Source organism: Pseudorasbora parva, chromosome 18, assembly GCF_024679245.1.
Source record: "Pseudorasbora parva isolate DD20220531a chromosome 18, ASM2467924v1, whole genome shotgun sequence".
Taxonomy (NCBI): domain Eukaryota; kingdom Metazoa; phylum Chordata; class Actinopteri; order Cypriniformes; family Gobionidae; genus Pseudorasbora; species Pseudorasbora parva.
In genome coordinates this window covers 40,552,680-40,696,858 of record NC_090189.1, presented here as the reverse complement: position 1 = coordinate 40,696,858, position 144,179 = coordinate 40,552,680, and the positions used below count along the sequence as shown (strand labels likewise).

Genomic DNA, 144,179 nt, shown 5'->3' with positions numbered 1-144,179 from the left:
ATGTCAAAAGCCGTCTTTTTCTCTGGTCCTCTCCCTGCGAAAAGGAGTGATGAAATAGTTAGCAGATTATCATCACTCAATGGCTGGTTGTCTAAGTGGTGTCTGCAAAATAACATAGGTTTCGTAGACAATTGGAAAAGTTTTTGGGGCAGACCTGACCTGTTGAAGATAGACGGCATTCATCCCTCCTGGGCTGGTGCTGCTCTTCTCTCTAGTAATTTGGCACATAGTCTTAGAGCTAAACCTTGACTCACTGGGGCCCAGGTCAGGAAGCAGACAAACTGGCTAAACCAACCGTCTGCTAGCTGTCTCACGTCACCAAAGTCAGCTAAATCCCAGCACATAGAGACTCTTTCACCTAGATATTATCATATAGAGACTGTGTCTGTTCCCCGAATTAGTAAATACAAAAAACCATCAAAACCATTCAACAGTAAAAATTTTATTGATGTCCAACAAATAAACAACAGATATAATACGGATGAATAATTGATAAAGCTCGGGTTGCTGAATATTCAATCCCTTTCGCCAAAAACGCTTGTTGTCAATGATATGATTATAGATCATAACTTAGATGTGCTGTGCTTGACAGAAACCTGGCTAAAACCTGACGATTACATTACTTTAAATGAGTGCACCCCCCGAGATTATTGTTACAAACATGAGCCACGTCTGAAAGGTAAAGGGGGAGGTGTTGCTATAATTTATAATAATATTTTCAGTATTACTCAGAAGTCTAGTTTCAAATATAATTCCTTTGAAGTTTTGGTGCTTTATGTAACGCTGTGTAGCGTAAATGATAAATCCCGTCTGACACTTGTGTTGGCTACTGTATACAGGCCACCAGGGCACAATACAGACTTTATCAAAGAATTTGCTGGTTTTGTATCGGAGTTAGTATTAGCTGTAGATAAAGTACTAATTGTTGGGGATTTTAATATCCACATAGACAATGAAAAAGACGCATTGGGATTGGCATTTAGAGACATTCTAAACTCTATTGGAGTTAGACAACATGTATCGGGACCCACTCATCGCCTTAATCATACTTTAGATCTAATAATTTTACATGGAATAAATGTTGATACTGTTAAAATTCTGCAGCAGAGCGATGACATCTCAGATCATTACCTAATATCATGTATACTTAATTTACCTAAGGCTGCAAAGCCATCCCCTCGCTTCAAATATGGCAGGACGATAACTGCTGCGACTAAAGATTGCTTTGTACATAATCTTCCTCATCAGTTCCATCTCCTCAGCATTACAGATAGCCAAGAGGAACTTGATGCTGCAACAGAAACTATTGACTCTCTCTTTACTAGCACTTTAGACATAGTTGCTCCCCGGCGCTTAAAGAAGATTAAAGCAAATAATCCAACGCCGTGGTACAACGAGCACACTCTGGCCCTTAAAACAGCAGCCAGAAAAATGGAGCGCAGCTGGAAAAAAACAAAACTGGAGGTTTTTCGCAATTTGTGGAAAGAGAGCATGATTGCATACAGAAAGGCCATAAAAACTGCTAGATCTGCTTATTTCTCAACTCTTTTAGAAGAAAACAAACACAACCTAAGTATGTATTCGATACAGTGGCTAAATTATCAAAAAATAAAGCTTCAGCTTCTGATATTTGTAAACAACACAGCAGTAATGACTTTATGAACTTCTTTACTAGTAAGATGGATAATATTAGGAATAAAATTATAACCATGCAGCCGTCTATTACAGTATCACTTCAGACAGAGCACTGTAGTGTCACTGAGGAAAAATTACACTCATTCACTACTATAGGAGGAGAAGAATTGGCTAAACTTGTTAAATCATCAAAATCATTAACATGTATGCTTGACCCTATACCGACTAGGCTATTAAAAGATATACTTCCAGAGGTCATAGATCCTCTGCTTAATATCATTAATTCATCTTTGACATTAGGATATGTACCGAAAACTTTTAAGTTGGCTATAATTAAACCACTTATTAAAAAAACGCAACTTGATCCTAAAGAATTAGTCAATTACAGGCCAATCTCGAATCTACCGTTTCTATCAAAAATACTAGAAAAGGCTGTGTCGTCACAATTATGTCACTATTTAGAAAGAAATGGTATATGTGAGGATTTCCAGTCAGGATTTAGACCGTATCATAGTTCTGAGACTGCTCTAATTAGAGTTACAAATGATTTACTCTTATCATCTGATCGTGGTTGATTCTCTCTATTAGTGTTACTCGATCTTAGCGCTGCATTTGATACTATCAATCACAATATTCTTCTGAATAGACTCGAAAATTATGTTGGCGTTAGTGGAACTGCTTTGGCATGGTTTAAATCGTACTTATCTGACCGTTATCAGTTTGTAGCAGTAAATGAAGAGATGTCACACCGATCACAAGTTCAGTATGGAGTACCGCAAGGCTCAGTGTTAGGACCGTTGCTTTTCACCCTGTAAATGCTACCACTGGGAGATATCATTAGGAAGCATGGCGTTAGTTTTCATTGTTATGCTGACGATACTCAGCTCTATATTTCCTCACGCCCTGACAAAACCTACCAATTCACAAGATTAACGGAATGCATAGCTGATATAAAAGATTGGATGAATAGCAATTTCCTGCAACTTAATTCAGATAAAACTGAATTTTTAATTATTGGACAGAAAAGCTCCACAAGTAGTAACCGAGAATACTGTCTAACTCTTGATGACTGCTCTGTCAAGCCCTCGTCGTCAGTGAGGAACCTGGGTGTGCTCTTTGATACCAATCTTTCATTTGAAAGCCACGTTTCTAGCATCTGTAAAACCGCATTCTATCATCTTAAAAATATATCTAAATTACGGCACATGCTTTCAATGCAAAATGCTGAACAGTTAGTACATGCGTTCATGAGCTCAAGGCTAGATTATTGTAATGCTCTACTGGGTGGCTGCCCTGCTCGCTTAATAAACAAACTCCAGCTGGTCCAAAACGCAGCAGCTCGAGTTCTTACCAGAACCAGGAAGTATGATCATATTAGTCCAGTTCTGTCAACATTGCACTGGCTCCCTATTAAACATTGCATACATTTTAAAATCTTGCTTATTACTTACAAATCTCTAAATAATTTAGCTCCCCGGTACTTAAGCGAGCTCTTAACACATTATACTCCATCACGTCTATTGCGGTCTCAAAACTCTGGCCAGTTGATCATACCTAGAATATCTAAATCAACTGCAGGCGGTCGATCATTTTCCTATTTAGCTCCTAAACTGTGGAATAGTCTTCCTAGCATTGTTCGAGAAGCAGACACACTCTGTCAGTTTAAATCTAGACTAAAAACACATCTCTTTACTATGGCATACACACAGAACATTTATAACTTTCATTATTCAATTCAATTGACTGATTGTTAGGCTGCATTATCTAGGTCAGCCGGAACCGGGAACACTTCCCATAACACCTGATGTACTCGTTACATCATAAAAAGAGTGGCATCTACGCTAATGTTGTCTCTCTGTTTATCCCGAGGTTTATCCCGGATCTGGGCCCTGTCCGGATCGGATGGTGGACCTGCCTGGACATGACCAGCTCATCCTGGAGTGTCTGCTGAGCCGTGTCAATTGGTGTCTCCTCTGAATTTGCCTCACTGGCACGACATGCTCAAAACCCGTCTTCGGCGCAATAATTCCGATCTTTCTTGTATTCATACTCTTGTGTAATCGACGCCCCATCCCATCATTTATTTCCAAATAAATCTGTCTCTTCCGTGATACCCTGAAATTTTGAATATTCCAATCTAATATGATTTCTGACCTGTAAGGTTGCCAGAATAATAATCTTACACGGTGTGTTAATAGGCCAGAGGAGAACTGGCACCCCGACTGAGTCTGGTTTCTCCCAAGGTTTATTTTTCTCCATCACGCCCCGATGGAGTTTTGGTTCCTTGCCACTGTCGCCTTTGGCTTGGCTTGCTCAGTTGGGGACACTAAAAATATGATTAAAGTTATTCAACTTATTACACAAATAAAATGTATGAATTAGGTCTTATTTAATTCTATAAACTTAAATACTGATCTGCCAACATTGTTGCTATATGATAAATTAAAATAAGCTGATAACATCACTGTTTTCTCCAGTACGACTGTACAGCCAAATCTAATTTTGTCGCAATATTATCCTGTTTGACACTGTGAAGCTGCTTTGACACAATCGTGATTGTAAAAGCGCTATATAAATAAAGTTGATTGATTGATTGATTGACATCAGACTTCTGCTTTTGTCATATGGTTCCCCTCTCCCCCTTTTTTAAAGAGGAATCTTTTATATATTTTATATTGATTGTGATAAACTGTTAAATAAAATAAATTGACTCAACTGCTGAGGTGATGTCATTTATATCTTTGTCATATAACCATTTTTATTTTACCATTGATTCAACATTTAATGCAGGCGCAAACATGATATTAAACTAACAGTTCATAATGTTGATTCAATGATATTACAATAGATTTTTTGTTGAAATATCAACATTGTTTCAACAGTAACTGAGGGTGCAAGAGTGATGTTGAAAAATATATTCTGTAATGTAGAATCAATGACATTATCGTTGATTTGAGGTTAAAATCCCAACATTGTTTCCACATTATCTGAGGGTGCAAGAGCGATGTTAAAAATATAACTTTGTAATGTTGAATCAATGCTATTATCGTTGATTTATGGTTGAAATCTCAACATTATTTAAATATTATTTAAGGGTGCAAAAGCGATGTTGAAAAAATATTACTTTGTAATGTTGAATCAATAGTATTACCATTGATTTGTGGTTAAAATATCAGTATTGTTTCAACATTAACCGCGGATGCAAGAGTGATGCTAAAGCAACATCACTTTGTAACGTTATTTTAATGTAATTAGCCTTGATGCATCAACACTAAACAGACATTGTTTCAATGGTTACATGCAATCTGGGTTCTATACCTCAGAGTTAGATTTTCTGCTGTAGCTACATGAGAGATAGCAACACACACTAGAAAACCTCCATGTGGGATCCTAAAGGAAGTCAGAGGAAATTGAATCTGTCATACGACTCATAGCTTATCTGTGATTTGTGGAATTGGTAGTGTTATAACTATACCCGGTCTCCCCTATCTCAGCTGCACTTGCAAAGTACTTTCAAGCACCATCAGCTGGCCGTTTCCAGAAGAGCACCATGCATTTTTTTAGCTGGCTAAAAATGCTTTGGTGGACACACAATAATTGAATATTTATTGCTAGGCATATGATAAATTTGCCTGAATGCAGATGAATGCAAAATACTGGAGCCAAACCTGAGAAGGAAGTCCAGAAGAGTCCACAGCGTTACTGGACACGTCTAGCCTAGAAATCTAGACGCACCCTAGCGGCAGCAAATCTAATTTGCCGCGAGTGTTGTCTAGCAACTCTCAATACCCTTCTGAGCTGTAAACGCCAAACTCTGGTCGGGCCAATCACATCGGTGGGCGGGGCTTAACATAATGACGGCCGAGTTGCGCTTGCGTGCTTCTAGTAAACTGTAACGGATTCACAGAGGCAGGATTCAATTGCAAGTAACTCAGTTTATTGACAGAATAGTGTCACAGAAGTCAAAACTCAGAACACTGAAGAAGTCCGGATAAGACGGAGCAGTGAGAGAGGCTCTGTTTGGCGACACGGGCAGGCTGTGAGCAGCTGTGACTCGGGAGGTCGGTACAGGTATTCCGGGAAGGGATCCAGCGTTTCACGGAAGGGGGAAACGACAACCAACACGGAGACACAAGGGGAAACATCCAACAACGCTCTGACAAAGACAAGACAGAAACAGAGAGACTAAATAGTGTGAAGGTGATGAGTTGCAGCTGGTGCAGGTGATCAGCCACAGGTGCGTGATGAGCCAATCCCAGGCTCCGCCCTCACCTACATTCAACACGCACCCAAGAGTGAGACAGGGAATCCATGAACCGTGACAGTACCCCTCCCCCTAGGAGCGTCCCCTGACGCTCCCAGCCGACCTTACCTGTTGATTGTAATCATCAATAAGGGAGTAATCCAGAATGTCCTTAGCAGGAACCCAACTTCTCTCCTCCGGACCGTAACCTTCCCAGTCCACCAAGTACTGGAAACCGCGTCCCCTCCGTCTAGAATCCAGAATGCGATTAACCGAATAAGTTGGTTCCCCATCTACGAGTCGCGGCGGTGGGGGAACCGGGACTGGCGGATTAAGGTGGGAGTGAAAAACAGGTTTGATTTTGGATACATGGAAGGCGGGATGAATCCTCCTGTACGCCGGAGGGAGTTTGAGGCGGACTGTCACCGGACTAATGATCTTGGTGACAGTGAACGGGCCGATAAATTTGGGAGCAAGTTTATTAGATACGGAGCGGAGAGGAATGTTCTTGGTAGAAAGCCACACTTTTTGACCGACGACGTAAACGGGAGGCTTAGACCGGTGGCGATCGGCTTTAGCCTTGGTGCGCGCTCCCACCTGGAGCAGAGTCTCACGGGCTCTGGTCCATGTGCGATGACACCTCTGGATAAAGGCGTGAACAGAGGGGACCGCGACCTCGGAATCCAGACTAGGAAAAATAGGTGGCTGGTAACCTACACTACACTCAAATGGCGAAAGGCCCGTAGATGACACTGGTAACGAGTTATGAGCGTACTCAACCATAGAGAGTTGCTGGCTCCAGGATGAAGGATTCTTGGATACCAAACATCGCAACACTCTTTCCAGATCCTGATTGGCTCTCTCGGTCTGACCGTTGCTTTGGGGGTGATAACCCGAAGACAGACTAACCGTGGCTCCTAGTAATTTACAAAACTCCTGCCAAAATTTGTACACAAATTGGGAACCTCTGTCAGAGACCACGTCCATCGGGAGGCCATGTAACCGAAAGACGTGGTCTACTACAGATACCGCTGTCTCCTTGGCTGAGGGTAATTTGGGCAAGGGAATGAAATGTGCTGCCTTCGAGAATCGGTCCACGACGGTCAAAACGACCGTCTTGCCCTGGGAGGGCGGGAGGGCGGTAACAAAATCTAGAGCGATGTGGGACCAGGGTCTCGAAGGAACAGACAACGGCTGAAGTAACCCATGGGGAGGTTGGTTAGATGTCTTACCAACCGCACAGACCGAGCAAGCCAAAACAAAACTGCGAATGTCGCGAGCCATAAGTGGCCACCAAAATCGTTGCTTTATTAAACTGCAAGTGCGGTTTACCCCTGGATGACAAGCAATGTTGGAGCAGTGACCCCATTTGAGGACCTCGGATCTTAACCCCTCCGGAACGAACAAACAACTCGGTGGGCCGCCGGGCGGGGGCGTTACCCCTTCTAAGGCCACTTTGACCTTCGATTCGATCTCCCATGTGAGTGTAGAGATAACTATCTTCTCTGGCAAAATACACTCGGGAGTAACCGGGCGTTCGGAAGCATCAAAAATACGAGATAAAGAGTCGGGTTTGATGTTTTTAGACCCGGGGCGGTACGAGAGAACAAAGTCAAAACGTCCGAAAAAAAGTGCCCACCGAGCCTGCCTGGAGTTGAGTCTTTTAGCAGATCTAATATATTCAAGGTTCTTATGATCCGTCCATACAATAAAAGGTACCCCCGACCCTTCAAGCCAATGACGCCACTCCTCCAACGCTAACTTGACGGCCAACAACTCTCTGTTACCAATGTCATAATTGCGTTCGGCAGGAGAAAGACGATGGGAGAAAAACGCGCACGGGTGCATCTTGTCATCTGAGGGAGAGCGCTGTGAAAGAACCGCTCCTACCCCCACCTCTGACGCGTCGACCTCTACCACGAACTGACGTGTGGAATCAGGGGCGACTAAGATGGGAGCCGAAACAAAGCGGCTTTTGAGTTTGGCGAATACAGCCTCGGCTGTATCGGACCACCTGAACGTCGTTCGGGGAGAGGTCAAGGCAGTCAGAGGTGCGGCTAGTTGGCTGAAATTGCGAATAAAACGCCGATAGAAATTGGCGAACCCCAGAAACCTCTGTAGGGCCTTACGGGAATCTGGACTTGGCCAATCCATCACAGCCTTAACCTTGTCGGGATCCATGCGCATTCCCTCCGATGACACGATGTACCCTAAAAAAGGAACAGACTGTGCATGAAAAGCGCATTTCTCCGCCTTGACAAAAAGCCCATTCTCTAGCAACCTCTGAAGCACTCGTCTGACGTGTCGAACATGTTCCTGGAGAGACGAAGAAAAAATCAAAATGTCATCCAGGTAGACATATATGAATTGGTCGACCATGTCTCTCAACACATCATTGACGAGTGCCTGGAAAACCGCTGGGGAGTTGGAAAGGCCGAAAGGCATGACCAAATATTCAAAATGCCCCCTGGGGGTGTTAAATGCGGTTTTCCATTCATCCCCCTCCCTGATGCGAACCAAATGATAAGCGTTACGTAAGTCCAACTTCGTGAAGACGGATGCTCCCTGTAACCTCTCGAAAGCTGAAGACATCAACGGCAAAGGATAGGTATTCTTTACCGTGATGTTATTCAGCCCTCGGTAATCAATGCAAGGTCGCAGAGAACCATCCTTCTTCCCCACGAAGAAGAACCCCGCCCCCGCTGGAGAAGAGGAAGGGCGGATGAATTTGGAGGCTAGAGAATCAGAAATATATTTCTCCATGGCCTCCCTCTCTGGAATAGAAAGAGAGTATAGTTTGCCCTTAGGCGGAGACTTACCTGGGAGTAAATCTATAGCACAGTCATAGGGACGATGCGGAGGAAGAGAAGCAGCTCGGGACTTACTGAACACTTCCTTCAGGTCGAGGTACTCCGGAGGCACGTTAGACAGATTCACCGTCTCACTCTGAAAAACAGAACGAGAAACAGACGAACAAGCAGACACCAAACAAGACTCATAACATTTATCACTCCACGCAGACACAGAGTTTTGTCCCCAGTCAACCCTTGGATTGTGTAACTCCAGCCAAGGGTGACCGAGGACAACGGGAGCCAAAGGGGAGTCCAGGATGAAAAATGAAATGCGTTCAGTGTGGTTGCCGGAAGTGATCAGTGTAAGTGGTTCAGTGGTGAATGAAATGTCAGGGAGAACTTGTCCGTTGAGTGCGTTGACAGAAATGGTGTTTTTGAGTGCAATGATGGGTATGTTGAGTTTATGAGCGAGGGCAGAGTCAATGAAGTTACCTTCCGCTCCCGAGTCGAGGAGGGCGAGGCTGGAATAATCCTGAGCTGCCCACAGCAATCTCACTGGGAGGAGAGTGGAGGATGAGGTCTTTTCCACGGAGATCCCGCCCGACAGTAGCCTTCCTCTTACCGCCGGGCGTGGTCTTTTACCGGGCAGGAGTCTAGCAGGTGTCCGTTCCCGCCGCAGTACAGGCAAAGACCACGGGATCTCCGTCTTGCCTTCTCCTCCCGGGAGAGCCGAGCTCGACCCACCTGCATGGGCTCCGGGTCGAAGGTGTAGCTGACCGCATCCGTAGCGCTGGCCTGAGGGCATTCGACACTCCCATGCTGAGGCTCCATCCTGGACCTCAGCCGACTCAGACGAGCGTCCACCCTCAACGCAAGGTCAATGAGACCGTCAATCTTCTCCGGATGGTCGATGGTGAATATCTCCTTCTGGATGCGGTCAGCCAGCCCATGCAGGAACATGTCCCACTGTGCCTCCTCGTTCCACTTGCACTCGGCGGCCAGGGTGCGGAACTCGATGGAATAGTCCGAGACCGAGCGGTTACCTTGACGGAGCTCTGCGAGTTGACGTGCCGCTTCTCTTCCGGTCACCGCTCGGTCAAACACCCTTCTCATCTCTGCCGCCAGCGTCTGGAACGAGAAGCAGCAAGGATGTTGATTCTCCCACACCGCCGTTCCCCAAAGTGCGGCTCGTCCGGAGAGCAGGGTGAGGATGAATGCCACCTTGGATCTTTCTGTGTTGAAAGTCTGCGGTTGAAGAGCGAAAAACAAGGAACACTTGGTAAGGAAGGCTCTGCAATAATTGCTCTCACCGGCATAACTCTCAGGGGTAGGCAGACGTGGTTCTGGTTGCCGCGATGTAGATGGTGTGTGGGGAATCGGCGGTGGGTCGGGCACAGTGGGACCGACGAGTTGTTGCATCTGTTGGGTCAGCTCGGCCACCCGTGCCACCAAGGTGTGTACTGCCTGTCCTGTGGCAGTTAAGTTCGCCTCCTGCTGGTCCAGTCTCTCGTTGCTGCTGGTCAGTAGGGCGTTGATACTTGCTGAATCCATGGTTGGTCAGAGCGTTCTGTAACGGATTCACAGAGGCAGGATTCAATTGCAAGTAACTCAGTTTATTGACAGAATAGTGTCACAGAAGTCAAAACTCAGAACACTGAAGAAGTCCGGATAAGACGGAGCAGTGAGAGAGGCTCTGTTTGGCGACACGGGCAGGCTGTGAGCAGCTGTGACTCGGGAGGTCGGTACAGGTATTCCGGGAAGGGATCCAGCGTTTCACGGAAGGGGGAAACGACAACCAACACGGAGACACAAGGGGAAACATCCAACAACGCTCTGACAAAGACAAGAGAGAAACAGAGAGACTAAATAGTGTGAAGGTGATGAGTTGCAGCTGGTGCAGGTGATCAGCCACAGGTGCGTGATGAGCCAATCCCAGGCTCCGCCCTCACCTACATTCAACACGCACCCAAGAGTGAGACAGGGAATCCATGAACCGTGACATAAACACCGGCACCGGCGGTCTTTTGAATCAGCTTTGACCGCGACTCTGGAAGACTTGGAGTTAAGCTTTTCTCTGAGAAAAGCCCAAAGAGCGGCACTGAACTCATTCTTAAAAACGGAAGATGTGTTCTGAGTTTAGCCGACCGGATACGGCGAATGTTTAATCTATCAGCTAGCTCTGCTTCACCTTCGTTGCTCTGGTTGGTTGTAGCGCTATCCTATCGCGTGCAGAGGGAGTTTGAAAGACAACCGTTTATCCGCCCCTCGGACTGAGCTGTCAATGGTGAGTTTCCAGACCAAACATCTTGATGTGGGTCTGGCTTGTCAGGCTAGGACACGTCATTAGTGTAGTTGTAACACATTATGCTAATAATGAATGAGCGCGCATGCACCCACTATTTACAAATGTTTCGGAATTCCAATATAGTTTTTAACTGATTTTCAAGTAAAGCAGTATTCCATGTTAAAATAGAGACAAGCGGCTTCATTCTAGCCTGACAAGCCATGAAGATGTTTGGTCTGGAAACTCCCCATTGACAGCTCAATCCGAGGGGCGGATAAACGGTTGTCTTTCAAACTCCCTCTGCACGCGATAGGATAGCGCTACAACCAACCAGAGCAACGAAGGTGAAGCAGAGCTTGTTGACTGATTAAACATTCACCGTATCCGGTCGGCTAAACTCTGAACACATCTTCCCTTTTTAAGAATGACTTCAGTGCCGCTCTTTGTTCTTTTCTCAGAAAAAAGCTTAACTCAAGTCTTCCAGAGTCGCGGTCAAAGCTGATTCAAAAGACCGCCGCCGTTCGCCAGTTTCTTTATTTTCAAGTAGCAAAACTGCCAGAACTCTGCCATCATTATGTTAAGCCCCGCCCACCGACTCTATATTCGATGACCAGAGTTTGGTTTTCACAGCTCAAAAGCAGGGCCGGCCCGTGGCATAGGCGGAATAGGCAAATGCTAGGGGCGCCACTCGTCCATAGGGGCGCCAAAAAGAGTGATTTTTACGGTTTTATTACTGCTGCTTTTTATTAATATTAATTTGAAATATTACCCAAATAAACCTTAAATGAATCCCCAGACTGTTCCTAGACCATCGCATCAATCTCCCCCTGCCCAGCGAGTGCTTTAGTGTGTCCGATATTGAACGCATGATCAGTTTAACGTTGGGAATTTGTTGTTGCGTCGCCCCTCCCGCATCTAATAGACAGGAATGTGCTTGTTCCTCGCGCCAGTGAAAGATGGAAAGTTGCCTAATTATTTATGACGGATGATGGCCAATGTGTCAAAAAGACCGAAGCCCTCTGATACAGGAATATAAAGGAATAAGGAGATAAAGACAGAGGTAAAGTGATGAAATAAATGAACAGTTTATCTAATTGCATTATCTAAATATGAATGTTTGCTAATTAATTCCAGTTATTTTTATCTTAAACTTTATGTAAGCAGCTGTTCTGGGTGATCAGAATATGTAAAAAAGTCATGTCAATTGTTTATAAACATATATATATATATATATATATATATATATATATATATATATATATATATATATATATATATATATATATATATATATATATATATATTTTAATAGCCTAATGTTTTTACTCAGTTGTGCAATTGTAAGGGGATATATGGCGTTTTTTAAATGTATTTTCTGAAATTAGTAATGATATTTATATACAGGTTTATATAAAATAGCTAAAAAAATCAAATAAAATGCACACTAAATATAAACATTTCTTAAAAAGTTTAATTCATGGTGAAAACATGAGCATGCATAGTTTAGTGGAGGATATATGTACACACATTTTTGTATATGTGTGTGTGTGTGTGTGTGTGTGTGTGTGTGTGTGTGTGTGTGTGTGTGTGTGTGTGTGTGTGTGTGTGTGTGTGTGTGTGTGTGTGTGTGTGTGTGTGTGTGTGTGTCCTTGTTTATATTACATTGTGGGGACCAAATGTCCCCATAAGGATAGTAATAGCTGATAGTAGTCACTTTTCAACCGGCTCACAGGTTTAGGGGCTGTGTGTGTGTGTGTGTGTGTGTGTGTGTGTGTGTGTGTGTGTGTGTGTGTGTGTGTGTGTGTGTGTGTGTGTGTGCGCATTACGCCTATGGAAAGTCCCCATAAAACATGGAAACACGACATGTGCGTGCGTGCGTGTGTGTGTGTGTGTGATGTGTAGGTTTAGGGGCAGTGTCTGTGTGTGTGTGTGTGTGATATGTAGGTTTAGGGGCCGTGTCTGTGTCTGTGTGTGTCTGTGATGGATAGGTTTAGGGGCAGTGTAGGGGGATGGAAAATACGGTTTGTACGGTATAAAAACCATTACGTCTATGGAGAGTCTCCACAAAGATAGTGAACCAGACGTGTGTGTGTGTTTGTTTTTGTTTTTTTAAATGATAAAAACACAACCAACATATAAAAACCTTGATACAAGGGGCACCAAGTAAAATCTTGCCTAGGGCAGCAAATTGGTCAGGGCCGGCCCTGCTCAAAAGTGTATTGAGAGTTACTCGCAGCAGATTAGATTTGCTGCCACTAGGGTCAGGGTGGGTCGAGATTTCGAGGCTAGTTTCATTCATGATTCTTTTGCCAATATTTGAGCTATTTTGGAATTTTAATATTTAATTTCGTGGTATACGAAGTGTTTATGAATCTACACTGAAAAAAAAATTATGTCTCCAATTGAAAATTTTCTAGTGACTGATCACATCTACATTTTTTAGTTGACCGAATTGAATCTCTGTAAATGTAATTGCATCCATTCGGAGAAATTCAATTAGGCTAACTGAAAAATGTATGAATAAGTCCCCTTGTCTCTATTTTAACATGAAATACTGCTTTAAGTGAAAAAGTAGCTAATAAAATATGTTTAAATATCGCATAGTATCGTAACATACCCTCACCATACTCTCAAAATTCTACATAATAATCAGAAAATATTACATATTCAATAGTTACATTTCAAGCTTTGATCACTTTTGACCATTTAGAAGCCAAGTGTGACCCCTAAACGAAGAGGACCAGTTAAAGGAACAGCGGTGACACCACCAGCACAGGGCAGAAAAAGGAAGCTATCAACAGCTGCAACCAGATTTCTGAGAATGACTGCAAAAGACCTGCAGCGAGATTTGGTGGCAGCAGGCACTGAGGTTTGAGCTTGCACAGTAAGGCGCATACTAAACACGTGCGGTTTCCATGCCAAAACTCCAGAAGGCAAGATGGATTCATTGAAGCATCAGGAAATCCTAGGAGAAAACGCCATGCTGACAGTGAGGAAGCTAAAGCTGGATCATCCAACGGGACAGTGATCCCTGTTGCAGCAGCCCTCACCCTCACCCTAAGGCTTGCAGGAGAACTCCTGGAGGATTCATCACAGTCACCTGACTCAAACCCCATAGAAAACCTCTGGTGGGATTTGAAGAAGGTGGCTGCAGCACACTAGACTGGTCTACATTTCATTTGCAGAGAGTCTGGCCACTCTCCATTGACGAGTGTTTACTTCCACTCTGTTGAACTATTGGATCTCCTCAGAGCTCACTGCTGTGATTGGCCGCTGTGAGACTTCAGTGTAAACGTCCACGGCTGTGATTGGCCGCTGTGAGAATTCAGTGTAAACGCCCACTGCTGTGATTGTCCGCTGTGAGACTTCAGTGTAAACGACCACTGCTGTGATTGGCCGCTGTGAGACTTCAGTGTAAACGACCACTGCTGTGATTGGCCGCTGTGAGACTTCAGTGTAAACGCCCACTGCTGTGATTGGCCGCTGTGAGACTTCAGTGTAAACGCCCACTGCTGTGATTGGCCACTGTGAGACTTCAGTGTAAATGTCCACGGCTGTGATTGGCCACTGTGAGACTTCAGTGTAAATGTCCACGGCTGTGATTGGCCGCTGTGAGACTTCAGTGTAAACGCCCACTGCTGTGATTGGCCACTGTGAGACTTCAGTGTAAATGCCCACTGCTGTGATTGGCCGCTGTGAGACTTCAGTGTAAACGCCCACGGCTGTGATTGGCCGCTGTGAGACTTCAGTGTAAACGCCCACTGCTGTGATTGGCCGCTGTGAGACTTCAGTGTAAACGCCCACTGCTGTGATTGGCCACTGTGAGACTTCAGTGTAAACGCCCACTGCTGTGATTGGCCGCTGTGAGACTTCAGTGTAAACGCCCACGGCTGTGATTGGCCGCTGTGAGACTTCAGTGTAAACGCCCACTGCTGTGATTGGCCGCTGTGAGACTTCAGTGTAAACGCCCACTGCTGTGATTGGCCGCTGTGAGACTTCAGTGTAAACGCCCACGGCTGTGATTGGCCGCTGTGAGACTTCAGTGTAAACGCCCACTGCTGTGATTGGCCGCTGTGAGACTTCAGTGTAAACGCCCACTGCTGTGATTGGCCGCTGTGAGACTTCAGTGTAAACGACCACTGCTGTGATTGGCCGCTGTGAGACTTCAGTGTAAACGACCACTGCTGTGATTGGCCGCTGTGAGACTTCAGTGTAAACGCTCACTGCTGTGATTGGCCGCTGTGAGACTTCAGTGTAAACGACCACTGCTGTGATTGGCCGCTGTGAGACTTCAGTGTAAACGACCACTGCTGTGATTGGCCGCTGTGAGACTTCAGTGTAAACGACCACGGCTGTGATTGGCCGCTGTGAGACTTCAGTGTAAACGCCCACGGCTGTGATTGTCCGCTGTGAGACTTCAGTGTAAACGCCCACTGCTGTGATTGGCCGCTGTGAGACTTCAGTGTAAACGCCCACGGCTGTGATTGGCTGCTGTGAGACTTCAGTGTAAACGCCCACGGCTGTGATTGGCCGCTGTGAGACTTCAGTGTAAACGTCCACGGCTGTGATTGGCCGCTGTGAGAATTCAGTGTAAACGCCCACTGCTGTGATTGTCCGCTGTGAGACTTCAGTGTAAACGACCACTGCTGTGATTGGCCGCTGTGAGACTTCAGTGTAAACGCCCACTGCTGTGATTGGCCGCTGTGAGACTTCAGTGTAAATGTCCACGGCTGTGATTGGCCGCTGTGAGACTTCAGTGTAAACGCCCACTGCTGTGATTGGCCACTGTGAGACTTCAGTGTAAATGCCCACTGCTGTGATTGGCCGCTGTGAGACTTCAGTGTAAACGCCCACGGCTGTGATTGGCCGCTGTGAGACTTCAGTGTAAACGCCCACTGCTGTGATTGGCCACTGTGAGACTTCAGTGTAAACGCCCACTGCTGTGATTGGCCGCTGTGAGACTTCAGTGTAAACGCCCACGGCTGTGATTGGCCGCTGTGAGACTTCAGTGTAAACGCCCACTGCTGTGATTGGCCGCTGTGAGACTTCAGTGTAAACGACCACTGCTGTGATTGGCCGCTGTGAGACTTCAGTGTAAACGCTCACTGCTGTGATTGGCCGCTGTGAGACTTCAGTGTAAACGACCACTGCTGTGATTGGCCGCTGTGAGACTTCAGTGTAAACGACCACTGCTGTGATTGGCCGCTGTGAGACTTCAGTGTAAACGACCACGGCTGTGATTGGCCGCTGTGAGACTTCAGTGTAAACGCCCACGGCTGTGATTGTCCGCTGTGAGACTTCAGTGTAAACGCCCACTGCTGTGATTGGCCGCTGTGAGACTTCAGTGTAAACGCCCACGGCTGTGATTGGCTGCTGTGAGACTTCAGTGTAAACGCCCACGGCTGTGATTGGCCGCTGTGAGACTTCAGTGTAAACGCCCACGGCTGTGATTGGCCGCTGTGAGACTTCAGTGTAAATGCCCACGGCTGTGATTGGCCGCTGTGAGACTTCAGTGTAAACGCCCACTGCTGTGATTGTCCGCTGTGAGACTTCAGTGTAAATGCCCACGGCTGTGATTGGCCGCTGTGAGACTTCAGTGTAAACGCCCACTGCTGTGATTGGCTGCTGTGAGACTTCAGTGTAAATGCCCACGGCTGTGATTGGCCGCTGTGAGACTTCAGTGTAAACGCCCACGGCTGTGATTGGCCGCTGTGAGACTTCAGTGTAAATGCCCACGGCTGTGATTGGCCGCTGTGAGACTTCAGTGTAAACGCCCACGGCTGTGATTGGCCGCTGTGAGACTTCAGTGTAAATGCCCACGGATGTGATTGGCCGCTGTGAGACTTCAGTGTAAACGCCCACTGCTGTGATTGGCCGCTGTGAGACTTCAGTGTAAATGCCCACGGCTGTGATTGGCCGCTGTGAGACTTCAGTGTAAACGCCCACTGCTGTGATTGGCTGCTGTGAGACTTCAGTGTAAATGCCCACGGCTGTGATTGGCCGCTGTGAGACTTCAGTGTAAACGCCCACGGCTGTGATTGGCCGCTGTGAGACTTCAGTGTAAATGCCCACGGCTGTGATTGGCCGCTGTGAGACTTCAGTGTAAACGCCCACGGCTGTGATTGGCCGCTGTGAGACTTCAGTGTAAATGCCCACGGATGTGATTGGCCGCTGTGAGACTTCAGTGTAAACGCCCACGGCTGTGATTGGCCGCTGTGAGACTTCAGTGTAAACGCCCACTGCTGTGATTGGCCGCTGTGAGACTTCAGTGTAAACGCCCACTGCTGTGATTGGCCGCTGTGAGACTTCAGTGTAAACGACCACAGCTGTGATTGGCCGCTGTGAGACTTCAGTGTAAACGCCCACGTCTGTGATTGTCCGCTGTGAGACTTCAGTGTAAATGACCACTGCTGTGATTGGCCGCTGTGAGACTTCAGTGTAAACGACCACTGCTGTGATTGGCCGCTGTGAGACTTCAGTGTAAACGACCACTGCTGTGATTGGCCGCTGTGAGACTTCAGTGTAAACGCCCACGGCTGTGATTGTCCGCTCTGAGACTTCAGTGTAAACGCCCACTGCTGTGATTGGCCGCTGTGAGACTTCAGTGTAAACGCCCACTGCTGTGATTGGCTGCTATGAGACTTCAGTGTAAACGCCCACTGCTGTGATTGGCCACTGTGAGACTTCAGTGTAAACGCCCACTGCTGTGATTGGCCGCTGTGAGACTTCAGTGTAAACGCCCACGGCTGTGATTGTCCGCTGTGAGACTTCAGTGTAAATGCCCACGGCTGTGATTGGCTGCTGTGAGACTTCAGTGTAAACGCCCACTGCTGTGATTGTCCGCTGTGATTGTCTGAGACTTCAGTGTAAACGCCCACTGCTGTGATTGGCCGCTGTGAGACTTCAGTGTAAACGACCACTGCTGTGATTGGCCGCTGTGAGACTTCAGTGTAAACGCCCACGGCTGTGATTGTCCGCTGTGAGACTTCAGTGTAAACGCCCACGGCTGTGATTGGCCGCTGTGAGACTTCAGTGTAAACGCCCACTGCTGTGATTGGCCGCTGTGAGACTTCAGTGTAAACGCCCACGGCTGTGATTGGCCGCTGTGAGACTTCAGTGTAAACGCCCACTGCTGTGATTGGCCGCTGTGAGGCTTCAGTGTAAACGCCCACGGCTGTGATTGGCCGCTGTGAGACTTCAGTGTAAACGCCCACTGCTGTGATTGGCCGCTGTGAGACTTCAGTGTAAACGCCCACTGCTGTGATTGGCCGCTGTGAGACTTCAGTGTAAACGCCCACGGCTGTGATTGGCCGCTGTGAGACTTCAGTGTAAACGCCCACTGCTGTGATTGGCCGCTGTGAGACTTCAGTGTAAACGCCCACTGCTGTGATTGGCCGCTGTGAGACTTCAGTGTAAACGACCACTGCTGTGATTGGCCGCTGTGAGACTTCAGTGTAAACGACCACTGCTGTGATTGGCCGCTGTGAGACTTCAGTGTAAACGCTCACTGCTGTGATTGGCCGCTGTGAGACTTCAGTGTAAACGACCACTGCTGTGATTGGCCGCTGTGAGACTTCAGTGTAAACGACCACTGCTGTGATTGGCCGCTGTGAGACTTCAGTGTAAACGACCACGGCTGTGATTGGCCGCTGTGAGACTTCAGTGTAAACGCCCACGGCTGTGATTGTCCGCTGTGAGACTTCAGTGTAAATGCCCACTGCTGTGATTGGCCGCTGTGAGACTTCAGTGTAAACGCCCACGGCTGTGATTGGCTGCTGTGAGACTTCAGTGTAAACGCCCACGGCTGTGATTGGCCGCTGTGAGACTTCAGTGTAAACGCCCACGGCTGTGATTGGCCGCTGTGAGACTTCAGTGTAAATGCCCACGGCTGTGATTGGCCGCTGTGAGACTTCAGTGTAAACGCCCACTGCTGTGATTGGCTGCTGTGAGACTTCAGTGTAAATGCCCACGGCTGTGATTGGCCGCTGTGAGACTTCAGTGTAAACGCCCACGGCTGTGATTGGCCGCTGTGAGACTTCAGTGTAAATGCCCACGGCTGTGATTGGCCGCTGTGAGACTTCAGTGTAAACGCCCACGGCTGTGATTGGCCGCTGTGAGACTTCAGTGTAAATGCCCACGGATGTGATTGGCCGCTGTGAGACTTCAGTGTAAACGCCCACTGCTGTGATTGGCCGCTGTGAGACTTCAGTGTAAATGCCCACGGCTGTGATTGGCCGCTGTGAGACTTCAGTGTAAACGCCCACTGCTGTGATTGGCTGCTGTGAGACTTCAGTGTAAATGCCCACGGCTGTGATTGGCCGCTGTGAGACTTCAGTGTAAACGCCCACGGCTGTGATTGGCCGCTGTGAGACTTCAGTGTAAATGCCCACGGCTGTGATTGGCCGCTGTGAGACTTCAGTGTAAACGCCCACGGCTGTGATTGGCCGCTGTGAGACTTCAGTGTAAATGCCCACGGATGTGATTGGCCGCTGTGAGACTTCAGGCCGGAACACACCAAGCCGACGGTCGGCCGTCGGGCAGTTTTTGTGCGTCGGCCAACTAAGTTTCCTCGGTGTGTTCCACACAGTTCCACGGCGTCGGCTGGCGTTGGTCCTCGTCGGCTGTTTTTCAGCCGATTCGACATGTTAAATCGGCGTCGCCGCATGTCGGTCAGTCGGGACAAATGATCGTTCTGATTTGCTGTTCAGCTAGCGAACCAGTGCACGAGAAAATAAAACGGAAGTGACGAAGCAAGTAAACGACAGAGTCAAGAGGGAACACAGAACGCCGGTCTCCTCCATAGACAGTAAAAGAAAGGTCTCGTCTCATTTGATTATATTCCTCATTCCGATACATGTTAACACATGTTAATATATATGGCTGTGTAGACCGAGGCAAGTGAAGACAAACTGATCAGCATGATCCAGCAAAGGCCAGCTTAGTATCACACTACGGGAAAATGTTAACGTTATGTCAACTGTGTGGCGAAAGCAGAACTGTGGCGTGAGATCGCAAATAAAGTTGTCATGTCAGGTAAGATTTCCTTTTTTGCAATAGTTTTTTCTTCTTCAGTAGTCCATATTAAAAAAAAACTGCATGTTAGATTGTTGTGTGCAACTTTCATCTTTGCACAGCAGTTAATTTCACATTCAAAACGCACTAAAGATATCAAAACACTTAATGCATGTCTTCATGTCCAAAAGCAATGATAAATCCACAGTTTAGCCCTCATATATTTCGGTTGTACTAACTGTGTGGAGAGTTTTGCAAAAGGGACCTTAATGTATTGAGAAATGTGTTCTAGCGACTGTAAAAAAAAATGCTGTCATCCAGAATACATCCAGTTAAAAGTAGAACAAAAATGAACATTACAATAGCCATGAAATTGACATAACTCAGCGTATTGTTTTTTTATTTATTTTTTTCCTCAGAGAAAGAGCTCAAGAAGCGGTGGGATTCATTGCGAACCCAGTACATGTGTTACAAGAAACATGGACCCTCAGGAAGTTCTGGAGCTCAGAAGACCCACCTGCAGTTTCTAGAACCTCACACAAAAAGGAAGGAGTGCACCTCAAATCTAACTATCAGGGTACACACACACACACATACACACACACACACACACACATATGTGTGTGTGTGTATAATTTATTTTATTTATTTTTTCTTTCCATTTGAACAAATGAACATTTTGCTTTTGGTAAAGTGGCCAATGAATGTTCAGATGGGTCTATTTACAAGTAATTCAACAAATCAACTTCCACAATGTGCATCTGAATAGATCCATTTAGCCAATTTGCAGGGTATTGTTTTAGCTATGCCCTGTTATTGTTATGGGTTATTGGTGAACAAGTGTAAGAATCTATTGTATCACATTGTTCACATTTTGATTGTGTCTTTAAGGAATCTTTGTCTGAAAGTGAATCCTGTTTACCCTCAGATGGTACCAACAGTGACACCTGGATTGGCACCCGTGAGGAGCTGAGCTACGGCCCAGTACACCCTTGGCTGAATCTACCTATATAGCTACTTTTATAGCTATTCTCTATATAGCTATTTGTGCCCATTGTACTGAACATTGAAAAATAAAAAACTTTGACTTTGGGTACTTGCATTCACAGTTCTTTATGTAAAAAGGATCACAAGACACAAGATGATGCAGAATTCTAACCCTTATTTTGCAATTTGACATCTAACTAGCAGGGTAAATAAACACAATAAACACATCTGTATTGATGTTTTAATTTAAGAATAAATAGATTTTCAATTAATAGAGACATATTTTCATAATGTGTTACTTCCACAATACAATGTTATCAAAGTGCAATATCTGTAAATTAATAGTTAGCATGGTTACTGTCAGTTAAGTTCAGTGTATGGTTTAGTGTTACATTATTTTCATTAACATTTCTGTGCCACTGGAGATTTCATTTCCAAACTGCTGTTGTGATGTGCAAGAAGCAGCATGATATCATTTTGAAGAAATGTCACCATAGGCATGTTTCCAATGAAAAAAATATATACAAATTCTGTCATAATTCATTGAACTAGCACCAAGCATTGTCACAAACATAATTTGCTGTAAATCAGAATGCGTCATACACATATATTTATTTTAACAATCCTTTGGGTAAGTGGCCATTGTTCAGATTTTGTCACATTAACTTCCACAATGCATCTGAATGAGCCAATTTGCAGGGTATTGTTTGAGCTATGCCCTGTTATTGTTATGGTTCATTGATAGGTGAACAAGTGTAATAATCTATGGTTTCACATTTTGACTTCGGGTATCCATGGTTTCACCCATTTAGTGAGCGTTCCTCGTATTTTTCGCGTCCGCTTCTACCTTTCCTCTTCCACAAGTAAAAGACCAAGGGCTGACAACGGCAATGCCATTTGCAACGTTCTGAAATGCACAAATCCGTCCGTCTGTGTGGGGAAACGAAAACGACAGCTGATATCTTTATAGCTCTTCCGGTTTCCGGCTTCGAATAACGAAAACAGACTACTGCCACCAGCTGGAACGGAAAGGTATTTCCTCTTACGCAGGCGCAGAACGGACGCGCTATTGGCCGTCGGATGTCGAGCGTCGGCTTTGTGTGTCAGGGCAACTTTGGATCGCTTTGGACCCAAGACGCTGCCGACGTGAGCCAACGTGAGCCGACTCAGCAGTTTGCTTTCGTCGCCACTAGTTGATCGGCGTCGGCTTGGTGTGTTCCTAGCTTTCAGTGTAAACGCCCACGGCTGTGATTGGCCGCTGTGAGACTTCAGTGTAAACGCCCACTGCTGTGATTGGCCGCTGTGAGACTTCAGTGTAAACGCCCACTGCTGTGATTGGCCGCTGTGAGACTTCAGTGTAAACGACCACAGCTGTGATTGGCCGCTGTGAGACTTCAGTGTAAACGCCCACGTCTGTGATTGTCCGCTGTGAGACTTCAGTGTAAATGACCACTGCTGTGATTGGCCGCTGTGAGACTTCAGTGTAAACGACCACTGCTGTGATTGGCCGCTGTGAGACTTCAGTGTAAACGACCACTGCTGTGATTGGCCGCTGTGAGACTTCAGTGTAAACGCCCACGGCTGTGATTGTCCGCTCTGAGACTTCAGTGTAAACGCCCACTGCTGTGATTGGCCGCTGTGAGACTTCAGTGTAAACGCCCACTGCTGTGATTGGCTGCTATGAGACTTCAGTGTAAACGCCCACTGCTGTGATTGGCCACTGTGAGACTTCAGTGTAAACGCCCACTGCTGTGATTGGCCGCTGTGAGACTTCAGTGTAAACGCCCACGGCTGTGATTGTCCGCTGTGAGACTTCAGTGTAAATGCCCACGGCTGTGATTGGCTGCTGTGAGACTTCAGTGTAAACGCCCACTGCTGTGATTGTCCGCTGTGATTGTCTGAGACTTCAGTGTAAACGCCCACTGCTGTGATTGGCCGCTGTGAGACTTCAGTGTAAACGACCACTGCTGTGATTGGCCGCTGTGAGACTTCAGTGTAAACGCCCACGGCTGTGATTGTCCGCTGTGAGACTTCAGTGTAAACGCCCACGGCTGTGATTGGCCGCTGTGAGACTTCAGTGTAAACGCCCACTGCTGTGATTGGCCGCTGTGAGACTTCAGTGTAAACGCCCACGGCTGTGATTGGCCGCTGTGAGACTTCAGTGTAAACGCCCACTGCTGTGATTGGCCGCTGTGAGACTTCAGTGTAAACGCCCACGGCTGTGATTGGCCGCTGTGAGACTTCAGTGTAAATGACCACTGCTGTGATTGTGAACTTTTAGCATCTTTTTACTATTGCAGCTCTATTGATTATAGGATTATACCGAGTTTGTGGCATGAAAGATTGCAGAGATGATCACTGTAGCCGATCACAGACATGTTGAGCTCATGAATGCGGTGATCTTGTGATTTTTTGAACGAACCCTTTCATTATTACATAGCAAACACAATGTAAATAAGAGATTTGTGGATTATTACGGGAGTTTGGGCGCGAGTCCAGAAATCAGTCACTGTTCAACTCACATTTTGATTGTCAGCTTTGAAACAGCTCTGAAACAGATCGCTGTCTATATATAATGTAATCACAGCTTAAATAAGAGAAACAATGTGAAGTTGAGCGTTTAGTCACTGGTTTGATTTACTGACACACAGACAAAGAACATCTGACTGTACATTAATCATATCAGAAATCACTGATCTCAGATCAGGCTTTAGAATGAACACGGTTTCTTACATGTTGTGGCATTACTGTCGAGTCCATATCCTAAAAGTGTTTGCAAAGCCTGCACCGAAATTGTGTCTGATTTCCCAAAGAATCCAGAGTGAAATGCAGCGAATACACATAAATAATTAATCAATCAAATAATCAATCCATCAACTTTATTTATACAGCGCTTTTACAATGACGATTGTTTCAAAGCAGCTTCAGTGTCAGACAGGATAATATTGCAACAAAATTAGATTCGGCTGTACAGTCGTTCTGGAGAAAACAGTGATGTTAGCAGCTTATTTTAATTTATCATAGAGCGACAATGTTCATGTTCTCATGCTCAACTGAAACTCACATTGTTGAGAATAAATAAACACATCCCTGGCATTATGATCGTTTGGAAGGTAATGTTATTTTTAGTCCATTTGTCTCTCCTTGTCATCTCACTAACACTCCAGTGGGCGGAGCCAAATTGTGATTGATGAAGTATATGTCGTTCCCTGGGCTTGGTTACAATAAAAGCTGTTTTTGGGACAGTTCTGAAACTTACAGGATATTCTTATAGTATGATGACCTCTTATATCTCAAAAGCTCAAGGAAAATTTCAGTTCATGACCCAAGTTTAAAGGGTTCTTTTGGGCGCTTCATATGACCCTTTTAAGTGTCCCCATCATGGGATTTATGGATTTAGTTTCAATTCGTTCATTTTGTTTACATTTTATTTTAATATATATATATATATATATATATATATATATATATATATATATATATATATATATATATATATATATATATATATATATATATATATATATATATATATTATTTTTTATTAATCAGCTTATAAACTTACTTTAAAGAAAAAAAATGAATAACATGTTTAATGTGAACGTGTTATACAATAATTTCAGGCATTTCTCCTCCTGCATTTGGAACCCCTGAAAGGTTCTACAGGTCCTTCTCAAAAAAATTAGCATATTGTGATAAAGTTCATTATTTTCCATAATGTAATGATAAAAATTAAACTTTCATATATTTAGATTCATTGCACACCAATTGAAATATTTCAGGTCTTTTATTGCTTGAATACTGATGATTTTGGCATCCAGCTCATGAAAACCCAAAATTCCTGTCTCAAAAAATTAGCATAAGAAATTTCTGAACGAATAGGCTGTTCCCAGAGTGCTGCATCAAGAGATACTGGGAACAGCCTATTCGTTCAGAAACTTATTTCTGTGTCTTCCCCTCTCGCTTGAGGGTGTCAATGATGGCCTTCTGGACAGCAGTCAGGTCGGCAGTCTTACCCATGATTGCGGGTTTGAGAAATGAACCAGGCTGGGAGTTTTTAAAAGCCTCAGGAATCTTTTGCAGGTGTTTAGAGTTCATTAGTTGATTCAGATGATTAGGTTAAGAGCTCGTTTAGAGAACCTTTTCATGATATGCTAATTTTTTGAGACAGGAATTTTGGGTTTTCATGAGCTGTGTGCCAAAATCATCAGTATTAAAACAATAAAAGACCTGAAATATTTCAGTTGATGTGCAATGAATTTAAAATATGTGAAAGTTAAATTTGTATCATTACATTATGGAAAATAATGAACTTTATCACAATATGCTAATCTTTTGAGAAGGACCTGTATATAGAACACTGCAAAAAATGCTTTTCTTACTTTTTTCTTTTTTCTAATTTTTGTCTTGTTTCTAGTCTAAACATCTAAAAATTCTTAAAACAAGAAGTATTTACTAGACAAGCAAAAGTAATTGTCTTGTTTTGGAAAAAAATACTTTAAGAGAGTTAAGAGAGTTAACTTTAAGAAATCTTTTAGAGAGTTTTTGCTTAAAATACGCAAAATAATCTGCCAGTGGGGTAAGCAAAATAATCGTAAAACAACATTATTTTACTCAACATTATTTTACCATTGGCAGATTTTTTTGCTCATGTTTAGCTTTATTTTTTCCCAAAACAAGACAATAATTTTTAATTGTCTAGTAATTGTTTCTTAATGTAAGAATTTTTTGATATTTAGACTAGAAACAAGACAAAAATAAAAGTAAGAAATGCATTTTTAAGTTCCAAAAGGGTTCTTTCTTGTCATTATAGAGCCTTATTTTTAGCATAAAAGGTTCTTTGGAGTATAAAAACCTAAAAAGGTTCTATAATGACAAGAAAGAACCCTTTTGGCACTTAAAAAGGCTTCTATAGAGAACCTTTTAGGGGTTCCAAATAGCGCCAATAGAACCTTTTTTTCTTTTTGCATAAAGAGTTCTTTAAAATTGAGCCAAGAACCCTTCAGTTCTATGGAGAATCCCTGAACCTTTTTTTCCAAGAGTGTTTTAGTTGAATTCATCTTTGGCTTCTGATGTTCTGTGGCATTGTTCTTCGTCATCCAGTTCTTCTTAAAAGTAACAACTGTGAGTGTGGCAGTTGGGAAAGCCTAAGCATACTTTGGGCTTTAGGGATCTTAGGGATCTAATTAATCTTCTTTTATATTTCTGTTATGTTGCAGTTTTGCAGGACTTTCCATTATGGGGAAGAGTAGAGCCTGTGGCTATGATGGGCTGAGAAACTTTGAGATTAATTATACCTCAAACATTAAAATGATATATACTGTCTGTTAACAGTGTACATGCACGTGAATAGAGATACGTCTCTTTGCTAGTTACATTAGCACATACAATTGTGTTCGTTTTTTGCCAATTTATAAGGGTTTACTGTCCGCTGAATGTATGCATTAGATACTGTGCACTTATGTGTCTCTGTCTCGTTGTGCTGTATAGCAGTAATGATTTGTTTTCTGTGCTAAAAACTGTGGGTAAAGAGTGTGAAATTGAGGGTGCAGTTTACACATATGAGAGCACAGATTACTAGACTGATGGTATTTCAATCACACTCTGATATTTCAGGATTAAACATATGGTTGGATTCCAGATGCTGCCACAACAGATGATGCATACATGTAATTACGTTACAAAATGGCGGTAACGCTTCATTTTAGGGTTCAATTCTCACTATTAACTGCATATTAGCATGCATATTACTAGGAGATTGGCTGTTTATTAGTACTTATAAAGCACATATTAATGCCTTTTTCTGCATGACCTTATTCTACATCCCTTAATCCGACCCAATACCTAAACTTATAAAACGCTACAAAAACTACCTTACTAACTATTAATAAGCAGCAAATTAGGAGTTTATAGAGGCAAAAGTCGTAGTTAATAGTGAATGTGTTCCCCATACTAAAGTGGTACCAAAATGGCTTTATAAAGGTAAAATGCCCATAGAAGGTGTAAATCATTCTGATTCAAAATATGAAGAATATCGAAAAATCAGCCATCCACGACACACGATACCAACACAATACAGGCACTCAGCAAAATATCGACTAATTCCCAGAAAATACCAGAAAATGATGATAATATCGCACACCCCTAATTGGGAACCAGCCTTAACCTAACCCTATGAGCCACTATTATCTCTTTAATATTTATATAGAGAAAATGACAGACATCATTAATTCTGCGTGCAGGGGAATTTCTACTAATGAGCAATAAGGCCATCCTAATAACATCTCAGCGAATTAGTTGGAAGATATGCTGCAATTGTTGCATTTGAAGCACAGGATTTCATCTGAATGCCAATGTAAAGAAGTGTACTGTATCGTTTCATCTGAGAGCATTTAAAATAGCTATTTTGGACATCTATTCATACAGTATACACAGCAGACTGCTGTGAAGTAACAGTGTGATGCACACTGAAGGTGTGTGGGTGTGTTTTACTGTCTGCATGGCTTCATGTGTGTGAGCATGTGAGGAGAGGAGGAGGAGGATGCGGCTGCCATGGTAACGAGGGCTGTGTATGGAGAAGAGCAGCCAGTCGCAGGCAGCCACAGAAAGATCTGTCATTTTTTTCCTCATTCCACTTCCACTTTTCCAATATAGAAAACGATCTCCAGAGCAGGCGTTTGATCGCGCTTCTGTTCCTCCTGGCTGACGACACTCTCATCAGACGCAGGAAACACACACACACACACTTCCAGGATGGCAACCATCACCTGCACGCGCTTTACAGAGGAATACCAGCTGTTTGAGGAACTGGGAAAGTAAGTTGGAATAGCTACATTTCTTTAAAACCAATGTGACATGTTTGAGCTGCACAACGCACAATCAAATGCAGTAATGTTTTTTACATATCAGCTAATGTTAAGAGTGTTAATTGCTAAACATCTCGTCCCTTAAAGAAATAGGACAACATATCTGAAAAATGTCCTCGATAGATTGTAAAAAAGACTGCAAATCCACTTCAAGTTTCATTAAAACCAGTTAACAGGCAGATCTCATGGGGACATATTGCTTTGAATGTGTAAGAGTATAATGAAATCAGTGCAGGATTGTACGGAAATGATCCACGGGTATGAACTTACTTGAGAAGGCACATAACGCAACTTACATTACATTACATAACAAGCATTGGCTGAAGCAGATCCACGGAGGAAATTAAAAGACTTAAAAGTTCAGATCTGATGAGCGATTTTAACCCTATGCATTAACACGCTGAAACATCCTTATGCTGCGGAAGAAGAACAATCCCCGTCTAGTGTTTGCGCTTCTTCAGAAATCTCTCATGCCAGTTAATTGAGTCAGAGCTTAATTAAGTTGCAGTCAGAAACCTAACTGGGTTTAGGAAAATTCAGTGACTGCTCGATGTAAAAGAAGAAACATAATTAACTGACTGCACACCACCCACAAACAACATTAAGATTAACATCATCTTTTAAGATGGCAGAAGAGAAATACCAATATATACTTGTGTGTGTGTGTGTGTGTGGCCACGTAAAACATGTTCCTGGGTCAACATATAGCCCTAACCCTAAAATCAGAGGGAAATGATGGTGACCATGATCAGGTTCCTGCACTATACAGCTCTGGAAAAAAATAAGAGACCACTTAATATAAATTTCTCAATGTTAAGTGGTCTCTTAAATTTTTTTCAGTGCTGTGTATGTATATTTTCTATACATTTTCTGTATATGTTAAGAAAATATTCTAGTGACTGATCACATCTAAATTTTGATTAGTTTCTTTTTTTTGGCTGAATTGAAATTCTGTGAATTGATGCAATTTAATTCACAGAAATTCAATTTGCCTAAATGTGATCATTAAATGTGATCGGTCACTAGAACATTTTCAACTGGAGACCTGATTTTTTTTTTTACAGTATATATATCTATACCAATCAGGCGTGACATTATGACAGGTGAAGTGAATAGCACTGATGATCTCTTCATCATGGCTCCTGTTAGTGGGTGGGATATATTAGGCAGCAAGTGAACATTTTGTCCTCAAAGTTGATGTGTTAGAAGCAGAAAAAATGGCAAGCGTAAGGATTTGAGCGAGTTTGACGAGGGCCAAATAGTGACGGCTAGACGACTGGGTCAGAGCATCTCCAAAACTGCAGCTCTTGTGGGCTGTTCCGGGTCTGCAGTGGTCAGTATCTATCAAAAGTGCTCCAAGAGGAACAGTGGAGAACCGGCCACAGGGTCATGGGCGGCCAAGGCTCAGTGATGCACGTGGGGAGCGAAGGCTGGCCCGTGTGGTCCGATCAAACAGACGAGCTACTGGAGCTCAAACTGCTCCAGAAGTTAATGCTGGTTCTGATAGAAAGCTGTCAGAATACACAGAGCAGCTCAGTTTGTGGCGTATGGGGCGGCATAGCCGCTGACCAGTCAGGGTGCCCATGCTGACTCCTGACCCCGCCGAAAGCACCAACAGCGGCACGTGAGCATCAGAACTGGACCACGGAGCAATGGAAGAAGGTGGCCTGGTCTGAGGAATCACGTTTTCTTTTACATCACGTGGATGGCCGGGTGTGTGTGTGTGTGTTTGTGTGGCTTACCTTGGGAACACATGGCCCCAGGATGCACTATGGGAAGAAGGCGAGCCGGCGGAGGCAGTGTGATGCTTTGGGCAATGTTCTGTCCTCCATCCATGTGGATGTTACTTTGAAACGCTCCACCTACCTAAGCATTGCTGAGACCATGTTCAGCCTATCATGGAAATTGTAACGGTCCGCAACGTACAAGAATGAAAGGATCTGCTGCTAACATATTGGTGGCAGATACCACAGCACACCTTCAGGGGTCTAGTGGAGTCCATATTAGGAAGGTGGTCATAATGTTATGCCCAATTGGTGTTTGCATACAGTATATATATATATATATATATATATATATATATATATATATATATATATATATATATATCCACTAGACTCCATATATATATATATGTATTAGGGGTGTAACGATACACAGAAGTCAAGGTTAGATATGAGTTCGGTAAATTTACATTTCCAAACCCCACCTCCCAAAAATGTATGGAAACTACTAATTAAGGCTACTAGAAAGCTACATTTACATTTACATTCATGCATTAAGCAGACTCTTTTATCCAAAGCGACTTACAACTGAGAAGGTGAGGAAGCGTTCTGTCATGAAGAGGTGAAGAAATGCAAAAAGTGCCCTAAATACAAAGATTTGGATATTACTCAGAGGAGCAAAAACTAGAATAGGGAGGGAAGGAGACAAATAGAGGAGGAAGAGATAGATTTTTCTTTAATGATAAGATTAAGTGCTCATGGAAGATCTTGCGTGTATCTGAATTCTTGGGGTGCGTCTCAATCAGTTCCCGTGCTCGTGAATCAGTATTTTGTGTTGACGGATTGGGGCACTGATAAGGACAGTAGAGGACGGCTCACTGCACTACAACATCCTCATCCTGATAACTTTCTGACATTACACACACTGCTATTTCAAGTACATTGGGATAAATACTTTGCTTGTTGCATGTATGTGCAACATTTCAGCCGGAAATAAATGATAAACGTTAGCTAGATTGCGTTCATTACCTGTCTAATGATGTATGTTTATACTGAAATATAATAAAATAATGCTTCTATTTTTAGAAGCATGTATTGTGTGTCGTTATCGGTGAGTTGGCTCACATGATTTAAGTTTTGCGCTTCACAACTTCCCTTAAGGGAACATAGTGAGCATCGATGCACCCTGGGTTTTGCGGTGCATTGTGGGACATTTTAGGGCGAACATTGGAAGCACTAGAAGGATTCTGCGACTGGGAAAGCCCTCAAAATGGCCGACTCCCTGATCAGTGCACTGACTACTGAACTAGGGCGCTGATTGAGACACACCTGTGCTGCGTCCCAATTCGCCTACTTATACTATGTCCTAAAAGTATATACTCTTTTTGATAAGAAAAAGTACATACTTTTGAGTGTGTAGTAGAAAAGTATGCAAGCTTTGGGACTACTTCGTCATCTTTAACGGACTCTGTCACTTAGTTACGTCCATCCCATCATCACCGTTTAACTGCCCTGTCAATCATCACAGTTAAAATCCTCCACATTCAGTTTAATCTCCTGCCGTATCGCGTTTGTAGTTCTAATCGAATCCTCGTCCAACTCGCAATGGGTTGTGGGTAATATCCGCCATTAGAGTGTGCGTCGATCCGCACTTCGAAGTCTGACTGGAAATAGTAAACCATCTGGGTATCTTTGGATTAATCTTTTCACCATACTACGATTTGGGACGTACTAATTATTTTTTGAATACTATTTAGTATGGATAGTTTGTGAATTGGGACGTAGGGCTGTAGTTTTGGGATTATGTATAGTTAGTTTCATCTTCTGCTCTTTTTCCTGTTGTGACGGTTAGCAAACAGTGTTACATTACTGCACGCGCCCCCTTATGGTTTGGAGTGTAGATCACCAGCTGATGTACTATTACACCCCTATTTGTATAATAATATATATATATATATATATATATATATATATATATATATATATATATATATATATATATATATATATATATATATATATATATATATATATATATATTATATATATATATATATATATATATAATATTATATATATATATATATATATATATATATATATATATATATATATGTATATATATATATATATATATATATATATGTATATATATGTATATATATATATATATATATATATATATATATATATATATATGTATATATATATGTATACTTGTTTTCCTGATACAATTTTTTTTTTTGCCAGATTATAATTCTACATAATTCTGTTCATAAAGGTTTGTGAGTGTGTAATAAAAATTACTATTACATTCTATAAAATTTAGATACTCATACATCAATGCATGTAGTGCCAGTAACAATGCTCTGAAATGTTGAGGCAGAAGTACAAAACATTTCTGCTTGCTTCCCTCTTTCCATCCACCCACTCTGTACTACAGCATTTTTTCCTGAGCGAGTGCACTGTATACTTGTTTTCTTGATTTGAGAGCATATAACACCTCTACAGAGATGGGTCTTCAACTCCATCTGGCCTTGTGCCCACTGCTCTACTCCCACATACACCCTCATACTGAACACACACACATCTTTTTCTGTGGGCAGTCGAAACCGCTTACATAATTGCATTTGTGGGTGGCAATTCAATTCAGACATTGAAATATTGCATAATTCAATATATTACTGCTTGCCTAGCAGGTAAACCTGCTTCTCTTTCTTGAAATGTATATTCACAGAGCCATTCTGCACTGAATGCTCATCATACAGACATTGCTTCCATGTTCTCTGATTTTTAGGGGAGCCTTTTCTGTGGTGCGGAGATGTGTGAAAGTTCTCTCAGGGCAAGAGTACGCCGCTAAGATCATCAACACAAAGAAGCTGTCTACTCGGGGTAGGTGCACAGATCAGTTCAAATGCATTAAAGGGTTAGTTCACCCAGAAATGAAATGTCTGTCATTAACTCCTCTCCCTAATGTCGCTCCACACCCGTAAGACCTCCGTTCATCTTCACACACAGTTTAAGATATTTTATATTTAGTCCGAGAGCGTATGCAAGTGTATGCACACTATACTGTCCATGTCCAGAAAGGGAATAAAAACATCATCACAGTAGTCCATATGAGACATCAGTGGGTTAATTAGAGTCTCTTGAAGCATCCAAAATACATTTGGGTCCAAAAATACAAAAAACTACGACTTTATTCAGCAATGTCTTTGTTTTCCATCCTCAAATAAAGATTTGAACGGTTATGAATCAGTGTATTCATTCATGATTCGGATCACGTGTCAAACTCCTGAAATCACGTGACGCTGGCGATCCGAATCATGAATAGACAGCCACTAAGAGATTTCTGTTTGATAAACTCATTCAATGGTGGATGAGCCAAATTGTGAATAGCTTTATAAATCAGACTTTTTTCCAGTCTAAAGATGATCTGTAGTGAATCTAAAGCCTCCGTTTACAAAACTGGTGACTTTTTTTTTTTTTTTTTTTTTTTGACTCTTTATGTTTTATCTGGAAGTGGAATAAATTAAAGGGAATAGTTCACCAAAAATGAAAATTATGTCATTATTAATTTGTTGTTCCAAACCTGTAAGACTTTCGTACATCTTCTGAACACATCTTTGGTATTTTTGATGAAATCTGAGAGATTTCTGTCCCTGCATTGACAGCTAAGCAAATAACACTTTGACACTTCAAAAAGTTCATAGAGATTGTAAAAATAATCCATATGAATTGAACGGTTCAGTCCAAATTTTCTGAAGAGACACAATCCCTTTATATGGTGAACAGATTGAATTTAGGCTTTCATTCACATATAAACATTCATCAACACACCAGATGTGGTAAACAGACGTTTGAGCTTCAGCGAGAACCAATGAGGTTCATTCTCGTGTTACGCAGCACGTTTGAGCTTCAGTGAGAACCAATGAGGTTCATTCTCGTGTTACGCAGCACGTTTGAGCTTCAGTGAGAACCAATGAGGTTCATTCTCGTGTTACGCAGCACGTTTGAGCTTCAGCGAGAACCAATGAGGTTCATTCTCGTGTTACGCAGCACGTTTGAGCTTCAGTGAGAACCAATGAGGTTCATTCTCGTGTTACGCAGCACGTTTGAGCTTCAGTGAGAACCAATGAGGTTCATTCTCGTGTTACGCAGCACGTTTGAGCTTCAGCGAGAACCAATGAGGTTCATTCTCGTGTTACGCAGCACGTTTGAGCTTCAGCGAGAACCAATGAGGTTCATTCTCGTGTTACGCAGCACGTTTGAGCTTCGGTGAGAACCAATGAGGTTCATTCTCGTGTTACGCAGCACGTTTGAGCTTCGGTGAGAACCAATGAGGTTCATTCTCGTGTTACGCAGCACGTTTGAGCTTCAGCGAGAACCAATGAGGTTCATTCTCGTGTTACGCAGCACGTTTGAGCTTCGGTGAGAACCAATGAGGTTCATTCTCGTGTTACGCAGCACGTTTGAGCTTCGGTGAGAACCAATGAGGTTCATTCTCGTGTTACGCAGCACGTTTGAGCTTCGGTGAGAACCAATGAGGTTCATTCTCGTGTTACGCAGCACGTTTGAGCTTCTCAAGAACCAATGAGGTTCATTCTCGTGTTACGCATCACGTTTGAGCTTCAGCGAGAACCAATGAGGTTTATTCTTGTGATACGCATCACGTTTGAGCTTCAGCGAGAACCAATGAGGTTCATTCTCGTGTTACGCAGCACGTTTGAGCTTCAGCGAGAACCAATGAGGTTCATTCTCGTGTTACGCAGCACGTTTGAGCTTCGGTGAGAACCAATGAGGTTCATTCTCGTGTTACGCAGCACGTTTGAGCTTCGGTGAGAACCAATGAGGTTCATTCTCGTGTTACGCAGCACGTTTGAGCTTCGGTGAGAACCAATGAGGTTCATTCTCGTGTTACGCAGCACGTTTGAGCTTCAGCGAGAACCAATGAGGTTCATTCTCGTGTTACGCAGCACGTTTGAGCTTCTCAAGAACCAATGAGGTTCATTCTCATGTTACGCATCACGTTTGAGCTTCAGCGAGAACCAATGAGGTTTATTCTTGTGTTACGCATCACGTTTGAGCTTCAGCGAGAACCAATGAGGTTCATTCTCGTGTTACGCATCACGTTTGAGCTTCAGCGAGAACCAATGAGGTTCATTCTCGTGTTACGCAGCACGTTTGAGCTTCAGCGAGAACCAATGAGGTTCATTCTCGTGTTACGCAGCACGTTTGAGCTTCAGCGAGAGCCAATGAGGTTCACTCTAGTGTTACGCAGCACGTTTGAGCTTCAGTGAGAACCAATGAGGTTCATTCTCGTGTTACGCAGCACGTTTGAGCTTCAGCGAGAACCAATGAGGTTCATTCTCGTGTTACGCAGCACGTTTGAGCTTCAGTGAGAACCAATGAGGTTCATTCTCGTGTTACGCAGCACGTTTGAGCTTCAGCGAGAACCAATGAGGTTCATTCTCGTGTTACGCATCACGTTTGAGCTTCAGCGAGAACCAATGAGGTTCATTCTTGTGTTACGCATCACGTTTGAGCTTCAGCGAGAACCAATGAGGTTCATTCTCGTGTTACGCATCACGTTTGAGCTTCAGCGAGAACCAATGAGGTTCATTCTCGTGTTACGCAGCACGTTTGAGCTTCAGTGAGAACCAATGAGGTTCATTCTCGTGTTACGCAGCACGTTTGAGCTTCAGTGAGAACCAATGAGGTTCATTCTCGTGTTACGCAGCACATTTGAGCTTCAGCGAGAACCAATGAGGTTCATTCTCATGTTACGCATCACGTTTGAGCTTCAGCGAGAACCAATGAGGTTTATTCTTGTGTTACGCAGCACGTTTGAGCTTCAGCGAGAGCCAATGAGGTTCATTCTCGTGTTACGCAGCACGTTTGAGCTTCAGCGAGAACCAATGAGGTTCATTCTGGTGTCACGCAGCACGTTTGAGCTTCAGCGAGAACCAATGAGGTTCATTCTCGTGTTACGCAGCACGTTTGAGCTTCAGCGAGAACCAATGAGGTTCATTCTCGTGTTACGCAGCACGTTTGAGCTTCAGTGAGAACCAATGAGGTTCATTCTCGTGTTACGCAGCACGTTTTGAGCTTCAGTGAGAACCAATGAGGTTCATTCTTGTGTTACGCATCACGTTTGAGCTTCGGTGAGAACCAATGAGGTTCATTCTCGTGTTACGCAGCACGTTTGAGCTTCAGTGAGAACCAATGAGGTTCATTCTCGTGTTACGCAGCACGTTTGAGCTTCAGTGAGAACCAATGAGGTTCATTCTCGTGTTACGCAGCACGTTTGAGCTTCAGTGAGAACCAATGAGGTTCATTCTCGTGTTACGCAGCACGTTTGAGCTTCAGCGAGAACCAATGAGGTTCATTCTCGTGTTACGCATCACGTTTGAGCTTCAGCGAGAACCAATGAGGTTCATTCTTGTGTTACGCATCACGTTTGAGCTTCAGCGAGAACCAATGAGGTTCATTCTCGTGTTACGCATCACGTTTGAGCTTCAGCGAGAACCAATGAGGTTCATTCTCGTGTTACGCAGCACGTTTGAGCTTCAGTGAGAACCAATGAGGTTCATTCTCGTGTTACGCAGCACGTTTGAGCTTCAGTGAGAACCAATGAGGTTCATTCTCGTGTTACGCAGCACATTTGAGCTTCAGCGAGAACCAATGAGGTTCATTCTCATGTTACGCATCACGTTTGAGCTTCAGCGAGAACCAATGAGGTTTATTCTTGTGTTACGCAGCACGTTTGAGCTTCAGCGAGAGCCAATGAGGTTCATTCTCGTGTTACGCAGCACGTTTGAGCTTCAGCGAGAACCAATGAGGTTCATTCTGGTGTCACGCAGCACGTTTGAGCTTCAGCGAGAACCAATGAGGTTCATTCTCGTGTTACGCAGCACGTTTGAGCTTCAGCGAGAACCAATGAGGTTCATTCTCGTGTTACGCAGCACGTTTGAGCTTCAGTGAGAACCAATGAGGTTCATTCTCGTGTTACGCAGCACGTTTGAGCTTCAGCGAGAACCAATGAGGTTCATTCTCGTGTTACGCAGCACGTTTGAGCTTCAGCGAGAACCAATGAGGTTCACTCTCGTGTTACGCAGCGCGTTTGAGCTTCAGCGAGCACCAATGAGGTTCACTCTCGTGTTACGCAGCACGTTTGAGCTTCAGCGAGAACCAATGAGGTTCATTCTCGTGTTACGCAGCACGTTTGAGCTTCAGCGAGAACCAATGAGTTTCATTCTGGTATTACGCAGCACGTTTGAGCTTCAGCGAGAACCAATGCGGTTCATTCTCGTGTTACGCAGCACGTTTGAGCTTCAGCGAGAACCAATGAGGTTCATTCTTGTGTCACGCATCATGTTTGAGCTTCAGCGAGAACCAATGAGGTTCATTCTCGTGTCACGCAGCACGTTTGAGCTTCAGCGAGAACCAATGAGGTTCATTCTCGTGTTACGCAGCACGTTTGAGCTTCAGCGAGAACCAATGAGGTTCATTCTGGTATTACGCAGCACGTTTGAGCTTCAGCGAGAACCAATGCGGTTCATTCTCGTGTTACGCAGCACGTTTGAGCTTCAGCGAGAACCAATGAGGTTCATTCTTGTGTCACGCAGCACGTTTGAGCTTCAGCGAGAACCAATGAGGTTCATTCTCGTGTTACGCAGCACGTTTGAGCTTCAGCAAGAACCAATGAGGTTCATTCTCGTGTTACGCAGCACGTTTGAGCTTCAGCGAGAACCAATGCGGTTCATTCTCGTGTTACGCAGCACGTTTGAGCTTCAGCGAGAACCAATGAGGTTCATTCTTGTGTCACGCAGCACGTTTGAGCTTCAGCGAGAACCAATGCGGTTCATTCTCGTGTTACGCAGCACGTTTGAGCTTCAGTGAGAACCAATGAGGTTCATTCTCGTGTTACGCAGCACGTTTGAGCTTCAGCGAGAACCAATGAGGTTCATTCTCGTGTTACGCAGCACGTTTGAGCTTCAGCGAGAACCAATGAGGTTCACTCTCGTGTTACGCAGCACGTTTGAGCTTCAGTGAGCACCAATGAGGTTCACTCTCGTGTTACGCAGCACGTTTGAGCTTCAGCGAGAACCAATGAGGTTCATTCTCGTGTTACGCAGCACGTTTGAGCTTCAGCGAGAACCAATGAGGTTCATTCTGGTATTACGCAGCACGTTTGAGCTTCAGCGAGAACCAATGCGGTTCATTCTCGTGTTACGCAGCACGTTTGAGCTTCAGCGAGAACCAATGAGGTTCATTCTCGTGTTACGCAGCACGTTTGAGCTTCAGCGAGAACCAATGCGGTTCATTCTCGTGTTACGCAGCACGTTTGAGCTTCAGCGAGAACCAATGCGGTTCATTCTCGTGTTACGCAGCACGTTTGAGCTTCAGCGAGAATCATGTAAAGCAATCGAGTCTCTTCAGAAAATTTTGACTAAACCACTCAATTCATATTGATTAGTTTTACAATCTCTTTATCAACTTTTTGAAGCGTCAAAATGGTAGTTGCGTTGCTGGTCAATGGAGGGACAGAACGCTCTCAGATTTTATCAAAGATCTTCATTTGTGTTACGAAGATTTAAAAGACCAAATGCCGGTTGCATAAACTGATAAGACTAGTCTTACAACCATATTTTGTTTCTTTAAGACAGTTACATAAAAAATGTAGATTGGTCTAATTTGATACAGAAAAGTATAATTGATTTTACCCCTAACCAACACTAACTGCTAGTTGGTCATACACGTTCTTAACATAATGGCTGCAAGTGGCCATAAAAAGGTCATACGACATCTTACCTTATAACAATTATTGACTTTCATTTTCATTTCTTGGCAGGGGTTTTCCAAAACAAGAAAACTGCATGTATTGAGTTTGTGACAAATAACTAAAAGTGCCTGTGAATGATGTATGAATGCTGTGAGGTCAAGTGCAAAGACAAACTCAGTATTAAACCTCAAACTGCTCAAATGTAGATATGGTGCCTTTATTAACATGTGACATGCTTACACAGAACTGTCAGGTACGAGCTCTGAACTTTTACATTTTCAGACAATTTAATGAAGGTGAATGATAAACAGATCTGTTCTTATCGAGGAAGAGAAATATGTTTTGCAGATGAACCGAAGGGTTTGTACACTGTAAAAACAATTCAGGTCTCCAATTGAAAATGGTCAAGTGACTGATCACATCTAAATTTTTCAGTTGGCCAAATTGAATTTCTGTGTATTAAATTGTCACTGAATTTCAATTCGGCCAACTGAAAATATTAGATTTGATCAGTCACTTGACAATTTTCAATTGGAGACATTTTTTTTACAGTGTATGAAAAAACCCCAGAGAACTACACGAGTATTATTGCACTAGGACTGCAGATTTTGGAGTAGGTACTATACTGTATAATCATTTGTCATTTTTAAAGAAATTTCCATACAAATGGTGATTGTTGTATGATTGTCATAGCTGAAAAAGAAAGGTTTTTTTTTTCCTGGAAGCTGATATTGTGAAAGCTGAAAGTCAAGTAGAGCAGTAGGAGGCAGTGATATACCCTGAAGGCAGCCGCACACCTCCTACACCATGTTGCCAAGCACACATCATATTATATGCTTCAAATATTAGCTACTGTACTTGCATTGTTGTTTTAATGGGGTTTTAAACAATGCAGTGTGCATGAGATCCATCGTTGCAGCTTCTCCATCAGTCTTAGACAGCAGCCAACCAATATTTTTTTAATATTATATATATATATATATATATATATATATATATATATATATATATATATATATATATATATATATATATATATATATGCTATTAGAAGATATATCTTATTCTATATTTTAGAGCTGTTTCTGAGCTTGCAAAAACAAAGTACATTTGGAGAGAAAATAATGTGAGCATTTCAAGAAACGAGAAAGATAAACCATTCTGTTTATTCTGCTTCAGTACATGGCAGTGGTACAAATACTGGCATCTTTGCACTTAAAAAACACACAATTTCATCCAGAATGAAAACATAATTTGGTGTGTGTGCGGCTGAGCAAAACAAAACGACCACAGAGAAATTTTAAAATGGCCTGGAAAATAACTTTCTTGTGGTGAGTTGAAAGTGCCTAAAGGATAAAATCATTATTTCAAGCGGTTTGAATAGAGAAAATGACTCATTCTCCTGGTTTGTGTTACTCTTTGTACCACAATGGGCTTGAACAAAAGTTAAAAAAATTAAAATAAAACAATAATTATCTGAGCAAGATTATAGCCAAGCGTGGACAATCTCAAGGCTACAATCTCCAGAGACCTTGATGTTCCTGTTTCCATGTGCTTAATGTCAGCAGGAAGACTCTGTAGTTGACCGCACTGGACCAGGCCACGAGAGAAAACTTGATGGAGGATTGCAGTGAAGAATCAGTGATGGAGAAAGCACTTTAGCCAGCTGCCACCAGATTCAAGCTCACCTTTAGACAGAAAATATGACAGATTTTTTTAGCATCAGCACACGCGTACCACACGTTATATGCTAAGGGAAACCCAGGAAAATCCCATTGCCTGACCTAAGAACACTCCAAAAAATACTTAGTAATTTTGTCTTATTTCTAGTCTAAATATCGAACAATTCTTAAATCAAGATGCATTTACTAGATAAGTAAAATGACATAAGATATTTTTTCTTGTTTTGTTGAAAATAATATCATAATGAAGTGAGTTGTTGCTTCAAACAAGCAAAATGATCTGCCAATGGGGTGAGAAAAATAATCTTGTTTCTGATTGAAATAAGATTATTTTTCTCAGCCCATTGGCAGATCATTTTGCTTGTTTTAAGCCAAAACTCTCTTCATCTTGATATTTTCCCCCAGAAAACAAGGTAAAACAAGCATCGCTCATCACTTCAAGTGGACGCGTGCATTTATTATTCTTAACTCTGACATGCTCATCTTCCAAAAATATTGCCAACGATCTATCAGGTAATAATGTCATGCACATAATGTCAGTGCAGCTGACTACGGCAGCTGGTTTAGTCCAAAAATGATCAATACTTTTGCAGTTGGTTCTGTTCGAGGTCGGATCACGCTCTCACCACAAACGAACCACTCCAGAGTTCGTTGAAAGCGTACAGAGATCATCTCTCCAAGGATATGAAGAGTGTAACCCTAACTCTTTAAGGAGCTGAAGAGTGTAACCCTAACTCTTCAAGGAGGTTAAGAGTGTAACCCTTACTCTTTAAGGAGGTGAAGAGTGTAACCCTAACTCTTCAAGGAGGTGAAGAGTGTAACCCTAACTCTTGAAAGGAGCTGAAGAGTGTAACCCTAACTCTTCAAGGAGGTGAAGAGTGTAACCCCAACTCTTCAAGGAGGCGAAGAGTGTAACCCTAACTCTTCAAGGAGGTGAAGAGTGTAACCCTAACTCTTCAAGGAGGTGAAGAGTGTAACCCTATCTCTTCAAGGAGGTGAAGAGTGTAACCCTACCTCTTCAAGGAGGTTAAGAGTGTAACCCTAAATCTTCAAGGAGGTGAAGAGTGTAACCCTAACTCTTTAAGGAGGTGAAGAGTGTAACCCTAACTCTTCAAGGAGGTGAAGAGTGTAACCCTAACTCTTCAAGGAGGTGAAGAGTATAACCTTAACTCCTTAAGGAGGTGAAGAGTGTAAACCCAATTCTTCAAGGAGGCGAAGAGTGTAACCCTAACTCTTCAAGAGGGCGAAGAGTGTAACCCTAACTCTTCAAGGAGGTTAAGAGTGTAACCCTAACTCTTCAAGGAGGTGAAGAGTATAACCCTAACTCTTCAAGGAGGTGAAGAGTGTAACCCTAACTCTTCAAGGAGGTTAAGAGTGTAACCCTAACTCTTCAAGGAGGTTAAGAGTGTAACCCTAACTCTTCAAGGAGGTGAAGAGTATAACCCTAACTCTTCAAGGAGGTGAAGAGTGTAACCCTAATTCTTCAAGGAGGTGAAGAGTATAACCCTAACTCTTCAAGGAGGTTAAGAGTGTAACCCTAACTCTTCAAGGAGGTGAAGAGTGTAACCCTAACTCTTCAAGGAGGTGAAGAGTGTAACCCTAACTCTTCAAGGAGGTTAAGAGTGTAACCCTAACTCTTCAAGGAGGTGAAGAGTGTAACCCTAACTCTTCAAGGAGGTGAAGAGTATAACCCTAACTCTTCAAGGAGGTTAAGAGTGTAAACCCAATTCTTCAAGGAGGCGAAGAGTGTAACCCTAACTCTTCAAGAAGGCGAAGAGTGTAACCCTAACTCTTCAAGGAGGTTAAGAGTATAACCCTAACTCTTCAAGGAGGTTAAGAGTGTAAACCCAATTCTTCAAGGAGGCGAAGAGTGTAACCCTAACTCTTCAAGGAGGTGAAGAGTGTAACCCTAACTCTTCAAGAAGGCGAAGAGTGTAACCCTAACTCTTCAAGGAGGTGAAGAGTGTAACCCTAACTCTTCAAGGAGGTTAAGAGTGTAACCCTAACTCTTCAAGGAGGTGAAGAGTATAACCTTAACTCTTTAAGGAGGTGAAGAGTGTAACCCCAACTCTTCAAGGAGGTGAAGAGTGTAACCCTAACTCTTCAAGGAGGTGAAGAGTGTAACCCTAACTCTTGAAAGGAGCTGAAGAGTGTAACCCTAACTCTTCAAGGAGGTGAAGAGTGTAACCCTAACTCTTCAAGGAGGTGAAGAGTGTAACCCTAACTCTTCAAGGAGGTGAAGAGTGTAACCCTATCTCTTCAAGGAGGTGAAGAGTGTAACCCTAACTCTTCAAGGAGGTGAAGAGTGTAACCCTAACTCTTCAAGGAGGTGAAGAGTGTAACCCTATCTCTTCAAGGAGGTGAAGAGTGTAACCCTATCTCTTCAAGGAGGTGAAGAGTGTAACCCTAACTCTTCAAGGAGGTGAAGAGTGTAACCCTATCTCTTCAAGGAGGTGAAGAGTGTAACCCTAACTCTTCAAGGAGGTGAAGAGTGTAACCCTATCTCTTCAAGGAGGTGAAGAGTGTAACCCTAACTCTTCAAGGAGGTGAAGAGTGTAACCCTATCTCTTCAAGGAGGTGAAGAGTGTAACCCTATCTCTTCAAGGAGGTGAAGAGTGTAACCCTAACTCTTCAAGGAGGTGAAGAGTGTAACCCTATCTCTTCAAGGAGGTGAAGAGTGTAACCCTATCTCTTCAAGGAGGTGAAGAGTGTAACCCTATCTCTTCAAGGAGGTGAAGAGTGTAACCCTATCTCTTCAAGGAGGTGAAGAGTGTAACCCTAACTCTTCAAGGAGGTCTCGGTACCCTTGTTTGGTCCGCTTTTGGTGCGCACCCGAGTGTGATTGCTGCTTCCACACCTGACCAAAGGAACCGCACCAAAGAGGGAAACGAACTCTAATACGATTCAACCGAAATTAAATGAGGCAGGTGTGAAAGCACCCTAAAAGACGCCCTACTCTCCTTTACTGACCTAATGCTAAACATTATGGGACGAGCGCTAACCAGACGGGATTTAAACTCTCGGCTGGAGACCCAAGTTTGGTTTGAAGATGAGAAACGTCCCGAGCTCAATGTTCTCTCTCCATTCCTGATTTCTAACACACACTCACAGCGTTCGGCTGGTCTTGAGTCTGTCAGAGCAGAAACTAAAGCTGATGCTCTCTGTGTGTTTCTCCGTCGTCTCCGCTCGTGTTCATGTGTCAATTACATGAGCTTATTTCATCCATTAGAGCTAAAGATCTGAAAAACACAGCCCATAGACCCTCCCCTCGAAGAAACAGGCCAGAAAAGGGAAAAAATTGGACAAAAGAAATGGATTAAATCACCAACTGGAAACGGGAATGTGTCTCCCTCGTCTACTCGTGATTCAATCCATCTAAAAAGGGCCTAGTGATGCCCATTGTCGTAAATAAAATCCAAAATGACCAACTTCCTGTTGGATAGAGCTAGTGAACGTCGGTGTAAAAGTAGAGGAAAAATACCCACAGTGCCATCATGAGTCTTTTTCATCTTGGCCAAATTGGAACCCCATTTTCAGTGATTTGAATATCCTTTTAAATAGCACTTCTGAGGTATCAGTGTTTCTCATTCTGTAATATCCTTTATGTCAAGAGCCATAGATGTGTTGACCAAAGTATGGAGCAAAAATTAAAAAATGGAGTTCTTTCTTTTCAATATGCATTCATACTGCTTTAATTTCAATGGATGTTTTCTCTGAAAAAGGATACACTTAAGAAATCTGACTTACAATTTTCACTACTGATTATTAAAAAATTAACCTTATTTAAATATAAATCTGGTGTTTTATGAAAGTTATTTGCTATAGGCCTATACATGGACTACACTTTTAAATCGCCATGTGAGAACACATTACATTAAAATATGCACTTCAATATGTTGACAGAAAGCAGCTTTAATGCAGGTAAGGGACAAAGATCAAACAGTGCCGATCGGTTACTGCCTAATTCACTTTGAAGCCTGGCAAACAATCGAGCTAAATGAAGAGTTTCCAGCAGATGGCACCGCGTGCTTGTGCAGCGCTAACAGAATACGTACCATTTGTGCGTGTATCAGAAAATCTAATATTCTGTCAATTTTTTGTAATTGTTTAAGGCAAGTTCACGACACGTTGTCATACAGTAACCAGCACTAACTCCTTTCATAAACGCACGTGCCTCTCTAGGCCGGTCGCTATCATGGTGGATTTGACGAGAGTCACACGCGTGACGCATGGAAAGACATGGCTGATTATTCGTTTTAGCCAATCACATTGACAGGAAAAAAATAAACAATGTAGCGACGGCAGGTTTAGGGAAAATAGCGCAGTAAAAGTACCGATACAGCACTTAAAATGTACTCAAGTAAAAGTACAGTTTTTAAACTACTTTAAAAAGTACAATTCCTGAGAAAAACTACTCAATTCCAGTAACGAGAGTATTTGTTATTCGTTTCTTTACACCACTGCCTATCACAATAAGAAACATGACTTAAAAAGACTTTTCCTGTGAAATATACACCGGAAATTGTGTCATGTGAGCACGCCTGCATTTCTTGAGGGTCTGCAAAAGCTTTCCTTTTCTGAAGTGTACATTTCTTGTGATTTTTTGTTTGATTTCTTTTTTTTTTCTTACTGGAAAGGTCACTCAAGTCAAGAGAGAGAAAAACAGAAAGAAAAAAAGCTAAAGCTATTAGCTGCAAATAAAACAGGCAGTTATCGCGGTACCACTTTAGTATGGGGAACACATATTCACTATTAACTATGACTTTTGCCTCTATAAACTCCTAATTTACTGCTTATTAATAGTTAGTAAGGTAGTTTTTGTAGCATTTAAGTTTAGGTATTGGGTAGGATTGAGGGATGTAGAATAAGGTCATGCAGAATAAGGCATTAATATGAGCTTCATAAGTACTAATAAACAGAAAATATCCTAGTAATATGCATGATAATATAGTTAATAACTGAACCTTAAAATAAAGTGTTACCGTTACCGCCTATACCTACCATTAATGCCGTTAAATATTCTAATCTTCAAGCGTCCATGTAGATCTGAATCTTCAAACAGAAACCTAGAGAGGGTATGTATGCAATTAAATCTGGAAGAGAAGCCAAGAAATTAGTGACTCCCCCGCATCCTCAGATGTGCTGTGCCTACTTGTATGGTACAGTATGATACTGTTCAAGCTGAACTAAAATAAATGTATTGCTATCTCTAACTGGGGGAAAACTGAACCGCATTAATATACAGATTTTCACCCCCAGCTCTTGCATAGATTGCCCAGTTGCCGTCCATGGCCTGAAATAACCTGAAGAGTTCATCCTTCAAGATGAGACAAATTCAAATGTAAGAAGCAAAATTGGTATTACTGGTATTAATTTACAAACACATTGTCATTTACAAAATGGCTGGGTTAAAAACAACCCAATTGGCAACCCAGCGCTGGGTAAATATTGGACAGAACACATGCAGGGTTAAATTAGCCCAATGGCATTTTAACCCAGCAGGCTGGGCTGTTGAGAAAACCCAAAATGTAGTCAATTTTTTACCATTAATGGATTTGCTATTCTGGGTTATTCTTGCTGGGTTGTTCTTAAAAAATCTCCTGTGCATTAGCCTACTGTAAAACTAGACACTCATGAAAGAACAAATGAAGAATGCTTAGACTGTTAAAACAATCATTTTTATTGCTTTACAAATGGTACAATACACAAATGTTTTAAAATTGGCAACAATGACAACTACAAACCTAATATATTCTGTCAATTTATTCACGTTTAAATCAAACTTTTATTTTGACGGTTGCTGTGACTTTTGAGTCTCTGCGTTCATGATATGACACGCGCCCCCGTCATTCACAGAGACGCAAAACATGGAAGAGTAATATTTAAATAGTTTTTAATATACACAGACACTCGTATATATTCGGCTGCAGTCTGGAGCCCTGCGTGACGCGACTGAACGCAGCCGCGGGACCGAATATAGTCTACTTGATGGATACTATTGCCACATTTTTAACATTTCAGTATACATACCAGTATTGGTACCGAAGTACCGGTACTTGTGACATCCCTACATACAACCATGTGTAATTTTCGTAAGGGGATCATGGTTCTGTGTAATCACAAACTGTATTAATCTATCGTCTCACATGCCTAACGTTACCTAAACTAAAACGAGTCAGTACATTGCATCGGATTCTGAGGTAAAACTTTCGTCGTCTTAACGTCATGTAAGCTTAAGAATTGTTGCCGCGAAGAAGAAAAAAAACTATAATTATGCTAATTAATATGATTATTAATGAAAATATATGAATTCATCTTAAAACATCTGCAACCAGTGGCTTTGCCTTTTGCATTGTCCTTTCAAAATGACAGTTTGGGAGCGAATTTAAACGAATCAAGGCGGGAAGCTCGTGAAACAACCAAGCGCTGGGTAGAATCAACCAAGCATTGCGACCCAGCTGGTTTAACCCAACGACTGGAAATTTGAAACTACCCAATGGTGTTTAAAATGTGATCAAATAAACCAACAAAAATTACCCAACAGTCTTAACCCAGCATTTTGGGTTAAAAAATAACCCAGCATTATTTAGAGTGTATGGATTAAAAATTCATATCAGTAATACCATTGTGTAGCCAGATGCCTGTATAGCCCCAGGCCTATAATATATGTGTGTGTGTGTGTGTGTGTGTGTGTGTGTGTGTGTGTGTGTGTGTGTGTGTGTGTGTGTGTGTGTGTGTGTGTGTGTGTGTGTGTGTGTGTGTGTGTGTGTGCGCATAATTGCTAAGTTGTTCTCAGACATATGTTATTTTTACATTTCAAACCAAATTAATACCCACACTCTAAAAAATGCTGGGTTAAAAACAACCCAATGAAAATGGACAAACCCAGAAATTGGGTTGTTTGAATGGGTCCATTCACTGGGTTCAAACAACCCAATTTCGGGGTTCGTCCATTTTCAACCCAACTTGGGTTGTTTTTAACCCAGGATTTTTTAGAGTGCATAAATGCTGATTCAGTGCAGTTTTTGTTACTCATTGATGCTTGAACTTCCCCTTTAAATAACGCGACGCTGTGCCCTCTGTGTGTACGACACTATTAGAGCTGAATGAATCGATTCAGCATTCAACACCATCTGTAAAGATGCGTTAAATTCAACATAGTGATCTAATAAAGGATGTATTAATGTTGTGAATGAGCACATTTTATTATACCATTTTTAAATTGCCATTTTAAATGGGAAAATAAAAAAATAAAAAAACGTATTCTTTTAACAATGCATTGGCACAAAAAACCTTTGGAGCTGCAAGTAAGAGGAGAAAGCTTTATAGAGTCAAAATATAAATATGAAATGCTGAAGTGAGTGTGGCGTTATATTTTGCCTCTATCATACACTAATGCCATCTGCCCATTTCAAAGCGGGACTTCTCGACTGCCACAAATACTGCTCTAATAAAACACAGATTTGGGCACTTTTTACTGTACCTGTTTTTAATTGCCATTTAGTTTGAATTTAGCTTTATTGTATGATTATAAAGCATTACCTTGCCAAAGCATAGACCGAGCTCTTTGATCTAAAGGTGTTGTTGAGCTCTCCAAAACCCAAACTTTTTTGACAGTAATTAGCAGTTCTCTGATCCAATAGTGTGGGGGAACACCTTTCAGACACAACGATCTAGTCGTCACAGGGTGTTTTGGTGTTGGGTTCATGTTTTGAGGTTTTCATGTTCACTGTAGGGCTGCGACAAACGATTATTTTGAAAATCGATTAATCTAACGATTATTAGAACGATTGATAGGCTAATCATCGATTATTGCCATCTGACTAATCAGCAAGTTTTGAACGATTATTCCATTAGTTAAAACATTGAGGTATACTCCAACTATAATCCAACTAAAAAGAAAATCACTTCAGCTTTTTGAAATGGTTGTTTTAATGAACTTTGAGCCAACTAAACAGTTCATTCTCTTTAAGTTTTCAGATTTCTGTCCCAACTCAAATCACACACCAATTCCTTTCACGCTTTGTTTAAATATTCGGTTCTCTTCCAGCTGAAAATAAATAAATCAGCTGCCATTCCTCTGATGAAAAGTGATCAACAATAGGTGCTGCTTTTCTTAGAAATAAAACAGAAAAACGGGACATTTACTTCAGGACACAAGGAATGTAAAATATTAATCTTCAAACAATTACAAGTGTAAAAATGACAATCTTTTTTACATGACAATAGAGCTGACAGATTCTCATTCACCTTTTAATGAACAGTACAGTAACTGACATGAATGATCCGATCTCCTTTTGTAAGTCATCATGAATATGGAACAAAATACAGGCAAGTGATAAGACTATAATACCTAATATCAATCAGCCGTCTTTATTTATACAGCGCTTTTACAATGCCGATTGTTTCAAAGCAGCTTCAGTGTCAAACAGGACAATATTGCAACAAAATCTGATTCGGCTGTACAGTCGCTCTGGAGAAAACAGTGATGTTAGCAGGTTATTTTAATTTATCATATAGTGACAATGTTGGAAGATCAGTATTTATACACTGTAAAAAAAACTGTGTTTTTTGTTGGTTTAACTTAAAAAAGTAAGTAACCTGGTTGCCTTACAATTTTGAGTTTATTGAAATTAAAAATTTGAGTTGATACAATGAAGGAAATGTGTTTAATAAATAGAAACTCAAAATATTATTGTATCTGAACCACATAAAAAATGTGATAAATCATGAAAATAGCAGTATTTGGCATGTTTCACTGCATCATCAGAAATAAAACACACACAACTACCCAATATGCTTACTAAATCTTTTAATAATACTTTAATTAAGGTTAAAGTATCTCAAGTTGGTCGAATCTCAAAAAATGTTTATTGTATTAACTCAAAATTTTAATTTCAATGAACTCAAAATTTTAAGGCAACCAGGTAACTTTTTTTCTAAATAATTTTTTACAGTGTAAAATTAAAGGGGTACTTCAGCGCTGGGAAGATGAATCTGTATTTAAACTGGTCATCAATGCAGTAGAAATGTGAAATTATTTTTGAATTTGGTATCTTCTAGACTGAGAAAAGACAGAAAATGTATTTTTGTCTCATGGGGATGAAAGACTACAATTCCCAGAAAGCTTCGCTGCCCTGTGAGGCCATTCCCAACACCACCAACTTGATTACTGTGACTGAGTTAGAGACAATTAAAAACTGAACGTGTGTGTTCAATATAATGAGTGAGTCGCCGCGCGAGTCTCACAGACAGCACTGAGCACTAACTGCAGGAGTGATGAGAGCTGAGGTAATCGCGACTACACTCGAGGCATACATTCACAACGTGAGTTCAGTCTGGCGTGTTTCAGTTCATGCCTTTGCAAGCTTAACTTTCATAGAAATTAATTTGAGAAGTTAAAAGACTTACATTGCTCACCATAGCTCCGTTTAAATGAGTGCCTGTAGCTGCAAGCTGAGCTCTCCCTGCGAGCTGAGTGTGATCTCCATCCCCCATGCGCGAGTTCAAAACATGCGGAAATGGCTCCCTCTGCTGGCTGTAGTCTTTAGCCTTTGGGCAAACATTCCTCCTATGATGCAAAAATCGTCAATTTGCACCATAGGAGGAATTTTTCCAGAAATAAAATGCATAAATCTCTTGTCTCAGGGGGATATGAGGGGGGAAAGCACAATCATTTGAATATACTCCAGGGTTTCTACTGATACAAAGCCATATGCTAATCGCTGAAGTAACCCTTTAAATAAGACCTAATAAATTAACTTTATTTGTATATTTAGTTGAATAACTTGGATCATAGTTTTAGTGTCCCCAACTGAGCAAACCAAGCCAAAGGCGACAGTAAGGAACCCAAACTCCACACTGTAAAAAATTATGTTTAATAAGTTATGACAACATATGTTTTTACATTGTTTTAACTCATCAAAATGACTTAAATAACTTAAACATTCATCGTCGATTGTACTGCAAAAGTTCAAAATGTGCCTCTTTTTTTTTACAGTGCATCAGGGCATGATGGAGAAAAATAAACCTCTGGAGAAACCAGACTCGGTTCTCCTCTGGCCTATTAACACACAGAGTATGATTATTATTCTGGCAACCTTACAGGTCAGAAATCATATTAGATCGGGATATTCGAGAGTTTGAGGTATCACGCAAGAGACAAGTTTATTGAGGATGACGTGCCGGTGAGGCAAATTCAGAAGAGACCAATAGACACGGGCTCAGCAGACACTCCAGGATGTGTTGGTCATGTCCTCCATCCGATCCGGACGCGGCTGAAATCCGCCAGTAAACCTCGGGATAAACAGAAAGACTAACATTAGTGTGGATGTCGTTCTTCTTATGATGTGTCGAGTACATCAGGTGTTATAGGAAGTGTCCCCGGTTCCGGCTGATCTAGTTAATGCAGCCTAACAATCAGTCAATTGATCTGAATAATGAAAGTTAAAAATGTTCTATTTTTAGTCTAGATTTAATAAAAGTAAAAAATAAAAATAAAAACGCATTTTGCGAGCTTGGAGGTCCTTGAAGCATTCGGTTGCTTTGTAGGTGGTGGGACAACTCTGTGGCAAACGTCCAGTATTTTCCGCATATCATTTAAAGCAAAAAGATCAAAAGCACTTATTAGAGGCACAACACTTATTTTAGCTCTAGGAAAGTGTCTATTACCAACACAATCCAATCAGAAGCGTTAGACTGGACCTAACTGTTTATTAAAACACACACATATATACGCCCTTTCAGAATGTTTGTAAACAATCGGCACCAGGATACTTCCGGGTGGCAGAACGCGAGCGGCTTCTACTGACAAACTGAAGAGATCAGCCAACGACTGTAAACAGTTACAGAGTTAAGAACATTGTTGTTGATTAAAGTTGAAACTATGATGAAAACGTGTTGTGTTTGGGGTTACGCCATCAGGTATACAGCAAAAGGTGTAGGATTGTATCAATTTCCTTCAGAAAAAAGTAAATATATCCAGCAAAACCTGTGGATGAAGAGGCTAAAGCGAGTGGACGTCGTCAAAAGTGGCGCTACAGAGAAGTATTCTCACACCGGTCCATCTACAAAATCATAGCTAAAATCATAATTATCTTCAGCTGGGGAAATTCGAGACTAATATTAGTAAACTTTAGATCTCTTTTAAAGATCGAACTCATTGCCAGTCACTGCCTGAAGTAAAAGTAGGAAGAGACCGAAGTTCTATAGTGTCATGTAGGCTACTGATCGGATGTCAATGGAAGAAAAAGGAAAAGCAGAACACAGTTGTCGGCTGATGGATGATTGATGCGTGAACCACACCGGCTTCATCATCACCGCGAGTTTAGTCTGAGTGAATGCCTAACGTTAGCGGAGGAGCGCTAGTCTACAGCACGCTATCCTTTTGACCGTCAGAAGCTCACGTCTGTGCCATCTGATCCGACTCAGAGCAACAGAAAACATCATAGTCTTTTGAGTTAGATAACAGGGAAATAGACAATCTACGATAGGCTAACATATTGTAAGTCAAACAGCAACAGTCACTAAAATAACTACTCAATGGTGGGCTGAGGCTCATTTAAAAATGATGGTAGTAGACTAGCGCTACATCTACTGGAGAAAGGTTAGGCATTTAATGTATTGCTATCTCCTGAATTAGTTAATCAGTGTCTCAATAATCATGTTAACTGTCTGAATCCCAAGCAATTTACTAGCGTTGCCATAGGAACGCTTCGGGCTTTTGCCACCTGGAAGATCGTTTATTACTGTTGTGAGGTCATGGTGAACTGTCCTATATATATATATATATCAGACTGGCACTCATGTTGTGTTTGCTCACGTGATAACAGCAACGTCATACACACATGACGACACGGAAGATTCTGTGGTGTGTAAAGCGAGTTACTCCTCACACTTCTGAGAGATTGCAGAATTGAAGAGAAAATGATGTTTAATAATCAAAGTGGAGGAGCACGTTCAAACCGTCTATTTAATCAGCGCGAGAGGAGGTTTATAAACACAGCCTAGAGTCGACTCACCGAACGTTCATTCCTCCGCAGTTTCCTGCATCCCTCCGTTCCTCAAGCTCGGTCGGAGATACGGGGCAGAACTCTGGGTTTGGGATAAAAGCCCTCGATCGTCACGTCAAATTCACTTACATTGTTTTACTTTATTCTATCATTTGTAAGTGTGAACTCCTAAAAACAGCTACCACAGGTAATATGACATTATTTTAGTTATTAAAGATAGGGGAGAGCAGGGGCGAAAGTACAATTTCTTCAGAAAAACGTAATTTTAAAAGAAAATGAATTAGACAGAGATATATATATTTGCTCTGGTCAATAACTCACAGGTGGTATTTTGTACAAATGCAGAACGACTGCAGTATAATTTCACTTTGAACATAAGATGAGGATTGTTACTTTTGACCCCATCAGTTGGGACGAAAGTAACACAACAATATGAGCTAGATTGTTTTGTATTACTCTTGTTTTTATTAAATATACCTGACTATGACCTTGTTAATATGTAACTGCAAACATATTTTGTAGCTACTTTATCTTTGCCAAAAAAAATATTAAATTACATTTTCATTTAAAATTTTAAGTTTAATCAAATGTTTCAAATCCTGACAATACAAACGTGTAGGTTTAGAATATTTTTTTGTGCAATGTCAATCTGATAATTTTTTTCTTTCACAATATGAACAATATGAAAATTAAATTAGCATAATATGCATTATATATATAAAAGTGGGACAAAAGTAGCAAGTGTTACTTTCGTCCCGACAGGAAGTCCTGACATTTAAGCACGATTTACTTTCATTCCGAAAAACTCTGAAAAGACAGACCTTCAGGATGTGTAACGGCAATAAATAATCTGTAGAGTGATCATTACTGTGACACATGAAACGAGAAACACAACTTGTAATTACAAAAAAAAGTACAGCTTCAGTAATTTACTTTTCGCACTCGAAAACTACTTTTTGAACCCAACCGCGGGAAATGATGACGAAATCACATGTTTTTGGCAGATCCATCAAAGGTTGCGTGCTGAATGTGCTGCCATAGCTTGGAATGCAAATGTAGTCAGGGCTCTGAGAAAATCACTTTGTTACTTTCGTCCCGCGTTACTTTCGCCCCGGTTCTCCCCTTCATACACTCTAAAAAATGCTGAGTTAAAAACAACCCAATTGGGTTGAATATGGACAAACTCAGAAATTGGGTTGTTTGAAACTAGTGAATGGACAAATTCAAACAACCCAGTTTCTAGGTTTGTCCATTTTCAACCCAATTTGGGTTGTTTTTAACCCAGCATTTTTTAGTGTAGTGTCTTTGAGCGGTTTGCGGCAACAGTCATTAAGATTGTTTGTGATTTGGTCTTAGTGACTGAGGAGTCCTCTTGTCTACACCTTGTGTTTAGGAGCTAGTTTTAGCACTAAAATGCTTTGTGATATACTCTTAGAGCAAAAATGTAGGAGTCTTAAAGTTAGGACTGACACGCCCATTGTTGTTTAGAGTTTCTCCTAAACAGGAATGTAAGGAGCTACTTTTAGCCTTAAGATGTTTTGTGATTACAGCCCTTGATTTCTGCAATGTTCCCCACAGCTGTGCCTTTAAACATTCGACACAGTTATGGAGCTTGTTCCTCTCTTGGCCATTTATTATCTTTGTGCAGGTAACAGCACCGCAGCGTTACCACAAGCTTTTTGTCTGACAGTTTCTAGCAAATGAGAAAATCTTCACATTTCTCAATTAATTAATTCCTCCATATCGCTTGTCTCCCTAGCAGAGACAAAACTAGGGAATTCTAGGTTAATGGGGTCTAATATTGGAAGCGACTGGCATATTTGAAGGTGTCTCTTCATTCTCTGAAGAGGTTGCTACAAATGGAAAATGGATCACTGGGGTGCTTTCCTTCCTATTTCCATTGCTCACCCCATTTTTGTAGACGTTCCACAACTCCATGCTCTAATTTAGCCGATGGTGTGTGCATGAATGTTTATCTTTAAATCGCTGACTCAGTGGATTACCTTACAACCAGAAGGGCCACAGTTTGAATCCCAGGTGGCCTCCAGGTGAGTGTAAGTAAGAAGAAGAAGAAGAAGAAGAAGAAGAAGAAGAAGAAGAAGAAGAAGAAGAAGAAGAAGAAGAAGAAGAAGAAGAAGAAGAAGAAGAAGAAGAAGAAGAAGAAGAAGAAGAATAGATTGTATTTATAAAGCATTTTACATTTTAAAGAAAATCTCAAAGTGATAAATCTCAAAGTGTGTGTGTGTGTGTGTGTGTGTGTGTGTGTGTGTGTGTGTGTGTGTGTGTGTGTGTGTGTGTGTGTGTGTGTGTGTGTGTGTGTGTGTGTGTGTGTGTGTGTGTGTGTGTGTGTGTGTGTGTGTGTGTGTGTGTGTGTGTGTGTGTGTTATTCCTGTGAAGGACTGGCCATCCCTCCAAATTGTTTCCCTGTTGGGTTGTTTTAAACCAATGTTGAGTTAAATATGGACTAACCCAGCAATTGGGTTGTTTTAACCCTGTGGTTGGGTTAAAAATGTGCTTAAGACAACCCAATCGCTGGGTTAAAACAGTCTGGGTTAGTCCACATTTGACCCAACATTGGGTTGTTTTTTACACCGAATTTTTATATCCTGAAATACTGGAATAGGCTCCAACATCCCTGCGATCCTAGGAAAAGCGGTATGGAGAATGAATGGATGGATGGACTGGGTTAGTCCATTTTCAACCCAACTTGGGTTGTTTTTAACCCAGCATTTTTTAAAGTATAATATACTAACTAAAACAGTTGTACAAAATTATAAAAACTATATAGATGTTTTTAACAAACAAACAAAAAAGTTTATTTGAGCTCTTTCATGTATTTTTGTGCTTAACCTGTCAAAAACATAATTCAAAATGTCATTTTTGACATGTCTTCAGTAACAGTCAGTTATGTGACACTTAAATAATCAATGAATGCATTACAGTTTAACTAAACTCATTAGATTTTAGTCAACTAAACCTACAGTAGATTTAAAATCTTATGATATTTCGTCAACTAAAACTGGACTAAAACTAAAAACAATTCAGGTGACTAAAATATGACTAAAACTAAATGAAAACGCTCTGTTAAAGTGAACACTGCTGCTGCCGGCTCTAATAACATTAACCAAACAACAAAAGACAAAGAGAAAATGATTTTTTATTGAATGACTTTTGTAACTATATTTGTTATGTATATTTTATTCTTAAACTGCAGTGTTATTTTACATTTTCAGTTTCTGAACATCTGAAAATACCTGAAAATATTAAACCACTGTTTATTTTAATAGTATCTTTGCTCAGTTTTATGTATTTGAGTGATTGCTAATTTGGTTATTTGTTTTTCCATTTATATTAGTTATATTAGTATATTAATTTTTGCTAGTTGTTTTTGCAATGGTATTTTTAAACCATAGTTAGAAGTTTCTTGTGTGAGGGTCAGTTTTGTTCATGGTATTCAGCTACAATAACATGTTTTCCAATAAAACATAGAATAAATGTGAATGATATCTAAGTTTCTCTTTTTTTTTACCACATTGGAATCAAAATTAGGAATCGATAAGCACAATCAGAATCATTTAATCATTAAATTTCAAACAATGCTTTCAAGCTGAATTTAGGGTGTGCTCTTTGATACCAATCTTTCATTTGAAAGTTACGTTTCTAGAATCTGTAAAACCGCATTCTACCATCTTAAAAATATATCTAAATTACGGCACATGCTTTCAACGCAAAATGCTGAACAGTTAGTACATGCGTTCATGAGCTCAAGGCTAGATTATTGTAATGCTCTACTGGGTGGTTGCCCTGCTCGCTTAATAAACCAACTCCAGCTGGTCCAAAACGCAGCAGCTCGAGTTCTTACTAGAACCAGGAAGTATGATCATATTAGTCCAGTTCTGTCAACACTGCACTGGCTCCCTATTAAACATCTCATAAACTGACTTCAACAACAGGACATGGATGAGGAAAGACTTATCATAAAGATTATATTTTTGGAACATTAACTGCGACACACAACCCGTTCTCACCCCCAAGGCGTCAAAATCCGAAGCATGGTCAAGTGCCTTCCGCGTCACAATAAAGACGCTAAAGGTGCCCCTGGGCGTCATTTTGCGACGCGCTGGGTGCTCCATTCATTACAATGATAAACCTTTGGCGTCATAAACAGACGCATTTAATTATTTGCATTTATAAAAGCAGACATGATTTTATTAATATTTAAAGGCTACTTTTATATTTTGGAGCAACTAACTCCACTCCTACCCTAAACCTACCCATATCTAAACAATATAAAACACATACCAGGCAAATAAATGTACAGTCACAAGTATTTATTGCAAAAACTGACCAAAGCAGTATAAAAGTATTAACTCATGTTGCATTCCAAGTCTTCTGAAGTCATACGATATCTTCATGTGAAGAACTGAGTTGATCTTGATGTTTTAATCGCTGAAATGATGATCCCGCTGCCCCGTGAACGAACTCATTCATATCTCATTCAAATAATTCAAAAGACTCCTGAGCATGACGCAATCGGTCACAAGACACACGAGAGCCAATGACATTTTACAATCAATGCTGACGTAATGACGCAATTGGTCACAAGACACACGAGAGCCAATGACATTTTACAATCAATGCTGACGTAATGACGCAATTGGTCACAAGACATACGAGAGCCAATGCAATTTTACTATGAAATCTCACGTAACGGGCGCCAATATTTGAAATTTGATTGTGTTTGTTGATGATCTTCTGCGGATGGAGATGCTGATCGCTTTTGGGGATTTTCTTCATGCAAATCAATCGTTTGGCCTCGGAAAACTTGGATTATTTAACTTTTTTGAATAACTCGTGGATGCAGTAGTATGTTATATCCTGTGTTTTATATCATGTTCAGACAAATGGGTAGGTTTAGGGATGGGATGGGGTTGGGTTACATGTTAAGCATGTCTAAATAGCGTAAATAAATGTAAATAAAATTATGCTTGCTGATTAAATTGAAAAACAGACTCCAACATGTCATAATGGCAAATTTATAAACTAATACAATTTCACCATGACGATAACATTACTAATACCCAGCGCGTCTGTGTATGACGCCAAAGGTTTCTCACTGAAATGAATGGAACACCCAGCGCGTCGAAACATGACGCCTTGGGGTACATTTAGCGTCTTTATTGTGACGCAGAAGGCACTTGAGCATGCTTCGGTTTTTGACGCCTTGGGAGTGAGAATGGGTTGCGACACATACTGGATGTCCCAAAAAGGTCATGTTGGGTATCATTTGAATTTTAACGATTTTGCTTCCGATCGATTCCTAATTTTGATTCCAATAGGCAGCCTTAACAGGGGCCATTTTCCTTGCCCCAGTCACTTTGTACTGTCTTGCATGATCGTAACCTCTGTGGGTTCCTGGGATGCTACAGCATCTTAGGCCATAGGCGGGGAATACCCCAGACAGATGGCCAGTCTGACACACACACATTCGCAGAGTTTAGTTTCTCCACTTCACCCATGCTGCATGTCTTTGAGGAAGCTCCTGGCTCCGCCGGGATTTGGATGCCGGGGGGTTTCTTGCTGTGAGGCCACATTGCTATCCACTGAGCCACCATGACGGCCCTTATTCAAGAAGACTTCTTCCCAAATTGATTTCTCCAAATTTAAGCATGTTTTTAAGTCAAATCTAAACACAAGTCTTGGTGGCTTTAATTATAATTTCTCAACTACTGCAAAGTAATGCTTATAAAATGCTTCACTTTAATAGTAATACATGTGTGTGTGTGTGTGTGTATATATATATATATATATATATATATATATATATATATATATATTGTGGTGTGGCAGGCAGCGGGGCGAGGGACCGCGAGAGCGGGCCGGTGATTAATGTTCACGAGTGCCAGCTGCGTGGCACACCGGTCTCGTCTCGCGGCCATGTGACGGGAGCATATAAGGAGGAACAAGAGCTGCGGAAGACGAGAGAAAATCCAGGCCTGGTCCTCTCTCGTCTTCCGCAGCTCTTGCTCCTCCTTATATGCTCCCGTCACATGGCCGCGAGACGAGACCGGTGTGCCACGCAGCTGGCACTCGTGAACATTAATCACCGGGCCGCTCTCGCGGTCCCTCGCCCCGCTGCCTGCCACACCACATATATATATATATATATATTGCTAGGCGGTTACTAAGGTTTGCTAGGTGGTTGCTAGGGTGTTGCTATGGTAAATTGGGTGGTTGCTAGGTGGCAGATAAGAATTTATGGATGGTTGCTAAGGTGTTGCTTGGTAGTTTGCTAAGGTGTTCTGAGTGGTTGCTATGGCATTGCTAGGTTGTTGCGGAGGTATTACGAGTTGTTGCTATGTAGTTTCGTTGCTTGGTGGTTGCTGAGGTGTTCTTGGGTGGTTACTATGGTAACCTGGTGGTTGCTAAGGTGATCTGGGGTGGTTGCTATATTAACCCGGGTGATTGCTATGTGGTTGCTTTGGCAACCTGTGTGGTTACTACAGAATTGCTTGGCAGTTTCGAGGGTGTGGTGAGTGGTTGCTAGGGTGTTGCTATGGTGACCTGGGTTGTTGCTAAGATGTTGCTTTGTGGTTCCCATGGTGTTGCTAAGGTGTTCTGGGTGGTTGCTTTGGCATTGCTAGATGGTTGCTAGGGTGTTACAAGTTGTTGCTATGTAGTTGCTAGGGTGTTATGTGTTGTGAGATGGTTACTAGAGTATCCTACAGCATTGCTAGGCGGTTTCTAGGGGGTAGTCAATGGTTGCTAGACAGTAGCTATAGTATTCTGGGTGGTTGATAGGTTATTGCTAGGGTGTTCTGGGTGGTTGATAAGTTATTGCTAGGGTGTTCTGGGTGGTTGATAGGTTATTGCTAGGGTGTTCTGGGTGGTTGATAGGTTATTGCTAGGGTGTTCTGGGTGGTTGATAAGTTATTGCTAGGGTGTTCTGGGTGGTTGATAGGTTATTGCTAGGGTGTTCTGGGTGGTTGATAAGTTATTGCTAGGGTGTTCTGGGTGGTTGATAGGTTATTGCTAGGGTGTTCTGGGTGGTTGATAGGTTATTGCTAGGGTGTTCTGGGTGGTTGATAAGTTATTGCTAGGGTGTTCTGGGTGGTTGATAGGTTATTGCTAGGGTGTTCTGGGTGGTTGATAAGTTATTGCTAGGGTGTTCTGGGTGGTTGATAGGTTATTGCTAGGGTGTTCTGGGTGGTTGATAGGTTATTGCTATGGTGACCTGGGTTGTTGCTAAGATGTTGCTTTGTGGTTCCCATGGTGTTGCTAAGGTGTTCTGGGTGGTTGCTTTGGCATTGCTAGATGGTTGCTAGGGTGTTACAAGTTGTTGCTATGTAGTTGCTAGGGTGTTATGTGTTGTGAGATGGTTACTAGAGTATCCTACAGCATTGCTAGGCGGTTTCTAGGGGGTAGTCAATGGTTGCTAGACAGTAGCTATAGTATTCTGGGTGGTTGATAGGTTATTGCTAGGGTGTTCTGGGTGGTTGATAAGTTATTGCTAGGGTGTTCTGGGTGCTTGATAGGTTATTGCTAGGGTGTTCTGGGTGGTTGATAGGTTATTGCTAGGGTGTTCTGGGTGGTTGATAAGTTATTGCTAGGGTGTTCTGGGTGGTTGATAGGTTATTGCTAGGGTGTTCTGGGTGGTTGATAAGTTATTGCTAGGGTGTTCTGGGTGGTTGATAGGTTATTGCTAGGGTGTTCTGGGTGGTTGATAGGTTATTGCTAGGGTGTTCTGGGTGGTTGATAAGTTATTGCTAGGGTGTTCTGGGTGGTTGATAGGTTATTGCTAGGGTGTTCTGGGTGGTTGATAGGTTATTGCTAGGGTGTTCTGGGGGGTTGCTAGGCAGCTGGTAGTTGTCACACATGGTTACTATGCAGTTTTTATAGAGTTCTTAACATGTTCTTAGTGTGTGGCTTGATAGCTTTATGTTGGTCCTGAGAGACTGATGGGTAGGAGCAGTAGAAAAAACATGCATGTGTTTCATGGACCGTCCCTCACCATAGTGTGTCTATGGGGAATTTGGGGCAGCTTCTCAACATGTCCTCCATTGCGAGGTCTGTTTAAGAGTTTACCCTTTAAAGAGCCTGCCAGCCGCATCAAATGTGGTAACCCAAAGTTTCTAATAAATCTTCACTCAGAGCTATGGCTCGTCAAGTTTTGATGGAATGTTAAGTCTATGGGATTTTTCGCCTGCTGGAAGAAGATCGTACACCCGATCGCTTAGAACAGAGAGCACACCTCTCCTCAATCAGTAGCGCGCCAAAATTTTGTGTGGAAGAAGAAGAATAAGTATGCAAGAGAACAATAGTGAGGCTTTGCCTTTGGCAAGCACCACTAAAAAACACAAAAAGCCCACTGATCCCAACAGAGACTGCTATCGAGGATTCATGCTTACCAATCCAGGTTTCCCTTTGCCCAGTTTCTCAAAGTACATCCATAAATGCCCACCTGATGTCACATCCTTCTGTCTTCATCCACTGAGAGCCCCAGAGGAGGAGCCTGACAGCACCGCAGTTCAGATGCTGTCAGATCATGTGTGAAACAAGAGGAGCTGCTGGGTACAAAAGAGAGCTTGATCCTCTCAGGAAACAAAAGTCCAAATGCCACAGGAAATCAAGCCGAGGATCACCAGGAAAAGAACTAACTCTGCCAACATGCGACCCCCTGTGCTCGATCTACCGTTTTCAATGTCTACATTTACAATCAATGGAAGCGGCCATCTTTTGGATCTTCCGGTGGTGTTTCTTTTGGCCACTATACTCCCCAAAAAACTGTAATTGTTTACCAAATGAAGTGAGAGAGGCTCATATTTTAATAAGGCAGGGGTGCGTTTCCCAAAAGTATCTTTAGCCTAACTATGGTCGCAAGTTCCGTCGTTACTCTCATAGTTCAATGATTTGGTGTTATCCGACACTGTCGTTCCAACAAACGTTTGCAAACTGCATCGTAAACTTGTATGGTTGGAACGACAGCTCTCGGCCTATGGTTAGAAGAAGAGTTTCTAGTTTGCATGACGTGGATTTAATAAATGCTTATCTTGAGCAAAATAAGCAAGCTGACATTTAGAACAATCTATATATTTTATTTTGAATACATATCAATGTCCTTTATTTGTCTTAAATTTGTCAAGAGATTTAAATCACCTTTTTTGAAGAGTTGCCATGTGCGGACGCGCTCTAGTACGTAAGAACGAGCCAATGATTGAATCAGGAAATTAAGCAGAATAACTGAGAAAAATAATAATTAGTCCTCATGTCCATAATTTATAGTAAAAGATCTAGCATGATTTCGATCTCAAAATAATTAATTAAAAGCAGTTATTGCCCCACCACCTGCGTGGTGTGATTAACCAGCGTGACAGATTTGCGACAATACGTTTTCGGGAAACAGTCGTGACTAGCTAGTTGATTTCTTTAGCGATGCATCGTACTATGGTAGTTCAGCAGTGAGTTACGGCATTGTAGGGGAAACACACCCCTGGTTAAGACATCTTTTTAAAGTTGCTTATGTCTTTTGTGAAACTGTGGAGGAAAAACTTCCATTGGACAGGCTTATCTGTACTTTGTTGCTCTTTTAAGAAAAGTGGTATTAATTGAAAACTGTGTAAGGAGGGCTTGATGAACGCACAGCCACAAAGGGACGACTAAATGTAATCCTCCGGAGAGTTTTGCATTTGTGCATCATCCAAATGAGTAGGCTGACTCTGCAGGGTTTCCAGCACTTCTCCAGCAATAAGAGCAGAGGAAATGACCTCATTGTGCCCACCCAAATCAAAGTTTGTTTTCAAAGTAGAGATATCTGAACATTCTGCCGAAAAGTTCAAGTGAATCTCTAATCTAAAGTCTGATATAATGTGAAATGAAGTACGTAACTGAAGATTACACATTTTACACACTGTACAAAAACTTGAAAGGACAAAAAAAAGTTGAAAGGACTGATTTTGTTGTGTTGGTTCAGCAAAAACTGACACTGTGAAAATCTTGTACAAAAAAAAAATTCTTAGTACTAATTTCTCCTAGCTTTTCTTGTTGAGTCAACTTTTGTAAATAACAGTTATACAAACTGAAATTAAAGTTGTCTGTGAAACACACACACACACACACACACACACACACACACACACAAAAATCTTTAGTTGAGTCAACTCGACATTCTTTGTTTTCTAGAGCGAGAATTTTGTGTCAATTGGAAACAGAAGTTCATGTTAGGAATAAACAGGTTCAGATGTTGATGTTTTATTGAAAATGTTTGGTCACCATTATGGAGATCAGTGTTTCCTTGAGTTGGGCAGTTTGACTCTTAGCGTATAGTGTGAGTTTGTGGTCTTTGTTAGCCTGGATGCCAGCCGAATTTAGCCCCGCCCACAGCATTTGAGGTCGGGCTATTCGTTCTGGACTTGATCCATTGTGATGTTATTATGCTTGAACAGAAACTGTTCTGACCAATCAAATTGTCTTTATACAATGATTGATAGATTACTCAACGTAATCATCCACATCACCAAAGAGTGCTTGGGATGAATTCATTCTAATATTAAACGGAGAACTTGTTCATATTTGCAATCACCTTTACTATTTTTTTCAAAAATGATGATTGTGTTAGTAAATACTCTGTGTATTTTTTACAACATCGGCAAAGATCGTTTACACTTGATGGTGTTTCTGCTACAAAAATGGTAAAACGATGTTCCTGCGTTACTGTAACACTGATTCCAGGTATCCTGAGAGGCGTCTCCTCATATTCTTCTTTATCATTTAGTTTGTTTTTGTAAACATTTTTGATATTTCTGAGAGTTTAAATATGTTTAAGGACTACATTATCTGTCCTACTATAGTTGAGGGACTCCTATTTTGTTTTTTTGTTAGTTGTTTTGCAGATACAGATTTACAGTTATAAACAGCACCCACGAAAAGGTTTGTGTTTGATTATTGTTAGTTGTATGAGTGTTTTTGTGTCATTTTCTGTGTATGTTACTGATAATACAACGGAGAGAGAGAGAGTTTGTGAATGAGACGTTAATGCGCACGCTTTGTTTGTTCAGCTCTTACGGTGATCTTTTTGGAGTGAAAACGCTGTAATAAACTTAATAAACCATCAGTAAAGTTTGGTCATCATTCAGACGAGGGTATACGCTACATTTAGTGTCCAAAACCATCTTGGGATGAGGTTTCCACACTGACAGCTGTCATTGTAAGACACAGCCAATCCGTTTCTTTGTCCGAGTTAGCAACAGTAACTAAGGGGGCGGGGCTTACTGATATTGGTCAATTGAGGTCTTTCCTGGTTCAGTTAAAACACCCCATAATTACAGCCCAATGGACCACGTCAGGCTAGGTCTTTGTAACAGTGTTTAGCAAAACACATACTGTAAGTTGTTGCAAAGAAAGCCATACACAAAAATGATCAGGTGATCTAGAGATTATAGCATTATAAAGGGCAATACTTTGCTACTCTAATTCCTGATCAAAAGTGATTATTTGTGAATAATATATTATATTTGCAAACAAAACTTTTATGCAGCAGATCAGGAATTCTGAAATGTGATTTTTAAATACATTGTGAAATTTTTTTTAGACATGCTGTCTGAATCCAGAATGTCAGTTTTTTTCTCCCACCACCTGCGTAAAAATCCCCGGCCGAATTAAAAACAGGTCTTGTGGTGATTTAAGTGCCGTCTGAATCCACATCTCTGAGTTTTCATGAAGAGATCGCTTCAAAATTCACTGTTTATATCCTTTTTGACCCCTGCGGAGCACCGTACCGTTGTGCTTAGCTGTAATTCGGATGCATTTTAAAGATCTCTGGGGCTGTAATCACAAAACATCTTAAGGCTAAAAGTAGCTCCTAATTTGCCAATTTAGGAGAAACTCTTAAAAATAATGGGCATGTCAGTCCTAATTATAGGACTCTTAAATGTTTACTCTAAGAGTATTTCATAAAGCATTTTATCACTAAAACTAGCTCCTAAATCTGTGAAATGTAAGGTGTAGTCAAGAGAACTCCTAAGTCACTAAGACCAAATCACAAACATCCTAATGACTGCAATCCGCCTCAGCAACACACCCAAAGACACTGTTGAGGAGTGCTGAACCTTTTCTTAACTGCAATACACATTTTGATTTATAGATTTTAATCTACGATAAGATGCCAAAAATGTATATTTAATAAATAAATAATGTCATATTACCTGTGGTAGTTGTTTTTAGGAGTTCACACTTACAAATGATAGAATAAAGTAAAACAATGTAAGTGAAATTGATGTGACGATCGAGGGCTTTTATCCCAAACCCAGAGTTTTGAGTCCGAGACTGACCGAGCTTGAGGAACGGAGGGATGCAGGAAACTGCGGAGGAATGAACGTTCGGTGAGTCGACTCTCGGCTGTGTTTAGAAACCTCCTCTCGCGCTGATTAAATAGACAGTTTGAACGTGCTCCTCCACTTTGATTATAAAACATCTTTTTCTCTTCAATTCTGCAATCTCTCGAGATGCACACATGTAAGAGTCTGACAATTAGCTGGACATATTCTTTTTAAAATAGTGGCATGGCCTACTTTTTAAAACCTTTATTTGAATATGGTAACATGACACCTCATTCTACAACATTTCTATGATTAAATCACTGACAGAGACTCCTCCCCTATCAGCCAATCACTGTGGGCATAGTTAGTAAGCGTGATGACATCATCCATAGCAACAAGGTCAAGGTACTCTTTGCTTAAAGGGGTGATGAATTGAGAAATCAACTTTCCCTTGAGCTTTTGATATATAAAAGGTCATGGTAATATAAGATTATCCTGTAAGTTTCAGAGCTGAAAACCTCCTTGTTCGTAAAAGAAAAGCTTTTAAAGACACCAGGCCCAGAAAACGAGGCTCTCAAATCAATGACGTGTTAGAAAGGGAAACGCTGCCTCTACAGATAAATGTGTACGCCTGCTTCTGACAGGTGGACAAAGCACACAACTTCATTACTTGAGTAAAAGTAAAAGTACTTCTGGTCAAATATTACTCAACGTTACAAGTGAAAGTTGTAAAAACTGATTTTTACTTGAGTAAAAGTACAGAAGTATTTGTTTTCAAAAGTACTTAAGTATAAAAGTAAATTTCCTTTATTTCAGCACATTATTTTATTATTGTTGTATAAATGCACATTATGCCATCATGGTTTAAGCCAGTCAGTGATGCTCTGACATACTAGCATACGACTAACTTAAACTCATTTAAATACTTGTAGAAAAGTTACAAAGCTCTTTATGAAGCTGCCGTCACTTTAAGGCAGAATGCACGGATCCAATACACTGATACACATCTGATATTCTCCAACTGTTCACCTTCACTTAACACATAATCAACTTTTTTTTGGTAAATACTTGCCAAAATGAACATTTGACAACCGTCTTCTTCCATTTTGCTATAAACTATAAAGCAGAGTTTTTAATAAATGCTGTGAAATCATTGAACTTCACGAGACTCTACAAGAGTGATTCCTGAAAGGCTTTCTGCAAAAACCCAAACACCTTTTAAAGAAGAAAAAAATCATCCACTGACTTTCAAAGCTGCGACAGAAACAACTTTCGATGTTGAGGACCTTGATGGAAATGTATTCAAGTAAAAAGTATGATATTTGTCTTTCAAATGTAATGAAGTTAAAGTCATAAATTTACAGAAAATATAATACTCTAGTAAAGTACATATACTAAAAAAAAAGTGTCCTTAAGTGCAGTACTCAGGTAAATGAGCTGAGTTACTGTCCAGCTCTGGCTTCTGAAGCCCCGCCCACCGACTCGTGTAGCTAAACAAGCAATAAACATGCCGAAGATAGCAAGATAATCGTTTGTAAACATGTCTCGGGTCGACCCTAGATTTTCCAGACATATTGAGATTAAAACACAATGCTGGTCCTCCTATATTGGATTTAACAGGAATGGTGCAACACACTTATGTGAGTATTTTCCTGGTCTGGACATTTTCCTGGACCGTTCCCACCTGGTGGAATGACCTGCCGATCTCAATTCGTGCTGCCGTGTCTGTAGCCATTTTTAAAAAACATCTTAAGACACATCCCTTCCAATTGCACCTGACCAATAAAGAATAGCACTTAACTATCCATTAACTTTTGTTTGTTTGCCCCCCCCCCCCCCAAAAAAAGTGTACTGTGCTAATTAACTGAGATTTCTTACAGCTCTTACAGGTTGTTGGCCTTGTTTGTTTCGTTACTTCTATTGCTCTCCCCTTTTTTGTAAGTCGCTTTGGATAAAAGCGTCTGCTAAATGATTAAATGTAAATGCAAATGTTATGTGAGTAAAACATGTTTTTATATGGATAGTATTGCACTGTTACAGATCGTATTGATTATGTGTACATTTCTAATCAAACATACCTTAGTACGCTGTCACAGGCTGGAGAATCCTTTATTTGTTGGTTGATTGCCATTCGAGATCAGACTCAGACATGTATGGGCCAGGGCTCGCAAAGCCCAACGTCCCGGGGCTGTGTGTTTTCCAGACGGGATACCAAAACGAAAGTGAATCTTAAATGGTTAAATAACATTCCTTTCTTGATCTGCATTGTTCATTCTCTTGACTTGATATTTGAAGAGTGCGCACCTGAGTGTGTGTGCGTTTCACGCTTATATCCACCAATCGGGCGGGCCTAGTAATAAAAAAATCGCGGGTGGATGAGAGATAAATTATTGTTTGTCTGATAAACACTTTTTGAGAGCCCATCAGAGATTTCTTCCGGTTGCCGCTTTCAAAACATGACATTTAATGTCAATAGTTGACCTCAGACAACAGTATACAATTTTTTTTTAAAGCTAATTCATGGCTTTGAGTTAAATATTTATTTTGAGTTAAAAAAAACTGACAAAAAAACATTTTAACTATAATGTGCATCTGTATATCTTCCTGTTTTTAAACAGATTTAAATAATTAAATAATAATTAGGACATTATTTTCCTAGTATTAAATTAAAAATGCACTTATTCTTATTATACCAAGCATATGACATTTTATAGATTACATTTTACAGCACAATCATGTTATTGAGCACGTGAGCAGGATCCCAAACTCACTCCTCCACTGTGAATAAATCACCATCCGGTGGCGGCACATTTATTTTTACAGACTTCCATGTGAGAAACAATTACCGTCCGAATAGGGCTTAAAGTGTGTTTGTAGAAAATATCTGAGCAAGCACATTCCCAATCTGAGGTTGATAACTGTACATTTGCTGAAAAGTTATAGGGTTAGTTAACCTCGAAATGAAATGTATGTCATTACCGCCTCTTCCTAATGTCGTTCCACACCCTTAAGACCTCCATTCATCTTCACACACAGTTTAAGATATTTTATATTTAGTCTGAGAGCATATGCAAGTGTATGCACACTATACTGTCCATGTCCAGAAAGGGAATAAAAACATCATCACAGTAGTCCATATGAGACATCAGTGGGTTAATTAGAGTCTCTTGAAGCATCCAAAATACATTTGGGTCCAAAAATAACAAAAACTACGACTTTATTCAGCATTGTCTTCTCTTCCGGGTTTGTTTTCAATCCTCAAATAAAGATTCAAACGGTCATGAATCAGCGAATTGATTCATGATTCGGATCGCCAATGTCACGTGATTTCAGCAGTTTGACACACGATCCGAATCATGAATCAATTCGCTGATTCATAACCGTTTGAATCTTTATTTTGAGGATTGAATGTCATGTCATTAAACAGAAGGAATCAAAACTGACAGGGAAAACGAACATGACTGTGACAGTGTAAGCTGGTTAAAGGAAGGTTTAAACATGCTAAAGAAACAATGAAGCAATTTGTGAGGAACAAGTTTTGTAGAACGCGACACAGAAACCACATGGCCCTGGGGCCTTATTATTCTCCATATAGTTTAATTGATTCCTCTAGTTTCTGAGATTGTTGAGATTTTTCTAGGTTCCTTCTTTTGTCATCCTTAATGCTTGGGATATTCAGCAAAACTTCCAACATAGGGTAATCTCCTTAAGGGGATAAATCTGACTAGTACTTTTCAAAAGTACAGATTCTTAGGGTGAGCATATTTTGATTACCAAAAATGAGGACACTCGGCCCGGCAATACTCAAATGATACTCAACGTTTACTCAAAGATGCCTTATTAATTTCAATATGTTTAAAATATGCCCCATCTGTATGGATAGAAATTTGTAATATTAGGGCTAGGACAGGACATTTGGTCACCTTAGTATAGATAATTTCTTATTTGTGCATCCTCGATTCCTTTCCTAGCTACCTTTCCTTCCTTCTTTTCCTTTTCTGATGCAAGGAAATGTCACGAGGATGGAGAAATAGAATCAAGTGAAATGATATATCTTAAGTTTTTTTCCGAAAGACTTTTATCACCGAAACAATACGTCCGAAATGTTGTGATGACGCAGACAGAAACTGCGATCTCCACATGCTTTTCTAAACAAGCAACATGTCTGCGGTGTGGACGTATGTGGTTCATCTCACATCTGACGCATCTGTAATACGGGTTGTGACTTGTTTCTGTCGATGGATACACGTGCTGGCTCCTCAGTGATTAATTACAACAGCGATAATAAAAGAAAAACGTCGGCAAAAAATATCAAAGGAGACAGTCTGAATATGCCTTAAGTGAACTTTATACAGTCAGAAAGACGACACATATCCCTGCTCTAGGTCTTAAAGGGGCAGTAGCCTTCACTGCTGTCTGTTTAATGTCAAACAAAAGATAAGAACATCACTCACTGCTCTTGATTGAATAGCTTTTGGAAGTTTAATAAGGATTAATCTTTCATTTAAACAGTTAAATATGCAGTTATTTTACATTTGATTGCTTAATTCAATTTCTGTACCTTTCTGCAGGCCTAGGCCTGTGCATTATTATTTAATGTACACATGACTAAGGTCAAGTTAAACATATTAGTTTGAATTTGATTTTATACTGTGCATTGTTGCAATGTTAAATTATTAAATTAAATTGTTAAATTGCAACAATTTATTATTAAATTGTTAAACTCTTAACAGGCGGATACGACTGTAGGCACAATTTATTCAGAAAGTACAAATATCCCAAGTGTCCCGAGGCCAAACGACTGATTTGTGTGAAGAAAATCCCCAAAAGCGATCAATAACGTCGAGTCCATCCGCCCGAAGATTAATACATTTCAAATATTGCCACCGGAAGAACCATCAGGTCAGCTTTGACAGCATTGGCTCTCGTGTCTCGTGACCGATCGCGTCATTCTAATCTTGTCGTCTCATGTATTATTTGAATAAGAAATATGAACGAGTGTGTGTGTGTGTTCTGTTTGCAAAGGAGCGCGATCATCATTTCAACGACTCAAACATTAATATCAACTCTGTTCTTCACATGAAGATATCGAATGACTTCAGAAGACTTGAAATGCAACATGAGTTAATACTTTTAATCCCTTTTTTGGACAGTTTTTACAATAAATACATGTGACTCTGCATTTATTTGCCTGTTAAGTGTTTTATATTGTTGAGAGTTGGTAGGTTTAGGGTAGGAGTGGAGTTAGTTGCTCCAAAATATAAAATTAGGCTATAAATATTCATTCTGTGAGAGGCGCGTGTATGTTTACGCGAAGTCATGATGTCATGTTGCGCATCTGGAATGGAGAAAAAATATTACCACTTAGCGCCTCCGGTGGACGTTTCACCCAAAAACTGCAGGTAAACGTACCTGGAGGTACATATTTCGGGTGTTGCAAAAATGTAGGCAGAGTCACGTATTTCCAATGAGCCTGGGTTGCCATTTACGGCGATTCAGTGAAACTAGCACAGATTTTGAGTTAAGGGTCTGTGAGATCAGGTTGATCTGCCCCAAATTCACAGTTCAAACAGCATATTATTTTCCACATATCATTTTCAAATTGGAGGTTGGGAAAAATCCAAATTCTGAGTCTGGAATGCAAAATAATCCCTAGTGTTCCCACTGTTCAGAGTCAAGGCCTCACATGGATGCGTTGGCGGTGTGCTCAGTTCTGGTTCCCTTTGTTGTTGTTGTTATTATTAAATGAAAAATGAATATTGCATTTGGGTCTTGCTCTATCTTGAGTTCACCCCAGCCTTACAGATGTATTTCAACACTTATGTCCAAAACAGACACCTTTATAGAGTTTTATAAGAAGTGTGGCACGCTGTTTAATATAAATAATAACTTTCATATAAAATGAACTTCATTTTCATGGGGTATACTATTGTTTTCTCAGCATGGTAAAAAAAAAAAACTATACTTTCCACTTTGAATGTTAAAAACCAGAAGGAGTCATGCTTTTCTTTTAATATATGCCATATAATCGTTCAATAAATGTCTTTTAATAAAAATCTCTTTGTAAACATATTTTAGATCACCAGAAGCTGGACAGGGAGGCTAGGATCTGCAGACTGCTGAAGCACTCCAATATTGGTAAGTTATCAAATCTTCTAAATGAGATTATAACATAATCCTGTTTTAATATGAAGCCAATATAACTGCAATTAATGAACCAAGCAATCTTAAGGATTCTACGACTGACATTATTATTCTAGGCCAAACTATGTATCCGTTATAAGCCATTTTTCAGGTACTGTCTGGGTATGACCAAGTTTCAATATGTCAAAGCTGTGCCAAATTCAGCTTCACATTCTGATTGGTGTGCTCACCATCTAATTATTGATGCATGGTTGGTAGGCCTATCAAACATTTTAATAGCTTTTTCTAAACATGTTTTGATGAAAATTTGAGGAATTATCTTGGAGAAGTACAACAACAACAAAAACTGATGTAGATTGACAATTTATTTTCTGAGGAAACTTCACATATTTAATATGGATGTTTCGTTTATTCAAATGTTTTACACCTGTTTTATTGAAGTTTTTCCAGTATTTGTTGGTATGGCATGTATATGGCATCTTAATGTAAAGAATAGGAGTACGTTGTGTTAGGGGTTAACAGCTTATGACCCAGGACCAGTAGTGAAGAAATGAAGACAGAGTCAGGATTCCAATTAAATAAAAGAAAAATTTACTTAAGAATAGTTTGCAGTTTCAAAAGCAGAAGCCAGCTTCAAGTCTCACAAGGAGTTCGTAGGCCGCGCTCCCTCTCTCACCGTCTCGTTGCCTCGCCCTATCGTACATACAATTGTCCCAACAGTTATACCGTTTTCAAGGTCTTATCCACGTCATTACTGCAATGTGGATGCTTCTGATTGGCTCAGAGACAATGCACAGTCATGGTAAATTTCCACTCAAGTCAGTTAATCTGATGCACGTTTCCACTGACGTGTCACTTGTTGATGCTTTCACCCAGAATTAGGCCCGTAGTGACCTTCCAGATCTGGAGCAGGCGCCAGCTTGCCCAGAACAACAAGTCCACCCATCTCTTAGGGTGCCCATTGAACACCATTCTGATCTGTAGCATAGAATATTGCACACATACACAGATACACAGTCTCTCCAAGGTTGGAGCTGATTAAGCTCCAGTTCTAACTAGTTCTTACCAAAACATACTGATAACATGTGCTTTCATTTAGTGAGAGGGACACACAATAGTACAGGCAATATTCATCTTGAGTCTTTAGTGTTTCAGTAAAAGAAAATATAAAAGGAATAAAACATAATAAATTAAATGAAAGACAAATCCATATTTCATATCTGGAAGCCGGGCTAAGTGAGCAAACCCTGTTACTGCACTCCTGACATGTTAGGGGTGTGTGATACCTCAAATCCAAACACATAACCTTGTTGCCAGTGTTTAGTGACACATCACACATCTCTAGCCCAGACCCTCAGTCACTCCTCAGAGACCAAATATACACTTTAGAAAACAAGAAACTAAAACTAAATCATAACTGGATAGAATCATTATAATAATATAGGATAAATATTGATTAAAGTTTTGATTATGAAGTTAATTAGGATATAAATATATACAGGTATATTGAAGCGGCAGTGGATTTCAAAATCCCCCCTTCAGTTGAAATATGCAGCAAGATAGTGGCGACTATCTTAAAGGGTTAGTTCACCCCAAAATGAAATGTCTGTCATTAACTCCTCTCCCTAATGTCGCTCCTCACCCGTAAGACCTCCGTTCATCTTCACACACAGTTTAAGATATTTTATATTTAGTCTGAGAGCGTATGCAAGTGTATGCACACTATACTGTCCATGTCCAGAAAGGGAATAAAAACATCATCACAGTAGTCCATATGAGACATCAGTGGGTTAATTAGAGTCTCTTGAAGCATCCAAAATACATTTGGGTCCAAAAATAACAAAATTTATTCAGCATTGTCTTCTCTTCCGGGTTTGTTTTCAATCCTCAAATAAAGATTGGAACGGTTATGAATCAGCGAATTGATTCAAGATTCGGATCGCGTGTCAAACTGCTGAAATCACGTGACCTTGGCGATCCGAATCATGAATCAATTCGCTGATTCATAACCGTTTGAATCTTTGTGTGAGGATTGAACACAAACCCGGAAGAGAAGACAATGCTGAATAATTTTTGTTATTTTTGGACCCAAATGTATTTTGGATGCTTCAAGAGACTCTAATTAACCCACTGATGTCTCATATGGACTACTGTGATGATGTTTTTATTCCCTTTCTGGACATGGACAGTATAGTGTGCATACACTTGCATACGCTCTCAGACTAAATATAAAATATCTTAAACTGTGTGTGAAGATGAACGGAGGTCTTAGGAGTGTGGAACGACATTAGGGAGAGGAGCTAATGACAGACATTTCATTTTTTGGGTGAACTAACCCTTTAAGGACAATCAGACCAATTTATGAACATGAAGGGACATTTTGTCCTTTCAGATGTCCCACTGAATTTCAACTGCTTCCCTCAGCTCGGAGATTTAAGCTCCCCTTTTTGCAAATCAAATTGATATAAGAATTGCTTTATACCTGGTGCAATCATATTTTTAAATGATTATTATAAAATGTGTTTATTTGGTGTGTGTTGCATTGCAGTATGCGTACAGTGCTGTCTGCATAAATAATTGCCTTCAAGGACAATAAAGTTAAGTAATGCGGTGTAGCAGCATCAACAACAGTGCAAATCTGAGTTTTTAATTACACCAGAGGATCTGAGACAGCTTTTTATCATGTTTAATGTGGAGGGAGGGGGAGAATAATAATCACTAGCTGCATTTTGTTGACCAAAAGGGAAATATGTATAATTCATCAATTAAATCAATTGGATCGAGCAACTGATTTATGATGTCTCATATGTCTGACTAACAGGGAATGTCTTTAGACTATAATAGGACATTACTCTCTTGGACATAGACAATAATGTGCTAAAGATCTAGCCGTTTCAAAGAGCACATAATGTACTGTAGCTGTGATCGGCATGATTAGGGACTCAAGGGGTCAAGATGAAGCAGAGTGAAAAACGTATGAAGTTTTGGCAGTATTGAAGAAGACATCAGTTTCTTAGTTCTGACGCATCTTTGTGTGTTATGTTTTAATTAGTAAGACAGTCTAATGCGTGCACATCTTGCCTGTTTGAAAGAGAGTCCTGATGCAATTTGTTGAGGCTCCAGTTCATCTTTGCTGAAGTTGTGTTGATGAGAGAGAACCAGATTGATGTAAAAGGTCTTCTGGGAATGGAAAGGCAAAGTCCCAGCCTGGCACAAACGTAGGGGTCCTTCGAAGACTATAGCTCAGCATCCCAATTTTCATGTCAGAATTTCTAATTATTCCTTCTCCCAATGATCTTTTAAAATGTGTGGATGTCATCTTCAGGAGTGAGAAGGGCAACTTTTTGAGCAATGTTGCCTTCAACGGGCAACTAGGTGAGACACGACCAATCTAAAGTGTCTGGATTTCCCATTCTCACTGGGTGCGTTTACATTCACGTTCTTACGCCGATTAAGCCCAATAAGCCGACAATGATCATTGTCATGTAAACGCGGTAACCCGTTGTCTTTTATCGGAGTAAGCTTATAAACGGCGTAAGCATAAACCGGTCGACTCAGGGAGTTTTCTTCCTCTTACCCTGATTTCTCGCTGCATGTAAACGCATTAACCTGCTTCCTGTCGGCTTATTGAAGTGTGCATGTGTGATAGGGGACAAAAACACAAACTCACAGCAGATTTAAACACATCCAGACAGAGCGAGCGAGCGTTTTGGCTGAAATAAGGACATCTATCTCAAACGCAGACTCTTTTGAGACCCAGACAGTTGTATAGATGTGTTCTTCTCATCTCAGCAGCAGAAGTAGAAGAGGTTCAGTCTAAACGCTGCATCTGGAGCTGATGAGGGATAATATGAGCCGTAAATCTCCCGCTGACACGCTTTATTAACATCACAACTGACGAAACATCTGGAAAACTCAGAGTCAGAAACCGACATTATTATTATTGAGACATTATTAACATTATTAATAATTAATCATTATTAACATTCTCACAATAAAATCTAATATTTTAAAGGAACTTTGATTTATAATTTCACTTGTTGTGTCTGATAAAAATACTGTTCTGTAACAGAAAGTCAGGGCCCGTAATTATCAAACATCTTAGAATTACTCACAAGAACACTGCTAAGAATTGACGTAAGAGTAAAAAAAATTATTGGCTCAAAGCTGCACTTAAAAGTTAGTTATCAAGCATCCCAACCATACTTTAAGTTAAGTGTAAGACTAAATCTTAAGTGTCAGTCTTAGAGTTGATTTACGACACTTTGTTTAAAGGTGCCCGATACTGAAAAATTGAATTAACCTTGCCATTCGCCTTATTCACCTGGCGGCCATTTTGAAAACTCTAACGCCGTTGAGGGGTACACAAACCCGGAAGTTAGACTCCGATACGGTGCTAATCCGTAGCAGCTTTCTGTGTCACTCACTTTCTGTCTGCTGTGTGTGGCAAAATCATGTAATGCATCACTGATAATATGTTTATGTATATAATTTTCTTTTAATAATGTTTTTTTTAATTTTGCTCCTAATGTAATTTCTAATGTTCTACCCTTTTCTGGTACGTTTTTCCATATTTACAATATACAAGCAGGCCATTTGTATTCCTCCATACCAATAAATGAACATAGTTACCTTTACAAACCTAGACCAGTGTGCCTATCAATGTTTCTGAATGACTTATTTCTTTCTGATGTTCTGACCAGTTGTAAAGTTATGAAAGACATCATCCATGTGTAAGAAAATTGTTTCTTTATTCTTTAGATAAATAGACATTTTATTTTACATATATGAAGATCCAGTAGCTTATACATATACACATCTCCCAGATGTAAATTAACTGTATCAACTATAATACTGATCTGCCCACATTGACTCTATATGATAAATTAAAATAAGCTGATAGCATCACCGTTTTCTCCAGAATGACTCCAGCCGAATCTAATTCTGTTGCAGTATTGTCCTGTTTAACACCGTGAAGCTGCTTTGGAACGATCGGCATTGAAAAAGCGCTAAATAAAGCTGACTTGACATGTCTTGCTATTGCTCGAGTCTTTCGAACTTCGTCTGCAGTAAAGTGCAGAAATTACGACCAGGATCCCTTCTGATATTTTTTATCCACTCTCGACGTAGTTTCTTATCCTCTGGGAAACGGTGAAAGGTTTGTCCTCTGTATGATTTTTTCCTGTGCGATGAGGTGCACTGAGGAACATAGCAGTGTTCAGAGAATCCGCGCCGCGAGAATTACCGGAAGTGGAAAGGACATCTCATACTGTGAGTCTCAAACACCATTGCCTCCTACTTCTTATGTAAATCTCGTAAATCAAAAACTCAACAGAAAAAAAAGTGCTTCTCAACATAAACCCAACCGTGACGTAAGCGTTGGGGATCATTTATATGCACGCCCCCAACATTTGCATCTGTCCAAACAAGCCGAATCTACTGATGGCAAACAAGACACTCGAAGAAAGCAAAACCGGCCCTCATGACACATGGTTGAGGTTTATTATAATTGGATACCACAACAGATCGTTCGTTTGTTCGGCATATTTCAAGCAAGCTTCACTCAGCGTCTTAAACTGAAGAAAGGGGCGACTATATTCCTGCAAGCATTTATCCACTTATTGACTGTTTAAACAATTTCTGATTAAATTGAAAGTTTCTTAGAGAGACCGCATTGTCTAGATGACGCAAGATGCTAGTACAGTAACAATAGGAAACTCCAAGTACCATACAAAACTAAATAGTGTGTCTAATGACAGGTTAATATTATTTTGTATCACAAATTACAACCGTAGATACCGTTCACGCGATCCTTCTAGCAAGCGTCACCTTTTCCACCATCTAAGTTAAAACGACAGTCAATGGAGATTGCTGAAATGCAGCTTACTTGTTTATTGGTGTTTTAGATCATCCGTGCGCGAGAGAGAGCTCGCATGCATATGGTTGCCAGATTGGACATGTTTAAGTAAAACACTGGATAGTATACGAGTTCTTTTCACATAAAAGCTCTGTTTGGGGGATTTAATGACTGAAATCTGGCAACCGCACGAACGCAAGATCTTTCTCTTTCACCAATAAACACCAATAAATAAACAAGTGCATTTTATCAATCTCCATTTGAGATGTTCTGCTTAAAGTGTCATTCAGTCGGTCTGTGTTCTGTCAGGACTGTCAGGACTCACGAGCCGCTTCACTGAACTGCTGTGAGCTGTGAGCTGCTGAAATAAGCCAATCAGAGCAGAGCTCAACATTAGTATTCATGACTCTTTCAAATAAGGCAAAAACAGAGCATTACATCCTAGGGACAATTATAGGGTTGTAAATGGGCCTGTAAAACTGTATCTGGACAATTTTTTGCCCTTAAATAAGCCACAAACCCTCTATGTAGATATCAGAGAACAATTTAACATATTGTTTCAAATCATTCTAGGGCACCTTTAAGAATATTCTCAGATAAATGCACATTGAATCACCATTCAAGTTCCTAAGAGGAGTTTACATCCAACACACATTTGACAATAATGAGTTTTCAAGAGAATACATTATAATATACACAATTAAAGTGAAAGATAAACATGTTTTCATCCATGTCTTAGTTACAATTTTTAAACTGGTGTGCTGTTAACTGACCTGCCTATATATAGCCTAGATTTTTTTAAATATAATTAGCCATCATGGATTCCAAAAGAAAACCGAATTGGTGGGAGGAAGAAGTGATCGCTACCACTTGCTGAATTAGACAAACAGCGTTTTTTTTTTTTTTTTTTTTTTTTTTTGTAAAGGCCAACATTAACCAGCGCTGAAAAAGATGATGCCTGAACATTTCGAACACATTCTCCCGCTCTTGAAAGATTCACACACATCTCTGTCTCCTCAGCGCCATCACAAGCCCCTACTGGCAACTCCTAACCACTGAGAGACCTCTCGAGCTGTCTTAAATAACTGGGAGAGCAAGAGTGATTCTCTTAGCTTTAAGAAATTTGATAACTTGCTTTTATACTTAAGTTTGAAAGAAGGAGTACATTTCGTGAATTCTCAGCACTTAAGACTAAATTAGCACTTTGAGAAGCTTGATAAATACGGGCCCGGGTGAAACTGAAAATCCCTAAATGCGCTCTTTACAGGACATGAGGACTTAGAACTGTGACATGTATGCTGTCAGAGAAATTCCCTAAAATATAATGTCCACTACAGAGGACAAAAGTCACAGGAGGATATAAAATTGGATTGTGTGCTAACAGAAAAACTTCTTATAATAGTAATATGTATGTGAGTTAGCAAAATATAATGTATATAACATATAGGGAATTAAAATTGCAGCTCATAGATGTCAGGATTGTGTTTTTCTTGTGTTTGTTTGTTTCTGTTCTTGTCTTGTCAGGTGTGTGTCAGTTTGATTCAGGTCACCTGTAGTTCATGAATTAACTCATAAGTTCCCTCGGTTCATTAATGTAAAAAGGATGTTGTCTTGTTTTCCCGTGATCTGTTAAATTTTTGGATTAAAGAGTGATACTGCTGCGCCATGCACTCTGTACACAGCCACCAATCCGTGAGTGTTATACTGTATATATATATATATAATTACAGCATTCATTCAAAAGAGTTTGACTTCATTCATTGGAAAAACAATATAAAAGAAGATTATTATGAGATGGAAACGTTTATAGTAGTACTTCAGAACTCACTGCCACAATGTTACCTCATATAGTTCCCTTTTAATGTGTTTGTAACAACTGTGTGTTTTTCAGTTAATGTTCAGAAGAGAGCATCCCAATGTTTTATTCTTTTGCAGAAACATGGCTAGGGCATGTTATAATGCGGTTGCTAGGGTGCTCTGAATGGTTGCTAAGGCATGGCTAGGCAGTTGCCATGGTAATACTGACTACTTGCTGAACTGAGTGAATAAAGTGAACTCTAGACTGCATGACACTGAAAATGGTTCGGAGGAATATCTTCAGATTAATGTACAGTATGTATATATGGGGTGCTATGGCTATGGACCTTCATATGTCCTCGATTCTTAATAAATACTGTCCCTCATACTTGTTTTTGCCCATATCTGCTAATCAATCAAATTTGGTCCTTGCTTTTTGTCCGGAGCCTCTTGAGGTGCATACTAAAATATTGTGTGCATCAGGCAAATGGCTTTTAACAAAAGGAATTTTTTTCAGCATTGAAATTTTTTATTTTAGCTGTACGTTTACAGAGTTGACTTGAATTAGTCTTACAGCACTATCTCATGGCCGAGTCTCACCAGATTTGGTACACCGTCTAATTTATACAGCCGCTGTGGATCTGCCAAAGTTCATAATGATCAGTCATTCACAAACAGAATTACTGGCTGCAGAAATGTGATTGGCTGCTGCCGGGCTCATACGTGGTAGCATTTTAAAGCTTAGAGACTCTTCTTTCTGGAGATATGCATCACTTTGGCTTTTTTTTTTACACAAAGTAACTTATTTACACTAAATTACTCTGGTACCATTTCTGCCTGGATTTGGCCTACCCAAATTAAAAAGCGTCCCATACACACATACAGTGGTCTCTAAATACACAATGTTGGTGTCATTTTACAGGAAACCCTTTGAAGTTAATTAGACACTGCTAAAGTCATAAACATTTGAGTATGTTGTCTGAGCTGTAATAAAAAATATTTTATTTTTTTGGTAATAAATTAAATAGGCCATGTGCAGACAATTTTTGGCTGTACTCACTAGATTAAAAAAAATACTGGAAAAAGATTTTTCTCTAAATCATGTATGCAAGATTTATTCAAATGCTTCTCTGAATGAAGGAATATTGCCTTTTTTTATGACCCCCCCCCCCCCCCCCCCCACACACACACACACACACACACACACACATAGACAGTGGTATAAATGCAATATCCCTGTGTCATTTTACAGAAAACCCTGAAATTACATTCAAACACTGCTGAAAGTTATAAATATTATAGTATATGTTGTGTGTGATATAATAAACATATACAATATAATAAAAAAAAACAGACAAACAAAAGAGGCCCTTTTTTATTTTTTGATTATAAATTCATTTTTGAAGGGGGAATATCTCAGGCCATGTGTGCACCCTTCACCTCAAAAAACACCTCTTTTGGGGGGTTATTACAGCTCAGACACCAGGGTTTCCTGTAAAATGACACCAGCATTGTGTAAGAGATCACTGCATGTTGGTATGGGAAACTTTTCAATTTAAATAGGAAATCCCCCAAAATGGCCCAAGAGCTTAAAGCTTTAGGACATACCCCAAAAAAGATTTACATTTAATCATTTAGCAGACCCTTTTATCCAAAGCCACTTACAAATGAGGAGAGCAACAGAAGCAACTAACCAAACCAGGGAAACAGCATGCGCGTGCTGTAACAAGTCTCAGTTAATCGAGCGCAGTACACATACAGTTTTTTTTTTTTTTAATAAACAAACAGAAAAATGAACAGAATAGTTAAGTGCTAGTCTTTATTGATCAGGTGCTGCTGGAAAAGATGCGTCTTAGGCTCCATTTACACTGTATGGTTCAAGTGACTCAATTCTGATTTTTCCTCTCATGTGGCTCAGATCGGATATGACGTGTGAACGTGTAAGCAGGAAAAAATGCATGAATACCAATATTCTCAGATCGGATTCAGGCCTCACTCATATGTGGTAATGAATCTGATATGAATCAGATATGTGCATTAGCGTCTGCCCGGCGTCTGCCGGTCCAGTCGGATATTCTCCCGTAAATGTGGGTCGTACGTCATTGAAAAAAGAGACGGAGGAGAAAGACATCAACTCAGGTGGACACGAACTGTAATCCAGGGCCTGTGTTGCCAAGTCCGCAGTTTTCCTGCTACTTTCCGGCTACTTTACAGTTTTTCTCAATTGTTTACACACAAATTCTGGTACTTGAGACACAATGACCACAACATGTAACTCATTCACCTGAATCAGGCCTGAACCAATTCTGCTAAACTACAAGCACAGTTCCTGCTTTACACTCAAATTGCAGTTCTAAAACACACTTTTTTCAAAACACTACACACACTTCTCTGCTTTTGGCACAATTTTCATGCATAAAATATCTTGTTTTCACAAGGAACACACTGCCATTCAAATAAGCACAATGACTCATCACAAGGGCAAACACCCGTCACACAGTTTTACATTAGCAATCAGAGCTTTAGCATAAAAGGCCAACAGGGGGGTGAAGCATAGGGATTTTTTTTTTTTTTTTTTTTTACTGTAACTGTATACAGTAAATTATCTGTTGTGTTGTATGTACACTGTGTACATTGTTTTTGCAGGAAAAATAAAATAAAATTTTACCATGCATTTGTGTGTTCTGAGTATAAAAACAATATTCTCAAATATTTTACAGCACACTTATGTTTGTGCTGTCTGTAGTAAGTGTAACACTGAACCAAAGAAAGGCCTCAGTCATTATGATGAATGGAGAAGTGTTTTCCTTTGAGCACATCAGTGTTCAGCTGGCTCTTCTAAATGTCTACTTATGATGGTTTGTGTGTGTCATTTGAAACAAAATCCCATTTTGAGAAGAAATAACATTGTTTTGGATGTAAAGTTTCATTTTGCAGAAGAATTAAGGGGTTTTACCCATTGTGTGTGTTTTTTGGATTTGTGTGTAGAGTTCTGAGAATATGAGGCATGCTTTCAGAAAATGTGTGTAAACAATTGAGAAAAACTGTAACACAGTTTTGAGTTTGCAGTTGGGCGGGTTTATGGTGAAAACCTGGCAACCCTGTAAAGGGCTCTCCTCTTTTTCTCCGCCTTACGAGAGAAATGTTTTGCTGACCTTTAAAGATGTGTGGAAAAGTGCAGACAGCGAAACATTGTATAATCATTTTGTGTGCATCCATTGCAAGCCTTTTCGTTTTTTTTACTTTACTTTTTACTTTTACGGTTAAGAACGTCTTGGGCTGTTTCCACATGGTACAGTCTAAATGCAAATATCGGATACGGGATGCTTTTCTAAGATAATGTAAGCGAGTCGTCGGATATGGTCACCAAATCGGAATTGTGCATCAAGACCTGCAGTGTAAATGCAGCCTTAGGCACCAGGTGGGAATGACCAGAAGAGCATTACAATAGTCCAGTCTGGAGAGAACAAGAGCTTGGGCCAGGAGTTGTGCAGCCTGTTCTGATAGGAAGGGTCTAATCTTTCTAATGTTGTATAAAGCAAATCTGCAGGACCAGGCCGTTGCAGTAATGTGGTCAGTGAAGTTTAACTGGTCATCAATCACAACTCCAAGGTTCCTGGTTGTCCTGGATGGAGTTATGGTCGATGAACCAAGCTGAATGGAGAAATTTTGATGAAGTGCTGGGTTGGTTGAGAAAACAAGTAATTCTGTCTTTGCAAGATTGAGTTGAAGGTGATGCTCCTTCATCCAGTCAGAAATGTCTGTCAGACAGGCAGCGATACGAACACTGACTGTAGGATCATCTGGTTGAAATGAGAAGTAGAGTTGAGTGTCATCAGCATAGCAGTGATAGGAGAAGTCGTGTTTCTGAATGACAGAACCTAATGATGACATGTAGATGGAGAAGAGAAGTGGTCCAAGCACTGAGCCCTGGGGAACCCCAGTAGCTAGATGATGTGACTTAGACACTTCACCTCTCCATGACACCCTGTAGGACCTACCAGAGAGGTAAGACCTGACTTAAGAAACTTGAGACTTAAAGGGTTAGTTCACCCAAAAATGAAAATTCTCCCTTTAATTCCTCACCCTAATGTGGTTGGACACCCGTCAGACCTCCGTTCATCTTCACACACAGATGAAGATATTAGTGTTGAAATCCGATGGCTCAGAAAGGCCTTCATTGACACCAATGTCATTTCCTCTCTCAAGACCCATAAAGGCACTTAAGACGTCGTTACAAAGCCCATCTCACTACAGCTGCTCTACAATCATTTATGAAGACACCAGAAGAGTTTTTGTGCGCAAAAAACAACAACTTAATAACAACTTATACACATACAGTGATGGCCCGATTTCAAAACACCGCTTCCTGAAGCCTCGGAGCGTTGTGAATCAGTGTATCGAATCAGCAGTTCGGATTGTGCGTCAAACCACAAAACTGTTGAAATCACATGATTTTGGCAATCCGAACTGCTGATTCGATACACGGATTCACAACGCTCTGAGGCTTCAGAAAACAGTGTTTTGAAATCGGCCCATCACTATGTATAAGTTGTTTAGCTTTTTTGTGCACAAAAACCATTCTCAATCAATCAATCAACTTTATTTATACAGCGCTTTTACAATCACGATTGTGTCAAAGCAGCTTCACAGTGTCAAACAGGATAATATTGCAACAAAATTAGATTTGGCTGTACAGTCGTACTGGAGAAAACAGTGATGTTATCAGCTTATTTTAATTTATCATATAGCGACAATGTTGGCAGATCAGTATTATCGTTTATAGAACTAAATAAAACCTAATTCATACATTTTATTTGTATAATTAGTTGAATAACTTTAATCATAATTTTAGTGTCCCCAACTGAGCAAGCTTCATAAATGATTGTAGAGCCGCTGTAGTGAGATGGGCTTTGTAACGTCGTCTTTAGTGCCTTTATGGGTCTTGAGAGAGGAAATGACATTGGTGTCAATGAAGGCCTTTCTGAGCCATCGGATTTCAACACTAATATCTTCATCTGTGTGTGAAGATGAACGGAGGTCTGACGGCTGTCCAACCACATGATGTCGAGGAATTAATGACAGAATTTTCATTTTTGGGTGAACAAACCCTTTGAGTTGACAGGAGGATCTGGTGGTTGACTGTGTCAAAAGCAGCAGACAGATCCAGTACTGAGAACTGGTACTAAAGATGAGTACTGAGGATTGGGAAGCCGGATTGGTTGATATCCAGGGGGTTGTTCTGTTCAAGAAACATAGAGCGTTGGTTGAACACAACTCACTCAAGTGTCTTTGCACTGAAAATAAAAAGGGATACCGGACTGTAATTTTCTAAAAGTGCAGGATTCAAAGAGAGTTTCTGAAGAAGTGGGGTTATTGTGAGACACATCATAATACACATACACATCAAATTACATTTTCCCTGATCAAACTTACGCACTGTGCCTTTAACACAAACAGGGTGGAGACGGGGTGTGTAGCGCTGTTGTCTCGTAGCATGAAAGTCCCCAGTTTGAGTCCAGGCTGAACCAGGAGGCTTTTCTGAGTGGAGTTTGCATGTCCTCTTTGTGTTCATCCAGAACAGGTCAATTGGCTAAATTGCCTTTATTTCTGTGAGATTTCCTTGCCTGAGGCGCTGGGATAAGCTCCAGCATCCCCTTGACAAACAGTGTGGAAAATGGATGGAGTATCATGAGTGTATCTCCTGTTGAGGTGGCAACTGCACTAAACACGGAGTCAAACAAGATAAAAACCCTTTTACAAGAGTCAACTGGCCAGCAAAGCACAAACTAACAGTTCACATATCAAGCAAACACAATCCCGGCCAAGTTATAGAGCCATAAATTCAGAGGAGGGAGCATCAACAATTTCTACAGTTTTAGTCCATACAACACCTTAACATTCACAGTGTGTGTGCCTGCCCTAATAATCCAAATAGAGGTCAATGTCTTCAAATCACTCTGAAACATGTTTGTGGAACAAATCTGTCAGAACAATCCAGAACAATATATCTGTAAGAAAACCATAAGAAACAAAAATGTGGTCATGTTCTCTCTTTTTCTCTTTTCCATGCAAACCTCACCCGTCAATCGTTCACCAGTGCGGCTTCATGACAGCATCTCAGAGGAAGGCCACCATTACCTCATCTTCGACTTGTAAGTTTCTCTGACTAAAAAACATCTTATCATTTTGTGCAAACTCTAAAAAGACCCAAAAAAGGCCCAAGTGGGTAAATGCTTTTGTTTTCAGAAATGGCGGTAACACTAGGGTCCAATTCTCATTTTATTAGCATGCCTATTAGGATATTGGCTGTTTATTAAAGCGCATATCAATGCCTTATTCTGCATGACCATATTCTACATCCCTTAATCCTACCCAATTGCTAAACTTAACAACTATTATTAAGAAGAAATGAGGAGTTTATTGAGGCAAAAGTCGTAGTTAATAGTGAGATTTGGATCCTAAACACAGTGTGACTGAAGTGGCTACATACTTTTACTTATACTAATGTCAGGGTTTATGTGGGGAAAGCTAATGACTTTTTGGGGGGGCTAAAGTGTAGGGTGAATACAATAGATATCTTTCTTTGTATTGAAATAATTACAGCACTTACTGTATGACACCTTTATAAAACCATTGTCTTAAAATTTCAATATGTTGAAAAGCATGAGGGTGATACTTAGACTTCAGGTGTTTTAATCATATCTGCTAATCAATGCAAGTCATCTTTTTTCTCTTTTTTGCTTTTTCTCTGTTTTTCATAAACAAATGGCTTATGATAAGTTGGAATAAGTAAAAGTGGCAGAAATATTTGAAATGGATGTGCAAAATGCATTGATTTTTTTAGCTGTACGTTTACAGAGTTGACTTGAATTAGTCTTACAGCACTATCTCAAGGCCGATTCTCTCCAGATTTGGTACACCGTCTAATTTATACAGCCTCTGTGGATCTGCCAAAGTTCATAATGATCAGTCATTCACAAACGGAACTACTGGCTGCGGAAATGTGACATTGGTTTTGATTAGCACTAAAACATTTTAGCTTTTGGAGGCACTTTATTTTAATACATCTTCTTTACAGTTTAGTTAAACATTGGTAATGTTGTTTGTTATTGCACATTATTACACGGCTCTGTGAAATACTTGATTCTGATTGGTCAATCGCGCATTCCAGCAGTATGTTATTTCCAGATAACACCCGCTCATCCGGGTACTACGAGTTATCTTCACTGGTGCTACTTCTATGCTTAACGCTGGCGCCATCTTGTGGCTTAAACAGCCGTGGGTTACAATGGAAGACTTCAAGGCGGGTTTCCTTTATAATGTTTTTAATATGGATATTTTTCTTACACAAACGCATCGATTGGAATCAGAAGGCTCTATTAACCCATCGGAGTCGTGTGGAGCACGTTATTTGACGGGCAGATGCATTTTTTATGGACTTCAAACACAACTACAACTACTGCTGGGATTAACGTTAGCCTGGACTTTTTAAATATAACTCTGATTGTATTTGTCTGACAGAAGAATGTCATATACACCTATAATGACTTGAGGGTGAGTAAATCATAGGCTTGGTTTCATTTTTGGCTGAACTAACCCTTTCAGCATTCATTCTCAACATTTAGCAGCAATAGATAAAGCGGAAGCTTTGCGTAAGAGCTAATAAAATATTTAATCTCAAGACAATATTTTGTGTCTAATTTGAGACTAGTAGCCGTGTAATAAGCGGGATAATGTCCACCCAGCCGGTTGTTATCGCAGAATAAACCCCTTCAGAGTGACGCTCCGCTTCGCGTCGGGGTCCTGATCACTCCGTCTGGGTTTATTATGCGATAACAACTGTCCCAGTGCACTATTTCTTGTCTCACTTGTTGAAATTTAGTTTTTTCTCAAAATATTTTTTGAATAAATATACCAAGTTGAATGATAGGTAATGTCTCCATATGAGTAGGAAACGTGGTATTTCATTGGCACAATGCCTTGAAAAAGTTCAGTGACAGCACCATCTTGTTGCCAAAATATAGCAATGTTTAAAATGCTTATAATTTTTTTCCACTATTAATACATTTGGCCTATTATGCAGAATATTATCTGCTATGGTCTGCCATATTGCATGTCCTCCATTTTTAATGGAAGCATTTTATTTTCAAATTTGGATTCTTGGTCAAAACAATTGGCTCACGTCATTTTGAGATCATGCCGAGTTATGAAAAGATTTTTCGTTTTTGTGCAATGCATTAACAAATCTAATGTCTTTAGTGATAGTGCCACCAAGTTAAAAGAATTTTTGTTTAGTTTTCTAGAAACTTTGCCTAAATTCAGTCCCAGAACTACATATGCAATCACATTTTTATCCATTGATGTGCTTGGCCCCATCATTTCTGAATGCAGCTATATGATTTATTTTATTTTTGTACTGTCACAAGTTGTTCTCTTCTTCCTCGGAGAACACATTGTTAGTAGACAAATGAAATGAACTAGTGAGAGTGGGGAAAGTGAAAAGTTCACAGGGTCAGAAGTGCAGTATAGAAACCCCTATTAGCTACTGTTTCAAGTCAAATAATCCTCTAACTAGTGGCATTCCTTGCTGATTCTTGTCGTTTGCTTCAGAGTAACGGGTGGTGAGCTGTTCGAAGACATTGTTGCCAGGGAATATTACAGCGAAGCAGATGCCAGGTGGGTGGGCTACCAGCATAACACAAACGGACTATGTTTAAAAGCATTACACAAGTAATGTAAAATATGCAAATACATAAAAGCACTCTAAGTTAAATAGTCCAAAGTTATAACTCACAAAGTCCAGAGTGGCCAATATATTCCACTGTATTTGAGTAAAAGTTTTCTCTCTTTTTTCTCCTTTTTTCTTGTTGCCTGAAGCCACTGCATACAGCAGATTTTGGAGGCAGTACTTCATTGCCATCAGATGGGTGTCGTGCACAGAGACTTAAAGGTAATTTATTATGGTTGACCTTACACGTCTGGCATTAGACAACACCCTCAACCCAATGCAGGCCTCAAAACAAACATAGCATTATACAAATGATATTATATAATGCTGGAAGACTTTTAACAACACTTCAGATGCATGCAGCAAATTCAGAAGTGCACTATTTATTCATAATTTTTATTTTTATTTTTAAGACACTATTATGGCTTTTATCTAAAAATGAGTTGCGCGATTCTGGATATATTGAGAATGAATTTTTTTTTTTTTGCAAAATAATGATCTCAAATCTCACACGATGAACAGACAACTAAACAAAACTTTTACTAGAGGTTCTGACGAATGGTTATTGCTGCTATTTAAAAATATATCATTAATTTGAAGGGAAAAAAATATCGGGTTGAATGAATGATTCAATGACTCACTTATAAAGACTTCACTTGTTTCATTGCTGGATGAATTAGTGTTTTTGAACAAATCTCTTTAGTGAATGATTCAATGACTCACTTATAAAGACTTCACTTGTTTCATTACTGGATGAATCAGTGTTTTTGAATTAATATCTTGATTGAATGATTCAATGACTCGCTCATAAAGACTTCACTTGTTTCATTACTGGATGAATCAGTCTTTTTGAATGAATCTGTTGAGTGAATGATTCAATGACTCACTTATAAAGACTTCACTTGTTTCATTACTGGATGAATCAGTGTTTTTGAATCTGTTGAGTGAATGATTCAATGGCTCATTCATAAATACATCACTTGTTTCATTACTGGATGAATCAGTGTTTTTGAATGAATCTCTTGAATGAATGATTCAATGACTCGCTCATAAAGACTTCACTTGTTTCATTACTGGATGAATCAGTGTTTTTGAAGGAATCTGTTGAGTGAATGATTCAGTGACTCACTTATAAAGACTTCACTTGTTTTATTACTGGATGAATCAGTGTTTTTGAATTAATATCTTGAGTGAATGATTCAATGACTCACTCATGAAGACTTCACTTGTTTCATTACTGGATGAATCAGTGTTTTTGAATCTGTTGAGTGAATGATTCAATGGCTCATTCATAAATACATCACTTGTTTCATTACTGGATGAATCAGTGTTTTTGAATGAATCTCTTGAATGAATGATTCAAAGACTCGGTCATAAATACATCACTTGTTTTATTACTGGATGAATCAGTGTTTTTGAATGAATCTCTTGAATGAATGATTCAATGACTCGCTCATAAAGACTTCACTTGTTTCATTCCTGGATGAATCAATGTTTTTGAAGGAATCTGTTGAGTGAATGATTCAATGACTCACTTATAAAGACTTCACTTGTTTCATTACTGGATGAATCAGTGTTTTTGAATGAATCTGTTGAGTGAATGATTCAATGACTCACTTATAAAGACTTCACTTGTTTCATTACTGGATGAATCAGTGTTTTTGAATTAATATCTTAAATGAATGATTCAATGACTCACTCATAAAGACTTCACTTGTTTCATTACTGGATGAATCAGTGTTTTTGAATCTGTTGAGTGAATGATTCAATGGCTCATTCATAAATACATCACTTGTTTCATTACTGGATGAATCAGTGTTTTTGAATGAATCTCTTGGATGAATGATTCAATGACTCGGTCATAAAGACTTCACTTGTTTCATTACTGGATGAATCAGTGTTTTTGAAGGAATCTGTTGAGTGAATGATTCAGTGACTCACTTATAAAGACTTCACTTGTTTCATTACTGGATGAATCAGTGTTTTTGAATTAATATCTTGAGTGAATGATTCAATGACTCACTCATGAAGACTTCACTTGTTTCATTACTGGATGAATCAGTGTTTTTGAACAATCTCTTGAGTGAATGATTCAATGACTCACTCATAAAGACTTCAGTTGTTTCATTACTGGATGAATCAGTGTTTTTTAATTACTCTCTTAAGTGAATGATTCAATGACTAACTCATTCCGACTTCACTTGTTTCATTACTGGATGAATCAGTGTGTTTTAATTACTCTCTTGAGTGAATGATTCAATGACTCACTCATAAAGACTTCACTTGTTTCATTACTGGATGAATCAGTGTTTTTGAACAATCTCTTGAGTGAATGATTCAATGACTCACTCATAAAGACTTCAGTTGTTTCATTACTGGATGAATCAGTGTTTTTGAACAATCTCTTGAGTGAATGATTCAATGACTCACTCATTAAGACTTCACTTGTTTCATTACTGGATGAATCAGTGTTTTTGAATCTCTTGAGTGAGTCTCTTGAATCTCTTTTTAACAGTCACTTGTTGCCACATTGTAAAAAAATATTGTTGGTTTAACTTAAAAAAGTAAGTAACCTGGTTGCCTTAAAATGTTGAGTTTATTGAAAAAACTTTTTTTTTTCATTTTTCAGAGTTCATATAATGAAGGAAATTAGTCTAATAAATAGGACCTTAAAATATTATTGTATCTGAACCAAATAAAAAATGTGATAAATCATGAAAATAACATAATTTGGCATGTTTCCATAAAACACACACAATTACCCAATATGCTTAAAAAAATCTTTTAATAATATTTGAATAAAGGTTGTCGATTCTCAAAAATGTTCATTGTATTAACTCAAAATTTTAATTTCAATGAACTCAACATTTTAAGGCAACCAGATAACTTATTTTTGAAATAATTTTTTACAGTGCACCTACTCATGTAACAATGTAATTGACACAATCTTTATTTGAAGTGTTAAGTTACTTTCAAAAGGTGATTTACTCTGTTTTAATCACTACCATAGACATCAGTATTTATTTCCGAACTATAAACTTTTATCCCAGTATTTCTGTGATAATATGAATATATTTGTACCTTAAAAGAGTGCCTTAAAATGTTGAGTTCATTGAAATTAAAATTTTGAGTTAATACAATGAAAATAATTTGAGATTCGACAACCTTTATTAAAAGATTATTAAAAGATTTTGTAAGCATATTGGGTAATTGTGTGTGTTTTATTTCTTATGACGCAGTGAAACATGCAAAATACTGCTATTTTCATGATTTATCACATTTTTATGTGGTTCAGATACAATAATATTTTGAGTTTCTATTTATGAAACAAATTTTCTTCATTGTATCAACTTAAATTTTAATTATAATAAACTCAAACTTTTATGGCAAACAGGTTACTTACTTTTTTAAGTTAAACCAACAAAAACCAACAAAAAATGTTTACAGTGTAGCACAGCAATAATGATACTGTGTGAAGCTGTTTCGTACATAAACATGTGAGTTTATTATAACTGTGATCATACTTGTCAAAGGTTTGACAGGCGAATCGTTGTCATATAGAAATAAGCTCACGTGTGTTTGTATGATTGCAATCTTTCAACGATTAATCCGGCAGCTCTAATCTAAAAGCTCTTGGATGTTCTATCAGTGTGTAGGTGATGATATACTGTATCAACCAATGTCACTGTTCAGAGACGTAACAACTTTGGCCTGTTTCACACACAGTACACTGCATAAGCAGCGTGTTCTCCTTTTAGCGGCCTTATTTAACAGGTTAACACATTCACACTGGGAGTGAGAGCCACGCAGTGAGATCCCACAAGTGGCTAATTTTTATCGCAGAGGATTTTTTCCTTCTTCAGTGCGAATTCAAAAGGTCTGACCACTCTTGAAACAAACTGCAGGAAACTTAAAAATACACTAAAGTGATTCTAAAACTTTTTATAATGCAATCCATAGTTTTCAGTCCTGTGACTGTCGCGAAGCCTTGGAGGGCAAAACCGCCAGAGAACTCCATTAACTGCTGCACAAACCTGTTAAATTAGTGGATTTGAGCGTGCCGTACGCCAACGTCTATATTGATAAATCTAAAAGTCACCGTGGGTTTGGGTGTACGCAAGGTGTACGCTGGAAATTTGGTGTACGCACTTTTGATAAATGAGGGCCACTGTGATTGGCCTGACCAGAGTTTGGTTTTTCCAGCTCACAAGCCAATGGAGAGTTGCTAGACGCCCTGGCTGCAAATTAGACTTGCTGCCGCTAGGGTGCGCCTACATATCTAGGTTAACATTTAGGTCTTTGGTCTGGGAATTTATAGCAGCAATGGTCTTTGACAGAACAGTTACTGCTCTGCAGATATTGCTCAACACCAGTAACATATACAGTAATGCCATTTACAAAGCTCAAATGTGACTGGAACAACACACACTGGCCCCTATTTTAACTATCTGAGCACATGGTCTGAAGCGCATGATGCAGGTGCACTTAGTCCGAATCCACTTTTGCTAGTTTAACAGCGGGAAAAACGGTCATGGCACCAGATACTTGGTCTAAAAGGGTCGTCCCTAGTCTCTTAATGAGTCATCATGGGTGTGTTTTGGGCATTATAAGTAACAAACCAGTCTCATCTCCCATTCCCTTTAAAAGCCAGTGTCGCTCCCACCATGGTGGATTTGCTATTTACATGCAAGCGGTAAGACTGAACGCTTCTCCAGAGAGGAATCTTTTTATTTTAGTATTTAAATGTGTGTGTGCTGCTGCATGTCCCTGTGTGTGTAATAATCAGAGTGTATGTGTGTTGTGTTCCCACATATAGGCTCATATTACCAACACACCCCTTAAATAACACAGAAATACTGCACTATTGACTTTAGAGCAGGTGTGTGTTGGTCAGTGGTTTTCAGTTCATCACAATAGCAGCGCTCCAACAATGCTCCTGAACACACCTGGTTTAGACCAGACGCCCATGGGTGAACACACACACACACACACTCTGATGCGGTGCATTTGATATTTAAACAACGTGGAGCTGGATGTGAAAATAAGAACTTGGGCTGAAACTAGCTAAAAACACTTGCGTCGCGCCTGCCGTCACATTGTGCCGAGTGTATGATAGGGCCCACTGTGTTAAATGTTAACAGACTAACTGAACATGACAATAGAGTGACCTGGTGTCTGGAGCTGCTCAAGAGATCGATAGTATCGAAAGCTAATAACATCAAGGCAATGCAATTTACAGAATAATGTTTTACCTTTTATCAATTAACTTGTTCAAATATGCTGAAGAAGAAAAATAAAAATAACTTTCATTTGCACTTTAATATTTTTCTTTTTTGTCCCATTTGTTTCCATGTTTCTAGCCAGAGAACCTGCTTCTGGCTTCCAAATCGAAAGGTGCAGCTGTGAAGTTAGCCGACTTTGGCCTTGCCATTGAGGTTGAAGGGGAACAACAGGCCTGGTTTGGTAATGACCCCTTTATTATACCACCAAACAGCATTAATATGGAATGATAATATGATAAAAAAAATAAGGTAACACTTTACAATACGGTGCAATAATATGCATTAATTCATGCTTAACTAATGCACAGATAATCATGAGCTAATGTATTACTAATGGTGAACTAACCCATGTATTAATGATTACTGCATCAGCAACTAATGAACATTCATCATAATTAATAGATTAAATTAAATTATTATTAGTTAAATGAACGGGTCAAAGCCATTTATTTCAGCTTCCAGTGTCTGCTTTAATTAAACATTAGCTAATGATTTATAAATCATTATGATATGACTTTACTTGTTGAGGCACATGACTATTAACTAACTGCTTTCCTGTAGCTCAACCAGTAGAGCGTGGCGCTAGCAACGCCAAGGTCATGGGTTCGATTCCCAGGGAAAGCAAGAACTGACAATAATGTAAAATGTGTACCTTGAATGCAATGTAAGTCGCTTTGGATAAAAGCGTCTCCCAAATGCATAAATGTAAATGTAAATGATTAAGTGAAATGTAATTGTGGTTTTGTGTTTTAAATTAATTTTTAATTAGTTAATAGTCATGTGCTCCAACAAGTAAAGTCCTAACATAAGGAAACCTTTATAAAGAGTATAAATAGTAATTCATTAGCTCATGATTATCTGTGCATTAGTTAAGCATGAATTAATGCATATTAGCGCACCCGTATTGTAAAGTGTTACCCCTATTTCTTTTCTGTACATTAGCACCTGTTTTGATGCTGATTTCAATCTTTATGGATTTGACACAACTGTATAAATGTAGAATGAGAAAACCAATGTGAATTTATGTTGTCTTTCATATGAGTCCCTTGCCCCGCCCCTCTGGGTGAGCGTTTTGACGGGATCATTGGGCCTTAGCACGATCTCCTTCAGTCTTTACGGTTGCAATAACATGTGGTTACTCTGCAGGCCTGACTTGTTTATCTTGTCAACTGCTCTCGATTCAGTCACAATGACAGCTCATCTTTAGGGTATACATATTATGGCCATGTTTCAGCTAGGATTTTGGCTGTCACTTCATTTTCAGTGCCTGTTGGGGTTTGTGGGCTTGCCTGCTGCTGGCTTGTCAATAGGGTTGTACCTTATTTTAGACTGTACCCAGGCTTGTAGACTGTACTCAGTGCTCGAAGTGGGAAAAATAAGTGCCGGTACTCCTGAGGGTGGGGGTTTGGAGGTCTTTCTTGGTTGAAATTGCGTTCCTGAGAGGCTGCTAACTGCAGAGCCACCCACTCTCTAGATGTAATTTGGCCGTAATGTGTGGAGCTTAGAAGGACCAACCACACCAGGGGCCGGATTCACAAAATTTTCTTAAGAAAGAAGTTAAGAAAATTCTTAAGAAACATTGTAAGAAGTTGTAAGAATGTTCCTAAGTGCAATTCTTGAAAAATTCTCAAGAAGTTCTCGCTGAACACCCGCTGTTCACCTGGCTCTTACAACTCCGAAAACGCCAGATAAACTTCCCTCTCTTTATTCTTTATAAATAAACCACAGATTTAATCTTTAAACAAGTTCATTCTCGCCTGAAAAAGTCTTAAAACTACTTTGTGACACAATAACAATAGTATTACTATTTTTAAATTACGTGGAGTTTCTCGTCCGCTAATGGCCTGCCGGTTGGTGCGAGCTTTGCTGGTTTTATACTCGTCCATATGGTACTATTAGTTATAAATATTATATTTAGCCAGCTACTGTTTTGCTGTAATGCTTAATATTTGAAACAACCCAATAAATTGGTTAAACATCTCACATTTAGGTATTTAAGATATATAGGTTGGAGGTTATCCGAAGTTTAAGTTATTTACGATGATTTTTAAGAACATTCTTTTCGTGAATATGAATACTTCTTAAATTTAATCTTAAGGATAATCATAAGACAAAAAGATAAGAACATTTTTAGGAAAAGTTTTTGGGAATACAAAATATTTATTATAAAATTAATATTCTTATATTTTTTTTCTTAAGTTAGAAAATAAGAAGAAATTGGCAGTTAAAGGTGCACTATGTAGTATTTTTACAGTAAAATGTCCAAAAACCACTAGGCCAGTGTTATATATTTTGTTCAGTTGAGTACTTACTATATCCCAAATGTTTCCAACTATTTTGTGAGAAATTGTGAGAAAATTGCTATTTTAACTCAGGACCGGGACGTGTCAGCATAGCGTTTGCGGGGGTGTCGCCTGTCGATCGCGTCATATCTGCACTACCCTCGGTTTCGGGTTTTATTTGGCAGGAGCGCTTTACTCTTAGCAGTGTGAACAAGTGAAAGCACAGAGTAACGCCATAACATCATTTTAAACACACTTAAATGTATCTAATATGATAAACAGAGCTGCTTTACCTCATAATCATAACCGGAAGAGCGGATCAGTGCAGGCACCCAGCGAATGTGTCCCGTCCCGTCATAATAAAAGTCCCAGTACTCGCGAGCAGTGTGTTTGTGTAACAATCGCTCCAGCGGCCGTGCTCAGGTCCACAACACTCGGTCCTGCTCTGCTTCACACTACAGTAACATTAATAACCGCATGCATGAACGTGATTTCTGCCCGAGTCCTATTTTCCACCGGCTGTGAGGTGAAGAGCACATATCTCAAGATGCTGCGCTCACACTTTGCGTCATCAAACTACGCATTTGTTTTGAATAGGCGCCCTCCAGTGGACGGAAAGTTACATAGTGACCCTTTAAGAATAACATTTTCTTTAGAATGTTTTGTGAATCTGGCGCCTGAACCCTATCCCTAGAGCCACACAGGTGGAGCTGGACTAGGTCAAGTTTAACCCATCTCTGCACGTCATGGGCTGAACTTGTTTTGGGGAGTTCCTCTTGATTGAAATTGCGTTCCTTGGCGGTCAGAGTACCAGTTACATGTGAGAAGTGCCAGTATGCAAGAAAAAGTGTGGGTACAGATTAAATATATAAGCGCCCACTTTACCCACTGGCTGTACCTGAATATAGAGTGTGTTGAGTACCACATATGTCAGAGTAACACAATACATGCACTCTTAGAAGAAAGGGTTATATCGGCACTACGTATTTGGAATCCCTAAGAGGTTCTATATAACCCGTTTTAAAGGGATAGTTCAGATATGTAGGTGTTTTTGTTTCTTTAGTAGAACACAAATGAAGATTTTTTTTTCTTGCTGTCTGCCAGTCATAATGATGGGAATGGGTAACAACTCTATGAGAGCAAAAAAAATAAAAAAAAATAATGCTTAGGACAATGTGCACAAAAACCCTGCTGCTCCTGACGACACATTGATGTCTTAAGACACGAACCGATTGATTTCTGTGAGAAACACAACTTTCTGAGTTATTTTTTTACCTTTTATCCCGACGAGTTTCATCAAGCTATTACTTCTGTCTGGTGAGGTCAAAACCAGCGTGATCATAGATATACATATATATGGAGAATCCTCATCAATGCCTGCGCGGATCGGTTGAATGAGGCATCTTCATAATGTATATCTATGATCGCGCCAGTTTGACCTCACCAGACGGAAGTAATAGCCAATGGGATAACTTAATGAGACTTCATGAGGTAAAAAAAATAACATAAATACTGTTGTGAACTGATCGGTTTGTGTCTTAAGACATCAATGTGTCGTCAGGAGCAGCAGGGTTTTTGTGCACGTTGTCTAAGCATGTTTTTTTGTTTGTTTGTTTTGCTCTCATAGAGTTGTTACCCATTGACATGCATTATGACTGGTAGACTGCAATGGTTGAGTTAAAAATCTTCATTTGTGTTCTACTGAAGGAACAAACACACCTACATGATGTTTTTTTTATTATTATTGAGAAACATTTCACTGCATTATTCAATGTTTTTTTTTTAAATGTAAAAATGCAGAATGTTTCTTGTGATGGGTAGGTTAGGGATCAGGGTTGGGTGAAGGCAATCGTTATTGTGAATGACATTGACATGACCAATGAAATGATTGGAATCGGTTGCAGAGCATTTCTGCTGAACTGGTTTGGGGAAAAATCATGCATATGGAAGGAGAAATGACCGCATACCCATGTGCCTCAAGAAACTCATCGCGATTGGTCGATAAGACGCTACCAGGAATGCCCAATTCGCCTTATTCACCTCAAACGTTCTACGGAGCTTGAGGGGTACACTTTCCACTTCCGGTAATTCTCACGGCGCGGATTCTCTGAACACTGCTATGTTCCTCAGTGCACCTCATCGCACAGGAAAAAATCATACAGAGGACAAACCTTTCACCGTTTCCCAGAGGAGAGGATAAGAAACTACGTCGAGAGTGGATAAAAAATATCAGAAGGGATCCTGGTCGTAATTTCTGCACTTTACTGCAGACGAAGTTCGAAAGACTCGAGCAATAGCAAGACCTGTCAAGTCAGCTTTATTTAGCGCTTTTACAATGCCGATCGTTCCAAAGCAGCTTCACGGTGTTAAACAGGACAATACTGCAACAGAATTAGATTCGGCTGGAGTCATTCTGGAGAAAACGGTGATGCTATCAGCTTATTTTAATTTATCATATAGAGTCAATGTGGGCAGATCAGTATTATAGTTGATACAGTTAATTTACATGTGGGAGATGTGTGTATGTATAAGCTACTGGATCTTCATATATGTAAAATAAAATGTCTATTTATCTAAAGAAACAATTTTCTTACACATGGATGATGTCTTTTATAACTTTACAACTCAGAACATCAGAAAGAAATAAGTCATTCAGAAACATTGATAGTCACACTGGTCTAGGTTTGTAATGGTAACTATGTTCATTTATTGGTATGGAGGAATACAGATGGCCTGCTTATATATTGTAAGTATGGAAAAACGTACCAGAAAAAGGCAGAACATTAGAAATTACATTAGGAGCAAAATTAAAAAACATTAACAAAAGAAAACTATATACATAAACATATTATCAGTGATGCATTAGGCAAGGCAAGGCACGTTTGTGTAGCACATTTCATACCCAATGGCAATTCAAAGTGCTTTACATAGAAATTAATTAAAACTGTTTAATTAAACGGTAACAAATGCATGAGAAAAAAGAATACCATATGGACGAATAAAAAATTAAAAACAAGCATAGTTAAAACAGTTGTAAAGATAATAATAATAATAATAAAAATAATAATAATAATAAAAAGATAAAATAAAATAAAATGGTCAGATCCACAATAATGGTCTGATATAAAAATAAAACATTCTTCAGTTTACAGCCTACATGTACCATCTTTATTAGATCACCTCTCCTTCATTTCTTTCTCAAACACGTTCATAACATCCATTTTAATCACTATTCCCTGATTTTTACTCAGGAACCTTCTTGTTAAACCCATTTTCACTCATCATACCCTCCACAGATTTACACACACTCAAACCTTGTTGTCAAACTTACTATTTCCATCAACATGATTTTGTTACACACAGCAGGCAGAAAGTGAGTGACACAGAATGCTGCTACTGATTAGCACCGTATCGGAGTCCAACTTCCGGGTTTGTGTACCCCTCAACGGCGTTAAAGTTTTCAAAATGGCCGCCAGGTGAATAAGGCGAATAGGCGTTCTTGTTTCATGATGGGAACGCCCAAGCCGCAACTGGACCTTTTGGGAACCCGAGGGAATGACAAGCCGCAGTGCAGCCAACAGAACAAAGGACCAAAAAAGGAGCAATGGACCCTTAATATCCTAGTGGAGTCGGAGTTTATCGATCACCGAAGGCTGGGCAGACCTTAGAGGGTCACAGTGATTGTTCCAAGTAAGACGTTCCTGGATCAACATTCCTGTCCTGGTACCCCTTAAAACTAAGCCTACCCATAGTGCTGGGCGCTATACCAGCTCATACCGAATACCAGAATTTATTTTTGCTATGATATTAATTTTGATGATACCCCAATACCGGTATATGTGACTTTAACCACCGTTCTGAACGCTGCGCAGCGGCACTGTTTATAGAGGTACCCGTTTTACTGTTACACTGAAGTGAGAGCAAAGCTGAGATCGCAAGGCTGAATACGTCGTTCACTTTTCCCTACGGTATCCATTAATCCAGTTCACTTGAAGGAGTGAGTGAAAACGAGTGTGTAAAGTCAGACAGCCGTTGTGTGTACATCAGCTGTACACTCGTTATTGCGGAGCAGTGTGAGACTGAATGAGTGCACTCAATAATGTCCACTATGGTGTCGGACAGCACTACAGATGGCCGTCCCTTCAAATAATGTTTATAAGGGGCGGTTTCAGATTCAGCCCTTCATTACAGCGGAGAACTCAAACTTCACGCGGCACACGCATGAGAGATTAACAACACTCACCACAACAACTCCCCAGCAACACCTTCCCATAAGTTAGCCCTATAATCGTAAGGAAATGATTGGTGAAAACCACCAACATAGAAGCAACTAACCTAAGCCTAAACTTGACATAAACTGTAAACTTGTCCCACAAATGGGATTGGTTGATTGGAATGTTCCTCCAGGATTAATAAAGATGCTGATCCAGGACCATGTTATACTTGGTGAAATCTGGTTCACCCTGGCCAGATAGTTTGAGGAGGGCTGGTGACTCCGGCGGATCGAAGCAGGGCCCAACAGCCAGCCAGATTTACAGCAAAAAAAAACAGAACAAAACCATAGCAAATCAACCAAAATCAGGACACAACTAATGGGGGGAAATATCCCTTATCTAATATATGTGTAACATTGCAGCAGGGATGATGAAGGGAGAGCTGAGGAAGGCATCTTTGCACCAGTTTTCATTCTAATAAACACGAAGGCAATGTAGAACACAAATGCAACAGAAAATGAGGTCAGTAAATACACAAAGGAAACGAGCAACTTAAGACAGAAGTGCCATGTGCTGTGAATTAACATAGCGATGAACACTGGTGGGGGAAAAACTACAGACCTTCTTTAGAAAATAAATATTTATTAAATAATTATTAAATGTTTAGATTACCATATTTTTACATTCTAAGGACTGACCTGTACATTTGTGTGATGAATTGATTGTGACGTGATTATAGCCATACTTTATTTTTCATGATGATACAAAAGAGTACTGGAAGTTTGAATGGTTTGTTCTAAAGGAGACTGGTTCCAAAAAGGACCGTGACCACTATAGACATTAAAGGACAAGTCCCCCCCCCCCAATCATTAGAAATGGCCAAGGTCTCCCCCCATTATTTGACGTTCTTGCACTGCTCTGCTGCACTTCTTTCTGCAGCGCTCTGTATGTTGTTGGGATGACAAAAAAGTTTGTTTTGCCTCAGGTCTAATGGTGCTCATTAATTTCAAAATGATTTAGATGGCCAATCAAATCAAACTAGACGGGTTTTCGTTCTCTTTTGGCTTCGTCTTCACACAGATGAGGGCGTCAATCTATCGCTTAACGCCGTTGTGGAGAGAGAATCTATTCTTTCGGGTGAAATCACAAAGCAAAATGCACACAAACGTGTCCCTGCTCTTAATTTACAATCATTGATGGACTTCATTTAATCTAATGAAGAAGAAAAAACACTATATGAGAGCAGATTATAACCTGGAACCTTTGACACAGTTTATTTCTACCACCAGGCGACTAAGGTTTCGAGTGTTTCATCATCGGATCTACGTATTTATTCACTAATGCGAAGAATGTCGGGACTAATAATATATTTGACACAAATTAATGCAAATATTGTTTGCAAATAGTCCCAAAAAGATTATTTCCCAACTTGCATGTTCAAGACATGGTTACGGCCTCGGTTCCAAATTCGTTCTGCTTTAAAGTGTGTAGTTTGACCTGTGACCATGTGACCTGACTAAACTACTAACACTGCAAAAAATGCTCTTCTTACTTAGTAATTTAGTCTAATTTCTAGTATAAATATTTAAATATTCTTAAATTAAGATGCATTTACTATACAAGTAAAATGACAGGATATTTTTTCTTGTTTTCTGGGGAAAAATATCAAAATGAAGTGAGTTTTTGCTTAAAACAGGCAAAATAATCTGCCACTGGGGTGAGAAAAATAATCTTGTTTCTTGTTTCCGTCCCAAATTTGGATATTTTCCCCCAGAAAACAAGAAAAAAATATCTAATGTAATTTTACTCATCTAGTAAATTAATCTTGATTTAAGAATGTTTTGATATTGAGACTAAAAACAAGACAAACAAATTACTAAGTAAGAAGGGCATTTTTTGCCATGAAATTGTAATTTCACCAGGTCCTTAAGCTTGACTGGAGACTTTTTTTTTAATAGTCAGTGAATTCATTTTCAATTTCTCAAATATTTGCTCAGATAAAGGTTATGAATGCTTTTGTTTCCTTCTGACTTCAGGGTTTGCTGGCACTCCTGGTTACCTGTCCCCTGAGGTCTTACGGAAGGATCCCTATGGGAAAGCTGTAGACCTGTGGGCATGTGGTTAGTGTCCTACATTTCTGCATCAAACACTGATATATGTCACAGGACTTGTGTGTGTTGAGGTGTGCACAGTTGTACAGCATCCTATATTTCACACTCAGATATTCTAGAAAATCTGTTCAAGTAACTGTTCGGGCATATGAGAATAGTCAATATGGCTAACTTTGCTGCGATTGGCAAAAAAAACTGCATGAAATGATGATGAGATGCTTTCTTAACTGCTGTTTTCTCTCCTCTGTCATTTCTGTTGGGTGTTTATTTTGTTATTGAGAGGAAAGCAGCGAACACAATTGGTTGTTAATTGAATGTTGAGAAGTGGAGGCAGATGAGGCTTTTCTTGCACAAAAGGTTCTTTACAGTGAAAAAAGGATATTTATTGTATTAAAATGTTCTTCTCACTAAGGTTATTATAAGAACTATTCGCCTAATGGTTAAAGAACCCAAAATTGTTCTTCTATACAAATAAAGTGCAGCACAATGACTGTTAAATTTAACTATTGAAATATACTACGACAAAGATATCCTTTTATAAAATAAAAGGTAAAGATATATATTGTAAAGATGGTAAATGGTAAAGATTTTGTATATTTTGTAAAGATATTTCCTTATTCAAAGCGATTTTTTTCTCTCATGAAAAAATGACATTTTTCACAGTTCACAGTTTCACATTGTCTTTCAATAATTTAAGCACTTTTCAAGTGCCTTTTCATGAATATGGCTGTTTTCAAGGGTTTTCCAGGACTTAAATTTCAATAAATAAAATTCAAGCACTTTTGGTGCCGTGCACCAATATAACATTAATTAAAGGGATACTTCACCGCTTTTTCATATTAAACTGTTATTCCCTTAACTAAAACGAGTTGACACACACCTCTCTCGTCTCAGTGTGTGCTCTTAATCTCTTTGTCACGCGGTGATGATCTGATAACATTTAGCTTAGCTCACTAAGCCCAGTTCATTCACTATGGTACCAAACAGAGATCAAGTTAGAAGTACCAAACTCCTCCACGTTTCCCCTATTTAAATACAGTTACACGAATAGTTGAACGATTAAGTATGGCGATATAAACTAAAATGCGGAGCTTTTCTAAGCAGGTTATAAAGGATAATCGCCTGAAAAATCCTCCCTCAAATCTCTGCCTCACTCTCTCATTTCCGTCAATAGGGGGAGAGGATTTTTTAGGCGTGACTTTTTACTGCGCCGAGTCGAAGTACTCTCAGGAGTGCTATTACATTATAGTCAAGTTCAAGTTCAAGAGTTTTATTTGTCACATACACAGTTATACAGAATACAACCGGCAGAGAAATGTAAACAGGTCCGCTCCATGGACAGCAAATAACAATTAACAACAAAAGCACAATAAATTATAAAATAGGAATAGGATAAAGGTGCTATATATATACATATGTAGAATTATGAATAAATCAAGTAAAAGAAATAAGAGATGTGGAATAAAATAAGTGAGATAAAGTAAACTGGAGACTATAAAAATAAATCTGTGGATAACAGAAGTGCAGGAGTGTAATGTGCAAACAGCATTATAATGAGTAGTTACATGAACACAAGAATAAAGTGCAGTGCAATATCAGTATGTGAGTTTGTTAATACTGAAGTGAGGTGAAGTCACATGTAGTTAAGTGACAGCGTTCAGGAGTCTGATGGCCTGTGGGAAGAAACTCCTCCTGAGTCTCTCAGTTTTGGCCATCAGGCTACGGAAGCGCTTACCAGAAGGCAGCCGGGTGAAGTGGGGGTTGGCCGGGTGATTAATGTCCTTGATGATTTTTGTAGCTCTGCCTGTGCATCGTTTGATGTAGATGTCCTGCAGAGACGGGAGAGCTGACCCTGAGATGCGCTCGGACAAGCGCACCACTCTTTGCAGGGCTTTGCAGTCGTGACTGGTGCTGTTACCATACCACGCTGTGATGCACTGAGTCAGTAAACTTTCTATCGCCCCTGAATAGAAAGTTTTCAGGATAGCTGGTGAGACCCGGAATTTCCTCAGCTGGCGCAGGTGGAACAGTCTTTGCCTGGCCTTTTTCACCTGAGACTGGATATGTGCAGTCCATGTCAGGTCCTCGGAGATGTTCACACCCAGGTATTTGAAGCTGCTCACTCTCTCTACTGGTGTCCCGCTGATCATGAGAGGGGAGTATGACCGCTGCTGTCTCTTCCTGAAGTCCACAATCAGTTCTTTGGTCTTGTTCACATTCAGAAGGAGACAGTTGTCTTGGCACCATGATGTCAGTTGCTCCACCTCATCCAAGTATGCGGTCTCATTGTTGTTGGAAATGAGGCCCAGGACAACAGTATCATCCGCAAACTTGATGACAGAGGTGGAGCTGTGTGTGGACAAACAGTCATGCGTGTAGAGAGAGTAGAGCAGGGGACTGAGGACACAGCCCTGTGGAGCTCCCACACTCACGGTGATGGAGGTGGAGGTGAACTGTCCTACTCTCACCACCTGAGGTCTGCCAGTGAGGAAATCTTCAATCCAGTGACAGAGAGAAGAGTTCAGTCCGAGATCCAGGAGTTTGTTAGTTAGCTTAAAGGGAACTATGGTGTTAAAGGCTGAACTATAGTCAATAAATAGCAGTCTTACATAGTTCCCATTCTTGCTGTCGATGTGTGTGAGGGAGGAGTGGAGGACGTGAAAGATGGCATCTTCAGTCGATCTATTGGGACGATAAGCGAACTGAAGAGGGTCCAAGGTGTCAGGGATGGAGGAGCAAATGTTGTTTTTGATGAGTCTCTCAAAGACCTTCATGACTAAAGACGTGAGAGCCACTGGGCGATAGTCATTTAGGCAAGAGGGTTTACTGTTCTTAGGGACAGGGATGATGGTGGATTTTTTGATGGTAATCATCCCTTAGCGTCACCGCGCGTCAGAACAATTAAGTGCACGAACTGAGACGAGAGAGGTATGTATCAACGATAAGACTTTATTTTAAGGTTCAGTTATTAACTATTAACTAGTTGTTTATTAGCATGCATATTACTAGGATATTTTCTGTTTATTAGTACTTCTGAAGCTCATATTAATGCCTTATTCTGCATGACCTTACTCTACGTCCCTCAATCCTACCCAATACCTAAACTTAAATGCTACAAAAACTACCTCACTAACTGTTAATAAGCAGTAAATTAGGAGTTTATTGAGGCAGAAGTCGTAGTTAATAGTGAATATGTGTTCCCCATACTAAAGTGGTACCGTATCATCTCAGTTAAAGCTACACTGTGTGATATTTTCCCCCATCTAGCGGTGTAAAGGTATATGACCATCCAGTGAATATTAGTTTCAGTTCCTCTCAAGTTCGATTTCGTTTAAACTCCTATGGTGCCGATTTAGTCCAAGATTAACATGGCTTCCATTTCGACCTCGTCCATGAGTTTTCCTTCAAGTGATGAGGTTACTTTAGAAAACTATTATAATTTGCAGTTATTTAATTTGTCAGTTAACATGTAGGTTATGACATCTATGTAAAATTAATAAAAGTTTTATGTTTTTGTTATTTTTTTACCATTTCATTGCTAACATCAGCCTTTAGGTTCCCAGACGAATGCAAGCTAATCTTAGTAAAGTAACTTTGATCAGTGCTATCGTTATTCTGTATATTGTAACAACATCACTAGCGTAAGGCAAAGTTTACATTGTAGGCTATATCATTTTCACGGTGCCATCGAGTGTTAAAACGCGAAAGGCGAAGCTTGAATTTACGGGTATGTCCCTCTTTGGCTAATGTACTTTCAAGATGGAGGAGCAACATGGCGGCCGGCATTCGAACCCCTGACCCGTATGTATTTTCAATGGTTTATTATAAACTTACGAGAATACTTTATTACTTGAAAGAAGTAAATATACATTAATGAGCAAAAAAAGTGTTTTTAGCTAAGAATAAACTAAAAAAAGTTACACAGTATAGCTTTAAGGAAATAACAAGGAACAAGCGGTGGAGTATCCCTTTAAAGCGTAAAGCTCAAGAGTATCTGTACTATAATTTGTTCTCGCTCACCTCATCCATCTCATTTCCTCTTAGGTGTGATTCTCTACATCCTGCTGGTTGGATACCCACCCTTTTGGGATGAAGACCAACACAGACTCTATCAGCAAATTAAAGCTGGCGCCTACGATGTCAGATAAAGCATCCTTCATCTAATGTTGATGATAATGCCGGAAGTAATGATGTGTGCCTGATTCGTGTTTGGGTCCTTGTGTTACCCACAGTTTCCTTCACCTGAGTGGGACACTGTCACCCCTGAGGCGAAAGACCTTATTAATAAGATGCTGACCATCAACCCATCGAAACGCATCACTGCTGCGGAGGCGCTCAAGCACCCCTGGATCTCAGTGAGTTTTTCTCCTTGCATCAGTACTTTACACCATACGTGCATCTTTATTGTAACTTGGAAAAAGGCTTAATTAATGCACATATTTTTGCATTGGATCATTTACATACAGGTTAATTGAGTCAGCAAAGCAAAATAAAGGGTTAGTTCACCCAAAAATGAAGTTTATGTCATTAATGACTCCCCGTAAGACCTCCGTTCATCTTCACACACAGTTTAAGATATTTTATATTTAGTCTGAGAGCGTATGCAAGTGTATGCACACTATACTGTCCATGTCCAGAAAGGGAATAAAAACATCATCACAGTAGTCCATATGAGACATCAGTGGGTTAATTAGAGTCTCTTAGAGTTAGAGTTGTAGGTTGTCTACAAACCAGAAGGTTGGTGGTTCAATCCCCGGTTCCACCTGACCAAGTGTCGAAGTGTCCTTGAGCAAGACACCTAACCCCAGCTGCTCCCGACGAGCTGGATGGCGCCTTACATGGCTGACATCGCCGTCGGTGTATGAATGGGTGAATGTGAGGCAAAAATGTAAAGCGCTTTGGATAAAAGCGCTATATAAATGCAGTCCATTTATAAATGCAGTCCATTTCTCTTGAAGCATCCAAAATACATTTGGGTCCAAAAATAACAAAAACTACGACTTTATTCAGCTTTGTCTTCTTCCGGGTTTGTTTTAAATAAATAAAGATTCAAACGGTTATGAATCAGTGAATCGCTCAATGATTCGGATCGCCAATGTCACGTGATTTCAGCAGTTTGACACGCGATCCGAATCATGAGTCGGATTTAGCCATTTGACAGCGGTCTGAAGGGAATGATTATTAGATGATTTATTCAGATATATTTCATTATGTTGAGATTGCATGTTATGGAAGTGCCTGCAAAACTAACCCTCTCTCTGCATATCCTCCTGTTCACCTTTTAGCATCGCTCCACGGTTGCATCTTGCATGCATAGACAGGAGACTGTTGAATGCTTGAAGAAGTTCAATGCCAGAAGGAAGCTTAAGGTAAGTTTGTATAAGGCTGTGAGAAGCTCTCATACGGTGAGATTGTTTTAAATGATGAGCAGCATGTAAAGATCTGGGCTGGTACCCGAAAGGTTGCAGGTTTAAAATCTAACAAAGGTTGATCCATCAGCTATAAACACTGATCCCAGACTGACACTTCACTTTAACACTTACTGGGTGAAAACTAGGCCATTTAGAATCTTTTACAATTCCAAATTGAATACCACAAAGCTTTTCAAATTCCAAATCAGATGCAGAATTGCTATTTGAATTTGAGAGTACAAATAAAAATGAATCCAAAAAAATAAATGTAACTAGAAAAATAAAGTTTGGCAAGTTTGGCTTGACAAAGCAAGATGTTTGAAAGTTTTAAAAGCCTTTAGTTTGAAGGTTTAGAATTCCAGAATTCCTCTTCCTGTCATCCCATGTTCAAATTCCTACAAACAAATTAAAAAGAAGTAATTAATAAAAGGAGCCGATTAATAAATTCTGAATTTTGCATAACTCCCTTGTCACTGAGGAACATTTGCTTATAGATCCTCTGTGTTTTTCTCTTCAGGGTGCTATTCTCACGACCATGCTGGCCACCAGGAATTTCTCAGGTGACTCTAGTTATTATATTTCTGTTATCTTCTGTTTTTCTTTCAACCCTGAGCAAAAATCATTATGAATATGTCACGATCATACACTGGAACTGTTTTTATTAACGTTGCATTGCAGGTTTGTACAGAAGGAGCTTGAACATCTTTTTGAGTTTGAGGCCCTTTACTGAAAGATGGTATTTAATGTCATATGGTATTCTATGTACATTATGTCATAATAGCAACAATGTCAATTAAAATTGAATTATTTCACTCAATTAGCCTTTTCACCGATCAGGCATAACATTATGACTTGTATGTATATATGTGACTTGTATATATACAAATATATTGTGTTGTTCCAAGTTTTGCTGCCGAAACAGCCCTGACCCGTCGAGGCATGGACTCCACTAGACCCCTGAAGGTGTGCTGTGGTATCTGGCATTAAGATGTTAGCAGCAAATCCTGTACGTCCTTTAAGTTGCGAGGTGGGGCCTCCATGGTTCGGACTTGTTTGTTCAGCTCATCCCACAGACCCTCGATTGGATTGAGATCTGGGGAATTTGGAGGCAGAGTCAACGCCTCAAACTGGTTGTTGTGCTCCTCAAACCATTCCTGAAGCATTTGTGCTTTGTGTCAGGAGCATTATCCTGCTGGAAGAGCCACAGCCACCAGAATACCGTTTCCATGAAAGGCTGAACATGGTCTCAGCAATGCTTAGGTAGGTGGAGCGTGTCAAAGTAACATCCACATGGATGGAGGACACAAGGTTTCCCAGCAGAACATTGCCCAAAGCATCACACTGCCTCCGCCGGCTCGCCTTCTTCCCATAGTGCATCCTGGGGTCATGTGTTCCCCAGACATGGGCACCCTGACTGGTCTAAAGCTATGCCGCCCCATACGCCACAAAATGAGATGCTCTGTGTATTCTGACAGCTTTCTATCAGAACCAGCATTAACTTCTGGAGCAGTTTGAGCTCCAGTAGCTCGTCTGTTTGATCGGACCACACGGGCCAGCCTTCGCTCCTCACGTGCATCAATGAGCCTTGGCCGCCCATGACCCTGTGGCCGGTTCTTCACTGTTCCTCTTGGAGCACTTTTGATAGATACTAATGTTCACTTGCAAAATGTTCACTTGCTGCCTAATATATCCCACCCACTAACAGGAGCCGTGATGAAGAGATCATCAGTGTTATTCACTTCATAATCAAATGTCAATGTTATGCCTGATCGGTGTAGGTTTGAAAAATGAAAAAATGAAAAATATTGCATAACAACCCCATTAATTACAATAAATTGTGCATCTTACCCCAAGGTTTGATTTAATCTTTTCCCTTCAAAATGAAAACAATATTTTTTTTCCTCCACAAATCAAAAAACATTGACATGTCCAAAAATCTTTATTATAATCCCTCATTAACAAATAGACAAAAAAAATGATATTCAACATAATGTCATAGATCAGTATTCTTTTAAGATACACAAAATTAGATCATTTTACCTCAGCATTTTCGACTGACTAAATCTCACAAATTTTGCAATTCAGATATATCTAGAGACTGATTAATGAATTAGAAAAAAAGAGATGAAAGGTTTCAAACACTGAATATAACGGTGATACAGGTGACCTCTGGTGGTGAGACGACGGTACAGCTCTCATGACTCATAATGCATCTGGAGGGAGCTATAACACATTTATTATTATAAACCTCTGTTTTGTCTAAACCGAGATTCTGCTAGAGAGTGAAATCTGCCTGAATGTTAGTGTGTGTCCATTTGAGCAGAAGATGTGTATGGGACAGAGCCGGTTCACTGAGAGCTATTGCATGGCGCTTCACTTGGTTATGTCAAGTACACACACACATCCTTCACACAAGTAGAAGTACAGATGCTCTTGTTTAAAGAGTATGGGGTAGTTTTGTTGCATTATTCCATACAAAGAGATTGTTATCCACAAGTAAATATAAAGAGATTCACAAAAATTAAATAAATTCACAAATAAATAGAATGAGATCTACAAATATATGCAGGAGTTTCACAAAAATGAATTATATTCACAAATAAATACAATGGCATTTGTGAATAACAAAAAATATTTTTATGTCACAAACACACAACTCTGCCTTGTGTTCATGTTCCTGTCCTTGCATTCATTTGTGAATCGCTTCCTGTGCATCTGTTGATCTCTTCTTGCACATTTGAAAATCGCATGAGCTAATTAAAAACACATAACCACAATTACATATTACTTAATCAATTAGTTAAGCATGAATAAATGCATATTAGTGCACCTGTATTGTAAAGTGTAATATTCTGTGTATGTTACTGATAATACAACGGAGATAGAGAGAGTTTGTGAATGAGACGTTAATGCGCACGCTTTGTTTGTTCAGCTCTTACGGTGATCTTTTTGGAGTGAAAACGCTGTAATAAACTTCATAAACCATCAGTAAAGTTTGGTCATCATTCAGACGAGGGTATACGCTACATTTAGTGTCCAGAACCATCTTGGGATGAGGTTTCCACACTGACAGCTGTCATTGTAAGCAGAGGTGGACAAAGTACACAACTCTATTTACTTGAGTAAAAGAAAAAGTACTTCTGGTCAAATATTACTCCGTTGTGAAAGTGAAAGTAGTAAAAACAGATTTTTACTCAAGTAAAAGTACAGAAGTATTTGTTTTCAAAAGTACTTAAGTATAAAAGTAAATTTCCTTTTTTATGCCAATGCATTATTTTATTATTGTTGTATAAATGCACATTATGCCATCATGGTTTAAGCCAGTCAGTGATGCTCTGACATACTAGCATACGACTAACTTAAACTCATTTAAATACTTGGAGAAAAGTTGCAAAGCTCTTTATAAAGCGCTGTCACTTTAAGGCCGAATGCACGGATCCAATACACTGATACACATCTGATATTCTCCCAACTTTACCATTCTCTTTCTCCCAGATGTTTATATTGTTAATATTTTATAAGTCATGCACCAAGTGTATGCCAACTAAACTAATCTTCTATATTTTTTTTAAACATACTTTCAAAGTATGGCTATGGGTGCACACACTTGTGCCTAAGAACCGTCTTCTTCCATTTTGCTATGAACTGATCAGTGTTCAAAAAAAGTTGGGAAAATGTATATGACTATAAGAGTGATTCCTGACAGACTGTCTGAAACAACAACACCAAAAAACCTTTTAAAGATGGAAAAAATCATCCACCGACTTTCAGAGCTGCTACAGAAACGACTTTTGACCTAGATAGAAATGTAGTGGAGTAAAAAGTACGATATTTGTCTTTCAAATGTAGTGAAGTAAAAGTAAAAGTATCCAGAAAGAATTATACTCCAGTAAAGTACAGATACTCAAAAAGTGTCCTTAAGTACAGTACTCAAGTAAATGTAATTAGTTACTGTCCACCTCTGATTGTAAGACACATCTGTTTGTTTGTGCGAGTTAGCAACAGTAACTAAGGGGAGCGGGGCTTACCGATAGGTCGATTGGCCCCCCTTAGGAATAGGACTTAACCTACTGAGTGAGAGGAGGCGGGAGGCGGGAGGCGGAGGTATCCGCTTGTTAAGTCGTGACGTAAGGAACGCCGTTTCTGGGTCCAAGCCTCAACTCGTTTCACTTGAGAATGCCATTGACGCCCGATTATGAGCGCTATTTGTTCATATTAAACATCAAACGTTTAAAAAAACGTAACATTTTAAATACTTACAGTCTACACAACAGTCTCTGTGCTCACAGCGTCACATACATTAATATAAAAAAGATGAATCACTGTCTGGCCATCTGGAATTTTGCTATGGAGAAAAAGGTTATGATTATAGCTTTTTTTGTAGTATTACACCACATTGTGTGTGTATATTAGCACCGTTTGTAGTTTTTCTTGTGGTATAAGATAGAGCGTTTGGACCCGGAAGCGCTGCCGCGTGACGTCAGCCTTAACAACCGTATTCTGGAGACTGAAGAGAGTCCTGAGGTGAGTTTGACTAAAGCCCTATGCGGACAGTAATTGTTTCTCGTTGAGTCGTGAGATATTTCCATTATTTACAGCGGATAGTCTGTGATTTTACTGCCGTCTGAATCCAGAATGTCAGTGTTTTTCTCCCACCACCTGCGTAAAAATCCCCGGCCGAATGACCTCCTGTTTTACGTGCCGTCTAAGTCCACATCTCTGAGTTTTCAAGAAGAGATCGCTTCAAAATTCACTGTTTATATCCTCTTTGACCCCTGCAGGGCACCGTACCGTTGCACTTTGCTGTAATTCGGATGCTTTTTAAAGATCTATAGCCTACCCTTTTATCACTAAAAAACTGAAAATATTTACAAGAATAATCATTCATCACCGCTCAAAAGAGAAAGAGAAGAAAAAGACGTAAAATTTGAAATGAGTCGTTATTGTGGCAGTAATTATCGCAGGTTCAATTTGCAGCATTGTATTAACTTATTTCCGCTCATTTCCACATCTTTTTTTAAACTTGGATTTTTAAGTCATTGCAACTTAAATTACATTAAACTGACTTTTAAAAAAAATCGTTGAATCGTGTCTAACATACACTCTAAAAAGTTCTGGGTAAAAAACAACCCAAGGATGGGTCAAATATGGACTAACCCAGCCGTTGGGTTGTTTTAACCCAGCGATTGGGTTGTCTTAAGCAAAATATTTAACCCAACCGCAGGGTTAAGACAACCCAATCGCTGGGTTTAAACAACCCAATTGCTGGGTTAGTCCATATTTGACCCAACATTGGGTTAAAACAACCAAGCATTTTTTAGAGTGTAAATAAGCTGAAAATTGCTTAACTTGATGAGTTAATGTAAAAACTGTTGTCATAGCTTATTGATAATATAATTTTTTACAATGGTATGATGATTAGGATTGAATTTTCTGACAGGATCAACACGATATGTCACAATAAAATCAGGAACATGCTGTACACTCTAAAAAAATGCTGGGTTGTTTTAACCCAATGTTGGGTCAAATATGGACTAACCCAGCAATTGGGTTGTTTTAACCCAGCGATTGGGTTGTTTTAATCCCACTGTTGGGTTAAATATTTGCTTAAGACAACCCAATCGCTGGGTTAAAACAACCCAACTGCTGGGTTAGTCCATATTTGACCCAACATTTGGTTGTTTTTTACTCAGAATTTTTTAGAGTGTAGGAAACATGGAGTAAATGCCACAGATTCAGGGGCACCAGGACACCTTAATCCGGTCCTGTTTGGGAATGTTTTTCTTTTTTAAGGATTGTGCTCCGTGTGGGGGTGTGTGTCATGCATGTGAGGGTCTGTAAAAGGTCAGCGATATCTACACTAAAATAGATTTAGATTGCTCCACCTGTTCAAGTTCAGCAGCCGCAGCTTTTGCACAGGCCATTCTATCACTCCCAAACACTCTTGATCATTCATCACATTCGGTCTATTTTTACCCAGAGCGGCCGTTCTCCACTACTTGAGATAATGTTGAGCGGAAACATACCGGCCTGAGTAACTCTGTCTCTGTCTGTTATTCAGTGTGAACAGTCAAACTGAGATGTAGGTCAAGCGGGAATGATCAAGACACACTTCGTAACTCTGATCATTCTAGTTTCTGATAAACTCTTAGAAGAAAAGGTTCTATCGGCGCTACGTATTTGGAACCCCAAAGAGGTTCCATACAGAACCCTTTTTAAGTGCCAAAAGGGTTCTTTCTTGTCATTATAGAACCTTTTTAGCATGCACTCTAAAAAATGCTGGGTTGTTTTAACCCAATGTTGGGTCAAATATGGACTAACCCAGCGATTAGGTTGCTAAATATTTGCAACACAATCGCTGGATTAAAACAACCCAATTGCTGGGTTAGTCCATATTCGACCCAACATTGGGTTGTTTTTTACTCAGAATTTTGAGTGTAAAAGGTTCTTTGGAGTTGAGTATACTCACAAAGAACCTTTTATGCTAAAAAGGCTCTATAATGACAAGAAAGAACCATTTTGCCACTTAAGGTCTTTGCACACTGAGTCCGATATTTTTGCATGCGTTTTTTCATATTCGTGATCCGAAAAATTCGACACGCACAGAGACCTTGCACACTGAGTCCGATGCGTATTAATGAATGCGTTACGGGGAAAAAAACGCAAAACAAGACAAAGTGACGTCTAGTGAGGATGATTTTTTTGTCCTGAGGAGATATTGTTCATCCATTCCTGCGATCGCGTAGAGAGGAGAGTTTCCCCTCCTATCCCGCGGGATTATCCAGACTGACCGATTCAAAGTTGCAGTGTCAGTGGCTCAGTTTGATGCTTTGCTGGCGATACTGGAGTCACATATTAAAAAGAAGACCACTCATTTCCGTGAATCAATTGATCCCGAACACCTGGCAGTATGGATCCGATGCACACACACACACACACACACACACACACACACACACATGTTGGTCTATGTGGTTTACAGGGACTCTCCATAGGCGTAATGGTCTTTATACTGTACAAACCGTATTTTCTATCCCCTTACACTGCCCCTGCCCCTAAACCTACCCATCACACACACACACACACTGCCCCTAAACCTACCCATCACAGGAAACATGCTGCATTTTTACTTTCTCAAAAAAACATCATTTAGTATGTTTTTAAGGCCATTTGAATTATGAGGACATTTGATATGTCCTCATAAACCACATTTATAGTGTAATACCAGTGTAATACCCATGTAGTTATACAAATTTGTGTCCTCATAAACCACATAAACAGGCTCACACACACACACACACACACACACACACACACACACACACACACACACACACAGCTTTACAGAGACTTGATGTGCTATAATTATAGCTGTGATATAATAATATTTGTGGTATTTTTGCTAGAATAATATGTATGGTGGCTCTGAGTTGTCTCAAAATGCATTTTTACGGATGCGAAAACGCAGAAAATTGAACCTGTTCTGATTTTTTGTTGACGGACGAAAGTTTCGGAGGCAGTGTGCAATCGTGATTGACATAACCTGAGGTTGAATTTATTTTTTGACGTGCGTAAATTTCGCATGCGAATTACAGACTCAGTGTGCAAAGGCCTTTAGGGTGCGTTCACACTTGTAGTTCGGTTAGTTTGGTTCGTTTGGTCCGGACCAAAAAACAAAACATATAGTCCTGGTCCGCTTAGCGTTCACACTGGCATTTTTAACAGCGAACCTAAAGTTACCGAACCAAAGGCACAGGGAGACGCTCACAACCTGATTGGTCGGCTTATATGACGGAGGAGCTGTTTACCAAACATTCAGAACAATGCTGTGCTGATTAAACGCCATCATTTTATGCGTGGGCATTATTTTACCCGCTGAGAACTCATGAAGAGCTCATAAAATGTTCAAAACATTCAAAACCGCTCCAGGATTTCCTCCGTTGTGCAGAAAAGAGACGGCCGTTCTGTCGTCTGTACCGTCTAATGGGCAACAGGTCCTTTGATGAGAAGAACCAGGTTTGCTTTTTGTGCATTTTTTCTAGCATTTTCATAACATGCTCGTCGGCCCAAATATTGATTAGGCACCTCCTCGTTGCTCCACGTTTGCCCTCTAACGTTAACGTTACTCATTTTGGATACACCGATCTTTCAGCGTCGTCAAATCAGCTGACTATGCGTCGCATCTTGTGACATCACGTCCTGTTTTTGGTCCGTCTACATGTCTTTGGTCCGTGTTGCGTTCATATATCAATCGATCCGCACCAGAGTTTGTTTGGAAGCGGACCGAGATCGGTCTTTATAGTGCTCTCGGTCCGCTTGTTTGGTGCGCACCAGGGTTCGGATGGCAGTGGTCAGTTATGTTCAAATGAACCGCACTAACCGAGCAATCGAACCAGGGTTCGTTTTAATCGAACCAAACATGACAAGTGTGAACGCAGCCTAAAAAGGGCTCTATATAGATGACTGCAAAAAATACTTTTCTTACTTAATATTTTTGCCTTGTTTCTAGTCTAAATATCTAAACATTTACTAGACAAGTAACAATTAGTGTCTTATTTTGGGGGAAAAGAGAGTTTTTGCTTAAAATAAGATAAATAATCTGCTAGTGGGTAAGTAAAATAATGCTTTAAGATTATTTTTCTCACCCCACTGGCAGATTATTTATCTTATTTTAAGAAAAAAATCTCTTCATTTTGAGTTATTTTTCCCAAAACAAGACAATTACTTTTGCTTGTCTAGTAAATACTTCTTGCTTTAAGAATTTTTAGATGTTTGGACTCGAAACAAGACAAAAATACTAAGTAAGAAAAGCATTTTTTTCAGTGTTCTATAGAGAACCTTTCAGGGGTTCCAAATACGTAGCGCCGATAGAACCTTTTCTTCTAAGAGTGAGAAGGTGAGGAAATACCCATCCAATAACAGCTTTAATAAAATACTCACTTTATCACGAATCTTCTATTTTTGGACTCTACTCTAAAAAATGTTGGGTTGTTTTAACCCCATGTAGGGTCAAATGTGGACTAACCCAGCGATTGGGTTGTTTTAATCCTGCGGTTGGGTTAAATATTTGCTTAAGACAACCCAACCGCTGGGTTGAAACAACCCAATTGCTGGGTTAGTCCACATTTGACCCAACATTGGGTTGTGTTTTACCCATAATTGTTTAGAGTGTATCTTGCGTGCTTTATTTATTATTCTCTATTTCGATATTAGATGGGCTAAACATTTCAAATTCACTCACGGCCATTAAAAGGGACCAGTTCCTGGAGTGTGGGAGTGTGGGAGTGTGTGATTATGTATCCTGGAAACTCCCAACACCTATTTTAGAAAGTCAACAGATCTCCAAAGCCAAAGTTGAGCCGGAGCAGAGCAGTGCTATGCCTCTCACTATGCTTTTCTGGGCTTTTGTGCCCTTTCTTATAGCAATTTCGCTCTTTTTCTTTCTCTCTCATTCAGGAGGAAAGAGTGGCGTCAGCAAGAAGACAGATGGTGTGAAGGTAGGGCGGAAATCAGATGTTCAGTTTAGATCATTTCATTGATACTGTTTGGATTTAAGCCTGTAGTTACCACACTGGATAACTTTATTTTGCTATGTTATATTATAGCCAGAGGTGGACAAAGAACGCAACTTCATTACTTGAGTAAAAGTTAAAGCACTACTGGTCAAATATTACTCCGTTACAAGTGAAAGTTGTAAAAATACAACCCAATGTTGGGTCAAATATAGACTAACCCAGCAGTTGGGTTGTTTTAACCCAGCAGTGGGGTTGTTTTATCCCAGCGATTGGGTTGTTTTAAGCAAATATTTAACCCAACTGCAGGATTAAAACAACCCAATCGCTGGGTTAGTCCATATTTGACCCAACATTGGGTTAAAGCAACCCAGCATTTTTTAGAGTGTATTTGTTTTCAAAAGTATTTAAGTATTAAAAGTAAATTTCCTTTATTTCAACGCATTATTTTATTACTGTTGTATAAATGCACATTATGCCATCATGGTTTAAGCCAGTCAGTGACGCTCCATCTGACATACTAGCATACGACTAACTTAAACTCATTTAAATACTTGTATAAAAATTAGAAAGCTCTTTATAAAGCTGCCGTCACTTTAAGGCCGAATGCACGGATCCAATACACTGATGCACATCTGATATTCTCCAACTGTTTATGTTAACTTAATACATAATCAACTTTTTTTGGTGAATACTTGCCAAAATGAACTTTTTGACATCCATCTTCTTCCATTTTGCTATAAACTATAAAGCCGAGTTTTTAATAAATGCTGTGAAATCATTGAACTTCACGAGACTCAACAAGAGTGATTCCTGAAAGGCTTTCTGCAAAAACCCAAACACCTTTTAAAGAAGAAAAAAATCATCCACTGTCTTTCACTGATGGAAATGTATTGAAGTAAAAAGTACAATATTTGTCTTTCAAATGTAGTGAAGTTAAAGTTATAAGTTTCCGGAAAATATAAAACTCCAGTAGTACAGATACTCAAAAGTGTCCTTAAGTGCAGTACTCGAGTAAATGAGCTGAGTTACTGTCCAGCTCTGGTTATAGCCTAGACGACGGTTCACTCCACTTGTCAACCATTGGTTGTTTTTTTGTGTGTATATTTGTGAGTCTTTGAATCATTCACATAACCAATTTATTTAAAACACACAGGAACAAAATTCACAGCTGATTTCGGAATAGCATGCTACTTGTTCTCACTATTCCCGCCATATCATGTTAAAGTCCTGTCCTCCGGTCCTCTGTGACACTGGGCCTGTCTGTTGTCTGACAGGACCATGCATCCACTTTGGACTTCCTCTCAATCTGTTGCGAAGGTAAACTGTGGTTTGTTAAACGATTTTTGCCCTTAAAGGGATAGTTCGGTAACACTTTACAATACGGTGCACTAATATGCATTAATTCATGCTTAACTAATGCACAGATAATCATGAGCTAATGTATTACTAATGGTGAACTAACCCATTTATTAATGATTACTGCATCAGCAACTAATGAACATTCATCATGATCAATAGATTAAGGAATCATTAAATTGCTATTAGTTAAATGTGTTATAATGTATTAATTCCTTCATAACATATTAACTAATAATGTAAATTAATGTGTTAATTACCACAACGGGTCAAAGCCTTGCATTTCAACTTCCAGGGTCTGCTTTAATTAATCATCAGCTAATGATTTATAAAGGTATCATTATGTTAGGACTTTACTTGTTGAGGCACATGACTATGAACTAATTCAAAACCCATAACCAGAATTACATATTAATTAATCAGTTAGTTAATAGTCATGTGGCCCAACAAGTAAAGTCATATCATAATGATTTATAAATCATTAGCTAATGTTTAATTAAAGCAGACACTGGAAGTTGAAATAAATGGCTTTGACCCGTTCATTTAACTAATAAATATTTAATGATTATTTAATCTATTAATTATGATGAATGTTCATTAGCTGCTGATGCAGTAATCATTAATACATGGGTTAGTTCACCATTAGTAATACATTAGCTCATGATTATCTGTGCATTAGTTAAGCATGAATTAATGCATATTAGTGCACCGTATTGTAAAGTGTTATACCGAATATTTCACCCAAAAATGAACATTTTGTCATCATTTAATCTCCTTTAAGTTGTTCTAAACTTGTATGAGTTTTTCTTCTGTTGAGCACAAAAGAAGATATTTTGATGAATGTTGGTAACCAGACGGTTGATGACACCCATTGACTTCCATAGTAGGAAAAAATACTAATAGAGAAGTCAAGGGTTGGCAGTCTAACACCGGCCGTGGCTATAACACTGCAATCATTGGATCATGAGTCAATATGTGCAATGTACAACTGAAGTATGTCCATTCAAAGTGCATTTGAGAGTTCAATAGCCAGTGTTTGAAAGATGTCATTTCTCGTGTGGCTCTGGGGTAGAAACTGTGCTTGAGTCTGTTTGTCCAAAATAAGCTGTTGAATGAACTTAGTTAAATTAAGGAAAACTTTTCCACAAAATTGTATTATGCTTTTCCAACTAAATCTATAGTTTGAAATAATTTGTTGTAGTCCTGTTTTATGAACTTAAATTAATTTAGTCAAAACTACTAACATAATCATTCCAACTAGATGAAGTAGGATAAAGAGGTGTAGACCTAATGACCATAATTAGTCTACGGGAAATATCACGATAATTTTTCCATGCTGGGAACTAGAAATACACAGCCCAGTTCAGTCAGCGCAACATAAATAATTCAAATAATTCATGAACACAAATGGTTTAGGTTAACTTAACATTTGACAAATTGTATTTAATTTAACATAATAGAATCGGGTAAAATGGCAATTAAAGGAACTGTATTAAAGAAATGTATGTCAATGAATCATAAAATAGCCCTGATATGTCACTAGACATTAAGAAATCATGTTCATTTCAAATACTTCTATCACTGACAGCAGTAGTCCGGCCTGTTGTCCATAATACCAAGAATACCATAATTCCTCCGTTCAACTTGGCGGACATCGATAGTCACACAGACCTAAATCAACCCAGCCACAACACATAATTGGGAATAGCATGCGTTAACTTAACACTAATCGACCACAAAGGCCTTGGGTCAGCTTCCTTTGCTGTTACTAAATGTACTAGACGAGTGGAATTTGCACCGCAGCGCCACCACACCTTGATGGTCAGGAGTAGAATAGCATATAGTTATCTTTATTGAAGTGAATTAGATTTAAATCGCCGTCATCCATGAATAATTATATTTTTTGAGCAATTTTACACATAATAATCCACGATGGCACATTACACAAAACTGAAATTGCACCTCAAAAGAGCACAGTGTCAATATTTTTTGAAACCCCCCAAAATTTCACAAATCATGTTTTCAGGGGAGCCCATGTCTTATTTAGGGGAGGCGAGCTCCCCCTAGATCCCCCGTAGTTCGCACCCTGTGTGTGCCCATATAATCTTAGTGAAAGTGGTAAACAGATTTGACTTGCTGTCTGCTATAGAGGGGCTCAGAGAGGATATTCTACCCACGCTCCAATTGCCCCCCTATAACAGGCAAAACTGAATGAATAAAAGGATGAATGAATGAGTGATTTATATAGCGCTTTCATATGTACTACTGTACACCCAAAGCGCTTTACACTCGTGTCAGGGGTCTCTCCTCAACCACCACCAGTGTGGTGTACACAATTGTACAAAAGGAGGAGCAGGGGAGGAGGAGGGATGCTGCAGGAACCAAAAAGGGGAAGAGGTCAGCTACTGGTTGAGGTAAGATTCGATGGGCGTACTCCTCCCGAAATTACGTTTAATAACTTCACTTAGTTGTTTTATCCAAAGTCAAACGCGCTTCATTCAATCACCTTCAGCTCTGTGCACGTTCTCTCTTTGTAGAAAGAGAGACACATGCCACATTAATGGAGCTTAACTCTTAACAGAGCGACGGAGAAACATCTGAGACTCTGACAGCAATTCTCTGTTTGTGATTTCGAGGAAGATGTTGCAATGGCTTCTGACGACTTTTGCCGTTGTTGTAAAAGAAATATGATAATAGCTGATAATAGTGTCCACCGGCACTCCATCAACATTTCTGCCAAATTTGGAAACCCTAATAGCATCTCAGACCGACTGAAACATCTCGGATTGACGGTCGAATAGAAAACATCGAGCTCTGATCGCATTCGCCGTCGCTGTAAGGCATTTGTATTGCGATTAGAACGCGATTTGCCATGTCTTGAAAATAAAATAAAATTGATGATTTTTTGGAAAATTGTCCCACAAACTTTATTCAAATCCAGTCATTTCAGATGTGTTAGAACATTTTCAGACTTGAGCAAAGTTACACTAGTTATTTATTTACAATTATTTACAATTTTTACATGAATTGAGCGTAAGCGTCAGTTCTGGCAGGCTAGGTAGTCAAGATGCTGCTAACGCTATTTGGTCTCATCAGCTGGATTTTCATCAGTGCATCAGCTGTTCACACTCCTCTGCTGCTAATGGCCATGATATAACAGCGCGCATCTTCAAACAGATTCAGTTCGCTCCTAAACTGATGTTGCTAGCTCTTTGCTGCCCACCAACTCCCCAGCTCCTCCATGTCGTGTATAACGTGGCATTTTACTTTGTCATCGTTGCCGCTCTGTTCATAGGGGGAATAGTTCAGCTCTCACAGCCCTAAACTGTGCGAGTGTTCCCTAATGCTGCTGCTGTCCTCTTACTCTGCTATTTCTTGGTGCTCATGAAAGGTCAGAGGACTCCCTGAACAGGGCCATACCGCCAAAACATTCATTCAGAATTATCAACTTGAATTGCAATTTATTCAAAAATTGTTCTTGACTTAATAGACCTGACAGAACTAGAAGATCTAGTGTGAGGAAATAAGCAAAGAAAGGCCAGATCCAGAGGTGTGTGTGTGTGTGTATGATCACACTCGTCCTCCTGATCACAGTAGCCGGTGTAAACCACATCTGAGCCGAGTGTTGTTCTTTGCGCGGGTTTTAACGAAAAGGAAAATTCAAATCACTTAAAACAGACGTGATTGCAGATTCAAGCGAGTGACGTTCCACGGCGGCATCCATCTTAGTAATGTACAAAATCTGCTTCACCGCCGCTGCGCTGTCGTCATCGTGTGAAGCCCCAACGCTTGTGATTGGTGCCGCGATTTCAACGGATTATAAATGGGCTTGAATGTTCTCTTTGCCAGACTACTTGCAGAGCAAATCTAAATTTGCCGGAAGTTGTCTGGGTTTTCCCAGGACATTTACAAGACATTGTCCAACCCTACAATGGACCTGCAAGCCGGACAAACAGATGATGTCCATGGTGGAATGGGCCTTTAGTCTGTTGGCCAGTCTACTTAGAAAATGAGAGCTGAATAAATCCTCAGTAACACTTTATTTTGATGGTCCACTTTAGATATTCTACTAACTATAACTCTCCAACTACGCATCAACTAACTCTCATTAGAATATTAGTAGACTGTCCTCTTAATATCTGCTTACACTTTTTGTTGATGCTCCCCAACAGAAAATCTACTGACTATAAGTAACTTTGCAACTTTGTCAACTTATTCTACTAAAGCCTGGTACACACTGTGCGATTTTGACCACGATTTGGCCATCTCAGGCAAATTTAGCAAATCCTAAAAGATTCCTCAGATCCTAGGCTAAAATCTGACGTCTTTAATCGTTAGTTTGACATGTTCACCGGCAGCCGATTAATGACCGCTGCGATCAAATTTGACCTCAGATGAAATTCTGGCAGATTTGGCAAACAATCCTGCAGTGTGACTTCTTCTACGACGACATCAAATTTCTCTGTTTTTTCAAGACAAACTATGACCAAAACGAGAGCTCGAGATTTCTCTGTAGCCTCCATTTCAGTCCCGCGTGTAATGCAGCTCAACGCAACATTGATTGATGATATTAAACTCCGGACGAGTTTTCTTCATCCGTTTTTAGCTCACCTTGACTATCGTACAGTCTGACATTAATGTCAACTGAGATCTTACAGTGTGGCAGTGTGGATCATGTTCGTACAGTCTGACAAGCAACATTCACAAAGGACTTTGAAAAATCGTACAGTGTGCAGGACCCTTTACACAAGTAGTTAACTAATACTCTAATGAGAGTCAGCTGACATACTGTTGCAAAGTTAATTATAGTTAATTACCCTCTGGAGGGCTGTCCTGAGCAGCTGACATACCACACAGAGATGAGGTGCGTCAGGACACTCTCATTGGAGCAGCGATAGAAGCTTACCAGCAGTTTTCCTTGCAGTTGATTGTGCCTGAGGATCTCTTGACTACTGCGGTGGTGCTGTAGCTCAGGAGAGATCTGTATGCCCAGAAACCTGAAAAAGGGACCATTTCCACTGTCCCTGTTAAAGGTGCACTATGTAGTATTTTTGCAGTAAAATATCCAAAAACCACTAGGCCAGTGTTATATAGCTATTTTAACCAAAGAGCCGGGATGTCTGAGGGAGTCGCCTGTCAATGGCGTCATATCTGCGTTACTCTCGGTTTATGGTTTTATTCTGAGAAAGGCTTTACTCTCTGCAGTGTGAACAAGAGTCACAGCAGCCACTGAGCGAACACGCATAGTAACGTCATAACAATTTTAAACACACTCAGATGTGTCTAATATGATAAACAGAGCTGCGTTTCCTCACACTCATGACTGGAGTAGAGGAAAAGTCCCGCTGATCACGAGGTGTGTGTTTGGATAACAATCACTCCAGTTCCTCATCACTCGCTCCTGCTCTGCTTCACACTACAGTAACGTTAATAATCACATCCATGAACATGATTTCAGCCCGAGTCCTTTCCCGATTCTTTCCCACCGATTGTGAGGTGAAGACCACATGTCCCAAGATACTGCGCTCAAACTTGTCATCATCAAACTACGCCTTTTCTTTGAATAGGTGACCTCTAGCGGATGGAAAGTTGCATAGTGCACCTTTAATCTATACAGGCTTAAGGACTGCAGCACTCTTCTAGAAACTTAGACGTGTTCTGTTATTTGTAAAGAGTTCAATAGACTATTGTCTGAGCACCACACTGACAATCCTTCTGCCAGTCTCCTCTTCTCCTGACATAAGTCCAACCACAGTTGTGTTGACCCTTAATAATGGTGGGATGGGCGGGGACATAGTCATGAGTGTAGAGGGCATATACCCTCTTATATGGCATCTATACCAAGGCAGTGCTGGTGCTAGTTCGGAGCCAGAGTTTCAAGTCGGTTCTTTGTCTTTCCACAGCCAAAGCACCAGCTCCAAGCCAGGAAAAGTGGTTCTTAAGTAGCACCAAAACACTGCTGGGCTAGAAGTAAGAACCGCTTGCGTCAGCGGCTGGGGGCGGCGTTACCGTGATCAACAAGACTAACACAAACTTGTGACCGCCATTTTTTAAATAGCAGCTAATCAAGCTAACAGCTGCTCGATTGTAATCTCTGTCTAAACAAATCACGGTGAGCTGCAAGTTTGACAACCAATCTGACCGGAATGACTGTGTTAAAGGCTGAGGTCTATGAAGAGCGTAGCTCCCTTAAAGAAACTGTGTGTAAGAAATGTATATGAATGAATCATAAAATGGCCCTGATATGTCACTAGACATTAAGAAATCATGTTCATTTCAAATACTTCTATCACTGACAACAGTAGTCCGGTCAGGATATTGTCATTATAAAGTTGTTGTTGCTGCTCAACTGATGTTGATGATGACATGTTGTGTTTTGGCCTTCAGCTCCGCCCTCCACCTATCGACCAATCATGAAGTCAGCTGTTTCGGGTTGCCAGATCTGCTCTAGTTAGCACAGGTGCAGATCTACAATCGTTCTGCTGATCCTGCAGCCAATCTGGCAACCTCGAGTCAGGGGGAGGGGGATACACCGCTCTACAGTCATCTGAAAGGGATTGCAGGACCAGTTTTGGCCACAATCTTACATACACTTCCTTAAATGTTCATGGACATAAAAGCCCTACAGCACTTGACTCTGGATAACTGTAGCTTACAAAGTGCCGTAAATCTCCTCCTGACAAGCTTTATTAACATCACAACTGACGTAACATTTGAAAAACTCAGAGTCAGAAACGGACATTATTATTTTGGACCATAGGCGTAATTTGCGGGTGGGACATGTCCCCACCACTTTTTTTAAAACATCTTGCTTCACGGATGAACCTAACTAATACAAACAAAACTTCTCTGGCTAACTAGAAGAGTATCATTTTGTTTGTTTGTTAAATAAGAGGCGATCAGGCGCTCGTTGCCGCTGTTATCAGTGGAGTAGATTCCTCTCGCGGCTCATGCAGTCTTCACACAGACGAGCGCTTTAATCTAACGCTTATAACGCCGTTGCAGAGACTTTCTATTTGTTCCGGTCAGATCGCGAAACAAAATGCACAAAAACTGTCCCTGCTCTTGATGTACAACCACTGATGGTATTCGGTTTTGATGAGAGAAAAAATAGGCTACGAGGACAGATTAGAAACAAGAACTTCTGACAAGTTTAACAGACTAGACGCCTTTGTTCACGTGAAAAATCTTGGCACAACGCTATATTGTGTTTAGATGCAATAATTAAACGAGATCTATATCAATAAATGCACTATCTAATTGATTTCCAGACATCTTAATACTAATTTTTCTGCAATTGTTATTGTACATATTTTACATCTGATATAACATTGTAGCAGCAATGCAACCCCCTTAATACGCCATATAGTGCATATCATATGCACGCGAAAAACTGCGTACCATATGCACGCCAAAGCTCATTTTGATGTATGAGTGCCCCCGATACATCAAAATGAGCTTTGGCAGTTTTTCGCGTGCATATGATACGCAATTTATGTCCCACCCACTTTTTAAAACAAAGTTACGCCACTGTTTTTGACATCACTACAAGAAACAAACAAAAGGAAATCCTGCACACTATCAATACTTGCAAAAATCAGAAACTTTTTATTAGCAACGTTTCGGTCTCATGACCTTCATCAGGCATATATATATAATACTCAAAATCCATGACATTTAAAAAGGCAACATGACCAATGTTACCTTTTCAGACACTAAAAGTTTCTGATTTTTACAAGTACACTCTAAAAAATGCTGGACTAAAAACAATCCAAGTTGGGTTGAAAATGGACTAACCCAGCAATTGGGTTGTTTTAACCCAGCGATTAGGTTGTTTTAACCCAGCGATTAGGTTGTTTTAACACAAAAATTGGGTTCTCTTAAGCAACATTTAACCCAACAATGGGTTAAAGCAACCCGATTGCTGGGTTTGTCCATTTTAAACCCAACTTGGGTTGTTTTTAACCCAGCATTTTTTAGAGTGTATTGATAGTGTGCAGGATTTCCTTTTGTTTGTTTGTTGAGATTGTTGTATTCTTCGTCCTACGCACCCATCTATTATCTACAGGTGTGGGGTGGTAATTGTGCACTTATTGACGTCACTACAAGGAAATAAGCGGTTTATTAATAAAGTCATGTAAACGCGGTTTACTTACGTTGTCAGTTTACAGGTTTGCATGTAAACGTGCTCAGTGACTCTCAATCCTCCAGTTCCAGTCTCCGGGTCACCTAGATCTAAGATTTTGACCCTTTTGGCTCCGCCCAAGTCCATGACTCCATCTTGACCAGTCGATCCCTTGCCTCCACCACTGGTTTGTCATGACTCCAGCTCCTCTAGGACTACTTCCTTACTTTCTCCACTTGCGCATTACAAATTGTGTGCTATACTCCACTAAATGGTTAGCCTGACGTGGTCATACTCAATTCTAGTCAGAATATGAGTCTGAAACTGCTCCATTGGGCTGTGATTATGAGGCGTGTTTCAACCCAACCAGGAAAGACATCAATTGGATAGACCTTTCTATCCAATTGATGTCTTTCCTGGTTCAGTTGAAACACGCCTCATAATCACAGCCCAATGGAGAAAACCAATCAGAGCAACGAAGCTACGCATTGTCAAACATCAACAGACAGAGCTCAACTGCACTGTGTTCCCAAGTCCGCGTTTTTTGTTGTTTTCTATGTCCGCGGGTTGAAGCGACTATTATGTGATATATAGACCCATGAGTGCGAATTTTAGCAGCAATCTTGCCAAAATAACACACATTTTACCCCCCAAACACCATTTTTCCCACGGAGAACCCCACGAGAAGCTATTGTTTAGGGCTAGTAGTTGGCGGGTTTTGTTGTAAAAACTTGGCAACCCTGTCTGCATGCGCGCTAAAATAAACAATCTTTGCTGGTGTTGTAAAAAAATAAAAGAATTTATTGATACACAGAGTACTTACCCAACATGATCATCATCTTTGAGAGAAATTATGAAGGTGATGCAGATACAAACAAGCTCTCCATTTAGGATTCGAACAAATATAATCCAAGCCCCTTTGATGACGTGATGATTATGTTACTGTTGATCATCTGTCCGTCATCGGCTAAAGCCCGCCCTGATGATTTCATTGGTCCAAACAGTTTCTGTTCGGGGATAATTACTCCTCTATGGAGCGATGCCAGACCGAACTGCCCGACCTAAAAATGTTGTGGGCGGGGCTAAGTTCGGCTGGCATCCAGGCTACCATTTGGTTGCTATTGTGTAGAACAGAATGAAATATACATCATTATACACACACCCAATCTAATTGGGCTCAATGGCCAGTAGTGGTCATTTCACCTGTAAAATATTCAGGTCTCCAATTGAAAATGTTCTTGTGATTGATCACATCTAAATTGTTCAGTTGGCCGAAATGAATCTCTGTGAATTAAATTGCATCAATTCACACAGGTTTCCCACGGGGTCTTAAAAAGCATTGAATTTATTAATTTGGAAATAATACCTTAAAAAGGTACTTGAAAAACTCTTGAATTTTGATGTCTGGGTGCTAAACATCGTGCTGTATGTAACTTTTCCGTATTGTAAAGTTTTATTTGTCAACCACGATTATTTGGATTAAATAACGTAGTATAACTAAATATTGGCGGAACCAATAGGTGAGAACGCAAAAAGATGAAGATCACCCGCTACAGCCCCACAACCATAGACTGCAACACAACACACACCTCAAGCAACATGCAAAGGAGAAACGCAGAAATGTTGGCTTATCTTTGCTGGTAGGGACGTGAAATAGGTATTCATTTTTTACATAAAGACTTGAATTTAACTTGAAGAAATCTGTAGGAACCCTGTCACAGATTTTCAATCCGGCCAACTGAAAATTGTAGATGTGATCAGTCACTAGAACATTTTCAATTGGAGACTTTTATTTTTATTTTTTACTGTGTACTGTGATATTACCAGCTGTAGATTGTTTTGCAAAAACATGTTTTTCATGAAACCAGGTAGGTTAGAACTACAGGTACTCCTACGAGTGTTTCCTTAGGCCTTATAAGCCAAGGAATAGACACAACATTTAAGGTGGACTGAATTTGCGGAGGACTGTTTTGGACATTATTCACATATTCACGACCGTTCCTCTCATCTCCCTCTGTCAATTCCGTGTTTGTTTCTGTCTAACCTCTTCTCATTTCTCTTCCAGAAAAGGAAGTCCAGTTCCAGCACCCAGCTGATGGTGAGTGTGAAACAGGCTCCGTCCTGTTGACAATCTGCCACAACTGGCAACCTTTAAAGGCAACCTAACAATGAGCCAAACATGGCTGCCGTGGAGCTGGACTTTCCTTTTGCTGATGTTGATGTTACATCACGTCTGTAGAGCTGATGCAAACCTGACACATTCATTATTGCAGGACTCATGTCAAGTCAGCAGCTTGACACTTCTGCTTGTCACTAACTCTCTCTTTCTTGAAGTCCCAGAGAAAGCGGCTGGTCATCTGTGATCTTTTATTATGATGTGCTTCTGGCTTTGAAATGAATAATAAACCCTGAATCCCTCTGTATCCTCTATAGGAGTCCTCAGAGAGTACCAACACCACCATTGAGGACGAGGACACTAGAGGTGAGACTCTCTGTCTGATTATCCATCCATCCAATAATTCATTCCTCCAGTCACCCATTTATCCATCCATCAATCCATCCTTTCATCTATCATCCATCCATCCATCCTTCCATCCATTCCTCCATTCCACTATCCATCCATCCATCACATCCATCCTTCCTTCCATCCATCCATTCATTCCTCCATTCTACTATTCATCCCTTTATTCCTCCACCCATCCATTCATCCATCACATCCATCCATCCATTCCTCCATTCCACTATTCATCCCTTCATTCATCCTTCCATCCATTCCACAATCCATCCATCCATCACATCCATCCTTCCATCTATCCATTCCTCCATTCCACTATTCATACCTTCATTCCTCCACCCACCCATCCATCCATCCATCCATCCATCCATCCATTCCTCCATTCCACTATCCACCCATCCATCCTTCCATCCATTCCTCCATTCCACTATCCATCCCTTCATTCCTCCACCCATCCATCCATCCATCCATCCATCCATCCACCCATTCCTTCATTCCACCATCATCTCTTCATTCCTCAATTCATCCACTCAGTCCTCCATCCTTTCATCCCTTCATTCATCCATTCATCCACCCATTCCTCCATTCTACTATTCATCTCTTTATTCCTCCACCCATCCATTCATCCATCACATCCATCCATCCATTCCTCCATTCCACTATTCATCCCTTCATTCATTCATCCTTCCATCCATTCCTCGATTCCACAATCCATCACATCCATCCTTCCATCTATCCATTCCTCCATTCCACTATTCATACCTTCATTCCTCCACCCACCCATCCATCCATCCATCCATCCATCCTTTCCTCCATTCCACTATTCATACCTTCATTCCTCCACCCACCCATCCATCCATTCCTCCATTCCACCATCCATCCATCCATCCTTCCATCCATTCCTCCATTCCACTATCCATCCCTTCATTCCTCCACCCATCCATCCATCCATCCATCCACCCATTCCTTCATTCCACCATCATCTCTTCATTCCTCAATTCATCCACCCAGTCCTCCATCCTTTCATCCCTTCATTCATCCATTCATCCACCCATTCCTTCATTCCACTATCCATCCCTTCATTCCTCCACCCATCCATCCATCCATCCACCCTTTCCTTCATTCCACCATCATCTCTTCATTCCTCAATTCATCCACTCAGTCCTCCATCCTTTTATCCCTTCATTCATCCATTCATCCACCCATTCCTCCATTCCAATATCCATCCCTTCATTCCTCCACCATCCATCCATCCATCCATTCCTTCATTCTACCATCATCTCTTCATTCCTCAATTCATCCACTCAGTCCTCCATCCTTTCATCCCTTCATTCATCCATTCATCCACCCATTCCTTCATTCCACTATCCATCCCTTCATTCCTCCACCATCCATCCATCCATTCCTTCATTCCACCATCATCTCTTCATTCCTCAATTCATCCACTCAGTCCTCCATCCTTTCATCCCTTCATTCATCTATTCACCCACCCATTCCTTCATTCCACTATCCATCCCTTCATTCCTCCATCTATCCATCCATCCACCCTTTCCTTCATTCCACCATCATCTCTTCATTTCACCATTCATCCACTCATTCCTCCATTCCATTAATCAATCCATCCCTTCATTCCTCCATCCATCCATTAATTTCTCCATTCCTCCGTCTTATCTAAGACTTCACACAATGCTTGACTTGTGTTGCAGCCTGGAGTTAAAATAGATTTAATTTGGATTTTTATTGGGAACTTAACCTGCCCATCAGGAAATAATGTCTCTGCACATTAAACTGGGCTTATATTAGGAGTATACTGTTTTTCAACATCCCAAAACATTACATGCAAAGGAGACATAAAGTGAGAAATCAAATGCTCATTGATATGTAATAGCTCATTGTATAATAAGCACATTTCAGGTTTCAGAACTCAACTTTTTCCTCGGTCAAAAAAAAGCATTTCTTGTTTTGAAATTTCTGCACCACTGACAATGAACTCAAAGTCTTTATATTTCTGCTTTGCAGTGAGGAAGCAAGAAATCATCAAAGTAACTGAGCAACTCATTGAAGCCATCAGTAATGGAGACTTTGAGAGTTACACGTGAGTTTGGCCCCCATTTGTCTTTCATCCTGTCCTTTAACATTTGCATTTACTAATAATTAAATATGAATGTACTGTAGAGGAGACTGGAGATGATTGTAACACATTTTGACGTCTGTAAAGCCAGCTTTTATTCCAGATGATGAATGACACAATGAACCTGACGGAGCTCCTGCATTTAAAGCAGAAGTCAAACTTTCTCCTTCTGCCTGTGGTTGAATAGTCACACATTATACTACGGCTGTTGAATGCTGGAATCTGATTGGTTGACGGACGCTCTAATGTGTGCAGTTATTTTCAGGGAAACTCACGGCTAAAGTAGTTCCAGCAGGTTTTGACCGCATTACAGCTCCATATCCATCCGCCAAATGATTTCAGTTTTTACAAAGGTCCTTACAGACGACAACAGCAAAAGAACCGAAACACGCAGCGACACTGAACAAGCACATAAATAAAGCAAACAATAGGACAAAAGCGATAAATTATTTTCCCTGCACAAATTTACCTTTTATTATGTATGGAGAGCACATACTCTCTTTCTCCCGCTCAAACCGTACGGACACACACTCGCACAGAAATGTGTTGTCAGCGCGGCTCTGATGAGTTTATCAGTTGAATAGTTTAGCAGCTTTAAACCGACATGACTTTTCTCATTAGTGAGGTAATAACGCCGCTATTCTTGAAGCAGATCAACTTACACTTTCACTATTAGTAGAGACGCACAGACTCAGGTAATCCACACCCTCTCTCTGTCTCTCTCTCTCTCTCTCACACACACACACACACACACACACACACAGAACTGCATCAATAACTGCATAATTCTGATATTATTGGCTCATGCCTCCATTATGAGCTCAAAAATTGTGCAATTGGTTTGGAATTAGCAACAGAGGCTTGGGTTTAGATACGTCAGAAATTAGTCCCACACACAAGCGTTTTAAAGACAAAACCTGACAAATTAGTGCTGTCGAAATTAACACGTTAGTGCATGCAATTAATTTTTTCAGTTTAATGCGTTAATTTTTTTTTAACCCAATCAGTTACATTATACAATCATGCTCTTATTCATTCAAATGCAGAACCGCTGTCTGTGAATGTCATGACTATGACACACAAACACACACACGCACGCACGCACGCACGCACACACACACACACAACAAGAAGAGAAACGCTGTCTTTGAATGTCATGACTATGATATAAACACACACACACACACACACACACACACACACACACACACACACGACAAGACAGAAGAGAACCGTAGTCTTTAAATGTCCTATGACACACACACACACACACACATCAAAAACTGTGATGTTAAAAAGCAGATGGCCTCCTGTCATGCTTATGAAGGAGTAAGTTATCGTGTCAACAGTCCAGATATTCTGAATCTCTTCTCCTGTCTGAAGCCCTCGGCTGGTTATAAAATTAGGTTTTAAAGAGCTCCACAACCAATAAATCAATGTCAAGAAGACTTCATTCAGTGTGCTATAATATCAAATTCATGGCTGTAGGACCCCAGTTAAACTACCAAATCACTTCAAATTATTCTGTATATCTGTATGCTTGGAGAAAATAAAACAAAATGAAGCATTGAAGTGTGTGTGTGTGTGTGTGCAGGAAGATGTGTGATCCCAGCGTTACAGCGTTTGAGCCCGAGGCCCTGGGGAACCTGGTGGAGGGGCTGGACTTCCATCGCTTCTACTTCGAAAACTGTAAGATCAAACATTTTCATATATATATACACCGATCAGGCATAACATTGACATATGATTATAAAGTGAATAGCACTGATGATCTCTTCATCACGGCTCCTGTTAGTGGGTGGGATATATTAGGCAGCAAGTGAACATTTTGTCCTCAAAGTTGATGCGTTAGAAGCAGGAAAAATGGGCAAGCGTGAGGATTTGAGCGAGTTTGACAAGGGCCAAATTGTGACGGCTAGACGACTGGGTCAGAGCATCTCCAAAACTGCAGCTCTTGTGGGCTGTTCCCGGTCTGCAGTGGCCAGTATCTATCAAAAGTGCTCCAAGAGGAACAGTGGAGAACCGGCCACAGTGTCATGGGCGGCCGAGGCTCATTGATGCACGTGGGAAGCGAAGGCTCCAATCGAGCATCTGTGGGACGTGCTAAATTAACAAGTCCGATCAATGGAGGCCCCACCTCGCAACTTACAGGACTTAAAGGTTCTGCTGCTAACATCTTGGTGCCAGATACCACAGCACACCTTCAGGGGTCTCGTGGAGTCCATGCCTCGACGAGTCAGGGCACTTTAGCAGCAAAAGGCGGACCAAAACAATATTAATCATTATGTTATGCCTGATCGATGTATTTAAAACATTAAGTTAATGTTAATATAATATATGGATGTGTGATATATATATATAATGTAAAAACAGAACTATTTCATTGTGACAAGGAGTGTATAGTGCAGTGCAGTTTATTGCCAGATATCAGAATAAAAAAGAATGTGAATATATCGGCAACAGAGAGGTGATGCAACAGACAGGGCATACTGAGAAATACAAAACAGACTGGAGAAAAATATCTGCAGCTAGAAGAAGCCGTGATCAAGATTCAGATCCTCCAACAATCTGTATCCGTCCAGTGTGTAGCACCGCTCAAGAGAAACGTAGGAGACCAGGGGCCGTTGTAAACACTTTTTGCAATTTTTAGATTTAGAGCAATAGATCAAAAAACATTATAATGGAATAACCAATTTATTATATGATTCAATATGATTATACCTTCAATCTGTCAACTTCTGAAACCATTCATTTAACTGCTTTTATGAAATATGTACAGGTTGCAAAATTGATTTTAATACAATCTATTGATTAATTGATTGATGAATTAATTAATACAGTCACTGTTACAACAGGGCAGTTGTAACATGTCTAAAATAAGGAATCAATTCTACTCAAAAATGTTGTTGTGACTATTCATTTCATGTTTTTAAGTAATGATTACCTTTTTCAAACTACATGACAAAAAAGACAAGTTTAAACTTATCTTTATAAATATACAGTACATACATACATACATACAAACATACATACATACATACATGCATACATATATATATATAATTACCTTAAAATGACATTTTACATTTAATTTGCAATGTACAGTGCCCATTTCACTTTTAATGTACAAACTATGCATTTTTGTTTAGTTTGATTCATCATAGCTTGAAAACCGTCCCAGTATCACCAACCAAATTTTCATCTCAAGTGAGCTAGCTTTAACTTACAACACAGTGATTCTAATAATACTTGTTTGAATTCATAGACATTTGATCTTATAACATCATCCAAAAAAGTACATCAGAAAGAAAAGAAATTTTGTTAATATCTCAAAAACAACCTTTTGTGGATAACTCCATCAGAAAGTGTCTAAAGCCCAGTTTCCACCAAAATTACCCGGAACAATTTGTACCAGGAACTTTTTTTACAGGAACTTTTCTCCCCCCCAGAGCTGTAACTGTCTGCGTTTCCACCGCGATCTAAAGTTCCGTGAAGATTAGGCAGATTAGTCCGGTGATGTAGGACTGCGCGCGACTGCTCCTCCAAGTCAGTGACGGACAGTAACCATTTTTGCGCGACACTAGTCACGTTTACAAGCGCACTTTTTTTTTGTCATTCTGATTGAAAGATTTAGTGGACTGTTTACATGAGACGTTATCTAAACCGATCTGGTGTTGACATGTGATGACTTTCAATCGCAATCATTTTGTGACATGCAGTTTGTCTGCCGCATCAAAAATGTCAACGCTGTTTTCTCCAGCAGCTGGAATGTGTTAACTGTAGCCATAGCAACTCTTAACGGCCACCAGGACTAATACAGTATTATATAAGCTATTTATCTGTTGTAAAGTGTAATAATCATCTCAGGAAAAAAAAATTAAGTTAAAGTAGTTAAAGTAAAAACTGCCTGGGGCAATATACGCTGTGTCATTATTCCAACATTATCTTCATAACTTACGAAATAAAAATACAGATCGTTTACATGGTGAAAAATAGACTGTAAAAAAATGAATAACAAGTATGGAAGAGATTCAAGCTGTGCTGCTTTTGCTGGTTATGTATAACGTTAGGTTTACTAAAGAGGTAATTAACAACGACAGAAAAGAGCACTAGCATATTCAGAAAGCTTGTAAAGCTAGATTTAAAATGACAATGTATATTATTATCAGCTATTACGGACATTCAGAGGTGGTAAAAGTACTCAAAAGTTATACTCGAGTGAAAGCATATATACCTAAATAAAAAAATACTCCAGTAAAAGTCCTCCATTCAAACATCACTTGAGTAAAAGTACAAAAGAATCAGATTTAAAAACGTACTCAAGTACCGAAAGTAAAAAGTAAATATTCAAATTAACTGTAAATATCAATAATTAAGCAGATAACATCTTTTGGGACTGATATGCAATGCTTTAATTGAACAAATGATAAGATTAGATACTGCAATTAAGAATTTGTTAGATTTGCAATTAATAGGAGACAATGAAGCACCTTAACGCAGTATAGGGGTTAAACTTAAAATAGACATGTTCCATAACATTAGCTCCATAAAACAGATGAGGAGCAAGATACTATTAACTAATTCAACATTAATTCAAAAGCCATAACCACAATGACATATTACTCAACAATTAGATAATAGTCATGTGCCTCAACAAGTAAAGTCATACTATAATTTTGCCAATTGTTATGATTAATGATTAATTAAACAGACAACTGAGAGCCGGAATGCATGCTTTGAATACATGAATTTACATTATTAGTTAATGTAATATGTTATTAGGGAATTAATGATGTCATATTTAATTAATAGCAATTCATATATTCCTTAATCTATTAATCATAGAGAATGTTCATTAGTTGCTGATGCAGTAATCATTAATAAATGGTTTAGTTCTTCATTAGTAATACATTAACTCATGATTATCTGTGCATTAGTTAGGCATGAATAATAATAATGCACCTGTATTGTAAAATGTTACCGATGTTTTCATAGTAAATTGTGTGCCGCAAAATAAAAAAGTTGGGGAAACACTGAGCTAACGTTAGTGTGGCAAACCTGACTTGTCAGCTTTTCCAAGTCTATACCCGACTGGATCATCCATGACCGACCAGACCGGTTTGGAAATCAAGTGTAATAAATACTTAATACTTGGAGCGGGCATGGGGAAATGTATTGGAGTAAAAAGTAAACTTTGCCTTTAATATTGTAGTGGAGTAAGAGTAAAAGTAGATGCAAATAAAATATACTCAAGTAAAGTACAGATCCCCGAGAAAAATACTTACGTAAAGTATCAAAGTATTTTTACTTGATTACTTACCACCCCTGTGGACATTGCACGTGAGATGGCTGAGACGAACGCGCGCCATCAGACAGAGAGCAAGACTGATATTTACTGAACGCAGAACGAACCTCGCAAAAGACTTTTAAAAATGCCGGTTGAAATAAAATGCTGCGTGAGCTAAACCAATCAGCATGTTCAGCGCCCAAGTCCCGCCCTCGAAGGTTCCTGAACTTTGAAAAAGTACTACCTCGCGAGCAGGGCCGTTTGGATGATATGCCTATATGAAAAGGCCATGTTCTGTATTTTTGTGTTTTGAACAGTGTGGTCAAAGAACAGCAAGCCAGTTCACACGACCATCCTGAACCCTCACATCCACCTGATCGGAGAGGACGCCGCCTGCATCGCATACATCCGCATCACGCAGTATCTGGACACCAACGGCATGCCATGCACCGCCCAGTCTGAGGAGACACGAATCTGGCATCGCAAAGATGGAAAGTGGCAGATAGTCCATTTCCATCGCTCAGGCTCCCCATCTGCCATCACTAAATAAGAGTTGGGTAAGATGTGTCAGAATTGATTTATCATTGGGGCAAAGCATTATACTGTATGTACAAACTAAGGGTCAGATTTACTAAACAGCGCAGATGGGAGTGGACAGTCCTGTGCCTGATCTACGGACCAATTCAAGAGCACAGATACAGCCAGATCATTATGACCAACACAATCTACCGGTTAAGACATGCTTTTTTGGGGCGGTAAATAATGGCACAACACCAGTAAACTTGACGAGTACAATCCTTAGTAAATCACCTCACATCATTAATTTAAATACTCTCCTCCCATAAACACTGCGTCTGAAAGGGAAACTCCTACAAATGCCTATGCAGTAAGATCAGCTGTAAAAATAACCCTGTCCACTGCGTGTCTTTAGAGAATCCTGACAGTAAAGAGAAGATTTTAAAAAGAGTAGTTTAAAAAACGGCAAAAGATTTTTGTGCAGGAGCTGTTAGTAAATCTGGCTCTTTTTAATTAATTTTTTCCATAGTCCATAGAACCATACAAGGTAGAAAGAAATATGTGTCAGGTTGCTGCGAAATAAACGATTTCCTGCTTTCTTGACCCTGCCAAACTAAAACAAGGCATGCACTGAGACAAAAATGCATTTGCCTACTTGGGCTGTGCAATATATCGAAATATCGCAAATGTACATATCTCAACATGCATATCGCAACATCACGCAATATCTGAATGATTTTAATAGGCTACTTCAACATTGTGAAAAGTGTACGTTTTAGGTCGGCATATAGCAGAGAATGGACAGGGCACACGACTACTGTTACTTATGGGACTTTTTTGACGTTAAAAAGAGTTATTAAACGCAATAATTCACGAAAAACAATAACTGGCAGTCTCGCGCTGTCTTACACACACACACACACACACACACCGAAACGTGAACGATTTGTGACATTAATGTTTGCTAAAACACTGCTGGTCACTTTCAGAAGTTGTAGCGATGCTTTCTTTTCCCAGAGAGAATGTGTAACACAAATGGTATCCTTCTCAGTTTTTAAATAATTTATGTAATATAATTTAAATACATTTTACACACTAATTGCAATATCGTATCGCATATCAAATATCACATTTATTTAACAAGATATTGCATATTGCATCTTTTTTCAATATTGCACAACCCTATTGCCCACATATCTAAATGTAGGAAAGAAGTTGAATAAGCCCTATTTCTAAAAACGGTGTAGTGTTGCTTTAAAGGGATAGTTCACTTTGAAATTTAATGTTGATATGTTTTATCTTACCTCATGGGCATCCGAGATGTAGGAGTATTTGTTTCCCCAGTAGTTTCAATTTTGATCATTTTAGGTCAAACCGTTCTTGTCTGTGCCTCACATAATGCAGGTCTATGGTCACCACCTCAAAGAGCACACACAGAGAAGTCCAAATGAAACAATCCCCCATCGTAAGTACACACTGATGGCCTAAGACACGAAACCAGCGGTGTGTGTGAGAAAACCAACAGTATTTATATCGTGTTTACCTCTTGTACACCACTACGTCCGACTGATCCGAGGGCGTGCATGTGTGTTTCCTGTTGTGACATTCGCGCGTTCTGGCTTTAGTCTGCGCAAGCGCGGAAAGCGCCGAAGTGGATCTCTCGCGTCTCTCATTGTTTACACAGAAATTTGGGAAGTGTTACCTTTCACTGTGAAGATCTAAACATATTTAGACGTACATGACATCGCAATGGAAGAAGATTTCGATATATTAACAGACAATGTTGAATTTTTTTCACAACCATATTTATTTGAACCAGAATACACTGATCAAGAATGTGATACCACTTCCGGCGCTTTCCGCGCTCGCGCAGACTAAAGCCAGAACGCGCAAATGTCACCACAGGAAACACACACGCGCGCCCTCGGATCAGTCGGACGTAGTGGTGTACAAGAGGTAAACACGATATAAATACTGTTGGTTTTCTCACACGCACCGCTGGTTTCGTGTCTTAGGCCATCAGTGTGTACTTACGATGGGGGATTGTTTAATTTGGACTTCTCTGTGTGTGCTCTTTGAGGTGGTGACCATAGACCTGCATTATGTGAGGCACAGACAAGAACGGTTTGACCTAAAATGATCAAAATTGAAACTACTGGGGAAACAAATACTCCTACATCTCGGATGCCCATGAGGTAAGATAAAACATATCAACGTTTAATTTCAAAGTGAACTATCCCTTTAAACTCTCCTGCACTGGATCACAGCATGGATCAGATTCATAACAATATTCTGGCTCTGTTACAATTTGCCTGACCTTTCTCTCCATTTCTGTCTTAGCTGAAAACATCAGAGTTGCAGGATCGCCTGCTTGAGGATGTACAAGCTCCGAGCTTCTCGTCTTTTCCTTGAACTTCATTGGCTTTACAGCATCATCACATTCACATCAGCATTTACTCCTCATTGCTCAGAACACTTCTTTATGGATAAACTATGATGAAGCCACTTTGTCCTGTGTGGTATTCACTTTTTTCACTAGTTTGGGTATGTTTGCAAAATTAGCCGACCACGAATGCACAAAACATGCTGAGATAATCGGGACACGATGGAGCACTACATTCCTAAAGAGATCCTGTTTCCGGTGTTTTGTAAAAACGGCACGGGTGTCTAGATTTAAAAAATTTTTTAATTAGCATTCGTTTTTCAATCTCTCTCTCCTGTAATAAAACTCGATTGTAACAATACACGAAACACGTTTAGATATTTGAAACGAAGTCAGCTTTTGAATTCCACATGTGCTAGGTAAGAATATTGTAATGACTTTTTCATGTGAATATGACCGAACCGCTTGTTCTCCAGAACTCTTTCTACTGTGTATTAGTAAAGCACACTGAGCAGCAGTGTATTTCAGTATACGTTTAGCCCTTGAAATCAAAGCTGCATCGATGGCACAAGAAAAAAAGAAACTGCAAGAACAGATGGATCATGGCGGCTGAGCGACCCACTCGACGAACCGTTGCTTAAAGTTAAAGACGGGCTGACGCTGACGGAGGCATGTCAAGAGCTGCAGTGCATCGTGGGGCTGCATGTGAGACCTTTGCTCCAAGTTTTGTTTCGTTTTCTTTCAGAGCCGGGTCTGGTGTGGTGTGCTCATGTTCTTCCAGGAGAGCTGGTATATTTGTTCTTCCTTTTGTATTTTAGGATTCAGGGATTGTTTCTTTTCATAACAAAAGGAAGTCTCTTGAAGTCATAAAAGCTCCTGAGGGTACGTTTGACGAGAGAGAGAGAGAGAGAGAGAGAGAGAGAGAGAGAGAGAGAGAGAGAGAGAGAGAGAGAGAGAGAGAGAGAGAGAGAGAGAGAGAGAGAGAGAGAGAGAGAGAGAGCTTTCAATAATCGGTGTTGTTAACAGTGAGGGAAGTGCTAAATCTACTGGTGTTGTTTTTAAAATTAGCTTGAGAAACTAATCACTCAAAACAGGGCCGGCTCTAGCTCTTTGGTTGCCCTAGGCGAGATGGAGTTTTGCGCCCCCCCCCCCCCACACACACACACACACACACACACACACTCACTTTTATCGTCTCTAATTCAGCACATGTCTGTTTTCCTAGGCCTACCCCTAACCGAGAAGCACTTATTATTAAACATGTTCGACGCTTTATTTCCACTTTTCAAACATTTTCTCACTTTTTATTGAAAATAAATGCCTTTCCGATCTGATATGTGATGGGAAAAGGGAATAGAGCGAGTGTGGCAAAAGGCAGGATCGAACCTCTGATCGATCTGCATCAATTCTTGATGTCATGCGTCTTACCACTACACTACAGCCACTGTAAAGAATTTGGTGAACACAGCATATTTGTGTTTGATGTAAATAATATGGTATCTATCGTTAGGCTGCTCCAGTTAAAAAAAAAAAACGAGGCCGTATTTATTTCCTTCTGACGCCCACGTAGAGAGCGTTTGTACTTTTCATAAATAACATGCATACGTTATCCATATTCATAACGAACTGGACTTTTGATATTTAAATGACATCCATGTAGGTTAGATTATTGTCAGTGAAGTTATGTTTGCAATACGTATAGTAATTATGAAGAAAACTAGCAAGTGACAATAGCTTAGTGACAATATTAATAATATTTATAAAATAAATATTAGTTGATAAGATTGATACTAAGTAATTTTATTTTGTTTGACAACTTATTGGCTGAGATAAGAAGACTAACCTCTATACTGGGCTTTCTTTCGATTTTCTTCCTTTCTTTTTTTTCTCTTTTTCCGTCCCTGTGCACCCGCGGGTTTAGACGCCTCATTTTTGATGAACGCGCAAGATGAGCACTTGCCTGACCTAAATCCTGAACTAATAATCAATAATCACCATCAATTCAATCTAATAATCAGGTTGATAAGTAATTAAAGGTGTGGCTGAGGGGGCGCCCCGTGATGATCATGTTTAATGAACATTATGTTGTATTTCGCTTGTTCCGATTCTTAATGGGAAGTAATGGGCGGCACTAGAGCGCGCTCGCGCCCCTAACACAAATGTCGCCCTAGGCAACCGCCTAGCTCGCCTATAGCAAACGCCGGCCCTGACTCAAAATGTTCATATTTATTAACGAGAACAATCACAGCTTTTAAAAGATTGAAGGAAGAGGGTGGACATTGCTAAATCTCCATAGTGATGCTCGACATGACCTAGCGTTTTAACTTGTTGATATTATATTCAGACTATTGCCGTTTCTGGGCTGGTGAATATCTGCTATTCAACTCGGTCTTTCTGTCTTACCTAAAATATTAACACATTTTGCATCTTATATGCACAGATTAATGTATGTTTAGATTTATTAGACCATTTACCATTTTAGTAGTAATACTGTATGAGCTAATTAGTAAGATTTGTCAAATATTGCTTAGTATTTATTTTGTAAAACAAGAATGTTAATGTGATGACTGTATGCATGACTTTTTGTTATTTGATCAAAATAAGGTTGTATAGAAACGTTTGGCCATGGCTGTGTAGAAACTGCTCTTCATCCGGCTGTGTGAAATAATCCATAAACAGAAGACCAGCTGCAATCTGGATCAATCTGATACACGTTTAGGCTCTTGATGCAAATCCAACAAAGATCCACGCGTAATATTTGAACGATTTAATTATTATTCAATTGTCGTTGCATATTCAACAAAAAAATGTATTATTCAATTATTGTTGCATATCCGACAAAGATCCACTCGTAATATTTGAGCAATTTAATTATTATTCAAATATCGTTGCATATCTGACAAAGTTTTACTCTCAATATTTGAACAACTGAATTATTATTCAATTATCATTGCATATTCAACAAAGATTTTCTCCTAATATTTGAACGATTGGATTATTATTCAATTATCGTTGCATATCCGAAAAAGATCCACTCGTATTATTTGATCGATTTAATTATAATTCAAATATCGTGTCAAGTATTATTCAATTGTTGTTGCATATCCAGCAAACATTTTAAATATTTAATTATCTTTGCATATCTGACAAAGATTTACTCGTAATATTTGAACGAATTATTAAATTATTATCCTGTTTTCATTACAGAACTAAAGTTTTTCAATTCTTTTCCTCTTTATTTACTTTAGAAAGACTCTTTTGGAATTGAAAAAATAAAATGCATGGGAAACTTCTTTCTCTGTCTTCTAGTGACGGTTCATTGTTAATGGCTACTGGTGGCCTCTGTGATGTTTTTGTCTTCTCTATTGTTTTAGTACAGTTTATGAAAGGCATAACAGCATCTTTTGATCGTTTTTGACGTATATACTGTGTTTTGTTGAGGCATGCTGTTTTTATTGTCAAAAAGTGGGTGGGTACGATATTGTTTTCTGAGTAAAATGTACTTTTTGCAGTTTGGCTCTTATGCAACCGGGCTTATAAATAAAAGTGCTTTACAAAGTGTTGTAGTTGTGAGTGCGTATTGTTTCTCTTTTCTTGGCAAGTTTTGAGGAGTGCCTGTTATTATGGCATGACACGGCCTTATTTTAAGGTCTTACACTGTGCTTGATACAGTGTAATTACACAATTAAGTACTGAGTAATATTAATTAATGTCAAATACTCACAGTAGGTTGCTTGTGACTATGCATAATTTACTGTTATTGCTATAGTAAGTCCAAGTAACGTGTAACTTTGTAATAAAGTGTTGCCAGAAACGGATGGAATGATTGTCTTTTATTCCCTATTGTGGTGAACATCTGAATCGAACTACAGTTACACTTTATTTTAAAGGGGCGGTGAAATGCTGTTTCCTGCATACTGAGCTTTTTACACTGTTAAAGACTTGGATTCCCATACTAAACATAGACAAAGTTTCAAAAACTAATGTTGGACGTTTGATGGAGTATTTCTGTGTCATAAATACTCCTTCCGGTTTCTCACAAGTTTCGGAGAGTTTTTTTCGAGTATGGGTCGGCTTGACGTTAATAGAGCGGAAGGTCCTTGTATGGGCCGTACGGGCTCTTCTCCCGGAAGGGTGCGCGCGCGTGACTAGAGCGAGAGAGGAAATGCACGCTCATAAACACTCTCAGCTGCAAATCCAGTCGTCTGTGAACACTTAAGTCGGTTATAGTCCGCGCCGCGCTCCACTTCATTCCTATGGGTGACGTCGAGCGACTTCAACGCTTCAGCACAGCATTCCGGGAAGGCAGCGCTGCATTTGAACCGATTTGAACGCAGAAATGACGGGAAGCTTCACAACATCGCTTCAGTCGCGTCGCAAAGTGGATCTCCACGGTCACTGCTGTCAGAGGACTTCACCAAATCATACCAAAGAAGTGTGTTTTTGACGGAGCGGTCCCAGCGATAAAGGTTCGGTCCTGCTTTGGAACTTAAACTGCTTCAAATGTCTGTGCTATTGGCTATCGTTGCGTGAGTAAACATCAGTAAACGGCACAATCGCGTGCTTCGTCATTCAAATGCGCTAACCATAGACATCATATACGTAGACGCCCCATGATGTGCTGGAGCGTGATCCAGTGTCGCCGCCATATTGGGTCTCTCCACTCAACGCTAGCATTCAGAGTCAATGGAGAGCGAGCAATTATGCCTGTATTTTATGCAGCTTACGGTTGCAGTAACGCAATATTGATACCAGATCACATGGGATTACATTTCACAAGTAAGATTGAACAATAATTTAGGTTATTTTACAATTTATACATCATTATCATTTCATGCTTGTGTCATTTGTGGTGTCTGTAGGCCTATTTCACAAAGTAAGGCTGCACCACATCGCAAAATTAACTACCCTGGAGTTACAGAGGGCAAGCATACGCAAGAAGCTGTGCAGAACAGTTCTTTTAAAGGATTTTAGCTCCCCAGTCCCAGTTGCAAGCCTGACAGGGTAATGTAAGATGCTGGAATGACCTGGAGTTATAATGTTTACTTTAGGCCTTAAAAAACAAATTCTGAGCTGACAGTATATATGGGAGCTTGTATGTGTTACAGAAGGTGAGTGTGTGTGTGTGTGTGTGTGTGTGTGTGTGTGTGTGTGTGTGTGTGTGTGTGTGTGTGTGTGTGTGTGTGTGTGTGTGTGTGTGTGTGTGTGTGTGTGTGTGTGTGTGTGTGTGAGTGAGTGAGTGACTGTGTGTGAGTGAGTGAGTGATTGTGTGAGTGAGTGATTGTGTGAGTGTGTGTGTGTGAGTGAGTGAGTGAGTGAGTGAGTGAGTGAGTGAGTGAGTGAGTGAGTGATTGTGTGATTGTGTGTGTGTGTGTGTGTGTGTGTGTGTGTGTGTGTGTGTGTGTGTGTGTGTGTGTGTGTGTGTGTGAGTGAGTGACTGTGTGTGTGTGTGTGTGTGTGAGTGAGTGAGTGAGTGAGTGATTGTGTGAGTGAGTGATTGTGTGAGTGAGTGATTGTGTGAGTGTGTGTGTGTGTGAGTGAGTGAGTGAGTGAGTGAGTGAGTGAGTGAGTGAGTGAGTGAGAGAGTGAGTGAGTGTGTGAGTGATTGTGTGATTGTGTGAGTGAGTGAGTGAGTGTGTGAGTGTGTGAGTGAGTGAGTGAGTGAGTGAGTGAGTGAGTGTGTGAGTGAGTGTGTGAGTGAGTGAGTGAGTGAGTGAGTGAGTGAGTGAGTGAGTGTGTGAGTGAGTGATCGAGTGAGTGAGTGAGAGAGTGAGTGTGTGAGTGATTGTGTGAGTGAGTGATTGAGTGAGTGAGTGAGTGAGTGTGTGAGTGATCGAGTGAGTGAGTGAGTGAGTGAGTGAGTGAGTGAGTGAGTGAGTGAGTGAGTGATTGAGTGAGTGAGTGAGTGAGTGTGTGAGTGAGTGTGTGAGTGAGTGAGTGTGTGAGTGAGTGATCGAGTGAGTGAGTGAGTGAGTGAGTGATCGAGTGAGTGAGTGAGTGAGTGAGTGATTGAGTGAGTGAGTGAGTGAGTGAGTGTGTGAGTGAGTGTGTGAGTGAGTGAGTGTGTGAGTGAGTGATCGAGTGAGTGAGTGAGTGAGTGAGTGATCGAGTGAGTGAGTGAGTGAGTGAGTGAGTGAGTGAGTGAGTGAGTGAGTGAGTGATTGTGTGAGTGAGTGAGTGATTGTGT

The 144,179-nt window shown here is 40.1% G+C and overlaps 1 protein-coding gene and 1 non-coding gene across 4 annotated transcripts; both read left to right on the top strand.

Moving 5' to 3' along the window:
- Positions 1 to 27,481: 27,481 nt before the first annotated feature.
- On the top strand, positions 27,482 to 138,992 carry camk2a (calcium/calmodulin-dependent protein kinase II alpha). 3 transcript variants are annotated; one of them, XM_067424437.1, is made up of 19 exons: positions 27,482 to 27,768; positions 32,341 to 32,435; positions 70,414 to 70,473; positions 84,234 to 84,288; positions 86,747 to 86,812; positions 87,014 to 87,086; positions 92,225 to 92,327; positions 100,679 to 100,762; positions 104,798 to 104,892; positions 104,986 to 105,108; positions 106,039 to 106,122; positions 106,682 to 106,724; positions 115,621 to 115,661; positions 127,226 to 127,258; positions 127,594 to 127,642; positions 129,695 to 129,770; positions 131,401 to 131,495; positions 135,411 to 135,645; positions 137,950 to 138,992. In XM_067424437.1, the coding sequence occupies exons 1-18, from the start codon at positions 27,707 to 27,709 to the stop codon at positions 135,641 to 135,643; spliced, it is 1,470 nt and encodes a 489-aa protein (XP_067280538.1). In that variant the 5' UTR covers positions 27,482 to 27,706; the 3' UTR covers positions 135,644 to 135,645; positions 137,950 to 138,992. The 3 variants fall into 3 exon arrangements, with proteins under 3 accessions (XP_067280538.1, XP_067280537.1, XP_067280539.1); XM_067424436.1 differs by having other exon boundaries at positions 27,484 to 27,768; positions 135,411 to 135,650; XM_067424438.1 differs by lacking the exon at positions 127,226 to 127,258 and having other exon boundaries at positions 27,486 to 27,768; positions 135,411 to 135,650.
- Positions 92,696 to 92,770, top strand: trnaa-agc (transfer RNA alanine (anticodon AGC)). Its single transcript has one exon. It is a non-coding gene; the product is annotated as a tRNA-Ala (tRNA).
- Positions 138,993 to 144,179: the final 5,187 nt, after the last annotated feature.

What these genes read in the sequence shown, in the direction of transcription:
- camk2a (XM_067424437.1), top strand. Translation starts at nt 27,707, where the DNA reads ATGGCAACCATCACCTGCACGCGCTTTACAGAGGAATACCAGCTGTTT. An exon ending in TGTAGACCTGTGGGCATGTG is followed by an intron (nt 100,763 to 104,797) that starts GTTAGTGTCCTA and finishes ATTTCCTCTTAG; the next exon opens with GTGTGATTCTCTACATCCTG. An exon ending in ATGCCAGAAGGAAGCTTAAG is followed by an intron (nt 106,123 to 106,681) that starts GTAAGTTTGTAT and finishes TTTTCTCTTCAG; the next exon opens with GGTGCTATTCTCACGACCAT.